We start from the raw sequence: 107,736 nt of genomic DNA, 5'->3' as shown, positions 1-107,736 counted from the left end.
TGATCTGCAGCCCACCTCCTCTGGCTCCTCTGAAATGTCTCCTGTGCAACGATAGAGCTAAACCAATTCTTGCCAAGTCTGTTTCTGGTTCTGGTTCTGATGGTGCGTAGCCAATTGTGCCCACATTGGTAGCAGCAGGAGTGGAATCTGGGTTTGATGCTATGGCCTGACCATGACATGATTTCTGTCAGGATCAGCAGATGAGGTTTCTGGAATCTGACTCCCCTGGTAGTATTTTCAGGGTGAATATGTTTGTCCAAGGATTCCGAGACTTCTTGGAGTTTGAGAATACAGGGTTGAAGAAATTGTTTGACGTCTCTATGACTGTTGGAATTATCTGTGGTATGTATTTCATGTTGGCGTCAGTAGGTTCTTTTCATTCCACGCTCAGTCCTCATCCTTAAGTTCTGACTTTTAAAGTTATTATGGCCCAAATAGCTATTGATAGCTACAAAGGTAAAATTCCTATAGCTAAGATAAAAGGAAAATCAGCTTTCATTAATTTCTCTAAATAATTAAATGATGCTGGGTGCTGTGGCTCACGCCTGTAATCCCAGCACTTTGCGAAGCTGAGGCAGGAGGATTGCTTGAGCTCAGGAGTTCAAGACTAGCCTGGGTAACACAGTGAGATCCCATCTCTACAAAAAAATGTTTTAAAAATTATCCAGGCAGGGGGGTGTGCATCTGTAATCCCAGCCTGTCAGGAGGCTGAGTTGGGAGGATCACTTGAGCCTGGGAGGTTGACGATGCTGTGAACGGTGATCATGCTACTACACTCTGGCCAGGCATCAGAATGAGACCCTGTCTCAAAAATGAATTAGGCCAGGCACGGTGGCTCACTCCTGTAAGCCCAGAACTTTGGGAGGCTGAGGTGGGTTAAGCACTTGAGACCAGGACAAGGGCTTCCCTCTATAAGCTGGCTTTGGACCTGTTAGACTGAACCAAGGGACTAACTCAGATTCTCTAGAGTGGTTTTGGTCTAGATTCTAGAATAGGGGTCAGAAAACTGGCTGTCAGGTTTTTTTTTTTTAATAAAGTTTTATTGGAACACAGTCATGCTCCTTGGGTCAGTATTCTCATGGCTGCTTTCTTGCTACAAGTTCGAGACTAGCCTGGCTGGCATGGCAAAACCCTGTCTCTACTAAAAATACAAAAGAAAAAAAAAATTAGCCAGGTGTGGTGGTGCACACCTATAATCCTGGCTATTCAAGACGCTGAGGCACAAGAATTGCTCGAGCCTGGGAGGTGGAGGCTGCAGTGAGGTGAGATCACACCACTGAATTCCAGACCGGGTGACAGAGCAAGACTCTGTCTCAAAATAATAATAATAATAATAATAGTTAATCAAACGATTTAAAAATAATGTCTCTTCAGAAATGTGTATATGAGGTTAAAAAGGGAGCATTATTGCAAGGATACGTACATAAAAAGAGAGAGATTGCGCTGCTAAATTCAGAAGGAGATCTCCAAATTACTCAGATTTTCGACAGTGATGCTTCTTCTTAAAAGGCCTAATGGGACTTAATTATATGTCTTATCATATGTCATTTATTTCAAATGTTGTCTCTAGGTTTAAATATCCTTGTCAATTGGTGACATTCTTACCCATAAAGATAAAATTAAGGCCCTGGAGATTTGTTAATGTCCCACTCTCTCATACAAATTGATTGCACATTATACCTTAATGAAAGACTCCATTCTCCTCCATTCTAGCTGATTAACCAGAACCATTTAATTTTATTATAAATGGATGGTATTTCCATTTTCCTTCCATATACTAAAGGTTCCTGCTACAAGCTAAAGAACAGGACTATTGATATCACAGGACATAAACACCCATGGACAAGGGCTTCCCTCTATAAGCTGGCTTTGGACCTGTTAGACTGAACCAAGGGACTGACTCAGATTCTCTAGAGTGGTTTTGGTCTAGATTCTAGAATAGGGGTCAGAAAACTGGCTGTCAGGTTTTTTTTTTAATAAAGTTTTATTGGAACACAGTCATGCTCCTTGGGTCAGTATTCTCATGGCTGCTTTCCTGCTACAAGGGCCATGTTGAGTAGTTGCATACAGAGTGAGAGCAACTGATCAGAAAGTACACAATTTTATAGAAGAAAGTTTGGTCTACCTAATGCAAGACCAATAAAACAAAAATGAATTACCTAGGACTAAGTGGATTAAGAATTGGTTTCATTATGATTGATATTTTATTTTAATTAATATCAGAAAAAAAAATCTGCTTACCCTATCTCTCATTCTCAATTTAACATATACCTACACAAACTGGAGTAAGGCACTCTTTTAAAAAAGATTTTAATAATATATTTTATTTGACTCAATATATCCACAATATTAACATTTCAACATGTGGTCAATCTAAAAATTATTAATGAGAGAGCTAACCTTATTTTTTCAACCCATGTCTTCAAATCCAGTGTTGGTTTTTATACTTACAGCACATGGAAGCACTCTTTAAATGTCACTTCGTCCCAATTGAACTTTCAAATTTCAAAAGAAAAAACAATCCCATGGGAAATCTTAAAATAGATTATAAACTAGTATATCATCAGGACAATTTTGAAAGAAGAAAAAAAAACCCTGCATTTCCTGGCAGGCTAGCAATATTAACAAATATGGCAATCTTAAAGAAAATAGCACGGATATAATACTTCACACATAAAAGCAATTTCTTCCCAGCTCTAGGGGCTTTACAAAGCCTCAGGTCAGAAGTTCACTGTGCAGCCTGATCAGATTATAATGACCTGTGTCAACTGGACTTGTCTACAGAACAGTACTCGTAACTCCCGCAGCCTTTGTTACAATCTTGTGTTTACTGTTGGGGTGTCATAGGCCTCAGAAGCAGGCCTTAGACAATAAAAATATACTCTAATCTTTCCCCTTCTCTGGTCATAAAGAAATCCCCTGACCTACCTTGTCGGATTGTAGGTCCTAAGACCCCTGTTTCAAAAGAGAGTCTGCCCAGTTCCCTGGAGGAAGGAATGCTGCATAGAGGCCAATAAGAATCTGAACAGACAGGCCTTGCTGGGTTTCCCTATCGCCTCTATTAGTATTAGACCACACCCTTCTTGTCCAATCAGATTTCTACATGGTTGTCAATCATGACTACCCAGTGAAGTCTCCATAAAGGGCCATGATGACTGGGTACAGAGCACTTCCGAGCCTGTGGAGGTTCCTGGAGAGCAGCACCCCCAGGGAGGGCATGGACGCTCCAAGCCCCTTCCCCATACCTCGCCCTGTGTATCTCAGCATCTGCATACTTTGTAATATCTTTTATAACGCACCGGTAAATGTGTTTCCCTGAGTTCTGTGAACCGCTCTAACAAATTAAACCTAAAGAAGTGAGTGTGGGAACCCCAACTTGAAGCTGGTCGGTCAAAAGTTCCAGAGGCCCAGACTTGTGGTTGATGCCTGAAGGGGCAGCGGTTTTGTAGGACTGAGCCCTCAACCTGTGGGATCTGATGCTCTCTGCAGGCCGAGAGCATCAGAATTGAACTGGAGGACACCCAGCTGGTGTTCACTGCGAGTGCTTGCTTGGTGATGGCGAGAGACCCACACACTTGGTGGCAGAAGTCTCCTGCATTGATGGTTGTCATTGTGTTGAGTGAGAGAACAGAACAAGCACACTTTATGTTTTTTCCTCTTATCAGTGCTTTTACAAGTTCCTTTCCTTTTTATGATCAAATATCCTATGTTATAAATTTGAGGGGGAAAATTGTAACCAAATAAATTAATATAGCTTATTCACTTCTAGATAGAATGAATGTTTATGGTCATGTAGGTTATTTATATAGATCCAATGAGAATCTGTCCTTTTTCTTACCAGAAAATAATTGGATATTGACCATGCCAAAATTCCACTTAATTAGGTATGTGTTAAAGAAAAAAAGTATCCAATGCCACTTGTTGAAGTATGTAAGGATATCTTTATTCAAGACCGTCATGATAGGTACAGGAACCAGGGCAATGGGGTCTTGCGGTTGTAGGGAGAGATTGGACTCAACTATGAATACAGCATGGGCAAGTGAAAATCAGTAGCTAAGGACCAGGAGGTCAGTGGATAGAAATTACTAAGAGGAAACAGGAGTAAGGGGGATTCCGGCTAAACAGACCTAACAGGATTCTTGCTGCAGACAGGCCAGGGTGATCAAACATCCCCTGGGGCATGATGAAGGATGAGGAACCTGGTCAGATGTCAAGGGTGATCAGATGTTGAGGGTAGGGGGTTCTTGCTAAATTGACTTAGCAGGGCTCTTTGCTAAAACCAGATTTTACAAGGAAGCGCACAGATGGGCCTAGGAGAAGATTCAGAAGCCCAACTGAAATTTGGCCAAACAAAGAATTTTTGCTATATGATAAGCCACTATTAAGGAATAAAGACTACATTTTACATGTGGAAATGACACCTATGAAGTCCTCTAGAAAACTCTGGCATGGCTTTAGAACTGATGAAATTCCAGCCTTAGAGGTAGTAAAAAAAAAAAAAAAAAAAAGAATCAATAAAACCTACATTTCCTGGCAGTCTAGGAATATTAACACATATGGGAATCTTAGAGAAAATGGTGCTGATATAATACTTTACACATAAAAGTAATTTCTTCCCAGCCCTAGGGGCTTTACAAAGCCTCCAGACAGAAGCTCACTGTAAAGCATTAATATCATGTGGCTCTGGTTTCACTAGCCATACAAAAAGAAAGTATTTATTTATTCATCAACACCTCCTGTTATGTCAATAGAAATAAATTTTGGTCAAATAAAACAAAATATCAATTTGATGATGCTGCATCAGGAAGTTATTAAGCAACATATACTGTTAAACCCATGCCTCAATGGCAAGGATTTGCCCACAAGGAAAGAAAATCCATAGATGCAAAGCCCAACTCTTCACTCTGCTGGCTTCATTCATGACCAAGTACCACTGCGCGGTGGGGATGGGGATAATTTGCATCTGGAGATAAGCCAAAAATAATATGTTATCCTGACTGGTTTAGGACTCTAAAATAATAAGCCTTGGCTATTTCCCATAAATTTGGATTCCCAGCTGGGTGCGGTGGCACACGCCTATGATCCCAGCACTTTGGAGGGCTGAGGCGGGAGGATGGCTTGAGCCCAGAAGGTTGAGGCTGCAGTGAGCCCAGATTACGCCACTGCACTCCAGCCTGGGTGACAGAGTGAGACCCTGCCTCAAAAAAAAAAAGAGAATTCCCTGACAAAAACAATTTCATCCCTGATTTTTGCTATGCTGTTAAGTGAAGCTGTGTTGTAAAAACGATGCTGATCTCCACCAAACGTGATAACCTTGGGTCATTTTTTTTCCCCTTCAAATACTTGTTGCGTTTCGTGTTTGACGAGCGCATCTTTCTGAAATCTGACTCGCTTCTGCTTTTCACAAGCAACTGTTTTCTTCTCTAAGTGTTTCTGCCTCTGAGTCTTCGACAGCTTCTACTGTGCGCCAACACCACCGCCGAGCTGAGGATTTGGAGATGATTTGAATTCCTGCCTGGCAGAAGTCCATCCTCTGGAGGAAGAGACTGCTTGAAAAAGAGAGAATTCTCCTCAAGTATTTGGTGGGGCGTCAACACCACCTCTGTTTGCCCTGACACGCCATGCAAAATGAAGGAATCCTCAAAACCACTGTGCCCAAGGAGCCAGCCCAGGCTCCCGGGAACTTGTTTTCTGAATGGTGGTAATGTCCACCCTCTGGCTCCTGATCCAGCCTCATCTTGTGCCTCTCTTGAGCTCCCTCCCCCTAATTCCATGCCTCAACCACTCTTGAATTCTTCTGGTTCCTGGAACATAACAGCCTCTTCCTGCCCCAGGTTTTTGCACAGTTTTTTTCTGTGGGGCTACAGTGGGCAGGGGGCAGGCTAACACCTACCTTTCCTTTGTAATACATTACTTGTTTTTCTTTGTTTAATATCCATCTTCTTGGCCAGACTGTATGCTTCATGAGGACAGGGACTGCCTCTCTGTTCCCATTCACCTTTCTGTCTCTACTGTCTACCTCAGTGCAAGGCAACTAGTCTAGTACACTTGCTTAACAAGCATTGATTGAACACTATCAATGTACTGTGGGGCCTAGAAATGTTTGATTAGGGAAATTAAGTCAGGAAGCTTGTTTTGTGGTTTTACGGCACCTCCTGAGTCAGTTCTTCACAGGGTAACAAAAACTATTGAATGAGATGAAATTTTGAGAACATCAGGGTTTAAACTCAAAATATAAGAGTATGAAGTTATGCACCATTTTGAGATCATGTGTTCATTTACTAATTTATTCAATGAGTACTTTACTGAGCATCTACTATGTCTCAAGCACTGGGGATAGATACAAAGGTGGATAAAATGACCCAGCCCTTGCCTTTACTGAGTGTGTAGTCTAGTGAGGGAGGCAAACAATAAAGCATTCACTCCCACACACAACATATAAAATTATAACTGAGTCACGTATTAAGGAGAGAGGTACAAAGTGCTCTGACAGCCCCATAGCAGGTTTTCTGTCACCTGGAGATTGCCTTTTCTGCAGACAAGGTGCCTGCTGAGCTGCAATCTGAAGGATGAGGAAGAATAAAGCAGCCAAAGAAGAGCAGTGTTAGGCTGCAATTCTCCATGGGTGGCCTGCATTTCCTGCACAGCTTATGGGCAGAGGCACCGGCTTCTTTGTTCTAGGCAATATTTTTAGTGATATTTGCACAGCAAACACCCTTGGAAGATAGAAAGAGTGTCCGCCTCCAGACCAAAAGGCAGATTTGTTTACTGTCCGGTAATAAAGATAGTGTCTCCCTTATCTTGGGCTGGCCAAGGTGAGGAAGGCTTACTGCTCAGCATGAAAGATTTGGGTTCCTTAAACTAGTGATTCCTCTGCTGTGATGTAACTCATTGCATCCACAGCATGTACCCGGGCTCCTCCAACACTGCCCTTGTGGGACTTGGGGGCTAAGAGGAACTGACCCAAACATGAAGTTCATGCTGCTTGCTGTGCCATGGATAATAAAGTCCTTTGTCTCTGACCTAGGAGTCTCCTGTCTTCTGCCAACATCCATGAAACTGTAGCTATCTCATTAATTTGCAAGCAGCATAAAATCTCAGATCTTTCACAGTTATTTACAGGCAAGTGGATGTCATATATAAAGGCCCTGTGGTGGGAGTCAGTAGAGCAAATATAAGGATTTTAAAAAAGACATACAAGCATGAGTGGAATATAGGGAGTGTGGGGGTCACGGCCTGAGATAAGGCTGGGAGGTGGTAAGCCTATGGGACGCTTGGCAAATCCTGTCGACACAGGCCCAGGGGGTATCTTGGCCATTCGTTGTGACAAAGCTGCCCTCAGACAGAACATGTGGAATTAATAAACTGAGCTGGAGGGAGCATAGGACAGCAAGGCTTGGGCCAATGTAAGCCTGTGAAATAATTTTTAACAAAGGAAGATAGTGAAAATAGGAGGTGTTTTCTTAACACCCTGTGCTCTGCGGTGAAAAATTTTGCATTTGCATGCCACTTCATAATATCACTATTAGAAATTAGAAGTCCTCCTCTCAGCGCCCCAAATGAACAAGAAGCAGCTATCATTGACTATCATTGCTGTCCGTCATCTTGCGTACAAAAGGAGGCGGTCATCTTAAAAAGGAAGAGTGATGCCCCTTTCGTATTCACCAAGCGTGATTCTGGACAAGCCGCTTTTTGTCCACCCCTCTCACAATGAAGGGAAGGGACTGGCTGAGTTTCAAAGGAAGACAAAAGGGAAAGAGGGAGAGAAGAGGGAGAGAGGAGAGACCTCACCAAGAGAGAGCTGCAAAACCAGCCTGGACAAAATTCGATTATTACCTAACATTAGTGAAAAATGAACATACTTTCTTGAGAAGCCCTCGGATCCATTCTGGCTCTTGGAGATCTGAACTTTTCACTCACTGCCTATTAAGCCTGCAAAGAATGGAGCTGTCCTGGATATTTGGCCAAAAAAAAAAAAAAAAATTATCCACAAACAGGGACATAATCAGGCAGAGAGCCTCGTTAAGAAGTTTTGTTCTTGTCCTAGGAGCGATGAGAGATCACTGAAGGATTTAGAGAAGGGCTGTATCATCAGGCTTGGGTTCCAAAGCCTCACTGAGTGAGCCGGGGAGCTGACTGATCTGAGATGCTCCCTGCAGCTGCCCTGTAGGGCCTGTATTTCCTCCGTAGTGCCTCACTGCAGCACCGAGCTTGCAAAAGATCCTATCTCACTCATCTTTATGGGAATTTCAAAACAGAAACAAAATAGCACCAGGGCTTAAACCATTCTTGGGAATTTCCCCGTCTTTCCCTCTAAATAATCAGCACATAAATTGCAAAAAAAAAAAAAAAAAAAAAAAAAAAAAAAAAAAAAGCAGACATGAGCCCAAAAGGGAGTGCTCAGTTTCAGGCTGTGTGCTTTCCTTCCTCCCAAGGCTCTCTGGCCCTTGCCCAGCCTGAAGACACAGAGAAAGTGTGAGGGGGAGGGTAGGAGGGTAGGTCAGGCAGGGCAATGCTGAGCCTGGGAAGAAAACAACAGCCTTGTTCAGGGCACTGTGGCTTATGTAACTCAATTGTGCCCAGTTTCCACCTGGCCAGGGGCCTGGAGTGAATGCTGAAGATGCAAAGGTAGAGGCTGCCAGAAAAGCCAGGAAATTGCTGGCAAGAGCGCCAGTGGTGGGGTGCAGGAGTGGGAGGAAGGCTGGGAAATGCGGCTGAGTCACATCTTCGGAAGCCCCCCATCATCACCCTGGTGGCTCCTCTGCTGGCAGGTGCCTCATGAAGACCTGACCCAAAGTTTTCAAAACTCTGTGGTTTCTCAACCCTCCTCTGGTAATCCATAGTACTCCCCCGCCTCCACTTGCCAGCCTCGTGATCCCTTCATTGACACATAGCTCAGTTCCCATAAAAGGGCTGGTTTGCTGAGTCGGGGAGTGGAGTGGGACAGGTATATAAAGGAAGTACAGGGCCTGGGGAAGAGGCCCTGTCTAGGTAGCTGGCACCAGGAGCCGTGGGCAAGGGAAGAGGCTACACCCTGACCTGCTCTGCGGCAGCCAGAATGTGTGTGAAGGCGGCTCAAACAGGTACCGGGGCTAGTCAAGGTCAATCCATCAGAGTCGTGTTTTCAGGCCCAGACAGCCCGCAGAGCCCTCTACCTGCTGGGTAGGGGACTAAGGGAGTGGGGAAAGGGGAAGGGGAAGCAGAGCCAGAGGCCAGGGGAGGGAGTGAGGCTGCAACCAGGAGGCGGGGTGGGGTGGGGGCACGACGGTATGAGGGGGGGTTCTCAGTTGCTTGGGGAAGGGAGCAGGGCGGAAGGGCAGGATGCACTTGCAGGGGTCTGACCCTGGATTTCTCTTCAGGCTTTGTGGTCCTGGTGCTGCTCCAGTGCTGTGAGTAATCCCTCCACCCCTACTTTAAGTCCAGAGGTGTGGTGAGGGCACAGGGCAGGTGTGGAAGAGGTCTTAGATCCAGGGGAACACTTGGCCAGTTTCTTCTGTTCTTTCAATGGCTTGGAAATATTCACGTTTGCTAAACCGGAGTGAGGAGTATATGGATGTTTATTTTACTATACTCTTTGGTTATGTGAAAATTCTCAAAATAAGAAACTTTTAAAGGTCCTGGTTCAGTGAAGGCTTTGACTAACAGTCCCTGGGAGCCGCTAGTACAGTTGCCCAATAGCTGCTTGGATGAGTGATGCCCACATTGTTTGCAGCAGGAGAAACGGAATTAGAGGCGAGGAAGGACTTCCTGGTCCATTGTGATATTGTGCCCCAGCTTGGGGGACCTGCTGAGAGAGCACAGGACAGCCATTCTGGGTGGGTTACAAGTTAAAGGCAGTCTCACCAGGAGGCAGAGAAAGGTGGGCCAGAGTCCCTCATGGATGAAGGACCTTACTGCAGGTCACTAAAGGTGCCAGCCTGAAAGCCAGAGCCATCTGTGACACAGGCTGTCTTGGGCCTTCCCCTCCCACAAAGCCACTGCTTCCAAGAAGCCTGTTGTGCTGGCACCAGGTCCCATTTCACCCTTATTCACCAGCTCCTACCCTTCCCCCACACAGTGCCTGTAGCGTATTCATCCCCTGCATTTGATCTTTTCTAAGCATTTTCAGAACAGGCCTTATTTTCACCAGTCAGGGAACTCCCCAGAGGCAGGGGGACCTGAACCAGCTCCTTTCATTTAAGAATTATGACTTTGCTCACAATCTGCATCCCACTCCTCCTCACCCACCCCCACACCCCACTGGTGCTCAGCTTTGGGCTCAGCCTGAGGTCTCTTGCTGAATCCTGACCCGGGCCCCACCCCTGACTTCTCCTTCAGGCTCTGCATACAAACTGGTCTGCTACTACACCAGCTGGTCCCAGTACCGGGAAGGCGATGGGAGCTGCTTCCCAGATGCCATTGACCGCTTCCTCTGTACCCACATCATCTACAGCTTTGCCAATATAAGCAACGATCACATCGACACCTGGGAGTGGAATGATGTGACACTCTACGGCATGCTCAACACACTCAAGAACAGGTTGGGCCAGGGCTGGCCAGGAGAGGAGGGACCAGCTGGGCTGGTCCCAGGACAGGGCAACCCCACCCAGAAGGATGGGCCAGGCCCCACCCTACTCATCTATGACTGGAGAATTAGAGGGGCTTGGCTTAAATGGGCGGAGGGGATGACCGTAGGTGCTGGGCAATATTTGGGGTGATGAGAGAGTGTAGATGGAAGCACAGCTGAGCCTCTGTGGGAAGGGGGAACCCTCTCCCCCCCACCAATGTGCTCTCCAGGGAGCATGGAAAATGTGCATGACTCTACTTTGCCATACTCTGTCTTCTCCACTGGGGAAAACAAAAATGGGCAGCAGACTTCAGAGTAACTCCCATGAAGCCTGTGACCCCTCAGAGATCCACCACTATGAATCTCTATGGGATTCCCAAGAAGTCCTATGGGAGGACATCAGCAACCTAACCCAGCCTCTCACCCAAAGCAGGAAACCTACTATGGCCTCTCAGACATGGGGCCACACCCAGTGTCATGACAACCACATTCCACCCCTGCCCTCCCCACCTCCCTGTGCCCCACAGGAACCCCAATCTGAAGACGCTCCTGTCTGTCGGAGGATGGAACTTTGGCTCTCAAAGGTAGGAGCCTCTCCTAGGGGCAGGATGGCAGAGGATGATGGCATAGGAGTGAGGAGCTTGGGTCTCCCCCACCCACGGTAGGGATGTTCCAGGGGCTCCAGACTGGTTAGGTACAAGGCCTACCTGGTTGTCAGGGGCCTGCTTGATGTGTGGCAAAGAAAGCAGAGCCCAGAGAGGGAGCAGGATTTGCCAAGAGTCACACAGCAAGTTAACAGTGGATCTCCCAATTCCCTGCCGACGCTCTATTTACTACCTCACAGGCCCGAAAATATGGGACTTCTGGGGCTACTGCCATTAGGGCTGGAAAGAGACAGATGGAAACCAATGGTGAAATTGAGGAGTGGGGAGACCCTGGGAGGAGTCTTTGAATTAGGTGGGGTTGGAGCAGGGCTTGAAATGGGGCTGGGTATGGCCATTGTTGGCACCTATGTGCTGGGTGCTCTCGCTGTGTCTAGCACCCTGTCTCCCCATGATCCCATGTCGTCCTCACAACAGCACGGTGAGCTGTTATAATTGTCCCCATTTTACAGATGATGAAACTGAGACTCAGGTTATAACCTTTCACAGTGGCTGGCTAGTAAGTGATAGAGTAGGACTAGGAAACCTGGAATGCTTGGCTCTAAGGCACATGCATGCCTGGAGGTGACCCCTCTCCCAGTCATGCCCTCCCAGAGCTGTGTGGCCTCAGGCTCCCAGCTCTGCAGGTCCTGGAAACCCCACCAAAGGCCCAAGGCACCTAGCATATCAGTACTGAGCAAGCACACCACGGGGCTGATTTGGTCCTAGATTTTCCAAGATGGCCTCCAACACCCAGAGTCGCCAGACTTTCATCAAGTCAGTACCGCCATTTCTGCGCACCCACGGCTTTGATGGGTTGGACCTTGCCTGGCTCTACCCTGGACGGAGAGACAAGCAGCATTTTACCACCCTAATCAAGGTGCTGGTCAGGTCAGGGACAGGGAGGGAGGTGGGCAGGTAGGAGGCAATGGAGTGGGCTAGAAGCTGGCTTCAGCTGCTGTCCTCCTGAGGACAGGTAAAGAGAGACTTAAGCCTCGCTGCAGTGTCCTGGGACCCCGTGCCCTGAAGACCTCACACAGCAAGGAAGGCTTCTTGTGACCATGGTGGGAGGTGGGAGTGGGGTTCTAAGAGGTGGAAGGTTGTGACTGAGCGGAGCACCCACTCGTCACTACCCACTTAGTGCAATGCCCACTGTCCACCCTGCGATCCCATCCTGATGCCACCCATACCCAGCATGCACTGCGTCCAGCGGCTCTCAGCTCTGTCTGGGGCAGCCCAAGCATCTCCAGTTACCAGGGGCAGAAGGAAGTCTAAACAAATTGTTCACAATACCAATAAAAATCACTTTAACTTTGGGATTTCCCGTACCAGCTAGAACAAAGCACAGACCGAAAGGCAAATGTCCCCCAAAGTCATCTGCGGGCCAATAGGGGTCACCCACTGTTCCGATGCTCCCTCCAGGACAGGGAGTAATTGAGTGCTGATGGGTGTGCATGGGTCTGGTGACAAGAGTAGTCAGTTTTTTAGGAAAAGGATGGGTGACCTGAGGATGGGACCACTGATGAGCCACTTTATCACTTCCACCAGGCCCCAGGCAGGTTGGAGATCATAGCAAATGGGATGCACAGAGACCTCGGCCCCCTCGACAAGTCTACCTCTCGTGCCCTCTGGGACCCTCTCTCTCACCTGCCTGTCTCCCATCTAGGAAATGAAGGCCGAATTTGCAAAGGAAGCCCGGCCAGGGAAAAAGCAGCTCCTGCTCAGTGCAGCAGTGTCTGCGGGGAAGGTCACCATTGACAGCGGCTATGACATTGCCCAGATATCCGAGTGAGTCTCCTGCCCCAGGCAGCTTCCCCAGAACCTCTGTCAACACTCCTGTTTCCCCGCCACCCCCAGCCCTAGCACTGCATGTAGACTGAGGACACTGGGCTTCCAGTCCCAGTTCTTCCAAAGCCTTGATGTGTGACCTTGAGCAAGTCGCTTACCTGCCCTGTGCCTCAGTTGCCCCATCTGTCAAATGGTGCATAACAATCCTTGCCTTTCCTTTTTCACTTGGGCTGTTGTTGAGCAGTTGAGAGAGTTGCTATGAAAGTATTTTGGAAAGGGAAATGGAAAAAGCTATTCAAACCCTCTGGCCATTGCAGAGTATTTTCTCCATGCCAGGCTGAGCAGAGTGCTGGGCCCTGGAAAGGCCAACAGCAGCCTCTTTCTAGAGTGCTGGGGAGTCCTCAAGGCTCTCTCACACACACAGGCCTCCCCCTTTCCTGTTGGCCCCACGCCTCATCCTCACCCCGCCCCTCATGCCTGTGAGGAACAAGGAGCAGCCAAGCAGCCTCATCTCTCCAGAGAGCAGGGCCATGGGTCTCGGGAAACCCAGGAGTAAGGAACAAAGACTCTCCAAAATGACTTCAGAGCTTCCTTTAGGATCCCAGGGAGGTGTGAACTCAGTGCTTAATTAAACGGATTCTTTAGAGGGTGGGAAACAGGTGGCTCTCAAACATTTGCCCCACATATCCGAAGAAGCTCGTATTCATGCAATCCGCCCCCAGTGGGCTCACCGGGTTTTGCGGGTGTGCAAAACCTCCTCCCACCCAGTGCCTCTTAGGTTCAGGTCATCCTTTGGCCTTGCTCTTTCCCCGCCAGGCTGTCTGTTGATGCTACTTTGAATCTGCTTTCACTGAGATAAGCATGGCAGGAGTGGTGGGGGTAAGGTGGGATAGAAGCCAGCTCCCAAACGTGTGCTGGGCATAACAGAGGACCCATTCTTGACTGAAGTGCCCTTGTGGGACCCTGAGCCCATGCCCTGGAGTGGCACAGGGTGGTGTGCCAGCAATGGGGTTCAGGCTAGCAGCCTGTCCGGCTGCTGTCTGCTTCCCTTGTTCACATCCTGCTGGAGCCTTAAATGGGAGCCCAAAAGCTTTCCTCTTTTTTTGTTTGTTTTTTTGTTTTTTTGAGATGAAATCTCACTGTGTTGCCCAGGCTGGAGTGCAGTGGTGCAACCTCTGCGGCCCAGGTTCAAGCAATTCTCCTGCCTCAGCCTCCCGAGTAGCTGGGATTACAGGCACCTGCCACCGCATCTGGCTTATTTAGTAGAGACGGGGGTTTCACCATCTTGGCCAGGCTGGTCTTGAACTCCTGGCCTCATGATCCATCCTCCCCAGCCTCCCAAAGTGCTGGGATTCCAGGTGTGAGCCACCGCACCTGGCCTAAATCTTTTCGATTAATAATTTCCTGCCTCACCCTCCATCTCCTTCCTCCTCAGACACCTGGATTTCATTAGCATCATGACATACGATTTTCATGGAGCCTGGCGTGGGACCACAGGCCATCATAGTCCCCTGTTCCGAGGCCAGGAGGATGCGAGTCCTGACAGATTCAGCAACACTGTGAGTTCTCAGAAGGAGGGAGGGCCAGGAAGGGGCCGCAAGACCTGCCATCTGCCAGTGCTCACACACCAACCCCTCTAGTCCTCAGTACAGTCCTGCAAGACAGGGATTATGAGGCCCATTCCACAGATTAGGAAACTGAGGCCCAAAGTCTGGGTATGCTCCATGGCTCTGGGAAGGTAGTCTGCAGGGTAAATGGAGTGTAGGCAGGGGGCAGAATGGGGAGAAGCTGGGAACTGAGGAGGTGGGAGCCATTGTGCCCCCAGAGCCAATCACCTGATTTCTGCATCTGTCAAATAGTAATAGTCCCTTCCTATGCCTCAAAGGACTTTTTTCAAGAATGCAACCGTAAAATTCACTTTAAAGTGACATGATCAGTTCCCGGAGGGACAGGGGAATCCCCAGTGCACCGTATACCTATAATCGCTGTCAAGACAGCAGCAGTATTAATTGTTGAATCTTCCGCACCTGCGCACTAACTGCTCACGTTGTTCCCACCCTACCCCACCCAGGACTATGCTGTGGGGTACATGTTGAGGTTGGGGGCTCCTGCCAGCAAGCTGGTGATGGGCATCCCCACCTTCGGGAAAAGCTTCACTCTGGCCTCTTCTGAGACTGGTGTTGGAGCCCCAATCTCGGGACCAGGAATTCCAGGCCGGTTCACCAAGGAGGCAGGGACCCTTGCCTACTATGAGGTAAAGGAGTTAGGGGAGAAGGTAGGATTCCCCCCACACCACCAGCAGCCCTGGGGAAGGTGATTCCCCACCACGTTCTTGCTTTTTCTCCTTTGGGAATAAAGAAAATGTCCGGTTGCCCCCGCATGCCTGAGGAAGTGGAAGGGAAAGGTTAGGACATTTGTTGCTGAAAGTCTCCAGCAGGTACAGGCACATGGGCCTGCAGCACTAGGCCCCTGGGATATCCCTCTGGCTATGGGGCTGAGGTCTTCCTTCCAGCCCAGGAAAGAGCAGAGGTCAAGAGGCAGGGTTTTGTTTCATCTAGCCTCCGCTGCTCTGTGTGTCCTTGGGCCTGTCCTCAGTGTCAACCAGCAGGCCTCGCATCTCTGTTTAAATGGAAGAAGCTAAGCAGCGCCAAGGCAGCCACCATCTCTGGGACATTTGCATCTGTTTTATATAAACTTGTGTGACGCATGCAGCCTGCAGACCCTGGAGAGAGTGAGGCCGTAGGAGGCAGCAGGAGCTAAAAGAGATTTGGAGAGTGGCATCTCCTGGTGACCTGCAAGGTCTCAGAACAACTCCCCACACGACCTCTCCCCTGTTATCTGCTCAGATCTGTGACTTCCTCCGCGGAGCCACAGTCCATAGAATCCTCGGCCAGCAGGTCCCCTATGCCACCAAAGGCAACCAGTGGGTAGGATACGACGACCAGGAAAGCGTCAAAAGCAAGGTAGGCTTCCCCAAGGCCACGCCTCAGGACAAAGAGAAAGAAGGAGGCCCTGCTCCCAGCAGCCAGATTCCTGTCCCTTGCACTGAGGGCTGGGCTGGGCTCACAGAGCACATGTGCCCTGTACACACTCTGTACCAGGGAACCCAGCCCTGCTCCTCTGGGCCTCCCCTGCCAGGTGCAGTACCTGAAGGACAGGCAGCTGGCAGGCGCCATGGTATGGGCCCTGGACCTGGATGACTTCCAGGGCTCCTTCTGTGGCCAGGATCTGCGCTTCCCTCTTACCAATGCCATCAAGGATGCCCTCGCCGCAACTTAGCCCTCTGTTCTTCTGCACACAGCACGGGGGCCAAGGATGCCCCATCCCCCTCTGGCTCCAGCTGGCCAGGAGCCTGATCACCTGCCCTGCTGAGTCCCAGGTTGAGCCTCAGTCTCCCTCCCTTGGAGCCTATGCAGAGGGCCACAACACACAGATTTGAGCTCAGCCCTGGTGGGCAGGGAGGTAGGGATGGGGCTGCGGGGATAGTGAGGCATCACAATGTAAGACTCAGGATTAGTATACACTTGTTGATTAATGGAAATATTTACAGATCCCCAAGCCTGGCAAGGGAATTTCTTAAACTCCCTGCCCCCCAGTTCTTATCAAAGGACACCATTTTGGCAAGCTCTATCACCAAGTAGCCAAACATCCTACAAGACACAGTGACCATACTAATTATACCCTCTGCAAAGCCCAGTTTGAAATCTTCACTTAGGAACGTAATCGTGTCCCCTATCCTACTTCCCCTTCCTAATTCCACAGCTGCTCAATAAAGTACAAGAGCTTAACAGTGTGTTGGCGCTTTGCTTTGGTCTATCTTTGAGTGCCCACTAGACCCATTGGACTCCCCTCCCCCATCTCTTCTGGATTCCTTCCTCTGAGGCTTGGGACCCCTGAGCTTGCAGAGATGAGGCCACCATGTCCTCTGCCTAGCCGCAGAGAGCCCCAGTGGGAGGCCAGCATCCTCAGATTCACCTGCCTTGGACTTAACCCAAGCATGGCTGATGACCTTCCAAATATTAAGAGGCCGAGTCAGGGTGGATCACAAGGTCAGTAGATCAAGACCATCCTGGCTAGCATGGTGAAACCCTGTCTCTACTAAAAATATTTAAAAATTAGCTGGGCGTGGTGGTGGGTGCCTGTAGTCCCAGCTACTAGGGAGGCTGAAGCGGGAGAATGGCTTGAACCCGGGAGGTGGAGCTTGCAGTGAGCCAAGATCACACCACTGCACTCCAGCCTGGGCGACAGAGGGAGACTCTGTCTCAAAAAAAAAAAAAAAAAAAAAGTCATTGCCATCCAGATTTCTAAATTAAATTCCCTATTGAAAGAAACTTTTTATGTTTCCTGAAGGTTAGCAGGCCCTGGGAAAGAAGTCTTTTCATCCCAACACTCCATCTCTTCTGACCCACGGGAAGGTGGTGGGAGCTCATCACAGGACCAGGTTAGAAAGCCCTGAACCCTGGACCCTCAGGGCCAGCAGGAAATGCAGATGTCATCTCATGCACCCTTCCTGCCTATTGGGACTGGAGTCCCTTCAAAGTGGTTAAGAGATGGCCCTCCAGCCTCCCAGTGAGGGGCAGCTCATCACCTTGGAAGCAGCCCATTCCATTGCTGGACTGAAATCTGTCAGCAGTCCTAGGGCTGGGCTTAGCCCTTTGTTCTGCTCATCCCTCCCCTAACACTCATCCCTCCACCCATCCAGAGATCAAAGTACCTCTGCTCAAGCTGGACTGAGATAGGAGGTCGGGAGGATGTGATGGGGTGGTTCAGAAGAATAGACAGATTTCCAGCCTTTATGAGATGGAGATGCTCTCATCAGGCTTCTGTTGAATTCCCAGAGCCCCAGGAATGCCTTTATCCAAAGAGACTCCAGATATACACTCCAAAACTAAAGAGAATTGATTTGTGGATTCTCTGATGTTTGGATTATCTGTGACTTGGGATAATCACAAGTTGGCCTGATGGTTTGTGACTCTGGTTTGAAGTGGAGGGAAGGAGGAAATATCTGAAATCTGAACCAGCTGGAGCTGGGCAGATGCTACTGATCCCAAGGTCATAGCCCTGCTGAAGGCGAAGAAAGCAAGGACTCGGCAAGGCGTGGGGTGGGGTGTGGGGAGGGGGTACCTGGCATTTCACCTTTGGCTGGTGGGGCCAAGCATTCCCTAATCCCTGCCACTGCCCACCCCACCACACAGGGATCTTTGAAACCCCAGGGCTGCCAGCCCTCATGGGCAGCCAACCGCCCTCCCCTGGGGCCACCCTTCCCCCCGCCTGGGACAGGCTCTCCAGGGCTGACTCAGGGTCCTGTGGGGTTAGTCACATTCGCTTATAGCTGCAGAGTCAGAGGCCAAGGATGGAGATCGGACCAGCTGGGCACCAGCACCCTGGCTGTTGAAGGCCAGTCGGGGTGATGGATGAGGGAGTGACTCCTCAAGGGGCCCTTGTGGTTCTAGGACCCGCTGTCTGCCTGGCAAGACATGGAGTCATCTAGCAGAAGGCAAGGCCATCCAGGGAGAGCCAGATCCAGAGGCTCCCAGGCCCTGCACTGCCACTCCCCAGCCGAGACAGCAGGGTTGAGAGGCAGCCACACCCTGGTGTCCCCAGTCCCCAGGAAAGGGAAGAGCATGCATGCTGCTGAGGCCCCTGAATAAATCACATTTACTTATTTTTACATTGTGAGCACGTCTTACATGCTAAAGAGTGCATAGATGTATTTGTTTGATTTGAAGAATGACTATGTAGTGAGAACCTGTGTAACCACCACCCAGGTCAGGAAAGGAAACCTCATTAGCACCCCTGCAGCCACCATGATCACATACACCCTGTTCCTCCGCCTAGAGGCCATCGCCATCCTAACTTTTGTACTGGCCTCATCTTCCTTTCTGGCCTTACCACCCACGGATGCACCTTGAAGAAGAGAGCCCGGTGTTGACTGCATTTGGCTTTAATGTAGATGAGACAGATGAGACGCACCATTTCTGTGTGCCTTGCTCTTCTGCTCTCACTGGGTCTGTGAGTAGCTGAAGTTGCTCATTTGACCCCATGCTTTGCTTTAGATTTGCATAAACACTCCACAGTTATTTATCCATCACATTGTTGAGGGACAGCTGTTTCCCCCCACATTTGACAAGTACAAATAACATTACCATGAACCTTCTTCTTCATGGCTCCTGGGGCATGTGTGGGTGTTACATGAGTGGCACGGCTGGGTCACGGAGTAGGCACCTCATCCATTTTACTAGGCACTAGTAAAACTCTCACATTTTCCGGAGTGACTGCTCCAACACCAGCAATAAAAGTTCTTAATGCTCTCCCTCCTTCCTGACACATGGTATTTTCTGGCTTTCCAATGATTCCCAGTCTTAACATTTTATTGAATAAATGAATCAACAACTAGAAATCTGGCCATATCTGCCTCCTTTGGCACACTGAGAAAGTCCATGCCCACAGCCTGCTTGGAAGAGTCTAGAAGCTTCAGAGTGCTCTCCTCCACTGGGGCGTCTTCAAGATCTGCCTACGACTGCACCCCACCCCGAAGGGCAAGGGGTTCTCTGTAATAGGTGGAAAACTGAGGCCCACGGCAGGCATCAGGGGAGACAAGCTCCTTACCAGCCGCCCAATAGAGACAGGAGCCAGGGGACTTAGTCCCCCTTTCTTAGTTCCAATGCTGGAGGACCATCCTCTGAGCAGCTCCACCCTCAGCATCTCAATTCCCTCCCTCTCTAGGGCCCTCAGCCTCATACAGCACAGGCAAGAGTCCCTGGGAACTGTGGGAGCCCGGGGAATGTGGGCCCCAGAGGCAAAGCTGGTAGTGCTCACAAGGAAGACTGTTCCAAATTCTCAGGGCCCCAGCACCCAGTCTGAGAAGCTCTGGGCACAAGTGGCTCCATAGAGGCCAGACACACAGAGCCTGAGCTGGGCTCATTCTCCAGATAGAAGTTCTTCCTCCCATTGCCCTGACACCTGGCACATGGCCTGCTTGATGTCCCATCTCACCCATCTGCACCCTCCCCCAGCTGGGCACCAGCACCCTGGCTGCTGAAGGCCAGTCGGGGTGATGGATGACGGAGTGACTCCTCAAGGGGCCCTTGTGGTTCCTCCCCCAGAGCTATTCCTGGCCTGGGCTCCTCTCCACCCTCCAGTCCTTCTGCTTGACCTGACCCCACAGCTGGGAATCGTTTGCTGGGGGTGGGGCAGCCCCTGACTATATAAGCCTGGACCTAGGTGTCCTGGGCACCCTAGAGGCCCAGGCCCCCCAACGGCTGACCCCTGCATACTCCAGCCTGGCCCCCCAGCCAGTCCAGCAATGATGGAAAAAACCACCTCCGAGGACCCTGCCTGCAGTCCAGAGGAGACCGCATCTGAATCTGCCAAGGTGCCCACCGCAGAGCCTCCCGGAGAAGTGGCAGTATCAGAGTCCACCGGGGAAGAGCAGGTGCCCAAGCCGCAGGCCCCTGCCCCTCAGGCCCCTGCAGCCCCCGTAACCACTAAGCCTGCACCCCCAAGTGAAGGTGACTGAAGGTGGGGCAGGGGAAGGAGGGAGGCAGGCATGTCAGGGGTGGAGGGGAGCTCTTGGCCATGAACCTCTTCATCTCCCCAGATGTCCCCAGTGCCCCACTGCTGCTGACTCTGGAGGATGTGAGCAACAGCTCTGTGACTGTGAGCTGGGAGCCCCCAGAGAGGCTGGGGAGGCTGGGCCTCCAGGGCTATGTGCTGGAGCTCTGCAGAGAGGGAGGTGAGTTCTGGGCTAAGTCTTGCATACACCCAGGGGAGGTTGTCATGGAGAGTTGCAGGGACAAGTGCGTAGGCCATGTTGTTGGTCAGTCTGGGAGAGACACAGAAGGGGGTGATGCAAGCGGTGGGCTCCTCAACCCACCTATCCTTTCTTGCTCCACCAGCAGGAGAGTAAGAAAGGGTAGGTGGGTGGGTTGAGGGGCTCCCTTGTCCTCAGTTCCAAGGAGTCTCTGAGTAAGAGAAGGGTAAGGGGACTCTGGGTTCTCCTTTGGCGAGAAGGGAAGGAAGTGCTAAGTCTCAGAGGACCCTGAAGTGTAGGAAGTGGAGAGGGAGGAGCAGGAGAGAGGAATGTTAGCATAAGAGACAGTGAGGAGAAAGCAGGAATGGGGTGGGAGTATGGGGGCTACATCCCTGATGCCACTGTCCCCCTCCATGGCCCAAGTCCAGCCTGGCCTCTGCCTCTGCCTCTGCCCCTACCTTGCTGTGTGACTTTGCAATTGTGTCCAACCCTCTCTGGGCTTCCACAACCTCATCTCTGGCCATGATTTCAGGGCTCTAACATCAGGTGTCTTTTATGCCATTTGACAAGAAGTCAGGGAAGGTAGAGAAGGGAAAAATGAGGCCCAGAGAGGGAGGCCGATTTCCCCAGATCACCAGCAGGCAAAGAAGCCCCATGGAGAGGGGCGCCTGTGGCCACACTGCCAAGACCTCACACTCTCTCCATCCCCTCAGCCTCGGAGTGGGTGCCTGTGAGTGCCCGGCCCATGATGGTGACCCAGCAGACCGTGCGGAACCTGGCTCTGGGAGACAAGCTCCTCCTGCGGGTGTCTGCAGTGAGTTCCGCAGGGGCTGGCCCGCCGGCCATGCTGGACCAGCCCGTCCACATCCGAGAGAATATCGGTAAAGCCCATCCTGGCCTTCAGCTCCCCAGCCCTTCCCAAACACCTCATCTAATGGAGAAACTGAGGCCAGCAGGTAGAGGGAGCCAGGCAGTCATTTCCCCCGTCCCACACTCACATGCACAAGCCACACACTATCACATCTTGCCTGAAGAAAGTTCCAGGTTCCTCAGCAGCAAGGGGCCTCTGGAGGTCTAAGAAGCCATTTCCCTGAGTGGTCCAGCCCCCACGCCTTGAGGAAGGGGCTTCCTGATGCTCAGAAACAAAAGGTCAAGTTCCCTGGGTCTCCTGCTCAATGCTAAGGGTCCATGTGTTCTTTCTCCCATCTAATCTCAATTCCTCCAGTGGCCATAAACACTCATTTTCTGCCCATTTCCTGTGTCCTGGGTTCCAGATTCTCTCAAAGGTCTTGAAACAGAGAGAAGGCCCTACTTGCCCCTCGTTCCACCACGGTCCTAGTGGAAAGAAAAAGAGGGTCTGCGAAAGGTCCATGAGGACTTCTCCATCGCAGAGGGCGTACCTCACTGGGGCCCCGCAGGCCAGCTGCCATCCCCATTGCTAATATTTCTATTTGCAAGGTGCATTAGCCTCAATCCTCCCCTTGCTCCCCTCCCAGAGCTGATCAGGTTTCAGTCTGTTAATGACAGTGAGTCATTTGGTGTGATCTGAGGTCTCTGGGGACAGCACAGTCCCCCAGGGTGAGGAGAGACACAGGCAGGCAGGTGGCCTGAGGCCTTCTCCACCTTCCTTCTTGTTCCTCCACAAGGGGATGGATGGTTCCTGGAAGAGGCTAAACAGAACTCTGTAGCTCTAGACAAGGCCTCCAGAAGGAGAGGGGATCCATAAGAGGGGTGAAGTCTGAATTCAAAAGGAAATGTTCAGCTCTGAGGCCTGAGAGACATGGGAACCATGGGGTTAGGGAGCTTAGATTCATAGACTATCGAGGCCAAGCAGATCCCAAGGAGCCCAGAGCATCCCTTGAGGCCACCCAGCCTTTTATTGGCAGTCCCAGAGTCTGATGCCTACACAGGACCACTCATGCCCCACTGCACTTCAGGGCCTCTTCTCCGGTGGCACCCAAAACCCAAGGACATTCCCAGCCTTTGGCTCTGAGTGAGATGTGGCCCCACCTGGCAGCTGCAGTATGGCTGTGTCGACTCTAGTCTTGGAGGTGCCAGGAAGGCCTCTTGGTTGGGAGGGTGCTGGGCTTCCCCAGGGAACCAGGGAGCTCAGACTCTGAGAGGCCCCTCAGGCCCAGCATTGATGGACCCAGCCAGACTCAGCACCCACTTCTCCATTCAAATTCCTCTGGCAGGAGAGAAGGGGATTTCCTGGAGAGAAGAGGGAGAGGAGGCTGTGAATAAGTGGGGAACAGCCAGGCTTGTCATGGGCAGGGCAGAGTGGGGGCCCTGTCCAGGATCCTTGACTGCTCAGCTGTCCCTCCTCAGCCACCTGGAGCTGCCAAACATTCTTGACCCCCTGCAGCTGTCCCTAGAGCATTCCATGCCTGAGCTCGCAGAGCCAAGTGCCCACTCAGCTAATCCTCAGAGACACCGTGTTCCTTCTCACTGTCTCATCCTCCTCCGCCCTGCGTGCCACCAACCAACTGCTGCCACCTGTTTGCTGCAAAGGAACCTCAGTCATGGGCCCAGCACCCGCAGGGGACAGGGGTGGTGGCCACTGCAGCTTCCTTTAGAATGCCCAGGGGCTTCAGTGGTTGCCCCTGACCAGGTGAGGGTCAGAAGGTCATTCCTTAGCATAACAGGTGGCTGAAATAGGACTTCAGGAAGGACTTCCCAGCTCTGAGACTAACAGATTATGGGAGGGTGACAGAGGAAGAAGGGGGGATACCTGCCCTGGCTTCACTTAGGAAGGGAAAGATCCTAATCCTCTCAATAAGGCCTGGAGACAGAGGAATGGACAAACAGGGTTTCATAAGGACTCCTCTGAAAGTCCTGGGCTTGTGGAGGGTGGGGGGTATTAGAGCAGGAAGACGGCAGTGGCCTCCCCTTCTTAGAAGTGCAGCCGGACAGGTGCAGCACCTGCTCCCCAGCAGGGGGAGACAGAGAGTCAGCTAGGGCCCATCTGGTGCTTGGGAATGCCTGGGCTGCAAGGCAAATCCCATCCTGGCAGAGTCGAGGCGCCAAGGGAGTGCCCAGGATGCTTACCAGTTCACACCGTGGAGGCGCTGACCTCCTGAAACCTCCTGCTCCCTTAAGGGACGTGGGCCCCTAGACCTCAGGAGTGAAAGTTTCACCCTTCCTGCAAGGAGGGACCCCACCGCAGCCAGGCACACGCAGGACCCTCCTCCCAGCCAGCATCCCTCACCAGCTATCCCCTGCCCCACCTCAGAAACCCCAATCAGCCACCTCACTGCACTGCTAAGCCCAGACTCTTGCTTTGATCTAGAGGCCCCCAAGATCCGTGTCCCCCGCCACCTCCGTCAGACCTACATCCGCCAGGTAGGAGAGACGGTCAACCTGCAAATCCCCTTCCAGGTGGGTATTTCCCCCACCAAGGGTAAGAGGCTGGGTGGGAACCAGGGCCCCCATTTAAGGGGAGCCTGGGAAATGGCAGGATCTCCAAGGGTTGGGCTGAGACCCAGTGAGACGGCCTCATCCTCCCACAATCATGTACATGACTCATTGGTGATTCTCAGCCTGGGGATGGGCAGGTGGGCCCCAGAGCGGGCTGGACACCTGGAAGATGTGGCTCAGGGCAGCCCCTGTGGCTCCAGCCTCTGCTGCCCCTCCTGAGAAGGGCCAAAGGGACAGGCTTCCCCGAGAATAGCTCGAGACTCCTAGAGTTAAGGGGGTGTGGGGACGCTGGCACCTCCCTACACTCACCCTGGGGACTCCTCCCTGCCAGGGGAAGCCTAAGCCTCAGGCCACATGGACCCACAACGGCCATGCCCTGGACAGCCAGCGGGTGAGCGTGCGCACCGGGGACCAGGACTCCATCCTCTTCATTCGCTCGGCCCAGCGCTCCGACTCGGGCCGCTACGAGCTCACCGTGCACGTGGAAGGCCTGGAGGCCAAGGCAGCCATTGACATCCTGGTGATTGGTATGGAGCCAGGGGAACAGTGCTGCCTCAAGGGGGACCTGGAGCCCCCGACCTCCTATCCCAGAGCTGACGGCTGATGGGAGCAGGCCAAGGGAGTGTGGCAGGAGCCAAATCTTGGATGTAGGGGCTCTGTGGCCAGCCTGGCCCTCACGCTCACTTCTCCTCGCACTCTGGGCCTACAGAGAAACCTGGACCTCCCAGCAGCATCCGGCTCCTGGACGTCTGGGGCTGCAACGCTGCTCTTCAGTGGACGCCACCCCAGGACACAGGCAACACAGAGCTCCTGGGCTACACGGTGCAGAAGGCAGACAAAAAGACAGGGGTGAGGCTGGCTGAGGCAGAGTGGGGTCAGGGTACGAAGTGGTCAAGGTGGTGGAGAAGGCCCATCCTACTGAGTCTAGGGACCGAGTCTAGGGATCCAGTTCTGGTCTGCCCACTGCTAACCTGACTCCCTAGGAGGCCCTTAACAAGACTTTTCCTCTCTGGACCTCAGATGCCTCCTGAAGACTGTGAGGAGGGCTGGCCCGGGCTGTCTGAAGCCTTTCAAGCTCCGGAGCCACACTTCTCAAATCTTAATGTCCACATGAGTCACCTGGGGAGCTTGCTAAGAGGCAGAGTGTGACTCAGTAGGTCCAGGGTGGGGGCTGAGGGCCTGCATTTCTAAGAAGTTTCCAGGTGATGCTGAAGTTGCACATCTGTGGGCCACACTTTGCACGCGAAGGCTCTAGGATTCTCTGAGGACCCTTCAGAGGTCACCTGAGTGACCCAGGGGGCCCTTCTTCCAATTCAATGTCCCTGAGGTCCAAAGCTGGATGGTTCAGCATCCCAGGGTTGGGGGCATGGAATGAGTTCCTGTGAGGAGAGGGCTCCAGGGTAAGCAGGGAGGGCGAGGACAGGGGTGAGAAATGAGGGTGACGCCCAGGGCCCTGCAGCAATGGTTCACAGTGCTGGAGCGCTACCACCCAACCACCTGCACCATCTCTGACCTCATCATTGGCAACTCGTACTCCTTCCGGGTCTTCTCAGAAAACCTGTGTGGACTCAGCGCCTCAGCCACCATCACCAAGGAGCTCGCCCACATCCAGAAGGCAGGTGGGTTTGGGCCCAGAGCTGGCTGTGCTAACTCTCTCTCTGTCCCTGCCTCTTCCTCGGCATCTCTGCACCCCTCTCTCTGGGCTTCTCCTGGGCGTCTGCCCCTGGAACACGGGCTGTCCCCTCACTCCACAGCTATGCATACACACGCACAGAATGGCTGTAAAGTAGTGGATGTGGCTGGTTGATTTTAACAAACACATCAGAGCAAATCCACACAAATGAAAGATGCCCCTTTGGAGGCTGTGTACTTATTCCAGAGATGTGTGTGCATCCGCCAAGTTTCAGGCAGAAAGTGTCCGAAGGGAATCTAAAGGGTGACCCACAGGTCATGGATAGGTAGTGTGCTAAAAAGGGTGAGTTTGCTAAAAGCAAGCCTCCCAACCCTAATACACACCACATAGATGGACAAGAGAGATAGGAGTATTTACTGTCTCCACACAGGCACCTGACCCTCTTGTGTCAAATGTTAAACCCTGGGCCCTTTTCCCTGTCCCTTGTGTGCCCCGAGGCCCTCTCCGACCCACAGTCTGTGCGGGTTCCAGAAGGCAAACTTTTTTTAACACTAGCCTGAACTGCACAGAATTAGGAAGAAATTTTTGTTTAGAAAAGGAAAGCCAGTCAAGTCTCCAATGACAAACACAAAGGAAATATGGCATCTCTGAGTTACTAGCCTCCACCTTCTGCCAAGATGCTCTCATCTCTGGTTTTTCCACCTTCTCTTCTCTGCTCACCACCCTGACCCACCCAGCTACAGTCTCAGCTCTCTCTGCCTCTTTGAGATTGTCCAAGTTCCCGCAAATAAGCCATGACTTGCTATCCATAGATCGTGGATCACAGTCAGTCCTAACAGGTCTCCTTCACTCCTGTAAGCTCAGATTCACCCGACTTTCTCCCCTGAACCCAGATATTGCTGCCAAACCTAAAGGGTTTATTGAGCGAGACTTCTCAGAAGCCCCTTCATTCACCCAGCCCCTGGCTGACCACACCTCCACCCCTGGCTACAGCACCCAGCTGTTCTGCAGTGTCCGAGCTTCACCCAAGGTGAGGGTCCAGGCCCTGCTGTGCCCTGGGCTGGTGGGGGCAGATGGGGACAGCAGGGCTGAGGAATCCTCCAGGCATCCACACCTAAGCCTGGGGATAGCCTTTGAGTGCCCCGCTCCAGTCCACACCTCCCCAGCTCTCTTCTGACCATGCCTCCCAGCCCAAGATCATCTGGATGAAAAACAAGATGGAGATCCAGGGCAACCCCAAATACCGTGCCCTCTCTGAGCAAGGCGTCTGCACCCTAGAGATCCGGAAACCCAGCCCCTTTGATTCTGGGGTCTACACCTGCAAGGCCATCAACGTGCTGGGGGAGGCATCTGTGGACTGCCGGCTGGAGGTCAAAGGTGAGAGTTTGAGGATGGGAGAACAGGAGTAAGCACCTCTCTGGAGCTGAACTAGAGGCAGCAGAGAGCTTAAAATCAAGGCAGAAGAGAAGGGGTAGTAAGATTGGCGTCAGGCTGTGCTGATTACTTTCCAAGTGGGAGGGTGGACAGGTGTAGAAGAGGGTGTATAACCGTGAACCTTGTCAGTTCCCCGCCACTTCCCCCAAACTCTAACTGCAGCCTCTCTTCCAGCCTCAGCCACGCACTGAAGAGCCACAGGAGGAGGCTGTGATGAGGAGCCAGGTAAATGGCCTGACTCACCCGCTCTGTCACCTCTGCGGGTGGCACGGAAGCAGAGAGGAGGCCGGGAGCAGGGGGTGGGAGTGAAAAGGGAAGGTGGTGGTCAGCTCTGGGTACAAACTTGAGGACACAGGCAACTAGCACGCATGTCCAGAGACTTGCAGTGACGTTGCAGGGCCAGGCAATGCCGGTGTGGTCCAGAAGGGGGTTGATTCCGTGGACCGCCACATGACCAGAGTCTGCTCCCAGCTCTGAGTGACCTTCAGCAAAGGTGTTCTCTCTGGACACATTTCCTCATCCGAAAACTGGGGATAACAACCTTTCCCTGCCTTCCCTCCCCTGGTGGTTCTGCGGCTCTGCATAAGTACAGAAGTATCTAGAACTGCAGTGGGCAGAGTTCAGACCTGGGCTTGGTCCTGAGGGAGGGAGGCCTGGTGAGAAAGAGGGTGCTGCTCCCCCTCCCCTCTCTGCACCTCTCTGGCCTGCAGCCGAGCTCTGCTCACACGAGGGCTCAGGAAGCATGTCCTCCTCCAGGTGCTGCAGGCTTGAAGGGTCAGGTCCGCCAGGCCCACAGTCAAACTCCAGAGATGTCCAAGACCCCCACTTCCATAGCGACGGCTGATGGAACTGCCCCTGGTACCTGCTGGCCTCCCTCCCACAGAGGCTGTTGTCCAGAACTCAGGACTGGGCCTGGTAGGCCCCGGGCCATGCTATCTGGGCTCAAGGGGTGCTGGAAGGCGCAGAGATTGGAGTGCCCTGCGGAGTTGCGCACTGGGTGGGAAGCACTCCAATAAAGATGCGTGGTGTTACAGCGCGGGGCCTCTGTGCCACTGAGCGTCATCATCTAGGGGGAGGTGCTGTGTCACCAGGAGGCGGGGGTGTCTGAATGTTTCACCATGAGGGGTTCTCCAGATATGTCACCATGAGGAAGATGCCAGTGGGAGAGGTCTCAGGATGTCATGGCTGGGGCGGGGGGTGGGGGTTCTGGACATGTGAGTTTTCAGGATCTCACTTCCTGATCAGGGTTTGCTACCCCAAGTGTGTAACTATGGAAACAGACACACCCTCTCTGGAACCTTCCTTCCTTGAACGCCTCCACAGGCCCACTCTTGCAGCTCCTCCCGGCCCCCGCCATTGCTTCCTCTCTGCTAAAGCTGCGCCCAGCAATGTGCTCTCCACAGGGTTCACAGTTTTTTATTAGTCACTTGGGCCTCCCTTGGGGGCCAGGGCACACCCCCTTTCCAACAGAGGGAAGGGCCTGGAAGCAAGGCCTGGAGTTGACACTCATGTTCAGAAGGTCAACTCAGTGACCACCTCCCCTCCCCCGCCTCGTCCCCCCCTACACGGGGGCTCCAGGCTCCCCCGCCTAACCTCCCCTCCACCGGGGCTCCAGGCTCCCTGCCTCACCCCCCCAACACAGGGGCTCCAGGCTTGGCAGGGCATGGGTTGGTCCTTCCCCAGATCCCTAAAGTCCTAGACCCCCAGACACCTGCAATAGAGCTTCCAAAGTCCCTGAACACCCAGCCAAATACTAGGGGTATTGAGGGATTCACATGACAGCAAGGCCTTCTCCCACACACTCCCGGGGGGTGCTCTCCTCTGCCTGCTGCAGCCTGCTAAACCCAACCCAGGGGGACCCACAGTCAACACTGAGTCCTTACAGACCCTTTCCTTCGTCCACCCCGTCCCCAGGCAGGCAGAATGTCTAGGGTTCTCCTCTCCATTAGGCCCAGAAGCAGCAGAGATGGGGTCACCTAGGACAGTTCAGGCCCAGCATCGGGCGGGCCAGTGGAGCTGGTGGCCCAGATGACAGGTAATTACACTCCAGGCTCCTCCCTGGAAAACTCAGGGCAAGAAGGAGGGCTCAGAGCTGCCACCTCATGGCTGTTTGAAGCCAGCACCCACCGCACCAAGCTCACTCCCCAGGGCATGGAGCCAGCACTCCAGCAAATATCAGAAATGATTTCTGAACCTACCCTTTCTGCCTCTCCCACGTACAATCCTGGGCTGACCCAGGGCAAGGAGAGCAGGCACCCTAGCACCTGGTATGGCCTGGGGCCCAGAGTCCTCAGAGTTGGGAATGGAGGCTCCTTGATTCCTGCCCCTTAGCTGCCTCTGGCCACCCTCTCCTACAGAACAGGAGAGACAGCCAGGCCAGTGCGTCCTCGACCTCTCTCCTTCCATCCGTCTCAGAGGAGATGCTCTCCTCTCCTTAAGCTTGGTCCTGGGGCTGCACCACCAACATCTAAGACAAGCAGACTCCCCTGCCTCACTGCAGAAGCCCAAGCACCTTCTCCCAGCCCAGGTGGCTCCTCTGCAGTCTTGGCCTCCCCAGGACCTGCCCAGCCCTGAAGCGCTGGACTGCTCATGGGATGGTCAGGCAGGTGGAGGCTCAGGACACTCTTGCCTCTGGACACCCGGTCCCTCTGTAGGATCCTTGCCCTCCCAAGCCTCCTGCAGGGCCCCGAAGTATAGGGTAGTTAACTCCTAGTGGAGGGACCACACCCTGCGGTTATCTCTTCAGAGCCTCCCCCGTGCCCCTGGCCCACAGCCCAGCTGGGGCAGGCTCAGGGAGATCCCCGGGAAAGTGAGCAAGTGAGGACTGAACTGAGACCCCACTGGATGTGGGCTGGTGGGAGCAGAAGGCGGGGTCTAGTCATCAGGCCTCTCTTCTGGGAGATCCTCGTCAATGGGGGGTGCAGGCTGGCAGCGGAAATGGTCATTCCAAATCTTAAGGAAGGTGACGCGGAACTTCTGGATGCGGAAGGCGTAGACGATAGGGTTCATGGCTGAGTTGCCGTGCGTGAGGAAGATGGCAATGTAGGTGAGGATGCTGGGCTTGTGGCAGGACGGGCAGAAGAGGGTGATGCAGTTGAGGATGTGCAAAGGCAGCCAGCTGAGAGCAAAGAGGAAGAGGATGAGGGCCAGCGACTTGGCGATCTTCAGCTCCTTCCCATAGTACTTCTGCGGGTCGCCAGAAGAGGCCGATACCTTCTTGTTGAGCTGCTTGCGGATTAGGTAGAAGACCTCCAGGTAGATGAGGACCATGAGGAGAAGCGGGGGCAGCACCCACACAAAGAAGTTGAAGTAGACCATGTACTCCATGCTGATGACTTTCTCGAACTCGCACTTGATCACGGGCTCCCCCATGCTGCCGTTGGCTGCCCAGGCCCGCTCCACCGTGCTCAGATTGTTCCAGCCAAACATAGGGGTCAGCCCCACCACCAAGGAGAGGATCCAGCAGCCGGCGATGGCCACCGCCGCCCTCCGGGGGGTCACCACCATCTTGTATCTGGGGGAGAAGAGGGCAGAGTGTCAGGATCTGCCTCCCAGCTGCCTCGAAAGGCCCCTCCGAGGCACACCTGGCCTCCAGGGGCCTCTAAGAGGAGCACCCTCCCCATCCAGGGCCCAGTGAGTGGGGAGGTGCATGTCTTTTGCTTGAGGGCCGAGTCTTCAGGATCTAAGATTTAGTGCTTGCCATGCATTGGCTCACTCTCCTGCAGAGAAAGGAAATCCTGATTAATAACAAAAATAATAATAGAAAATCACGGAGGAGCTCCTTTAGGAATTTCAAGGAAAAGTAAAAATTCCTCCCATGCGCTCAGCACGCCCCCACTGGTTATCTCACCCTTGCTTCATGACAGCCTTCGTCGCGTAGGAAGTCACCGGCAGAATGAGGGCTACCCAATCGAAAGATGAGGAAACTGAGGTTCAAAGTAGTCACAGGATCTGCCCAAGGCCACATGGAAGGTGGCAGCGCCATTCCATGCTTCCTAAAACATGTCTACACTGACCGAAACACCCAGGTGATTAACCAACCATCCCTTCTCTTAGGCCAGCAGACACAACTGTCATTTCAAAAAATCTTTCACACAACCCCCCTTCTCTTGGCCTTGTCCCATACTCCCCTGCCATACCCTGTCTCCCACCTCTACATTAACCTCCTGTTTCCCCTTCCAATCACTGTGCAGCACTTAACTCCTAACGGCTTGATCTCAAGAACCAGCCCTGCACTCCCAAGCTAACTGGAAATGATGCTCAGGAAAGAAAACTGATATTCACTGAGCATCTACTACATGCTGGATACTTTCACTCATTCATTCATGCATTTACGCGCGCATACATGGATGCATTCATTCAGCAAGCATTTGTCAAGTGCTTTCTGTGCTAGGCATTGCTCTCTGTGCTGAGAATAAGATAAAAGATCCCTGCTTCTACATATCTCACATTTTGGGTGAAGAGACAGATAACACCAAAGCAAGAAAATAAACAAGACAACTATAGATCATGATACATCCTTTAAAGGAAATAGGTTGAGTCAAGGGCCTAACTTTTTTCATGTCATGACCCACAAAGAAGATGGAAACATCTGGATGACGAGGCTGCTCATGAGCCACAAGGGTTGGGCGTTTTCACATCTCAGGGGTTCCTGCTTCCCTTTAAACCAATCTAGCCAGCAGCCATCATGGCTTCTGCCTATACACTGGCCTTGGAGACAGTGCCAAGGGCTGGGTCTCGCCAGCTCTGTGCTGAGGAGCCGGCTGAGCAGCAGCAGCTTGCCCAGTTGTTATTTTCCAAAGCAGCTTCTGAAATGGATGGAGTGCCCTCCTGAGCATGTAAACAGCTTCTGAGACCCAGGAGTGTGAAGGGAGAGGCTGCCGACCGTTTCCTTCTGCCCCAGGGATGCAGAATCTGCGGCTTTCTTCTGCATGGTGATGATGCTTAAAGTCTGTCTCACCCCAGACAGCGCTTCTCCTAGATCCTTTACCATCCATCAAAGCCCACCTGCTCTGTGAAGGCTATAGAAGTAGGAAGGGAGACAATTTGCAGAGTGGGAGGAACCAGATGCCCCCTCTCTACCCCATCTAGAAGATAAGGACTAGAAGAGACCTTTGGAATCTCATTTTCTATCCCTTCATTGTCCCAGTGAAGAAATTGAGGACTAGATGACTCCAACACCTTCGGAGCAGTTCCCCTCTCCTACTCTGTGATCATAGGATTCTTGTGCCCCAAACCGCCACCAAGGGGCCTTGAGAGGTGACTGGTTCACTTGTGACTCTGAAGTTTCCTTAGATCCAATCCTCACTCTCTTGCTGTAATTGAAGCCCTTTCCCTCCTCTGTATCCTCAAGCAGAATGGCCAGGCCTGGTGCAGACACTGTGAGTCAGAAGACCCAAACTTGGGCCGCCAGTCTGCAACTTGCTAGATCAATGTCTCCTCTGTAAAAGAGACCTACTTCAGAGGGGGAGGATCAAATGAGATACTACGTGTGCAAGTACTCTGTAAACACGCAACCAGTATTCCTTTGCCTGAGCTCTTCTTACCCCTCCAAGCTCCTAGACAAATGGCCACCTGGAAAACTCCAGTATCTCTGGATGCTTAGCAAACACAGCCTAAGGGCTATTTAAACATCTTCCTCACATCTTGTTCCTGACCATCTCAAAGTGTTCCCCACGTGTCCTCTCAGATATGGTGGAAAAAGTTCCGGGAGTGAGTCTACAGGAAAAGACCAAAGGAACGCTGGTCATTCTGAAGGCTGAGAGATGCTATCTCAGCAGCCACACAGCGGAGAGCAGGGCCAGATCCCCAGGTGAACCTCAGCAGGGAAAGACAGCTGCTGCTGCAGAGAGGACAGGGCCAGGTGTCCTGCCTACCCCTACCACCCATCACATCTGCTATTTATACCACATTTATCATGTACAAATCCCTTTCTCAGTCCTATCTCGGGTAATCCCCATAACCGCTGCTGTGGTGAGCACAGCAGACAAGGGAATGCCCATTTCACAGATTAGAAGCTCCACTGGCCTGGGTCTCCTGACTCCAAGCCCAGCTCACCTTCAGGGTGCCAGGCTGACTGTGGGTTGCTGAGATGCAGATGATTGGCAGGTTGAAAATATCCCTTGCCTATTAGATTTAAAAGGGGAACTTCTAGACCTTGCCCAAGGAAGGCACCACCCAGAGTCAGTGGGGTGGGCCAGGTGACCTCTGGTGCTGCCGTCCAGCCTATGGATTGAGGGATCTAGCCTGGGACTGACATCAGGGCAGTGATGACCTATGGAGAGAGGAGAGGTAGACAGTGACAGTCTAGACACTGACAGGAGAGAGGGAAGAGACAACTTCTAGCTACAGAGGTGGCTCCCTCCCCTCTTCTCTCCTCACCCCTCACCCTTCTGACCGCCTGGAGCCCCCGGGGTTAAAGCTTTCCTGGGGCTCCTCCAGTACCCAGTCCCAGCAGACCCTGCAGCTTAGGGTATCAGCTCTCATCTGTTTTTCTTGCTATTTTCTCCCTTGTGGGAAAGGGCTGGACCCAAGACCTTGGCTGAGGTGGGGCAGGCTCTCACAGGAAGGGCTGCCTCCCAGGGCCAGGGGAGAAGCTCACCTCTCCTTACACGTGGGAAAGGAAGCAGAGGCTGCAAGTCCTGGGGCATGCATGGGGTCGGGGTGTATGGAAGGTGCCTCTGACTTGTGAATGCCCCTCCCAAGTCCACAGCATCCCCGAGGGCTGTGCTGGGAGCTAAGCAGGGAGATGCTGCTCTCAGGAGTGTGCAACTCAGGCGTGCACGAACGGGAGAGCAACGGAACAGAGACAGGAAAACACCAAGTGGGGCCCCATCCACAGGCCAGCAGGGCAGACAGTGCCTTAACGATAGCCCTGAGGGAACCGGGTGCAGTGGCTCATGCCTGTAATCCCAGCACTTTGGGAGCCCGAGGCAGGATCACGTGAGGTCAGGAGTTCAAGACCAGCCTGGGCAACATGGTGAAACCCTGTCTCTACTAAAAAAAAAAAAAAAAAAAATACAAAATTAGCCAGGCATGGTGGCGCATGCTTGTAATCCCAGCTACTCGGGAGACCAAGGTAGGAGAATTACTTAAACCCAGGAGGCAGAGGTTGCAGTGAGCCGAGATCGTGAGATTGCGCCATTGCACTCCAGCCTGGGCAACAAGAGCGAAACTCTGTCTCAAAAAAAAAAAAAATAGCCCTGAGGCAACCAGGGAGAGCCCCACCTCAAGAATCTCCTTCAAAGTGCATAAAATCCCACAAGGAATGAGACATTCCTTTGGGTTAAGAGTTGCCTTCTCTGTGTGCTATTTATTTATTTAGTTTATTGAGACGGGGTCTCCCTGTGTTGCCCAGGTTGATCTCGAGCACCTTGTGCTCAAGCAATTCTCCCCCCTCGACCTCCTGAAGTTCTGGAATTACAGGTATGAGCCACCACGCCCACTTGTGTGTTATTTTTAAAAGCTGAAATGACATGAACTCCATAGTATGAATTAGTTTATTAGTCGGAACTTCTTATTGATGATGATAACATGAAAAGACTGAGTCCCCAGAGCAATGGTCTACAGAGACCCTGAGAGGCAAAGGGATCGCTTGAGGAAAGAAATGGAAGGGAGTTCCTGTTGAGCCTCTCAGTGCTGGCAAGAGCTGGTGGCTGAACAGAAAAGGATTTCATATCATAGCTGCTGCAGGAGTGTCAATATGGTTTAGAGGTGGAAATGAGGGAACGAAGTCTTCAAATCCTGTGTCCAAATAGGGCAGGGCAGAGAGAGCCATTGGTTCTTCCCAGGACACCCTGGCAGGGCTGCCATAGGAGGGGTGGGAGATTCTGGAGGCTAAGTGAGGAAGGAGTTTGAAAATAATAGTTATCTGATCAATAATAACAACAATAAAAATGCTGGTAAGCGTTAACATTTATTTCTATGCGCTGGGCACTATTTATTTATTTATTTATTTATTTATTTAAGAGATAGGCTCTCACTCTGTCTCCTAGGCTGGATTGCAGTGGTGCAATCACAGTTAACTGTGACCTCAAACTCCTGGGCTCAAGAGATCCTTCCACCTCAGCCTCCTCAGTAGTGGGGACAAGTGTGGGCCACCATGCCTAGTTATTTTTAAGTGTTTTTGTAGAGATGGGGGTTTCACTATGTTGACCAGGCTGATCTCAAACTCCAGGGCTCAAGTGATCCTCCTGCTCTGGCCTCCCAAAGTGCTGGGATTATAGGCGTGTGCCACTGCGCCCAGCCCTGGGCGCTGACTTTATAGACATGGTTTTATTGATACTTCAGCACAACCCTATCACTTAGATACTACAGGTTGAGCATCCCTAATGTGAAAATCCAAAAGCCCGAATGCTCCAAAATTCAACACTACTTGAATGCCAACAAGACACTCAAAGAAAATGTTCATTGGAGCATTTCAGATTTCCAGATTAGGGATGCTCAACCAGTGAGTATAATGCAAATATTCCAAAATCTGAAAAAAATCCCAAATTGGAAACACTTCTGGTCCCACACATTTTGGATAAGGGATACTCAACCTGTGCCATTATTCTTATTTCTTAATTGCAGTAACTGAGACTTGGAGAGATTAGAAAACATGTCCAAGGCCACTCTGCCAGGAAAAAGCAGGAAAAGAATTTCTAAGACTCCAGTATGTCCAAGTGCAAAGCCCACATTGGACCCAGCTCTGCCACTCTGGGAGACGGAGGACACGTGAGGATTGGAGGGCGGAAGCTTGGAGCAGAAGAAGGGAGCCATGGCTAGGGCCCGGAAGGCAAGTCTCTCCTGCCCCAGGCAAATCTCCCTGGACTAAGCAGTTGTGAGGATGCCATTGTGCCTTGCCTGGGAGCCTCCCTTCTCCCGCAAAGTCTGACCTCTTTCTGAGTCATCAGAATGACCTGTTCACATGCATGTGCTGCCCAGCTATTTAGTTGGTGTCTTGTTCCTTCTGGGGGAAATCAGGTGGTTGAGACTCACCCTTTCATTTATTGAAGGGGTATTCATTGAGCACCTATCAGGTGCCAGGTTGTAGGTGTTAGGGTTCAGGAATATAAAAGAGAACAGACTCATGAAAGTATCATTCTGCAGACAGAGAAACAGGCAATAGATATGCAAACAAATAAACCAGATCATTTTAGAGAGTGAAAAGACCTACCAAGCGAAATAAGCAGGGTCACCCAGGAGTGAGTCAGTGGGCAGGGCACACTGCTGATATGCAGGGCAGCCTCTCTGAGGATGAGACAATGAGCCGAGAGCCAAAGGACCACCACCGAGTCAGCCAGGGAAAGATCTGGGACAGAGCCTTCTAGGCAGAAGGCACCATCTGGGAGAGGTGCTGAGGCCAGAGTGGCAAGAGAAGGCCAGTGTGAAGGAACCACAGGGGTGAAGGCCAGAGAGGCCGGCTCAGTCAGAGAAGAGGCCTAGGGCTGAGAGGTCTGCAGTAAGTGTTCTGGGGTTTATTCTAAGTACAAGGGAAAGTCATTTTAAGCAAAGGAATAATATAATCGAATTTCTGTTTTTAAAAAACAACTCAGGCTGCTGTGTGGAGAATGCGTTGCAGCAGGGAATGAGGGAAGGCAAGAAAACCAGCAGGAGGCTATTTTAGCCATCCAGGCAGATGAGGGTGGGATGCTGTAGCAGGCGGCATGGGAATTGAGAAGAAGCATATGGCTTTGAGATGTATTTAGGAACAGGGCCAACAGGACCTGCTGCTGAGTTTGGATGTTGCTATGGTTTGAACGTGTCCCCCAAAGCTCATGTGTTGGAAACTTAATCCCGAATGCAATGATGATGAAAGGTGGGACCTTTGAGAGGTCATTAGATCCTGGGAGCTCCGCCCTCTTGAATGGATTAATGCCATTATTGCAGAAGTGGGTTCATTATCACAGGAGTGGAGTCTTTATAAAAGATGAGTTTGGCCACCTTCTTTTCTGTCTTGAGAGTGTGCTCTTTTGTCCTTCCACCCTTGAGCCATAGGATGAGCCAGAAAAAAAGGCCCTTGTCAGATTCAGACCCTCGATCTTGGACTTCTCAGCTTCCAGAAATGTGAGCTGAGTAAACTTCTTTTCTTTATAAATTATCCAGTTTCAGGTATTCTGTTATAGTAGCACAAAATGGACTAAGACAGAAAATTGGTACCAGAAGTGGGGTTGTTGCTATAACAAATACCTGAAAATGTGGAAGCAGCTTTAGAACTGGGTAACAGGTATAGGCTGGAAGAGTTTGGAGGAGTAGGCAAAAAAGAAAATGCCTAGACTGCCATAAATGGAGCATTAAGGGTAATTCTGGTGAAAGCTCAGAAGACAAGAGCTGTAGGGAGCAACTGAATCTTTTAAGGGATGATTTGAATGGTCGTGATTAGAATGCTAGCAGAAAATCTGGACACTAAAGAAATTTGGATGAGGTCTCAGATGGAAACAAGAAACAAGATACTGAAAACTGGAGTAAAGGTCATCTTTGTTATGTAGTTGTAAAGAACTTGGTGAAATTGTGTCTTGTGGAAGGCAGAACTTTAGAGCAACTAACTGGGATACCTAGCAGAAGAAATATCCAAGCAACAAAACATTCAAGGTGCTACATGGTTTCTTTTTGCCATTTATAGCAAAATGAAGGAAGATAGAGATGATTTAAAGATGAAAGTTATCATTAAAAGGGAAGCAGAATGGAAAGATTTGGAAAACTCTCAACCTGGCCATGTAAAGAATTAAAAAGTGTGTTCAGGAGAGAATAGTAAGGATGTGGCCAAAACACCATTTGCTAAAGAGAATAACATGGATAGAAAGAAGCCAGGTTCTATTCATCAAGATGATGGGAGAATGACCACACAGGCATTTCAGAGATTTTCAAGGCAGGTGAGGACCTTTAGAGCAAGGTTTCCAGAGACACCAAGCGGGACCTCGGTGTTTGCTGCCCAGGGCCACCTCAGGACTCTGCTCCACCACAGTGCTCCTTGGCAGCCCCAGTCATGGCTCAAGCAGGCCCAGATGTAGCTTGTGCTGCTGTTCCAGAGAACACAAGTGGTAGGTAGGTCTTGGCAGTGTCAGCATGGTGTGGATTCTGCAGGTGCACAGAGTGTGGGAGCTGTGGGGTCACGCCAGCCTCCAATTAGATTTCAAAGGATATCATGGACAGCCTGGAGGCCCAGGCAGAAACTTGTCACAGGGACAGAGCCACCACAGAGATCCCTCACCAGGGCAATGCCTCCTGGAGTCATGGGAGTGAGGCCACTGCACAGACCCCAGCACTGTAGGACCACCAGCATACAACTCCAGTATGGGAGAGCTGCAGGCATGAGACTCCAGTTCATGAGAGTTGCTTCATGGGCTGAGCCCAGTAGAGCCAATATGTCCAGAAGGTGGTACATGGAGTAAAAGGCTATTCTAGACTCTTTTGGGGGGTGTGTGTGTGTGTGTGTGTGTGTGTGTGTAATTATTATTTTTAATGTCCAGAATGTGTAATACAAGGGCCAGAGCTTCCTCCCAGACTCAATTTTATAAATTCTCGATTGGTTGGTGAGGCCAATAGGGATACTTTTTCTTGTCTAATTTGGTTTCTGGGAAAGCTTCGTTCAAGTCCTCAGTGGTCATCTGATCAAATGGAATTAAGTTCTTTATCTTCTCCATCTGTTTCTCATATTCTACAATCCTGGCCTTTGAGAGAGACACCCACTCAGCACAAGATTTCACATCTTCTTTTTCTTTGGCATCCACCTGGGCAGTATATTTATCCTCCGGCACAGGAATCTTCAGGGCATTAATAACTTCAGGGCATTAGACTCTTAAGATTTAATGTTGTCTGGCTTGTTGGGGTTTGGACTTACTTGGGTCCTGTTACTGCTTTCTTCTTGCCCATTTCTCCCCTTTGGAATGGGGATACCTATCCTATTCCTGTCCCACCATTGCATTTTGGAAGCATGTAATTTGTTTTGATTTCATAGGCTCACAACTAGAAGGAAATGTGCCTTAGGATGAATCCTGTCTTGAGCCTCACCCATATCTGATTTAGATAAGACTCCGGACTTTGGACTTTTGAGTAGATGCTGGATCTAGTTAAGACTTTGGGGGCTACTGGGATGGAATAAATGTATTTTGCATGCAAGAAGGACATGAATTTTGAAGGCCAGGGCAGAATGCCGTGGTTTGAATGCGTCCCTCAAAGCTCATATATTGGAAACCATCCCCATTGCAACAGTGCAGAGAAGTAGGCCCTTTAAGAGGTAATTAGGTCATGAGGCTCCACCCATATGAATGGATTAATGCCAATACTGCAGGAACAGGTTCATTATCACAGAAGTGGGGTCCTTCTGAAGGATGAGTTCAGCTCCTGCCTGTGTGATGCCTTCAGCATGTTATGAGGCAGCAAGAAGGTCCTTATCAGACATGGTCCCCTAATCTTGGACTTCCCAGCCTCTAGAACTGTGAGCCAAATAAATTTCTGTTCATTATGAATTACCTAGACTGTGCTATTCCATTATAGCAGCAGAAAATGAAATAAGACAGATGTCCAGCTGAGAGAAAGAATCAACAAGATGACTCTGATTTTGATCCTGACCTCTGAGCAGAGGGTGCCCTGTCATTCCCCCAGTCTCCCTGACCTTCTCTCCCCGAAGGGCCCATCCCCTTACCTTGAACTCCACTTCACTCTCCCTGAACTCCACTTTACTCTCACCATGCTAGTAGACACTCTTTTGTTTACATACCTGGGGCACTCTCCCACCTCAGGGCCTTTGCAGTTCCTGTTCATCTCCTGAAATGTCTGGGAAGGCGCATTCTCCATTCACTCAGGTCTCCACTCAGATGGCAGGTCCTAAGGGAAAATCCCTGACTCTCCTGAAAAATAGTCTCTATCACTGTATCCTCTTGCCAGATTTAATTTTCCTGATAGAGCTTATCACTTCCTGACCCTCTCCCTCCTCTGTCTCTCTCACACCCTCTCTTCCCCCCCCCCATCTATCTATCTATCTATGCATTTATTATCAGTTTCTCTCCAGTACTCCAGTAGAATATGAGCCCCATTAGGACAGAACCTTTATTTGGCATGTTTACCACTGCATCCCCAGTACCTGTATCAGTGCTCAATAACTATTTGTTGAATGAATGAATAAATACATGTAAAAATGCATTAATGAAACCATACATCCACTTATTCAGAAATGATTGCTTGAGGACCTGCTATGTGAGTACATCTCAGGGAACAAGAGATAAGGATTAAATGATAGGTGCTCAATTAGAGACAGTCAGATTAGAAAGGCATGACCCTAGCCCTGAAGGCAATTATGATGCCCTGGATGAGGAAAATCATTCTCTGGTTCATTCCCTGCTGTGCTGGGAGCTGTAGGGAATCCACTGCTGAATCAGACAACTCCTGGTCCCCTGCCTAGGTCCTGCAACATAAGGCTGCTATGACAAGGGCCTCTTATGAAATGTATGAGAAACTGCCACCAGGCCACCAGCCAGCCACCAACACGTCCACAGTGGCTTGGAGTCCCAGCATTGCCCTGCACACTGTGAGACCAGCAGAGGCTTCCCGGGCCAGAACTTGCCTCCCCAGAGTCTCTTAGCCTGCATCCCAGAAAAGCAAGTCTTCATCTCATGCTAATTCCCAAAAGACATCATGAGAATGCCCAAGCTCCTCGTTGGTCCTTTGTCTCATGAATCGTCCTTTTCAGGGATGAGATCACTTCTAGTTGGAGGCCCAGCGGCACACAGAGGGGTGGCCTCTCCTTGTCTACACCCTCAGAGGGCACTCCTGGATGCCACTGGGGACTGATTGTTAGGCTGACTCAGAGAACATAAACGATAAGCCACTTTAGAATAGGAAGAGCTCAGTCTGGGCGCAGTGGCTCATGCCTGTAATCCCAGCACTTTAGGAGGCCAAGGCGGGCGGTCACTTGAGGTCAGAAGTTTGAGACCACTCTGGCCAACATGGTGAAACCCCATTTCTACTAAAAATACAAAAACTGGCTGGGCATGATGGCAGGTACCTATAGTCCCAGCCACTTAGGAGGCTGAGGCAGGAGAATCGCTTGAGCCTGGGAGGCAGAGGTTGCAGTGAGCCATGCCACTGCACTCCAGCCTGGGTGACAGAGCGAGACTCCATCTCAAAAAAATAATGGAAAAAAAAAAAAAAAGTAGGAAGATGCCATCAGATGGTGAACACACCATGGGACCAATCAGCGAAGATACATCTGACAGAGAAAAAAGAAGGAAGAGGGAGTGGGCATAGAGGCCCTACAGAATTCTCTTTGGTGAATGCAGAACAGCCAAAGCGAGAAAGGTGTAAAGAAGCCAGCCACCACTGCAGGGATGAGACTGGAGTGCGCCAGTTCTGAAGCTGTCTGTCCTTGGCTTTCTCTCCTGACCCTGCCCTGCTTTGTATCACCACGGGGCTGACCCTGGCAGGCTGCATTTCCCGAGCCCTGGGGCTATCCAGGTCCACAGGAAATACTGCAGTGCTGGAGCAATGGGGACGGGTTGGGGGGTGGGGAGCTGTCCACCTCCCTGACCCAGCCGTGCACTAGGCAGTGGTTATGACTCCTCCATGGCTCCACTACACACCAGACAAACCCACCATGGGTGCAGCTTCCACCAGCCAACTGCAGCCCCTGGGCTCCGGGATCACCACCTCCTCACTTTGTCCTTCTGCCTCGGGGTAGCTTCCTGTTGTTACTCATCTCTGGGTTACTTCACTCTCCCTGTTTGCGTCTCGGCTGCTTCATCACCAATTCCTGGTATAAGACCCTCAGCTGTAAACACCTAAAATGATTTCTGTGTTCCCGGTTAGACTCAGATGGTTCAAGAGTAAAGCTGCATCAGGAAGAACTGAGCACAGTCATCTCTAAGAACCCCCTGCCAGAGGTATAGGTATGAGTGAGCCACCCAACTCTTACAAACGCCTTCACTCAGAGGCGAAAGAACCCACATGTGGGTTTGGAAAATGCTAACAGGATGACACAGTGTCCTGTCAACTGCTGAGACCGGAGCAGTGTCCTCAGGCCTGGCCATCCCTGTTTCTCATCACGTGTTCCTCACGGAAGGACATGGGTGCAGGGAGGTGGAGGGCCGGGGGATGCCAGAGGTCCACGTCTTTCTGCGGTCCTGCGGTTTGGATAGTTAGGGACTGAATCCTCCCTCTTCCCTTCCCTCGCCCTTGGCTGGGAGGGAGTGACAGTTCATAGCTCTGGTCCCCTCCTTCCCGCCTCCTCTCTTATCAAGGATCTCAGCCACTTGTAACTGGAAACTTGGATCTCAAGAGCAGGAAAATAAGGCTTTCAGACTATTAAACTACTTCCTGCAGAGAAATTCTTCCTCCCCAAGGAGAACAGGAAACCAGATACAATCAAAAGTGCTGGGCACACTCCAGGGGCCAAATATTTAACAGTAACATTGCCCAGGGGAGTCTGCTTCAGGGGCCCTGGGGAGGGGGCAGGATATCGGGCCTAAGAATCCTGCCTTGAATCCCACTGTGAGGGGCTCTGTGGCGTCATTCACCATCTAGAACATCAGTGCCCATCAATCCCCAAAAGGAGACCCGGGCTGACACCCCAGGCCAGCCTGCAGGGCTACAGGGAGTGGGGAAGACACTCTGTGTCTTGAAAGAAAACAGCAGGATAAATTGACTAAGTCATTAGTGTAATGGGCCTTGGAAATCACTCCTGGTCACTTGCTGAGGACAAATAACTCCTCAGCCTGGTGGGAAAAATAACGAGGTTCCTGTGTGTGACTCAGTAACACCCTCTATTCTGAGCAACCTCCCCCACCATCTGTCCTTCGGATTCAGGGCCCCTTTCTGAGCGCTGGACATGAGCAGAATAAACATAGCTCCCACCATGAAGGAACTCTCAGTCCACAGGAGAGGCCCAGCACCTGAGCAAAGGGATCCCCAGTCTGATGAGAGCGGTGTGTGCTGCAACGCACAGGGCAGAGATCGCCACCAGCACCCCCACTCAAAGGTTTCATGGATGACTGACAGCACAAGCTCCCCGGACACCTGTGTGCCTGCAGAGAGCTCTTCTCTCTCTCTCTCTAGGTGGGCGTTCTCATCCCAACAAACAGAAGTTTGGATTTGCTCTGTGGTTCTGATCCAGAGGGGGCTTCAGAGGGTGGGGTGCAAAGTGGGAGGCTTTCAGATTTGGAGGAGGCATGTTTTCAAAGTATATTTGCCTCTGATCTTCATCCCTTTCTCCCAGTCCAGGGCATATCCTATGGAATGTTTTTCCACAGCCAGGAGGCCAAGGTATCGCACTTTGAGACAATGCCCTGGGCGATTTCACAATGCAGCCACCTCCTCACCTCCCAAATTCAGGTATAGCCCCCACATCCCCGTAAGGGGTTGGTCCTCGAGGAGGAGGGTGTCTCACCTGGACAGTACACGCAGGAAAACTGGACCCAGACCTCGGCATTCTCAGCTCTTTCTGCACTGAGATTTGCTTCTCTCCACCTCTCCAAGGAAGACCGGGATGGCAAAAGGACTAAGGCCAACTGGCCCCACCTGCTATGGGTGACTATTTCTGACTCATCCCATGGGACAGGAAAAAACCATCCCATCTGCATTCAGACTCAATGACCTGTGAGTAGCTGCTGCAGGGAGACCTCACTGGGATGGCCAGGGTGCTAACAGGGGCAAAATTCCTTTTCCAGCGAAGTGGAAAGGCCTGCCGTGGTGGGAAGGGAGCTGATGGCTTTATGCGGCTTCCCATAGGCCTCTCTGGTCTTTGCAGACTGTGGCCACTTAGGAGAGCAGCAGAGAATTCTCCAGCCCAGCTGGCACATGGGGAGAGCCCAGGCAGGAGGGAGCCAGGAAGCAACAGAATTCTGCAGGCTCAGGAGAGCAGAGGGGGCCCATGCTGGACCCTCAAAGGAGGGCAGTCCTCCTTTGGAATACCTCACTGTGGTGGGAATTGGGAGACCCTTGTTCTGGTCCAGGCTGTGCCAGAGGTGAGCTGGCCTTGGGGGAGACCCTTTTCCCTTTTGGGGCCTCTGTGTCCGTGTCGGGATGATGAGGGATTGAATGAGATCTTTTTCTGGGCTCTAGCAGGTCACGGTTCCCTTCTTCTGGAATGCGTCAAATCATCTTCTATGGAGAGCTGAGTTCAGCACTAGCAAAGGGAGGGAGGGGCACCCAACTCCTCATGGGGAAGAGGAGACCAGGGGCAGTGGTGAGGGGCACCCACACCTCCCCGGAAGGGAGCCCCTCCTGAAAGGATTGCATGCTCTAGCTCTGTGCCCCATGGAGAGGAAGATGGGGGGCAAGATGGAATGTAAAGAGAAATAAATATGTATTGAGTGGAATGAATGAATGAATGAATGAATGAATGAATGAATGAATGAAGCGTGCTGTGGGGTAAGATCCGAGTTCAAACTGTGACTCCACCGTTAACAGCTTGTGGCCTTGAGCAAGTAACAATTCTTTGAGCCTTTGTTTTGTCTGGTCACGATGGGAGGAGAAGGCTGGCTTGGCAGGCCCCCTGTGAGGATGAGGCTGGCGCAGTAACTTATCTGGGCACTCAATGAACAGTAGCACCAGGTGACCATTGCTATCTCCAACAGGAGCACACCCCTGATTCTACGGGAATACACAATCGGCCCTTGAAGAGATACAAAACAGGTTGCAAGGACATAGATAAACAAAAAATTACTTCTGTTTCACTTTGGAAGGCAAGTCACATAGTTTCCATATCTATTTCACAGCCAGCTCTCCTACTTAACTCAACCTCGTACAGAACAGGTTAGATCCCTGATCTAACTGACGAAAGTGTCTGAGTCTGGGGTGGGGGTTTGGGAACCTGCTCAGCCCAGCACTAAACCCTACACAGGATCCTGGAGAAGCCACACTCCCTGGAGAACCCCAGTAAAGCTCCACTGGGGAAGTGGCCAGGGAGGAATACTGGAGATATGGGAGGTGGAATCAGGGGGAACCCATGCCCTTCCTCCCACCTCCCTTCAGAGCATCTCTTGGCCTGCCTAGAACCACGGGGTACAGGGCATCTGCCTGAAGGCCTATTTCCACCAAGGGACTATAAATCCAACCCCCACTGGAGAGATCCCGTGCAGACTCGAGATCAGCCCAAAGGCACCAGCTGGGGTTGGGACCTAGAAAACAGGTTGGATGCTTGCTGACAGCCTGGAGTGACAAGAGGAGGTGCCTCTTGAGCCAGAGAGATTGGGATGCTGTGCTCTGAGGAGGCGGCTGTTCTCACTGAGCTTGGGTTGTCAGGGCCCCCTAAAGATCACAGCACCTAGTCCCCCACTCTGGAAAAGATTTGACAGACAGCAGGTAGAGGAGAACAGAGAGGACAGGAAGAGCTCACCACCTTGGAAATCTTTCCAAAGAAAGAGTCTACCCCCACACTCAGCTCCGCATTCCATAGCTTGTGCTTCCACATTAGAAAGTCCTTCCCAGAGTCTAACTTCAGTTCTTCCTGCTGCATCAGAACTCAAGGAGACACCACTCTTGGGACCTGGAGGAAGTACAGTCATATTCTCACCGCTCCTGGCCTTTCTCCCCACCTTGCAACCAGGCAAAGGAGTGCAGAGCCCAAATAACAGCAGGAAGGACCCCGGGACCCAGCAGTTTTCCATTGTCCCTCCTTGGTATCTCCTGACGCTCTCTTTGCCCTGTGTCCCTCCACATAAGCACTCACCAAGCCCACAGTGTACAGAGTCCCTGCAGAAGCCACAGGCAAGGCCCAATCCAGGAACCAGTCCTCCCCAGCCAGCAGTCACCCAGGCCAGGGCAGAGCCCAAGAAAGAGTTTAGCAGCAGCTACAGCCCTCCCGCCCCACTGCATGTGCTCAGGGGCTTCTGCCCCAGCTCCAGGGATGGCTTTGTGGAGGAGGGGCCCAGACACACAGATGCAGTGGGAGGTGGGGGGCACCCAGGCTCACCCAGTGGGTACAGGTGAGCCAGAGACCCCCCTCCCCAGAATAACACGCAGCAGGAAGTGGGAATGTGAGGTCTCCTAGATCATCTAGGGGCTGGCTCCCTTCTCTTCCCCATGTGAGACAATCAGAAAAATTCTTTTATTTTTCTCCCAGAGCACATAACTGCAAGTACCTGAAGGGCGGAGACCAAATCTGGTTCAAAATCATCTTCCTAGCACCTACCACAGTATCTGGCACACAGTAAGGACTCAATAATATTTGGGGAAGGAAATGCAATCATATAAAATGCTCAATTAAAACCAGAGAGGCAGAAAAAGAAAAGGAAAAAAGAAAACAAACATAATGACTAGAAAACAGTTACAAACATGGCAGATCATTAAGCCGAGTATTGCAATCGTCACCTTAAACGTTAAGAAAGTAGGAGGAATTGGTAAGAGGAAGCCATCCTGAGTCTTCTTGCTCATCTCAACAACAACATCCCTACTGGCAGGCAGCAGAGCTCCGCTCCCCACGGTCTCAGCTGAGGGGACTCCTATAGAATGCTCAGGGTCTCCACTCGAAGGTCCCGCCTCAACCACCCAGCCCCAATATCTCCAGCCAGTTAATTAGGTGGTCCTCGCAGGCGTCTAGCACACTTCTTCCCACTGCAAAACCAGCCCTTCTCCTCACTTCCCAGCCTGGGTGGAGGTGGGGAACAGCCTGTCCTCCTCCTCCTCTGGGAGCTGCTCTGTGCCCCCGGCATTTGCACGGGTAAAACGGAACAGCATGTTAGCTGCTGGCAATGTCCCAGGCCAGGAGCCTGCCAGGCAGCTTCTCTGAGGGTTGATCAATAAACTCAATTTCCGTCATTTCTTCCACTTCTGCGAAGTCCTATAAATCACTCCGATCTGCCACGACCCTGGAAGGGGGAAACGCATGGTGTGTGTGGAGGAGGAGGAAGCTTATTAAATCAAATCCTTTTGTTTCCATCCACCATTCATGGAAACTTCAAGGTGCTGTGCTCAGAGCTGGAAAAAGAAAATGCAGGCCGGGCGCCGCGGCTCATGCCTGTAATCCCAGCACTTTGGGAGGCCGAGGAGGGTGGATCACCTGAGGTCAAGAGTTCACAACCAGCCTGGGCAACATGGTGAAACCTGTCTCTACTAAAAATACAAATATTAGCCAGGCTTGGTGGTATACACCTGTAGTCCCAGCTACTCAGGAGGCTGAGGCAGGAGAATCGCTTGAACCCGTGCGGCGGAGGTTACAGTGAGCCAAAATCGTGCCATTGCACTCCAGACGGGGCAACGGAGCAAAAACTCCATCTAAAAAAAAAAAAATGCAGAGAGCCAGTAGTAATGGGCCTTGGGGAACTCCACTAGGCAAGAATCGGGCAGGACATGCACTGCGACCAGGGGAGGGGTGGACATGAGCAGTGGCACAGAGGGCACGTCGGGGAACAGGCATAGAGTGGCTTCCCTCACCCAGTTGATAGAAACACTGACAGTCTGGGACACTTGGAAGGTTCAACCCCAGGGCCTCCAACTTCCAATTCCACAAAGGCCTGACCCCTACACTGCTCTCTCTCCTCCCAACCTCCTCAGCTGGTGCCCACCGTCTCCCACAGAGCACACTGGCTGGCTAGGGGGGCCAAGGCTCAGGGTGACAAAACACTGTGACAGACTCTTGACAGCGTTAGAGGACCTGGATTGGAATCAGACTCAGACCTGCTGTTAGCAAATCACGTCACCTCTCAGAACCTTAGGCTCCTCATCTGTAAGATGGAGTCTTTGTCTGCTGCATCGGTGATGTCAGAGCTACCATTTAGCATTGAGCTTTCGCATACAGCCCTCCTCTACTCTTCATCCTAGGAGGAAGGGACCCATCTCCACAGGTGGAGACTGGGCAACTTGCCCAAGGTCATACAGCTACTGCCAGAATCGTCATTGCAACCTAGGCCAGCTGCCTCTAAAGCATGTATTTTTGTTGTTTGTTTTTTGCGACAAGGTCTCATTGTCACCCAGGCTCGAGTGCAGTGGTGCGGGATCTCGGCTCACTGCAACCTCTGCCACTCCAGTTCAAGTGATTCTCCTGCCTTAGCCTCCCGAGTAGCTGGAACTACAGGCGTGCACCACCACGCCTAGCTAATTTTCGTATTTTTAGTAGAGATGGGGTTTCACCATGTTGGCCAGGCTGGTCTCAGACTCCTGACCTCAAATGATCCGCCTCCCTTGGCCTCCCAAAGTGCTGGGATTATAGGCATGAGCTACCAAGTCCTTTGTTTGCTTATTTCATGGAATTTTATTTCTTTTTACTGAAAAATACTAATTGTATATATTTATGGGGTACAACATAATACTTCAAAACATACGTTGTGGAGTGAGCAAATCCAGCTTTCAAAATTACTATAAGAGTAGATTTTAAAATCAGTGTTTTGTATTTCATGCACTGCCATTCCCGTGAGGCTGTGAAGAAATTGAGGACAGGGACTGCGGTTTTATATTCCGCAGTATCCTTCATTGTCTGAGCTTCTCAAACTATAATGTGCATGTGAATTGCCTGGGGTCCTTTAAAAATGCAGATGATGAGTCAGACAATCTGGGCTGGGGACTGAGACTCTGCATTTCTCACAAGCTCCCAGGAGATGCCAAGGCTGCTGGTCCCTGACCATGCTTTGAGTAGCAAGGCCCAGTGGCACTCAGCCCAATATCGGGCACAAAAGGAGCTCTCTCCACCCTTGTTTGGGGAAGAGGGTGATTGAGGAAGCCCAGAAAAAGAAAGGCATTGTTTTGGATCATGAAGGAAATAGGAACACAAATCCCTGCAGGATCCATCACAGATTCACCAGTGAGACCAGTTTCTCTTAATGGATAGCCACCTCCCCCGATATGAGGAAAGGAAAGGCCAGGAACCAGGATGGGAGAAGAGAGGGGAAAGAGGCTCCCTGCCTCAGCAAAATGATAGCAGTCCATCACAACACCCCTGGCAAAGCACTTCCAAACCAACGATCCTATCCAATGCACACTCCAGCTTATGAGCTAAGAAGAACAGGTTCTGCGGTTGCCACTTTACAGGTTGGAAATTTGAGGCCCAGAAAGGTTCAGTGCATGCCTACAGCTACAACTTGGATGGTTAGTGTTTAAGCTGAGACTGAACCCAGTCTCCTCTGCCTCTGAGCCCAGTGCTCTTTGTGTGAAGCACTCTACCTATGGAATGGTGGCAGAGAGGGTCTCCCTGGGCCCTTCATCGTGCCTCACTCCCAGGGCCTACTGGGCTGCTTCTCCAGCCCATCTCCACCGTGCTCACTTCTGTGGACCACATGAGATTACTTCTGCTGCCATGATGCTAGCAACACCTCCTGAGGTAGCTCCCCTGCACCTGTGATTGAGGCAGCAGACTCAGGCTGAGAGAAAGCCAGCAGGACCAACAGAAACCCAGGCAGCAGGCCAGACAGGGCCTGGCTCGTGCCTATAGCACTTTCCATCTCAGAAATCTCAGCCCTCTTAGCTTGGCCAGTGCTGATTTCTCTGTTATCTGCAAGATCTTGTATTCTCTCTCTCTCTCTCTCTCTCTCTCTCTCTTTTTTTCAGACAGGATCTCGCTCTGTCAACCAGCCTGGAGTGCAGGGGTGCTCATGGCTCACTGTAGCCTCAACCTCCCAGACTCAGGCGATCCTCCTGCCTCACTCTCCCAAGTAGCTGGGACCACAGGATCACGCCACCACACCTGCCTAATTTTTTAAATTATTTTTAGAGACAGGGACTCCCTATGTTGCCCAGGTGGTCTCAAACTCCTGGGCTCAAGTGATCCTCCCACCTTGGCCTCCCAAAGTATTGGGATTACAGGCATGAGCCACCATGCCTGGCCAAGATCTTATATTCTGTCTTGTCCTCAGCCTAGAAACTCCCTTGAAGACACTGGCGAAGGGAAGTGATGTTGATACCAGCCTTGCAAGACTAAATAAAATTAAATCTGCTACCAAAGAAGTTACCCGGTGCCACCCCTGACACTGAGGAGATGCCCAACATGTAGGCACCCCTCCCCCACCAGGCTGCAAGTCTTCCTTCCTTGCGAACTTCTAGTGCCAGGCAGCCCCTTGGGCTCCCAGAGGAACTGGAAGGAGGAAGGGAGGTGCCCATCTGACATTTCAGAGGCAGGTGCCCCAGGCACCATACCCAGAGCAGTGAGCAGTGGCGGAGCACACTCTGACCTGAGTGCAGGGCTTTAGACGCCTCCCAGCCCTGCCACAATCACTTCCCCAAGGCCGGGCCTGCCAACTTCAGGCCTTGGCAGGCTTGTACAGGAACTCCTCAAGCCACACTGTCTACCCCAACCACAACAGAGACAGACAGACACATCCGCCACTATCCATCCATCCTCCTCCCTCCCACCAAACAGCAGGAAAAGAAGAATGAGCCCCTGAAACTGGAGAGAGATGGTGGTTACACACTGGTTCCCTCCACAGTCCTGTGAGGCACATAATATTAGTTCCACTTCACAGACGTAGAAGCCAAGGCTCAGAGAGGACAGCCACGGGCACACAGCAAGCAGGTGGCAGAGCTGGGACTGGGAGACTGGTTCGGCCAGCCAGACTCCAAAGCCCAAGCTGTGTTGTGTCCCTCCAGGCTGCACTCAGCATTCTGTGACTCTCAGCGCCCCTTCCCTTCTGTCAGCCCCTGCACACACCCACCACTCACCGGATCCTTACAGGCGGCCAGACCTGCCTCAGCAACCCTGAGAAGTCAGGCTGGGTTGCTATTCCCATTTACTAATGAGGGTGCAGGTCAGAGGGGAAGGTGGCCTCCAAGTGGGCACCATGGCGCCCAGGCCCAGAGTTCAGGCATCCTGTTTTCCCAGCCCCAAGTCTCCCCTGTGCTGGGCAGATTGCGGGATCACTTCACTCTACCTGGACTCAACACACTTTCCTCGTCTCCCGGTCAGTGTCTTCTTAACCTGTCTAGGCCTTGGTGTTGTGGAGAATGACAAAAGAAAGGGATTTGACATCAAGGCCACCTCTTATACACATTGGTTTATAAGTCTGGTGGGCGGTGGGGGCCTCCCCTGTCCTTGGTTCTCCTCCTTTGAACATTTTTTCTTCAAGTCTTGACTGTGGACTGAATTCAAACTCCCAGGCACATGAGGTAGGGAGCCATGCCTTGGGGATGGCGGGGAGGGAGCCCACAGTGGTTGAATTGTACGCTGGCACTGGGCTTGAATCCCTTGAGGATGAGGTGGCTCTGGGGCCTCTGCACAGGAGGTGGGTGTGAGTCGGTGTCTCTCCCACAGCTGAAGTCTGCATAGACAGGGAGGGGACATTCTCTAGGCCCTACTCTTCCTGTCAGGGCAACCCCTCCACAGGCACACTCAGAGCCAACTCACCCCTGAACAATGAAGCCATTCTCCCTCCCGTTCCAAGAGCACTGCCTCACAGACAGCTCCGCAGTGGGGATTGGAATGGTGCCCATCCTATAAACTGAGACCCACAGAGGTAAGTGATTTGCTCAAGGTCACCCAGCAGCAAGCACTGGAGTCAAGGCTCAAGTACAGATCTTTTCATTCATGCATTCAATTATTCATTCAACAACTCTGGTTTTACTTAGCTGTGTGGCTGTTACCTGGTAGTTTAATTTCTCTGAGTCTCGGCTCTCTCATGTGGAAAATGGGGATATATTATTTAATTTATTAGTATAAAATACTATTAGGGACTCTTCATAAAATTGTGCAAGGATTTCAGCAAGATAATCTATATAAAGTATTTAGCACAGGGCCTAGCAATCCTAGGCACACAAGCGTCACTACTATTACCATTCATTCAGTGATTCATTAATACTGAAACAGCAGAAACCATCCACCACTGTGGGTAGAGAGATGAAGAGGCCTGGACCCCACCTTCAAATCGCTCACAGGCCAGTGCAACTTGATAAGGGTTATGTTAAAGGGGAACACAGGGAGCCGTGGGAACATGCAGGCCAAAACAAGGAAGGCTTCCTGGGGGAGGTGTCATCTGAGCTGAGTGTTAAAGACTAAGTAGAAATTAGACAAGAGAAGGGAACAGCTGTGTGTGTGTGTGTAAGAGGTGGTCTTGATGTCAAATCCCTTTCTTTTATCATTCTCCATAACTCTTAAACAGGTTAAGAAGAGACTGACTGGGAGACAAGGAAAGTGAGTGTTGAGTACAGGTGGAAGGAGGTGTGGGGCTGCGCCTCCAGGCCGGGGAGGTGGCCTTGCACTGTGTGCCTGGACGTGGGCCAGGCCTGCTCAGGCCTCCTGCCACCGCGGCAGTTGGAAACGTGCCTGTCTCCGCACTGACTGTGGTCTACGTCCTTGAGAACAGACTTATGCCGTCAGAAAACACTTGTTGTCTTGAACATGTAATCTACATCAAGAAGGATTAATGGGTGGGGCACAAACAGGAAACCATTAGACTCTTGTCTGGCCCGTGGAGAATGAGGGACTAGGGGCAGGGGCTGCATGGAAGTGAGCAAGCAGAATTGAATGAAAGGTCTGGAAGCCAAGAATATCATTTTTTGACTTATAAATAAAGATTAAAAAGCTATAACCCCCTACACACACACACACACACACAGACACACAGGTGTACATATGTGAATACACACCCCACTAAGAACCTGAAGCCACTGTGGCCTCCTGTCATGATTAAAGGTGGTGGTGGAGGGGGGCTTCATGCCTTCACACCTGACTGTGTCACCCAAATTTCATGTGTTGAAAACTTAAATCCCTAAATTCTTATGCTGATGGCATTTGGAGGTGGGGTCTTTGGGAGGTAATTAGGATTAGATAAGGTCATCAAGGTGGGGGTCCCCCCAGTGGAACTGGTGGCTTTATAAGAAGAGGACAAGAGGACTGAGCTGACACACTCTTGCCCTCTCACCATGTGATGCCCTCCACTGTGACACAGCAAGGAGGCCCTCGCCAGATCCCAGCCCCATGCTCTTGGACTTCCCAGCCTCCAGAACCATGAGCCAAATAAATTTATTTCTTTGTAAATCACTCCGTCTGCAGTATTCTGTTACAGCAACAGAAAACGGACTGAGACAACACCCCTTATTCTAAGCTGTTATTAGCCCCTGGGACCTGACACAGCCACTCTGAATGTTGTTTGCATCACTGTTATCAAGGCCACTCTATCAGCTCTCCCATTTATGGCCCCAGGAGACCATAATGGTGGGTTGAGGGGTTGTTTTTACAGAGAACAGGGCATTGTGGCAGGTGTGTGTGCTGGGCACAGCCTGCTGAGTCCCCAAACACACTGAACGGTTTCCTCCCTAGAGTCAATTTACAGAGCTGCCAGGCCCCAGGGGAGCCCTCACTTCAGCTCCCTCAGAGCCAGCTCCCCACCAGGAGCTGCACAGGACAAGGCCTCCAAGAGAAGGGGGGATCAGGAGGAACTACTCACACCCTGGAAGCAGTCATGTCAACACTCTTCCCCGCATACAAACAGGCAGCATGGGGACAGCAGGGAGCCAAGGTGAGAGTCAGGAGACCAGGATACTCACACCCTAACTTGCTGTACAAGCTCCGGTGACCCCATTCACCCCTCTGTGCACCCCACCCTCTGAACTCTTAGGGATGTTTTAATTAAATAACCTTTCCTTCTCCATTACCTACCTTTGTCTTCTGTAGGTGAATATAAAATATCCAAATGACTTCTTCCCAACCTGGCTACTCAGTCTTCCCCACTAAGGTGTCCTTCCTCTATTGGAGCATCCCTCATTTCTTCACTCCACAGACATTGATTAAGCCACCTACTAAGTGCCAGTCAGACACACGTTAGGTGCTGGTTACGATGGGCAGGAGAGTTGGATGGTACCATGCCCTGCCCTCATAGTGCATGCAAATCATTTTGACACTGACCTGAACCCACAGGGATCATAGTGGTCACATAACATCAAGTGGTAAATAAAAAACAAACTTTGGATTATTTAACAACAGTAACAGCCCCACTTATGGAGTGCCTACTATGTGCCAGCCCTTGAATGTACACTATCTCCTAGCCTCACAGCAACCCTAGGAAGGAGGCATTATGAATCCTGCTTTACAGAAGAGGAAATGGAAGCAGCTCAGAAAGGTTAAGCAACTTATCCAAGACAACACAGCTCTAAGCACCTGAACTATGATTTTTACTCCAGTCTGACTGCGTGGGGAGACTGCTCTTACCCTTCAGTTCACTAGAGTGACTCTGTAAAGCAGCAGGAGGAAGACGCCTCTTGGAAAGGGGGGTCATTAAAAACATCCAGGTTAGGCTGGGCGTGGTGGCTCATGCCTGTAATCCTAGCACATTGGGAGACCGAGGCAGACAGATCGCTTGAGGCCAGGAGTTTGAGACCAGTCTGGACAACATGGTGAAACCCCGTCTCTAACAAAAATAGAAAAGAATTAGCTGGGCGTGCTGGCATCAGCCTATAGTCCCAGCTACTCAAGAGGCTGAGGCAGAAGAATCGCTTGAACCCACGAGGCAGAGGTTGCAGTGAGTCGAGATCGTGCGACTGCACTCCAGCCTGGGCAACAAAGCAAGACTCTATCTCCAAAAAAAAAAAAAAAATCCAGGTTAGAGGAGCTTTTTCCAAACAGACCATCCCATCTCCTGCCCCTAGAGAATCACTGGTGCGTTACCATTCCAGCAGGGTGGGTATGCATCAGAGCCCTCAGTTCTGTTGGCATAGAGAAAAGGAGCTGAGAACTGGCTCTTGCCATGCTGGAGTCTCAGCCCCTGCTCTCCCAGTGGTGGGGAAGTGAGAATTGGAAACTGGTAGCCTCTGAGAGCAGGGTGCATGGTGAGAGTTGGGAGGTCTGGCTCTCACCGCCCACACCAACCCTGCCAACTGCAGTGCAAAGTGTTCTCTGCTACATGAGGCAAAAGGAGATGATTTCTGCATACAGGAGCTGACGGGGCTGCCACGAGCAGGCCAGGATGACTGGGACACAGCGTGCCCCCATGCCAACCCTGGGGCTCCCCATCCCTCCTGCTCTGCTATCAGGGCCAGGCTAGAGCTGGCACTTGTCGATGCCTGCTTATTGATTGACGAGGTTCTCTGCTGCATTAGCTGAAATGGGGCCACTCAGTGCTCTACAGCAGCTATGAGAGGACCCTGATTGTTGTGAGTCAGAGCAGGAACCACTGTGCAGGAGTTAACACAATCCACAATGCAGACCACTGGCTGGGTTCCAGCAATGATGAGAAACGAGACCCTGGAGGCACGCAGAGGCCAGGATTCTCCTAAGCATTACTGGGGAGGGGCAGAGGCCTGGGGTAGGGATAGGAGGCCTTAATGTCCCAGAAGCCACTGTGCCACATTCTAAAGGAGCCTAGCCAGAGGGCCCCCCAACTCTGCTGTCTCCTTCTGGAAGCTTCAGGGAGCCTGAAGCCTCATGTTCCTTCTGCTGTGGTCCCAGTCTGAGAAAGCAATGGCTTCCTGAGAAGTAAGGTGGGAAGAGAGCAGCTGGAGTGGCTAAAGGCATCTGGGAATGTCTGGATTGGTGGGTGTTTAAGAGACCCTTCCATGAGGCTGTGTGAGGCAAGAGAGAGCCCCTCCGCCTGACCACATCAGGGGAGGAGAGCTGGAGAGTGGTGAGAGAGAAGACACCAGCGGCCCTGCCATCACAGTGCTTCCATTCGGATACCTAATAGGATCTGAATCATCCTCCAATTTCTTCTTCCTCCCCACCCTTCCCCATCCCCAGAAACAGCACCACCATCCACCAGTGCCTTAAGCCATAAGCGTGCATCGTCACATTGGATTCCTTCCCCCACATCGCACCTCAACCCATTTCCAGTTGGTTCCAACTCTAACATGCCTGAAATGTTTCCAGTTCTGTGCATCTCCACGGCCTCCTCCACTCCCTGCCTGCCTCAAGCCCCACCTGCTGCCCCCCAGTCCTAACTGGGCTCCCTACATCCTCTCTAACCCCACTCCAACCCATCCTCCACAGAGCAGGCAGAGTGACTCTCTTGTGTTAGTGTGATGAATTACACTGATTGATTTTTTTTCAGATGTTAAACCACCCTTGCCTAGATGGAATAAACCTTTTCGGGTGGTGATATATTATCCTTTTTATATCACCGGATTTGATTTGCTAATATTTTCTCAAGGACTTTTGACCTTTTTAAAATGTAATTTGAATTATGTCATTCCCTGCTTAAACCACTCAGAAGCTTCATAGCGCACTTAGAAAAAAATCCAAACTCTTGAGCAGGAACCACAAGGCCTCCAAGGCCTTACTGAAGCCCTTGTGGGTCTCTCTGGACATCGATGTGGGGTTTTGGAGAAACCAACAAGGGCCTGCCCCAGAGAACACCAGCATGGCTCCCTCTAAGTTCACAAATGGCAGTCGAAGCCACCTGCTTGCTGGTGTGTCCCTGGGCTCTCGCTCCCTGCTAGTCTCTAAGTGCCATGAGGGCAGAGACCCGGGTCCCCTTCTTGCCCATGGTAAGGTCCTTAATGTCGTCATGAATCTGGCATTCTGAGTTAATGAAGGAATGAACTCTCTGCCTCCTCCACGCCTGGGCCCACGCAGCCGAACGTGGCTGGTGAGAAACACACAACCACGCAGCTGAGTTGCACTTCAAATTCATCATTGTGAACTTAAGGGGGGCCCTTCATGCTGCCCTCAATTATACTAGACTTCCTGAGCCTAGTCACTCTCCCACTTCTTAGAGAATTATTTCACACTTGCTGCTCTCTCCAACACCTCCTACTGCATCCTCACTCTTAGCTGGTGACCTTGCTTCCCAATTCACTACGAAAATGGAAAGAATCGGGAGAGAGCTTCACCTACCAGCATCTGCACCCACGGATGCCGCATGTTGCCACAGAAGAGCCTCCAGGATCCCGTCTAAAGCCAGTCTCTCCATGTATGCCCCACTAGCCTAAACCAGGATATCACTTTAGAAATTCTCTCCTTTGTTTCATCACTAATGTTTTACCCTCTGCTGGATCATTTCTGTCAGCACACAAACTCACTAGCCTCCCTTTTATCTTAAAAAACAACACAGGGTGCCAGGCACAGTGGCTCACGCCTGTAATCCCAGTTGTTTGGGAGGCCAAGGTGGGCGGATCACTTGAGGTCAGGAGTTTGAGACGAGCCTGGCCAACTTGGTGAAACCCTGTCTTTACTAAAAATATAAATATTAGCCAGGCGTGGCGGCATGCACCTATGATCCCAGCTACTTGGGAGGCTGAGGCAGGAGACTCACTTGAACCCGGGAGGCGGAGGCTGCAGTGAGCTGAGATCATGCCACTATAGTCCAGCCTGGGTAACAGAGTGACACTCTGTCTCAATAAATAAATAAATAAATAAATAAATAAAATCCCAGCGTAAGATAGCTCGCTTCCACTTCCCCTGACAGCTACTGCCCCATTCCTTTGCTCTCTTTGCAACAAAATTCCTCAAGAGTACTCGATACCAGTCCTCTTTTCTCTTGAGCCTTCTCCACTCAGGCTTTGCCCCCATCATTCCTTTGACATTGCCCTTGTCAAGGTCACCAATGGCCTTGCAAAATCCAGTGGTAATTCTCAGTCCTTATCTCACTTCACCCATTCGTCAACCCTCCTTAGTGGAATGTCTACACTGGGCTTCCAGAGTACCACACTGGCTCTGAGTTTTCTTCCTGTGTCTGGAGTTCTCCTTCAGTCTCCTTTGCTGGTGCCTCCTCTTTTCCCACCTTCTCAATGCTTGGTTATTGGTCTTCCTCTCTTCTGTATCTGCACTGTCTCTCTTGGGGATCTCATCCAGCCTCATGGATTTAAACCCATCTACATACCATGGCTCTCACACTTACAACCACCTGCCCAGGCCTCTCATTCTTGTATATCCAACCACCTGCTCAACATTCCACTCAGATATCTGTTAGACACGCCAAAGTCAGCATGTCTAAATCTGAACTCATTTTCTTACTTCCACCACCTGCAGCCTTTCCCACCTTAGATGATGCCAACTCCATCCTCCCAGTTGCTTAGAAGTAGAAGTCTGGTCATATTAACTCTTCTTTCTCACATCCAATCTATAGGAAAATTCCCACATCCAAGTCATAAGCAAATTCTTTGGCTCTTTTTTCCAAAATACATCATGAATTTAAACAAATCATGGTACATTCATACAATGTATGAATTCTAACAGCAATGAGGGGGAAAATCCTACTCAGTAACAGGGATGAATCTTGGCAAGAATTTTGAGCTTCAGAAGCCAGACATAAAAGGGTATAAACTGCTTGACTCCACTTATAAAAGCTCAAGAACAACCAAAATCAATCTATAAGAATAAAGGTCAAAATAGAGGTTGCCTTTTGGAGGGTAGTGACTGGGAGGGAGCCTTGTACAATGCTGGAAGTGTCCTAAATATTGATCGGGGTAGTGGTATATAGGTATATACATATGCAAAATTTTATAGAGCTGAACACTTGAGATTTATCCACTTTACTGGATAAAATTTTTACTTCGATACAAAGTGGATTAAAAGTTAAAATTTTTAAATGCACATCCAGAATTAACCACTTCTCACCACCTCCTCTGCTATCGTTCAGCTTCGAGCCACCTCCGTCTTCCCTCACCTGAATCACTGCAATAGCGCCTAACTACTCCCCTGTTTGCACCCTTGTCCCTAAAGCACATTCTCAACATGGCAACAAGAGTGATCCTTTAAAGCTTAAGTCAGATCATGTCACATCTCTGCTCTCAATCCTGCAATGGCTCCCCACTCCCCTCAGAGTAAAAGCCACTGTCCTTCCAGTGGCCTCCGTGCTGTACCTGGGCCAGTGGCCCATAATCTCTGACCACTCTCCCCCTTTATCTCTCCATCTCAGCCCCACAGGCCCCTTTGCTAGTCCCTAAACCCTCCAGGTACATTCCTGTGCTAGGGCCTCTGTTCTAGTTCTTTCCCCTGCATGGCACGCCCTCCCTACACATGCATGGCATGTTCCCTCGCCTCCAGGCTTTTGGTCAAATGGTCCTTTTCAGTGAAGCCTCTTGGACCACCCTATTTAAAGTTGCAACCCTTTCTCCCAGCCCCATTTTGGGCTGGGGCATTTCCAATCCCATTTACCCTGCCCCCTTTTTCTTTTTTCAATAGCACATTCTACCTTCTAACACTCTACATGATTTAGCTATTGCATTTATTATTTAGCATCTGATTTCCAATTCATTAGAATTCATTCTCCATGAGGATCTCTGTTTTATTGATGAAAGTATCTCAACAGACCCTGGCTCATATGAGGCACTCAATAAGTATTTGTTGAATACATGAACAAATGAATGAGTTAATGAATGAGTAGGTCTATCTGTACCAGGGCCCTGTGTAGGGACAAGTCAGCTGCCCTCCTCTCTCAAAGGGGAAGCAAGAGGCAAGAAGGTAATTTCAAAGAGCCTTTCCTACACAACCCGGGCTGCATGGAGTGAGTGTGGAGTGGGATCCAGCTGCCCAGCCCAGCTCTGCAAGGCATCAGTGGCCAGTCTCCTGCCATCCCCACTCCCACCACAGGTTGGGTGAGAGCTTCTCCTTGGCCACCTTGTTCCATGGGAATCCATCATCTCAGCAGAGACTCTGAGCTGTCAGACAGAGGTAGAGACCAGATCAGCCTGCCCATCTTTGTATCCCTAGGCCTGGCAAAGTGCCTGAAATATAGCAGGTACTCGTAGCACCCTTATAAAATAGATAAATGGATGTTGCCAGCCCCTCAGCCCCACACCTCTCTGCAGTTCTGCTGGGAAATAAACTTCCAGGATAAGGAGCAAGGCAGGAGAAGGTACCCCCATGTCCTCTCCCTTGGGGTCAGGGAAGCCCCTTGCCAGCTGCCCCCATCTCCCTGCCCACTTTCAAGCCAGTATTTCTAAGAGGATGTGTATGCCAAGACCCACCCACCTGCCTCTCCTTCTTCTCCTTATCCCCACGGCCACCTGCCAGGCTTTTCTTTGGATGGTAGCAGGTGATAGTTCCCTCTGGGCTTGAATTAAGAAGGCTGAGGTTAAAGGAGTGATTCACGCCGCCCAAGGAGCCGCGTCTCTCCACTTCCTCCCTCTCTGCTCCATATGTCTGTCCCCACTTGCCTAATGAGGCCAACCAAGATGTGCCTCACCCCAAGACCTCTCCCAGGGACACTGATTCCTTACCACCAGGATGCCGAGGATTTCAGGAAAGAGACCAGGCGATAAGGACTAGACTTGGGACCCACACAGTCCTGCCCAACCCAGCCCAGAAGGGGAAGTGGGCTAAAGAATGCCAAATGCCCCCTGGGGATTTGCAGTGTGGGTAAAATTGGTGAGGGAGAAAGCAGAGTTGGAGTAAAGGGAGTTGGGAAATATTTAACCTCACAAGGCATTCCTTCCAGATAGCACCTATGCTATTTACTGGGTGACACAGCCCAGGTTCTGACTTGGCTCTGACCCTATGAACAATGTGAATCATTAAAGTGTTTTTTTGTTTGATTTTATAATTTCAATTTTTTTTTTTTTTTTTTTTTTTTTTTTTTTTTTTTTTGAGCAGAGCCTTGCTCTGTTGCCCAGGATGGAGTGCAGTGACATGATCTCAGGTCACTGCAACCTCTGCCTCTTGGATTCAAGCATTTCTCCTGCCTCAGCCTCTCAAGTAGCTGGGATTACAGGCGTGCACCACCACGAAAATACAAAATAATTTTTGTATTTTCAGTCGAGACAGGTTTCACCATGTTGGCCAAGATGGTCTTGAAATCCTGACCTCAAATGATCTGCCTGCCTCAGACTCCCAAAGTGCTGGGATTACAGGCGTGAGCCACCACACCCAGCCTCAACTTGTATTTTAATAGATTAAGGGGTACATGTTCAGGTTTATTACACAGTACAGCGTTTTTCATAACAATAAATAATCAGAAACAATTGAATTAGCCAGTGATATAAGAATGCATAAATAAAATATGATATTCAAATATTCATTTATTCAAAAAAGGTTTCCGGCATGCCTGCTCTGTGCCAGGCATGGGGAAATGGGGGTATGTAAGCAGATGTCGTCCTGGCCTTTGGGAACTTACCAAGCCCAGAAAGAGTGACATTAAATAGAAAGCAACCCAGGTGATGAGTGATGGACTTGGAAGGAGAAGGAGATTCAACCCAAGTGCCTAACAGAGGAAACTAACCTGGTCCAGGTGGGGTGGGGCTCAGGGAAGGCCCCCCTAAGGAGAACCCATTTTAGCTGAGACCCAAAGGATGAGTAATAATATAATCCAATATTATACCGCCATAAAAATCCTTACAAAATCATTTTAGTTGACACAGGGAAATGCTTGTAATGTTAAGTGAATAAAATAGGATATAAAACTATGTATATATAGATGTTCTCAATATGTAAAAATAATATATCTATATATACGCGTGTGTGGAAAAATTTTCGGGAACACCAAAATGTTAACGGTAGTTCTCTGTAGGTGGTAGAATTACTGGTGATTTTACCGTCTTTATTCTTTCTTCCATTTTTCACAATCAACATGGATTACTTTCATGCTCAGAAATAAACAGCAAACGTCAGGGTGCGGTCCCTACAGCTCCGCCTCTGGGTAAAAGGCATCCTGGCCATTCTCCGGCTTCCACGCAGGGCTGACACCTCGGCAGGTTGCTCCTCAAGCACTCAGAAACTTCCGGGAAACCACGCGACGCCAGCTGGGGGAAGCTTTCACACTTGAAAGGAGTCCAGATGCCTCTTCAATTAAAGGCCATGTTCTCCCTTGGCCCAGCAAGCTGCTTGGCCTAACCCACCTGAAGGCTATCCCTAATTCAGAGAAATTATTTTTCAATCACAAAGCAACTTCTCTCCGTCTCATTCCCCTCTAAGCCTGCCACTGATCTGCTGACTTCACCCACTGAGGCTGCATATTTCCTTTTCTGTTCCTTGAGGGGCGGGTGACTGCAAAGTGCTCTTCTGCTCAAGCTTTTTACATCAGAGGCGGGGGAGCAAGTATTCAGATGAGAGGAGGAAAGAACTCCCAGCCAAGTAATCTTGCGTAAGCTCCTCCTCTCTCCAACCTCGGTTTCCTCCTCAGTCCACAAGTGTGAGAGTTTGGGCTTCAGGGCTTCCTCCAACTCCTCTTCCCTCTCAGACACTTCAGGCCTATGACTAATCCATCCTCAGACACAGGATCTGAAGACAGCCTACCTCTCTGAAAGCGGATGGCAAGACCTGAGAACAAGTGTTCTGGGACCCACAAGCCACAGACAGTCACCTGCGGGGGCATGACGGCACACAAGGCATTTCAGGGTTGTCAAGAAAAGCCCAGGCTAGCCAGGGTGGGGAGGGCTAAATTGATGCCTAAAAGTGAACATGCCCTAATTTACCAGATTTCTTTCCCTGCTCCGGCTCAGCACGCCGGACTCCTCCACCACTCCTTGCTGTGCTTCCCTGGGTCAGCAGCCCAGTGGGGCAGGCTTCCAGCTGTGGACAGAGGCAGGACTGCCAAGGGTTCAACTGCCCACTGGAGTGAAGGTGGAGGGAGGGGAAGATGCTGGGTGGGGGCTGAGCAGAGTGCAGAGGTCATTGGCAAAGATCAGACGAGAAAAATCACCCTACTGACAGCTTCCTAGAAACTCCTCCAAAAATCCTACAGCTTATTGGGCTGACACAAGATACACATGGGCTTACTGGTTGAAGGCATCTGTTAGGCCTAGAGTCAAATCCTGCTTCTGCCCCTGACAAGCTGTTTGGCAAATTACTGAAACTCCCTAAGCCTCAGCCCTCAATTTAGCTAAAGAATTGTCTATAGAGAGGCCAGGTGTGGTGGCTCATGCCTGTAATCCCAGCACTTTGGGAGGCCAAGGCGAGTGGGTCACCTGAGGTAAAAAATTTGAGACCAGCCTGGCCAACATGGTGAAACCCCATCTCTACTAAAAATACAAAAAATGACCTGGGCATGGTGGCAAGCACCTGTAATTCTAGCTACTCAGGAGGCTGAGGCAGGAGAATCACTTGAACCTCGGAGGTGGAGGTTGCAGTGAGCTGAGATCGTGCCACTGCACTCCAGCCTGGGTGACAGCGAGGCTGTCTTTAAAAAAAAAAAAAAAAAAAGAATTGTCTATAGAATGAGGGTAACAATAAGCTCTACTAGTGAGACTATGAACATTGAATGAGATGAAGTATATTAAAAACATAGCATTGTTCCTAGCATACACTCCCTAGGAGCTAAAACACACAACACAACAAAACCCTCCCAGGATCCCAACACAGCACTGGCAGGAGTCAGGATAAGGAAGAACCACAGAATTAGAGCTGAAAGGAACTTCAGAGACCTAAAATCCAACCCCTTCATTTATTTCTGTTTATTTATTTATTTATTTATTTATATTGAGATAGAGTCTTCCTCTGTTGCCCAGGCTGGAGCATAGTGGCGTGATCTCAGCTCACTGCAATATACACCTCCCAAGTCCAACCGACTCTCCTGCCTCAGCCTCCCAAGTAGCTGGGATTACAGGCATGTGCCACCATGCCCAGCTATTTGGTTTTGGTATTTTTTAGTAGTGATGGAGTTTTACCATGTTGTCCAGGCTGATCTCGAACTCCTGGTCTCAAGGGATCCACCCAGCTCAGCCTCCCAAAGTGCTGGGATTACAAGCATGAGCCACCATGCCCCGCCTCCAACCCCTTCATTTAACAGATGGTGAAGGGGAAAGGCTCAGAGAGGCTGAATAACTTATCAAAGGTTGCATAGCTAATTAGTAACAGAGCAAGGTTCAAACTCAGGTCTGCCTGACTCGCAAAAACCCACCACCCCTCACTCCACTCCAACCCAGCTGTCCATGGACAGCCCCCTTGCTGGGGTCTCCTTCCCACAGAGAGGTTTGGTCAGGGAGCTCCCCGTTAGCACCCTTCCCTATAACTAGCCCCCGGGAGTAGGCACCAAATTGCCAGAGTGCCACCAAGAAAACTCTGGGTGAGGAGGTAGGGGACAAATGATAGAGATTCCCTAGAACTAGGAGCTGAGGGGAATAGCGTTTCAATTACCAAGCATGTGGAGGTGCTATGCAAATTGCATGCAAACCATATGCAAATGACCACAGGTTAATGTTGAATCAACAATTTGAGCTTTAAAAAAAAAAAAGTTTGTAACTGGATCATATTATATGGTGTGAATCTCTTTTCTCTCTTGGTTTTCTGCCAAGTAGAAAGAAAAAATTCGTGGTTCACTGACCAAACCATGCCCCACTTGGTGAGAGCCAGTGGACACCTGTATCTGGGTGCCCCAGACACACCTCGCCAATGCTCAGTCAGTATGACTCTTTGTGCCCAGGGCCACATCTACCTTTGACTGGCATGGCAGGCCAGCAAGCCTGGTGCCCAGGGACTTCTGGCCAAGGGGGGTTTCAAAGACCCAGCAGCCTGCTGACTCCAGCCACGTAGAGAGGAACAGAGCATGTTGTTCCTCCTGAAGGGGACCTGGGCAGTGGCACGCAGGAGCCCAGAATGGCCCAAAACCTCAGCCAGGATCCCTGCTTGAGAAGCGAGGCCCCAGCAGCCTTTCCCTAACTCAGGAGAAAGGCTCCTCTCCAGTGTGCCAGGACACTCCTGGGCATTGCTGCTGTGTGGCTGTCAAGGAGCCACGCTGAGCTGGTGGGGGCATCTGTGATCATGGCCCTGAATCAGAAGTGGGCACAGGTCTAGCCCACAGCAAGAAAGTGAGAGGTTAGCCTTCTGGAAGATCTGCTTGAGGCTCAACTGTGTGTGCTCCGGAAACCTGGCCAATTCAATCAATGTTTACGGAGGGTCTGTGATGTGCCAGACACTGAGCTGGGCATTCTGAAGAATTTGCAGAAACAAATAAGATGTGGTTGCTGCCCTGAGGCACCAACACTCCACCAGAGGAGTAGAAACATGTATAGATATAACTTAACAGTACTTAGACACCTCCTTGGAGATGTGTTGTGTATGTTTGTGTGTGTGTTTCTTCGTGTACATGTGTTGACACCGAATGACACCTAAGAGCGTGAGTGGCGGGAGTAGGGCTTGCCTCTCCAGCCACACTTGAGCCGTATGTTAATAGTGACAATAAAACTACAAATAAGACCTCCCTATGGCTTGCATATATTAGGCATAATATTAATACAAGTGCTTTGCATATATGAGTTCATTAAATTATTCCAATAACCCTAGGGAGTAGGCACTATTATTAATGTTCCCTTTTATACATAAGGACATTAAAGCTTAAAGCAGTTAAATAAGCGACTTTTGCACAGCTAGAAATTCCCAGCAAGGATTTGAACTCAGGCCCACGGCAGCCTCTGTGTAGGCCCCTGCCTCCACCCTCAGAAGACAGCTCCCCAGGACGCCAGCCCCAAAGCCACAGCAGCTGCCTCCTGAAGGAATAAGCCTGCTGTCCCCACCAGCACAGCCATCCCCGCCCCACGGGGCAAGTAGGGCACATTCTGTCACTGCAAGACAGGACCTTTGGCACACCTCAGCACTCAGCAGACAGAATTTCTCCAGCAGCCTTCCTACAGCTGAACATCTGCATGAGTTTCCAAATGTGGCAACACTTTGTTATAATGGCCAGGCTCAGAGGCCCTGCTCTTCTAATGCACTGAGACCAGCTTTCTATGTGCAGCCCAGCAGCAACCTGTGACTAATGGCAGCATGTGGGCCCCTCAGTGGATGAGCCTATGGGGCTTCTGGCTGCGTTCCCTTCTTCACCCCACCTTCCCTGGAAAACCTGGAGGGCGGAGGGAGGTAGACAGGGCAGAGAGACTGGCATCAAGCTGCTGGGCATGGGGGAATCAGGAAGGAAGGCAGATAATTAGATCACACTTCTCTCCGAGTGAGCTTCAAGGAGACCCTCTGAGTCTTAGTTTCCCCTTTAAAAGCTCCTGTTCCACCTCCCTTACAGCAGCATGATGATAACAGGAAAAAATAATGCATGTAAGAAAGGCTTTGAAAAGTTACATGTGCACAAATGTAACACAAAGGGAGAAACATGGGTCCCTAGGCCTACCCGGGCAAGGGGCCAAGTGAGGTCAGAGGCCCTACATCCCAGAGAAGTTATGCCGGGGGTGGCAGGTGCTGGAGATGGTCAGAGCTCCCTAGGAGAAAAGGAATCTATTGGGGGCAAGAATTCAAAGAAGGGGCAAGCACGCCTCACAAGACCGTCCCAGCAGGGCCAGTCCCTGGCAGTATGCCCAGGCACTCGCTGGCACTTGGTGGCCCAAGGCACTGCCTGGTGATGAGATTGTGGCCTGGCAGCTCCAGGCAGGGAGCCCCAACATGGACTGGACACTCACACTGAGGACAGCACCATCAGGCCACCCATCCCAGTGCTGCCTGGAAGCAGCACAAGCACTTCTACTGTGACCAGCAAAGACATGGTTTTGCAACACAACAGCAATAAGAAGAGTAGGCACCAGCATTTTTCCTTCCTCCTGTCTATAACAGAGATCCCATAAGTGGGAGTGAGGCAAAGGTAATCAGACCATTGGGTTCAGCTGGAAAGCCCTGGAAGGAACAGCTGGCTAGCACAGAGATACCTGGTGAACAAGAGAGCCAAAGCGTGCCTTCAGGAAGCCTGCTGGGGTCTGGCTGGAGAAGCAGCGCTCCTGCCCCTGTTGTGCCACCCTCATTATGTTGCCACCGCACCCTAAATCTCTTCTCTGCCTCTTTCTCTTCCTCTTCCCGGGACTGGCAGAGCTCAGCTCATTCCTACCCAGCACTCACTGTGACCCCACCTTAGTGGCTCCTCCAAATCTTTCACCTCCACCCCAGGCCTGACAGGCAGCCTCAGGTTCCCTGGCTGCAAGAGCTTCAGCTCTGAGGTCATGGGCACTGGTAAGTTCACAGTCCAGTCCTCCAGCCACCCATCCCCCTCCTGCTTCTCTGGCACTGCAGAGCGGAGCACAGGAAGGCAGAGTGAGGACTGGAGCACAATGGCCCAAAGAACATCTGGCTTACTTGGGGTCTTATGCTCTACCTTTTATCCTTTCTAGATAGCCCTCCAGCCAGCCATCATGCGGTGCTGTGAGTACCTTCAGCGACTGTGGACTCACCGGAGAGGGATCTTGACCCGGAGGTAGCGGTCTACGGCAATTGCCAGCAGGGCTAGGATGGAGCTCTGGGTGAGGATGAGGACCGGACAGGCAACCATGAGGCAGGTGTGGAAGTAGGTCTGTGGCCCAATGTTGATGAGGATGGCGAGGGGGATGACCAGGGCACCCACAGCCACATCAGCCACTGCCAGCGACACGATGAAGCAGAAGGTGGCATCCCGCAGCGCCTGGTTCACCTTCACCGCCCAGATCACCAGCACGTTCCCAGGCACAGAGACCAGGGCGATGAGCACCTCGATGCCGATGTAGGCGGCCTGGAAGGCTGAGATGGAGGGCGGCATGGCGGGCACAGGCTGGGCACATCAGCAGACGGGCACCAAGGGGCACGAGGCAAGCACCTGTGTGGTCAGGGAGGCCTGGGATGGGGAAGCCTGTCTGGGAGGGGCAGGGAGCTCAGGCTGCCCTGGAACTCCAGGTACCCCATGGAAATATGTCCCACTTGGCACATGCAGCTCCTACCCAGGCTGGAGGGGCACCTGGCTCCTTCACTGCCTAATTTTTGTCCCTTCCCTTTATCATTCCCAGAGGTTCCATTCAGCAACTTAAAATAGCAGCGCTCACTCCTCCACTGGCTTTTTTATCAGGTGTGAGGCAGCTTCCAGCTCGCGAGCGCGCGCGCGCGCGCGCAAACACACACACACACACACACACACACATACACACACACACACACACACACACATACACACACACAGAGGGGTCTCCTATGACTGGCTCTGCCCACCCTCGTGCACAGAACAGGATACAGGGAGCTCACCATCCTGCCTGCTGGCCGGCAGGGGTCCCAGAGGCAGTGCCCAAAGTTCCAGGCAACAGAGCTCCGGGCCGCGCGCGGTAGGGCTGGGCTGGGCTGTGGACACCGCGCGGCAGCTCATAGTCCTCCGGCTCCCGCCGCAGAGCTCCCAGCCCGGCCTTTCAAGCAATCACATGGTGCGGCAGAGACTCAGCCCCGGACACTTTTAAAGAGGTAGCGCCCCTGTTTCGCACCTGGGACTGGGGTGGCAGACGTGGGTCTGGGGACGGAGCCCAGGACAAGGCTGGGGCGTTTCTCCCTATACCCCAGCGTTCCCGCACCTGCCCTGCGCCACCCACTTGAGACCCGTCTGGTGCCTGGATCTTAGCAGTCCCCGGGTCCCGCTCTGTCGGGGACCCTTGCCCATGGCCTGCCCCAAGGGGGCATTCCGGTCTCTTCTTTCAACCCTCTCCTGCACCCCCATTGGGGAGCCCCAGGGGCTAAACGAGACTCAGACTTACCCAAGGTCACCAAAGCTGGCAGAGTTCCCGGCTACCTGAGCTGTTCTGTTCAAGTGCCCCCACACCTTGACGCCTTCGCTCCAGGGATTCCTGGGGAAGCCAAGGCCGGCCTGTAAAGTCCAGAGGGATGGTAGCTGGCTGGGACTCGACTCGGGCACCGGCGGCTCTGTCGCCCCCGGCGCGGGAGCCGAGTGACAATCGGGCTCCGCACACCGGGAGGGGGCGGGGGCGGCGGCGGCACCCGCGGGCCCCTCCCTCCTCATCCTCCGTCTCCTCCCCCACCCCCTCCTCTTAACAAAGGAAGTGATACTGGGTGAGAAAAGCTGGAAAAAATGTGAGCTTTTCGAAGGGCCTGGTGTGCGCGCCCAGCCTCAGGACTGGACAGAGGCGCAGCCTTCCTGTGTCCACTCTCTCCCTTCTCAATGCAGGACTCCTGGGAGCCCTGGTCTGGCCTCCAGCGACCCCTCACCCCTCACGGCACAGAATCCCTTCGGCAGGACTTCAGAATGCCCCCTCTGGGATCTCCCAAAGCAGTCAGTTTGTAGTCCTGGCACCCTCCCCCAATTCTAAAACCCCGCTCTCTCTATGAAACCAGTCCCTGCATCTTCTCATCCCACACTGTTTTGCAGGCTCTACCCTGAGTCATTATATTCCTTTCTCATCCATCTTTCAGAACTGCCTTTTAGTCTATTAGCAATTTCCATTTTGCAGATGAGGATGCTGAGGCTCAGGGAAGGGACCTGGCTTCCCAGGATCGCCTGTCGGTGTCACCGGCTCTGCGCTCCTTTTCCTTCCTCCTTCTCCCTCTTCGTAGCACAGTGCTAAGCCATAAGGCATCCAGTTCAATCCCCTCATGTTATAGATAAAGAAGCAGGCTCAGGGAAGGAAGGGAATTCCGGAGGTCACAGGGAAAATCTTAACAGGAGCAAAATAAGAATCCCAGGCTCCTGACTCTCTCCACTGTGTCCAGACCCCTCCCCTGGCCACCTTCTGCCAGTTTCAGTTTAGGCAGTCCACTGGTATTAACTAATGAGCAGACCCTGGAAATGAATGGATGCCTCACAGAGATCCCAACCTGAGAAATCCTTGTTTGTGGGTATTGGGCCAGGGTCCTAGGAGGGCAAAGAGAGTCAGGCTGGGGACCCCAATGTTAGCTAGCCACAACCCAACCGGGCCTCTAGGGGCACTGCTCCGTCACTGGATCTCAGAATGCAAGGAAAAGGGTTCTGCCCAGACGAGGGTGGGCACGTTGCTTCCGTTGGGGGCTGCACTGAATCACAGTGAGGAATGATGTGGGACCCAGAACCTGGGTAGCTGGGAGGCAGGGAGGAAGGGCAGTTGAGTCTTCTGAGGAGGAGGGGGAAGCCCTCTGTGGGGAAAGATAACTTCCATTTCTGCCTTTAGGGGGAGCAAGGAATCAGTGCCTCAGACGACAAAATTACATTCCTTCCCTAGCAGCTAGCTGGAGAAATTAGGAAGTGTAAACTCTCCTTCCTCCCCATCCCCCTGCACTTCCCCTGCTGACTTTGTCAAAACGCCCAAGGGCACCTGACATCCTGCCTACTCCCCCTGCCACCCAGACATGCAGGCCTTTGCGACCATCCCCTGCCCCTCCACCCTTTCCTTGGCTTAAGCCATTTTTGGCTCAAGGCTTTCTCTCTCAGTTTACACTCAGTTTGCCAATGGTCACACATCTAGATGTCAGAAGAGACTGCGAAGACCCAGATGGGCCCGGCTTGGGGACGGGGATGGGGGAGTGGGGTCACCCTCTCTAACTATTGGCAGCATCTTCAGCTCTGGAAGGCACCTGAGCACCCACCACCACCTCCCACACACATACACTCCCACCTCCTATTCGTCTTACCACACAGGTTGCTGACACGTAGTGGATGCATTTGCATAATACCTGTAGGTAATTTGTTTGTTTCACAGTTCTGGGCAAAATAAGCCAAAATCTTCTTCCCTTCTCTTCTCCATCCTTCCACTCCTGCCTGTTCTCAGGCCTCAGGGATTAGACCAGCCTATCTGAAAACAGAATGGCCAAGGCAGGGTCTAGTCCAGAGAGCGGCCCTGGGGGAAGCACAAGGTCTCCTCAGTCCTCTGGCTTGACACAGAGGTGGGAGAGCCGGTGCTCAGATCTCCTGGGCGGCAGCGTCACTTGGTGTGGTGAAAAGAGCACTTGACCGAGAGTCAGAAGAGCTGGAAGCTGGCTTCTAGGCTCTACTCTGCCACTCACTGGCTGTGTGACCTCAAGCAGGCCACGTTTCCTCTCCTGGCCTCAGTTTACCCATCCTACATCAACAGCTGGTAAGTCCATTCCAAGGTGGGAGAGATGGGCTGAGATGGAGACCATAGAACTGGGTCCTTCCCCCTGGAAACCTTCTAACTACCAGCTCCCCCGTGAGGGGCAGATAACAGGGGTGAGAGAAGGGGAAGTTTGTGATGGAGGCAAGTAGAGAAAGAGGCAAGGTCACAGGTCTATAGCGAGGAAAGGACAATGAGGGAGGCTGTAGGCAGAACAGGTGGAACCAAGGTGTCCGGAATGTATCCTGAGCCAAAACTCTGGCTTTCACAGTGTGTCCAGGACCCTTAGACAAGATGACCGTCCCTACACCAGGGTCCCATCACACACCGCAGCCATGCGACGCTCCCAGCTTCACCTGCCTTCAACAGCTGGGCCTCGGTTTCCCCATCTGTAACAGCAGTGTAGGAATACCCCTCTGTGTAGGATGGTTATGAGAACATAATGAGCTGGCTTTTGGAAAGTGTCTAGCACTGATATTTTATCAAAAAGGCAAGCAGGCAGCACCAGGCCAGTGAAGCACAGGGGTGGAAAGGGAAAAAGAGTGCAAAATTACGAAATCTGCACTGTGCAACCAGGGATGCTAATGTTGGTACCAAATCCCACAGGTACCAAGATTAGGTGCCCTCCAAGATGCCCAATGCAAAGCTACTATTTCCCATGTGGCTCAGGGGGTGAGATAATGCCACAGTAAACGTAAAGATCCCCTAGGGTCCTTTTACCTCTTGATCCTACTTCTTTTCTTCCTGAGCCCCTGTCCTGGGTCTCTCCACTGGCTCCTTGTACCTGCAGCATCCCCACTGAGGGCAGAGGCGGGTGGGGAAGAGGCAGGGCTGAAGGGGAAGCACTCCTGGGTGAGGGGAACCTTGCTGAGCAGCCCTGCTCTTTTCTCCCTGGAACTCTCCAAATTGGACTAGATTTCCCAGGTCGGAAAGGGCTGCCCAAGGAGGCTGAAGTATCCCAGCACACCCCTCAGCAGCCCAGGAAGGAAGGCAAGGAGTAGTGGCTGTCAAGGCTTGGCTCAGCCCTGTGGGGAGAGCTTGGGGATTGGAGGAGGTTTCATAATTTTTCTCTGTCCTTTCCAGCAGGCAGAAGGATATTTTGGTCCCTGTCTTGTTTTATTCAGCATTGCTCTGGCCAGTGTGTGCACAAGGAGAAGAACTGTTGGATAAGAGCAGGCAGTTGGGACAAAAAGATTTCTGGGTGTCAGGAAAGCCCTCAGCTCTTCCCCTGAGGGGCGCATAACCATGCCTGTCTGCCCCGGCAGCGACTTCCTGGAAGTTCCCTTCCTCTGCTTTTCCACCACCCTCCTTCTGCTCTCATTTGTACTCTGGAGCTCTCTGCCTCCTTCTCCCTCCCTCCTTCCAGCTCACTTCTCCCCAGTCAGGGCTTCTCTGGGCCAGATACTGGGCCTACGGGAAGAACACAGGCAGCGTGTTTCCCTGTGTGTGTGTGAGGCGGCAGGGAGGCACGGGGCAGGTCAAGGCCATCTAGTTCCTGTTCCTCCAGACAGCATGGAACTGTTCCTACCTCCTAAAGCAAGGTTGTCGTTCACATTTCTTTCCTAATCTCATCATCATTCATTCATTTATTCTGTTGGGTAAACATTTCCTGAGCCCCTTTTGTGTATCAGACAGTGAGCTGAGCATTGAGGGGTAGAGGCATAAGACAGCCACAGTCTCTCCTGCAGGCTCCAGAAAGAGTTCACACTCAGGTAGGGAAGGCATGAAGGGCCTCAACACACAGTCCCTCCAGTGAGGATCAGGACGTGTTTCCTGGGTCTTGATACACTGAGGACCCCTTAGGGCTCCACAGAGGAGCTTCAGGACCTCTGAGGCTAGGAAGCAGGGTCAGGTCTCGGGGGCTCAGGGAGTCACCCTGTTTTAAATGAAGCAGCTCTGATTATTTCATATATGGGTTCCTGGTATAAGACTTTCTTTGAACATAAGATTTTATTAGCTTTGTGGCTCTTAAAAACAAAAAGTGAAAATCTGAGCTTCAATCCAACCCCTCCAGATAAGGAAACTGAGACCCAGAGAAGGAATGAACTTAGCCATACCCATCCAGCAGTGAGGGGCAGGGCTTGGTGCCCAGGAAGGTCCCGGAGGTGAGCCTCATTTTGAGCCCTGGTCCCACCTTCCCTCAGGGAATCCCTCGAGAATCCCTCAAGCATCAGCCCTTTAACCTTAGAACCTGATGAAGTGAGGATTCTGGGCTTTCACACCCTCCCCACCTTAGAGCAGAGGGAGGCAGTGTTAGGTGGACACACCTGTATATAATTATAAAGCCCCTCACAGGTGCACAGAAGTTTAGTGTTTATAAGAGAATTCCCTTCAAGCTTATTCTTGTTGGTATAATAAAAATACAGAAATTCTCACAGACGGTATCCCATTGAATGCTCACTATACACCAGGGAGATAGCAAAGCAGGTGTTATTAGTCCCTGGTCACAGATGAGAGAGGTTCAAGGGAAGCCATGTGGCAGAGCTGACACTAGAACCTGGACCATCTGAGGCCTGCGCCACGTATGATGTGTGGTTTTTTGTTTGTTTTGTTTTGTTTTGTTTTTTGTTTGTTTTTGAGACAGGGTCTCACTCTGTCACCCAAGGTGGAGTGCAGTGGCGCGATGTCAGCTCACTGCAACCTCTACCTTCTGGGTTCAAGTGATTCTCCTGCCTCAGCCTCCCAAGTTGCTGGGATTACAGGCACCCGCCACCATGCCTGGCTAATTTTTGCATTTTTAGGAGAAAAGGGTTTTCACCATGTTGGTCAGGCTGGTCTCAAACTCCTAACCTCGTGATTGCCCGCCTCGGCCTCCCAAAGTGCTGGGATTACAGGTGTGAGCTAGCACGCCCGGCTGTGTGATGCATTTTACCCATAAAGGTGTATGTGACGGTCGGGAGGTAATTGGAACTGCTGGGCCAATTGGTCTGAAAGGGCTTCCTCAAGGAGGAGAATCTCGGGTAGCCCCATCCACCATTTATTTCTTTGGCATTTGTGGAGGACCTACTATTAAGATGCCCCCCAAGGGCTGCAAGCATGAGGGCTGGAGGCCCGGCTGGGTCAATTCCTGCTCAGAATCAGCTGGAGCTCCCAGCGGTGTGTTCCAGGGGTCCCAGACAAGGGAGGAGCATACTGGCTGGCAGGGGCTGGGAAGGATTCTCGAGAAAGCAACACGTAGCCTGGGCCTTGGAGGAGGCGCCGGATGCTCTGTGCTTGCAGAGACGGGCTGATGGCCTGGAGGAGGACTTTGTGGGCAGAGAGTGAATGAGCAGCCTGAGCAAGGAGTGTGAGAAACTACCCGGTGTGTTTTGGGCAAAACCAAGGGCTTGGCAGGGGCACTGGATCCAGGCTGGGCAGCAGGGTGACAACTAGGGGCCACATTGCTGAGGTCCCCAGGGCAGACTGAGAGGACTGTAGTAAGCGATGCACTGACTTAAAAGCCTCACCCACAGAAGGCCTCAGCCCCAGTCCTAGATCTGCCCTGTAGCACTGGGTGAAGCCCGACCACTCCCCACACACCCCTGAGCCTCAGTTCTCTTATCCATAAAAGAAGAAGAAGAACATTACCTCTTTGACTTTATGTGAAAGTGCTTTTTAGGTTGTAAATCACTAGACAAATATACTCTACTCTGTTGATAACGGAAAGCTTTTGAGGATTTTTGAGGATTTTCTGACGGACCTGAAAGATGCTATAGGAAGATCATCCAAGACACCGTGCAGAGGGGAGGAGGAGAGGGTGAGAGCAGGCAGACCTGCAGGCAGCAGTCATGGTCAAAGATGATGAAAAGCTAAACCTAAGAGGAAGCAGTGGGAACAGAGACGAAGATGGACAGGAAAGATGTCTCGTGGGAGGACTTCCAGGCATAGTGGCTAGGGGACCGAGGAGGCAAAGATGACTCTATTTCAAGCTGAGTTCCCAGGGAAATGCTGATGAGGATGAGGAAGATATGATGGACAGGCTGGTTGGGGGGACAGAGGATGGGATATGAAGCCCACTCCTGGACAGGTTGGGCTGGCTGTGCCCATAGGAGGGGTCCAGCAGCCTTCTGGAAATGGCCAAAGGGTGATTGGAGCTGGAGCTGGGTCACTGCAATGGAGGTGACAGTCAAGGCCCTGGGAGAGATGAGGCCACCTAGGAGAGGATGCAGAGAAGATGCTGGGGAGAAGCTGGGCTGTGCCCACAATAATCAAGAGGGAGGGCAGCCAGAGGGGAGGAGCAGGCTACCAGACGTTTCAGGAAGCAGGGGTGCTGAGTGGTTCAGGGCTGAGAGCTGAAGGGCAGCTGTGATAGGTCTGAGGGGGATGTGGTTGGATTTCATGGAAAGAAGGGTGTGGAGACCTCAAAGAAGCTTCAGGGGATGGGGGAGTAGGAGCGCTTCTCATAGGCTGATGCTGCAGCAGGTAGGAAAAGTGGAGGCCGTGGGTGCAGACGAGTCTAGTTTGAAAGAGTTTGGCAGGGAGGATAACAAAAGATGGATGGTGAGCTGCAGGAGAGAGGGGTCAAAAAGAGGTTGGTTTTACATGGGGAGCTCTGAGCATGCTCACAACCTGAGGGAGGGAAGCCGTGGCAAGGAAGAGATGAATCAGAGGGAAACGAGGCTGAGCACAGACCCCAAGGAGCTAAGCAGTTAATGACAGCTGGCTGGGCACAGAGCTCTGGATGTCCCCAGAACTGGAAGTATCTAGTTCTCTACCAGTTCCAAGCCCTCCCCCACTGCCACTGGGTCCTAAGGGGAGGCTCCCAGGTCTTCAACCCCAACCTGGCCCTTCCCTGAAGCCCCTCCACTCCCCGACCTGACACAAGGCCAGCAGTTGGCCAGCCACACTGCAGTTCCATTAAAGACTCAGCCTTCTCCCAGCACCAGCTCCTCTTCATCTGACAGCCTGTGGCCCAGCCCCAACCCCTAACCCTAGCCCATGGGGTACCAGTCATGGATTTCTTGGCTTCTCTGCCCCTATCTGCAGCCAAAGAGGTGCCTCTGGGCAATCTACCTGCCACCCCGCCACTGTCTGGGAGATCCACCATGTGACAGACTCATAAGCACTCATGCTGCCTTGTGCAGCCCACCCCATCCCAGCCAGCACATGCACCCCACCTTCCTGGACTCCTCCAACAGCACTTCCAAGCCTTCAAAGGCAAGGAATCCTCTGTTTCCCCACCCCTCACTAGGCAGAAGGGGAAATTGAGGCAGGGGAGATGATGTGATGTCTGTTGGAGGTGAGGCAGCCTGGTATCTGACTCCCTAATCGCTCCCTTATTCCTCCCCACCCATCAAGAAGTGTCCTTGTCCCTCAAGAAAGACAAATACCCCCACTACCTTCTGTATGTTCCAGTCGGGAGAAGAAGGCTGTCAAGACTAGAGAAAGAAGGAAGGATGGGCAGAAATAAAGTTACCAGACTAAATTCAGGATACCCAATTAAAAAATTTTAACAGCTTTATTGAGATACAATTTACATATTATAAAGTTCACCCATTTAAGGTGTACAATTCAATGGTTTGAGTTACTTATGGAATTGTACAACCATCACCATCATTTAATTTTTGAACATTTTCATTACCTTTCCTCCAAAAAAGCTTTGCACCCATCAGTAGTCACTTCCCAACCCTTCCCCCCACCACCCATCCATAGGCAACCACTAATTTACTTTCTGCTTCCATGGATTTGCCTATTCAGGACATTTCATATAAATTGAATCACACAATACATAGGATACATAGGATCCTTTGTGATTGGCTTTTTTGACTTACCATAATGTTTTCAAGGTTCATCTGAACTGTGGCATGTATCCATACTTCATTCCTTTTTTAAGGCTGAATAATATTCCATCCTGTGGACAAGCCACATTTTGTTTATCCATTCTTCAGCTGATGGACATTTAGCTTGTTTCCACTTTTAGGCTATAGTGAATAATGCTGCTATGAACACTCGTGTATAAGCTTTTATTTATTTATTTATTTATTCATTTATTTATTTATTTTAAGACGAAGTTTCACTCTTGTTGCCTAGGCTAGAGTGCAATGGTGCAATCTCGGCTCACTACAACCTCCGCCTCCCAGGTTCAAGCGATTCTCCCGCCTTGGCCTCCTGAGAAGCTGGGATTACAGGTGTGAGCCACCACACCTGGCTAATTTTTTGTATTTTTAGTAGACACGGGGTTTCACGATGTTGGCCAGTCTGGCCTCAAACTCCTGACCTCAGGTGATCCACCCGCCTCGGCCTTTGGAAGGCTGGGATTACAGGCGTGAGCTACCACACCTGGCCCACATACAGGTTTTCATATGAGGATACGTTTTCATTTCTCTAGGGTAGATACGGACAGAATGAAAGGTAGAGCACCTGCCTGGCCCTTTCTCACATTTATCCCCTGTATCTACCCCACCTGGGTGGGAAGCTATTATGATCCCCTTTGACAGATTAAAACACTGAGGCTCAGCCGGGCGCGGTGGCTCACGCCTGTAATCCCAGCACTTTGGGAGGCTGAGGCGGGCGGATCACAAGGTCAGGAGATCGAGACCATGGTGAAACCCCGTCTCTACTGAAAATACAAAAAAAAAAATTAGCTGGGCGCGGTGGCGGGCACCTGTAGTCCCAGCTACTCAGGAGGCTGAGGCAGGAGAATGGTGTGAACCCGGGAGGTGGAGCTTGCAGTGAGCCGAGATCGTGCCACTGCACTCCAGCCTCGGGGACAGAGCGAGACTCCGTCTCAAAAACAAACAAACAAACAAACAAACAAAAAACACTGAGGCTCAAGGAGAGACCTGAAACCACTGAGTGCTGGCGCTGAACCCTGAGCTGAGGCCTCCTGATTTCCACTCCAAGGTTCTTTCCAGTTCATCACAATAGCCCACTCAGAGAGTCTGCAGTCCACTGAGGGAATGAAACAGAAGGAACTGAAAAGCAACATCTTCCATGTGAACCATCACCTCATCCTTCTGAAGTCCCAATTAGGTGCTTCATGGGCCATGACCTGGGGTGTGAGGGCTGAGATTGAAGCCAGAGGCTTCATGGAAGGAACAAGTTTTTGCTCCGCTCAGTAAAAAGCTAACTAAGATGATGGCCCCTGTCCTCACCCAGTACCCCTGGGTCCCCTGAGAGCCTGCAGGCGAGCCCACCATGCACACATTCTCATAGTTATTTCTCTGAGTGAAGCCCTTCCCAGCAGCAATGGAAGCCAGGTGTGGAAACACTAGGCATTCACTCATTACACTCAGGAATCAGAACTGGTCACACAGGCTTGGCCACTGATTCTGGCTTCAGCCCATTCCCTCAGCTCCAGTCTTATCCTGGCCCCAGCATCCCTGATGTTAAGCAGAACCCAAAGTGCTAGTCTAGAATCATTCCCTTGAGATCTGCCTCACCCCCTCTGCCCTGAACCCTGTCACCAGCCAGCACTGGGCATGGAAAGGAATTTGCGCTAAGTGCATGTTCCTCAGGTCAGGGTAAAGAGGTAGTGGATGGCCTGGGCTCCCTGGTCTTCTGTGGGCTCATCCCAAAGTCCCACATTCCACACCAGAAAAACACACAGCAGCTTGCTAGAGGTGTCTGTCTACTCTGTAGTTAAAAGCCACTCACTCCCTCTGGCTCGTCAAGTGGGGTGGGAGACACAGAGAAGCCCTTCACTTACTGAGCTTTTCTATTTCATTCACTATCCCTGGCCGGAGTTGGACAGACTTGATCCAGGGCTTAAAATAGCTCCCGGTGCATAGAGCTCCAGAAACATTGATCGAACGTTCAGTGTTCAGAGTAATACACTTTGAGAGTACAAGAAGGAAGTCTCACAACGCTTTATGCTTTAGAAGTCATTTGACTCTCATGGCATTGCCGGTGAAATAAGTATAATCATTTTCCTATTTCGCAGAGGAGGAAACTGAGGCTGGGGGCGGGAGGCGGGGAGGGTGGATCTGCTGAGCAGCGGGATCTAGAGCCAGAAGCATCCGCCCAGCTCAGGGCTGTTGTCCGGGGCTCGGGGTCCCCCTGCTGGCCAAATGGAAGCCTGGGCGTGGGCGAGGAGCTGGGCAGGGCCAGACCCCAGTCCCGCAGCCTGAGTTCCCTGCCCCGCCGCGCTGGGTGCTGGGTTCCCGCGGCAGGGAGAAGGAGGAGGAGCCATAGCTGGGCTCAGGATTAGAGCGCCTGGCGGAGCACTGCGCAAGGCTTCAGGTGAGATGCTTCACCCGGCATCATGGGCCAGAACAGACAAAACAGGCAGCGCCTCAGCTCCCCACCTGCCGGAGCCTCTCCTGAGCTGATCTGCAGAAAGGCCAAACGGGACGGCGCCTATGAAGGCCCAACAGACCCTCCTCCTTGGAGGGAAGAGACAGATTCGGTCTCCTAACAACCAGTCCAAAGTGCTTTGTTCCCACAGCATTGTCTCCTCCCGTTTCTGGGCAAATCTCCTAAGCCAGTCCCAAGAGAACAGAACCCTCCTCTTTGGATCTTGTCGCCCAGTCTGCAGTGCAATGGCGCGGTCTTGGCTCACTGCAACCTCCGCCTCCTGGGTTCAAGCGATTCTCCTGCCTCAGCCTCCCAAGTAGCTGGTATTACAGGTGCCTGCCACCATGCCCGGTTCATTTTCTATTTTTGGTAGAGACTGGGTTTCACCACGTTGGCCGGGCTGGTCTTGAACTCCTGACCTAAGGTGATCCGCCCACCTCGGCCTCCCAAAGTGCTGGGGTTACAGGCTGAGCCACCGCGCCCGGCCTTCCAGCGCCTTTACTTTCACCCCACTTCATCTAGCTGCTCTCAATTCCCACAGTGAAGAAGGCTAACTTAGACTGATCCACCACGTCCAGAAGTCACCCCTTGTTGGGGGATGGCTGGCCCTCGACTGGGCATAGAACCCTCTGTTATTTCAACACTCCTCAGAGGTTTTAAGTTTGGTCTCTAGTGCCATATTTGGCACGAAATCTCACTTATGTCTCTTCTTAGTGTGTGACTTTGTGCACATTACTGAACCAAGAAACTTCCGTTTTCTCATCTGTAAAATGGAAATTATAATGCTTTCCTAATGGGCTGTTGGGAGGATTCAGTGACATATTATACAATCAACAGCACTGTGCCTTGCTTAATAGTGAGTGTTTGGTAAATGTTAATAATGACCATTACTTATCCTACCTTAACACTTAACTAAAGAGAGAATGGGGTGAAGGGTACATGGGCAGGTAGTTCTGGAGAGAAACGTGCAGAGTGCCTCATCACATGCTTGGGTCTTCTCCAACCTGGCCACCTCCTTGCGTTCCCACCCCCTGTCTGCAAGGGGGTGGGTGGCAGCTGCGTCCCTCCCCTGCCCATGCCCTGACAGTGCCAAAGGGTTGGCACAGCTGCTGCAATGGCCCAAATGCCTCAGGTTAGGCCTAGGTAGGGGACAGCTGGGGGTAAAGGAGAAGTGTGAGGAGGCAGAGCAGGGGCACCCTTCTCTACCAGTATGTCCACTCACCCTGCAGCTTCCTAAGCCTTTCAGGTCGGCCAGACACCTCTGACCTCACTCCTGCCCAGCCTGAGGGGGCTTCCCCCTCTTTCCCTCTCTTGTTCTCTGCCCTCTAGTACCTCCTCCCCCATGGCTGGACCCACCCAGTCTCCCAGCCCCCTTGCCCCACTCCCTCCCCCGCCCACATGCTGCCCAGCTGTCGCTGCCCCTGAGCTGGCACTCCGCCCACCTGCACCACTCATGAATCGCCAGCATTCACACTCTGACCCCAGAACCTCCACCTGTTCCCCTCGGTCTGAGCAGCAGGGCTGTGTGGCCCCATCTGTTGTCCTCCATCCAGGACTCAGTGCAAGAGACTACACTTCAACCCCCCAACTTCCACCTGCCAGGAGGGGGTGGGAAGGACTGGCTGGTATGATGTCTGATTTGGGGGGCTCCTTATGTCCTAGAAGAGCAGGCCTTGTTCTCCCCTGCCCCAGGCCCACCAGCACTGTCCCAAAAGACCAACATTACAACTGAAAAAGCAAAAAGCCCACTCTTCCCAAAGTACATTTGCATATTTAATAGCATTCTCCTATTACATTTCACTTGTTGATGGCCAGCCCCTAAATCGGAAGCTGGTCAGAGCAAGATGGTAAGCAGAAAGACACAACGGTGGCAACATTTTCAATTAATGTTTCATTATATAAGCAATATGTGAATGCACTTTCCTTGATAAAAAAGTGAAACCACTGTAGTTCAGGCTCAAATTCCATTTGACCAGTTACCCAAATCAAGACCCTTTCATCTAAACGCAGAGGTGACCATTGTTACCAGTTTGATGTGCATATTTCCAGGAATTTTTCTATGTATTTGCATAATATAAGTGTGTGTGTATATGTACATTTACACAGAAGTGTGTTTACATTACATATAAATAAGAGTATGTATATACCCCTATACACACATTTATATATGCAAATATATAAAAAAATATGTAGTACTATCATGGGTTTGGGTTTTGTTATTTTTTTACATGAATTGTAAACTACAAATATTCTGCAACTAAATTCACTAAAAACGTCTTATCAAGTCAGTACATATAGCTCTGCAACCTCTAAATGATACATAATTCTAGCATGGACACATCATAGTTTGTTTAGCCATTTCCCTATTGATAGGCATTTGTGTCTCAATTTCTCCCACTACAAATAACATGTCCCTGTCACAGATTTTAGCCTTCTCCAATTTAGTCTTACCTGGTCCCACCTGGTCCTGTGTTTCTACCTCTTGTGAACAAAAAGATTTATCATGTAACTCTTTTTAAGGGCACAAATGTAATAAATGTGTCCTTGGGAACGTTTTATTACAAATTTTTAGTAATTTTTTTCAAAACCCTAGGTCCCACTATCATGATTTCTGTATCCACTCAGAAGCAAATTATTGCTCTAGGAGAGAGAGCTGCAGTCAAGGAGGTAAAAGGAGATACAAGAAAAAAAGTGAAGAGAGAAAAGGTGAAAAAAAAAGGGAACAGAAGAAGCAAGAAAGAGAAAGAAGTAAAAGTACAGGCTTATTTATTACAGCACTCTCTGCAACAGGGCAAAGCTGGAACTGTACAACAGAAAGGAAACAGTTAAGTAAAACTCGGCATATCCATTCAGTGGAATATTACTCAGTCATTAAAATAATAATTGTGAAGATTATGTAGGAGCATGGATGCTTCTGATATTAAGTTACAAAGTAGACTACAAAATTAAAACTACATTATGATGACAACTATGCAAAATGATGTGGGCATACAGAGATGGGAAAGGAATATAGACAAATGAAACCAATCTGATTTGTTGGAGTAGCAGAATTGCGGGGGCACTATTATTTACTGAATTCCATTAATATTGCTGTAATATTGCTTGTGCATATATGATTAATGCTAAAATGAAACAGCAACGGAAAGAAGGCAGGAAAGGAAAGTGAATAAAAGAGAAAGAGGGAAAAGGGAGGGAGGGAAGAAGAGCACGAAGGAAGGAAAGAGAGGAGAGGGTTGAAGAAGGGAAATGAGAAGAGGGAAGCTGGCATCAAGCCCACGTATGAGGGCTGGGCTGTCTTCAGCAGATCTGTCAGTCACAGTGTCGATGCAGGCTTTTCTTCCAGACCCTTTGGATCAACAACAGCTTTCACTGTTCGTAGAACACGGGATCTCCCCCCTTCTTCCCTCTAGTATTCTTTGAAGCCTGCCAAGGAGCTAGGGATACCAAGCTCAGGACTGTGCTCTTCAGTGGCTGAGAGTCTAGTCAGGTGGGGAGAGATGGAGGCATAGATATGTGACCAGACTATGACAGCCAGCCCACAAACACTCAAATAGAGATCTAATCCTCTAAAGGTTGAGGCTGTAGGGTTCCAGAAGGCTTCACAGACCAAAGAACATTTGAGCTGGGGCTCAAAGGATGGACAGGAGATTTTCAGGCGGAGAAAAGGCAGTAGCATCCTAGGTAAAAGGCACACATGCAAAGGAACTGAGGCCTAAATACACACCCATACCACGTACACTACCATTCATATGGCTAGACACAGGACTCAGGAGAGACAGAGACAAGAGATGATGCCTTGACTTTATCCCCAGGGCAATGAGAAGCACTGAGGGGTTTAATCAGAGCAAAGGCACACCCTGATTTGTCCTTTAGAGACAATGAGAAAAGTGAGTAGGAATAGGGCAAAGCGGAGAGAGGGAACATCAATTAGGAAGTTACTGTAAGAGTTCTGTTGAGAAGAGTAGGACCCTATGTTGGGCAGTCAATGGAGTGAGGGGAGAAGGATAATCCAATAAATTCTTAGGTAGAAATGACAGAACTTCATTCATTCATTCAGCCAGTGTCTTTTGAGGGCCTGCTATGGAATTGGGTATTCAGAGATCAAAGAGAGTCTGTGTCCTAACAGGGAAGACAGATGGTTACAGATCAATGTGAAAAGAGCTATGACTGAGATAAGCCAGTAGGGCTGCGGCCATGAGACCAGGAATTGATGGGCTGTGGGAATGGAGGAAGGTCTCGTATGACTTCTAAGTTTCTGCCTCCCATGGTGAGTGGAGAGTGGAGAGTGGAGCCATCCACTGAGACAGGAGGCACAGAGTAAGGCCATGTCTAGCACATGTCTAGAGGCAGATGATAATTTTTATTTGGGTCTCTCACTCTTCCTTTGCTCCTGACCCATTCAAAAAAGGCAAATGTAGCTTAAAGAGCTTGTTGCCTTCCTGACAGAATGAATTACATGAAAAGCACCTAGAATAGTGCCTGGCACATAGTAAATGCTCAATAAATATTAACAAAGAAAACAAGAAAATTCAGAAATGTAAAGCAAGGTTCATACTTTTGAAGGTGCCTCTCTCCCTTCCTCCATGAGACCAGGGAGGAACATGCAACTCCTGGCCCTGAAAGGCAGGTCACAGGAGACTTGACAAAACGAGAACTCAACCAAAACTAAGAAGAGCTTGTTAAAAAGAGAGTGTGGCTATAAACATGCAAAAACTCAGCTCACTGCTGGCAGATGGGACACCTGCAATGAGGGGAGAGATGAGGGAAGAGGTATCTCAGCAGTTTCTTCCCATGCAGAGTTTGCACCGTGTTATTCGTTTGAAGAGTATAGACTGTGCACGTTGCAAATCACATTCATTGCATTATGTCATAAAGGAAGCCACCAAAATTGTGAAGTTTTTGTTGTTGTTGCTCTCATGCTTCAACTATTGTATTTACTGAAATTTTGGAAGATGAAGCAGAGTGTGGAGATATTGTTTATGTTGATGCTGTTGGGTGGTGAAGTCATGGAAACTTGTTAGAAATATTTACTGAACTGCTTCCCCAAATGAAGGACCATGGAGAATTAAAAGGCTTTGAAGGACTCAACTCATCTGACCTGAGGTCTTACTGATGTGACAAGACTTGTAAACACTCTAATCTTGTTTGAAACAATGTTGATGCCTGGGTTGAACTTAAGCTGCCCACATGGACGAGGTGACTGACCACTGGAACCTGCTTTCATTTCTTACTGCTTGACTATTCTAAGCACAATAAAATCACTAATCATAAAGAAATGCAGGCCAGGCACGGTGGCTCACGCTTGTAATTGCAATGCTTTGGGAAGCCAAGGCAGGAGGATCACTTGAGGCCAGGAGTTCAAGACCAGCCTGAGCAACATAGGCCTTGTTTTTACAAAAAAATTTAATAATTAGCTGGGCATGGTGGTATGTGCTTGTAGTTCCAGCTACTCGGGAGCCTGAGGCAGAAGGATTGCTTGAACCCAGGAATTCGAGGCTGCAATAAGCTACGATTGTGCCACTGCACCCCAGCCTAGGTGACAGAGTGAAACCTTGTCAAGAAAGAAAGAAAGAAAGAAAGAAAGAAAGAAAGAAAGAAAGAAAGAAAGAAAGAAAGAAAGAAAGAAAGAGAGAGAGAGAGAGAGAGAAAGAAAGAAAGAGAGAGAGAGAAAGAGAGAGAGAGAGAGAAAGAAAAAAGAAAAAGCAATGCAATGAATGCAATGCTATTTGATGGACATAAAGTCATATTTTAGGATATATTCTCAGGTTTTGATAAGTCTGAATCTTACTCTAAGCTTCTGTATGCTTACCTTTTTGAAGTTAACCTCTATGTTCCAGGCACATTCCAGATGTTCACACGGACTCATGCATTCAAGCCTTACAAACAAACCTGCAGGATAGTGTCTAGTATTATTCCCATTTCACAAATGAGAAAACTGAGGCACAGAGAAGAGGCAACCACACTTTTAAGTGGAGAACCTAGACTCTAAGTCTGGCAATCTGGCTTGAGTGCTTTTAACCACTTTGTGTATAAACTTGACAATGTATTTATAATAAATAACCCCCTATCAGTGAGTGGGGCCTCATTTCCAGGGAACTTATTAAGCTGAAAGTGAATTATGCTCGCCAAGAAGACTCAGTTTTCCTAGAACTTTATAAAGCACTGGATAAATCCCAGAGCCCGAAATGTTGTATTGGTCAGTGGTCTAACACTGGGAATGTTTGAGTCCATTTTCTCTTTTTTCATGAAGTGACTGGGATCAGCACTGAGAGCCATCACAGTGATGAAAATCTGGGACGTGTATTGAGATGTGCCCTGACTAAGCACACTCCATGGTGCCATTTGTTAAGTACCTATCCTTGTGGACTTCACTGATGTTCTCAAAATTGACCCACATCTAGCATGGGCCAGTAAGAGTGCATGTTTACATAAATTATGTTAATTCAACTGCTTTTGTACTGTTGTTAACAAACCATAAATCTGTTCAGCTAGCTTCACTAATATAGAAAACTATATTCTTTTCAAACATTATAGACTTCAGTTCTGAAGTATAGTGAGTAGTTTACCAATTAGTTCTCTCAGTAAAGACAACAACAAATATTCAGACAAAAGATTTAAAACCTCTTTGTAAATACATTAATAAATTGGAAAAGAATGAAAGGTAAATTCAGAAGCCTAAAATCATGAGAAGCAGGCACCCAGAGAGATAAGCCTTGTACTGATGTCAGCATTTACACTGAGCTTCAATTTCCACAAACCAAGGGCTTGTCAACAGTGGGAAGTCCAATAGGGGACCACACCCCCAGCATCATCCCATAAACCTGAAACCCAAAGGCTACAATTCAGTCTAACGGTGAATTCAGAATAAATCAGTGCCCTACCTGCCTGCCTTAAACCTGACACTGAATGGAAGGGAGAAAAACATCTCCCTTGAAAATTAACAACTACCAGCTAGCCCTTATTATGTAGCTTTGCTGTACAAATTCACACTATCTTCGTGGTTCTAGAAACCTAAAGCCAATAATTTACTTTCTTGTGATCCAGGGCTGACAGTTCCCTCAGATGCCTGGCTGATGCAAATGAAAGACTCTCCTGGAGGAAAGGAAAATATCTTCAAGCCAGGCATCAGAGAATTCCCAGATATACAGTTTTTTTCTTTCTTATTTCAATTTTCAAGGTACATGTGCAGGTTCGCTACAAGGGTATATTGTGTGATGCTGAAGTTTGGGTTTCTATTGATCCCATCACCCAGACAGTGAACACAGTACCCAATAGAAAGGATAGAAAAGTTTTCAGCCCTTTCCCCTCTTCCTCCCGCTCTCCTTTTGGAGTCCCTAGTATCTATTGTTCCCGTCTTTATATAAATGTGTGCCCAAGATTTAGCTTCCACTTATAAATGAGAACATGCAGTATTTGGTTTTCTGTTCCTGAGTTAACCTGCTTAGGATAATGGCCTCCAGCTGTATCCGTGTTGCTGCAAAGGACATGATTTCATTCTTTTTTATGACTGTATAGTATTCCATGGTGTGTATGTACCATATTTTATTTATCCAGTCTACTGTTAATGGGCACCTAGGTTGATTCCAGGTTTATGCTATCGTGAATAGTGCTGTGATGAACATTCAAGTGCATGCGTCTTTTTGGTACAACTATTTATTTTCCTTTGGGTATATTCTTAGTAATGGGGTTCCTGAGTTGAACGGTAGTTTTATTTTTAGCTCTTTGAGAAATCTCCAAACTGCTTTCCACAGTGGCTGAACTAATTTACCTTCCCATCAACAGTGTATAAGCTTTCCCTTTTCTCCACAACCTCACCAACATCTGTTTGGTTTTTTGTTTTGTTTTGTTTTTTGACATTTTAATAATAATTACTCTGGTGTGAGGTAGTATCTCATTGTGGTTTTGACTTGCATTTATCTAATGATCAGTGATGTTGAGTTTGTTGATATACATGCTTGTTGGCTGCATGTACGTCTTCTTTTGAAAAGTGTTCATGTTTTGCCCACTTTTTAATGGGGTTATTTGTTTTTTTCTTATTGATTTGTTTAAGCTCCCTATAGATTCTAGATATTAGTGTTTTGTCAGATACATAGTTTGTGAATGTTTTCTCCCATTCTGTAGATTGTCTGTTTTCTCTGTTGATAGTTTATTTTGCAGTGCACAAACTTTTTAAAGTTTAAGTATGTCCCATCTGTCAATTTTTTGTTTAGTTGCAATTGCTTTTGAGGACTTAATCATATTCCTTGCCATGCATGATGTGCAGAAGGGTAGTTCCTAGGCTTTCTTCTAGGATATTTATAGTTTGAGGTCTTACATTTAAGTATCTAACCCATCTTGAGTTTTGTATATGGTGATACACAGGGATCCAGTTTCATTCTTCTGCATATCGTTAGCCAGTTTTCCAAGCACCATTTATTGAATAGGGAGTCCTTTCTCCATTGCTTCTTTTTGTTGACTTTTCAAAGATCAATTGGTTGTAGGTTGTGCAGATTTACTTCTGGGTTCTGTATTCTGTTCCGTTGGTGTATGTGTCTATTTTTGTACCCGTACCATGCTGTTTTGGTTACTTGTAGCCTTGTAATATAGTTTGAAGTTAGGTAATGTGATGCCTTTGGCTTTTATTTTTGCTTAGGATTTTTTTGGCTATTCAGGCTCCTTTTTGGTTCCGTATGAATTTTAGAATAGTTTGTTCTAATCCTGTGAAAAAAATAATTTGTAATTGGACAGGAATAGCATTGAATCTGTAGATTGCTTTGGGTGGTATGGACATTTAAATGATATTGACTCTTTCAGTCTATGGACATGGGATGTTTTCCCATTTGTTTGTGTCACCTATGATTTCTTTCAGCAGTGTTTTGTAGTTCTCCTTGTAGAAATCTTTCACTTCCTTGTTATATCCCTAGGTGCACGTGCATGGCTACTGTTGCATTCTTGATTTGGCTCTCAGCTTGAACATTATTGGTGTACAGAAATGTTACTGATTTTGTATGTTGATTTTATATCCTAAAAGTTTCCTGAAGTTGGTTATCAGGTCTCAGAACCTTCTGGCCGAGTCTTTAGGGTTTTCTAGGTATAGAATCATATCATCAGTAAAGAGACAGAGTTTGACTTCCCCTCTTCCTGTTTGGATGCCTTTTATTTCTTTCTCTTGCCTTATCCCTCAGGCTAGGATTTCCAGTACTATGTTGAATAGGAGTGGTGAAAGGGGGCATCCTTGTCATGTTCCAGTTCTGAAAGGGAGTGCTTCCAGGCTTTGCCCATTCAGTATAATGTTGGCTGTGGGTTTGGTGTAAATGACTCTTATTATTTTGAGGTATGTTACTTCGATGACTACTTTGTTGAAGGCTTTTTATCATGAAGGGATGCTGGATTTTATCAAAAGCTTTTTCTGCATCTATTGAGGTGACCATATGGTTTTTGTTTTTAATTTTATGTGGTGAATCGCATTTATTGATTTGCATATGTTGAGCCAACCTTGTATCCCAGGAATAAAGCCTACTTGGTTGTAGCAAATTAACTTTTGATGTACTGCTGAATTCAGTTTGCTAGCATTTTGTTGATTTTTTCATCTATATTCATCAGGAATATTGGTCTGTAGTTCTCTTTTTCGTTGTGCCTTGCCAGACTTTGGTATCAGTATGATATTGGTTTCATGGAATGAATTAGGGAGGAATTCCTCCTTCTCGATTTTTTGGAATAGTTTCAGTAGGATTGGTACCAGCTCTTCTGTATATGTCTGGTAGAACGTAGCTGTGAATCCATCTGGTCCAGGGCTTTTTTTGGTTAGTAGGTTTTTATTACTGATTCAACATTGGAACTTGTTATTGGTCTGTTTAGGGTTTCAATTTCTTCCTGATTCAGTCTGGATTGAACCTCCCCGGGGAGGTTGTGTGTTTCCAGGAATTTATCTAATTCTTCTAGATTTTCTAGTTTGTGCATAGAGGTGTTCATAAAAGTCTGTGAGGGTCTTTTTATTTCTCATAAACATAGCTCTGAGAAATACAAGTTTGCAGTTAGAAAAAAAAATCACTAAACACAAGAAAATGAGACACCGTGAGGGACAGCTCATGGGGGGAAAAACAGAGAGCACTATGTTTCACAAGACAGGATAATTTTGCCCTTCAGGGGACATTTTTGGTTGTCACGACTGGGGGAGAAGGGAAGAGTGGTGCTACCGGCAACTAGTGGGTGGAGGCCAGGGATGCTGCTAAACATCCTACAATGCACAGGACAGCCCCTACAACAAAAATTCATCAAAAAAATTAAAAAGGTTAAACTCAAAGAAAGTGGAATAAACCAATTAAAAGAGAATTAAGAAGAAATGAAACAATAGGAACAAACTGCCAAAAGCTAGTTTTTTGAAAAGTCCAATACAATCTATAAAACTCTGGCAAGAGTGATCAAGTAAAAAGCAGAAGCAGCAATTCCAAAATACTAAGAATTGAAAGGGGGGACAAAATTATATCGGCTGCAAGGACTTTTTAAAGATAGTGAGATAATATTAAGAAAAAATTTGTGCCAAAAAATTAGATGAAATGGAAAAATTCCTAGAAAAAATATAGCCTACCAAAACTAAGTCAAGAACAAAACCTGAATAGTCTTATAAATAGTAAAGAAATTACATTAGTAGCTCTAGTAAAACTTCAAGAAACAAGTAAGTCCAATCTTACAAAAACTCCAGAAGACTTAAAGAAAAAAACCCAACTCATTTTATGAACCTAGCAGAACCTTGATGTCAAAACCAGATTTTAAAAAGTATGAGAATAGAGTTTTACAGGACATTCTACTCATGAATATAAATGCAAAGTCTAAACAAAATGTTAGCAAACCAGATGCTGCAACATATAAAAATGTACCACATCTTGACCAAGATGGGCTTATTCCAGGAATGAAAGTTGCTTTATCATTTTTAAAAAATATATAAATTAATGTAATTCACCACATTAATAGATGAAAGGAAAGGAATCATCTCACTTACTGCTGAAAAAAGTATTTGATTAAAAATCTATTTGTGACAAAAACTCAGCAAAGTAGGGACAGAAAGATATTGATAAAAGATTGCTTTTAAGGACTCACAGCGAATATACTTAATGGCAAATCCTTGACTATCTTCCTTAAAATATCAGGAACAAGAAGAGATTGTACATTACCACCATATCAACCTGGAAGTTTCAAGCTAGACACAGAAGGAGGAATGCAAAAAAAAGGGAGGGAGGGTGGGAGGAAAGTTGTAAAAATTGATAAAGAGGAACCAAAATTGTTATTTTTCATGGATAAGTTTATTTATGTGGCAAACCCTAAATAATCCACGGATAAATGAGTAGAATAAATAGAAGCACTTGGCAAGGTTACTGACACAAAAATCAATATACAAAAATCAATTTTACTAAATCAATTTCATGTTCATAAACCAGCAAAAACAGATAGAAAATGTAACTTTAAAAACTATGGTCATTCAAAATAACATCAAACTGTAAAGTAACTAGCAATAGATCTAACAAAAGATTTGCAAGATTTTATGGAGAAATGCGTAGAACTATTGAGAAGCATTAAATAATTACTTCATGTAGCAAACACTTGTGCAGGACCCACAACATGTCCAGTGGTTCTAATGCTTTACAATTACTAACCTATTAAATCCTCATAACCACACCTATGAGAAAGGCACTATTACTATAATCATTCCATTTACAGATAAGCAAATGAGAAACTATCCCAAGGTTACAAATCTACTGAGTGACAGAACTAGAATTTGACCCCAGGAAGCTTAGCTACAGAATCCATGCTCTTAATCTTGTATTATGTTGCCTCTCATAATGAGTTAAATAAATGGAAAAAGACATCCTATTTATAGATTGAAATACATAAAATTATAAAGATGTCAATTATCTTCAAATTATAAAGATGTCAACTCCCCCCTATATTAATCTGTAGTTTCAACGCAATTTCAATCAAAATCCCAGGATGTGTTCAGGTGCAGCATCTTTCCAGCTTTTAAGGTTCACTTGTAGCACAGAAGGCAAATCAGATCACTGCTGTGCCCCATGTTGAAGTCAAGAACTGGACCACCCCTTTATTAAGCCCCTAATATATTCTGGTCACTGCACTAGAAACTGGCATCCAGTGAGGAACAAGACAGACAACATCCCTCAAATAACTGAAATCATACAGAGCATGTCCTTTGACCACAGAGTAACTAAGCAAAATACCACTAACAAAAGATAACTTGAATATCACCAAATGTTTGGAAATTAAACAACATACTTCTAAATCACCCACAGAGGACAGAAGAATTCACAATGTAAATTAGAAAATACTGTGAACTAAATGGTTATAAAGACCCAAGATATCAAAACATGGGAGACACAACTAAAACAGTTCTTAGAAGGAAATTTATATTCATATATTAGAAATAAAGCCTTAATACATACAATAAAAATAAAGCATGAAAATCAATAATCAAAGCATCCATTTCAAGAACCTATTAAAAAAGGGCAAGTTAAACCCAAAGAAAATGCAAGAGAGAGTATAATAAAGATAAGAGCATGAATCAATGAAACAGTTGGAAAAAAAACACCACAGAATAAAAAATCAACAAAGCCAGAAGTTGATTATCTGTAAAGACTAATAAAAAACTCTTCAAAGACAAAACAGAGAAAACATATATTCCAACATCAGGAGTTAAGAGGACCATCACTACAAATCAGATCCTACAAACGTTAAAAATGTAACAGAACGTTATGAACAACTGCCAATACATTTGAAACTTTTCACAAAATGGAAAAATTCTTGAAATATACAAGTTATGAAAATTAGCACTAAGATAAACAGAACTTATTATGTGTCCTATTTCTAATGAAGAAATTAAATCTGTAATTTTAAAATTTCCCAGCTCTAGGACTACATGGATTCCCAGATGAACTCTTCTAAGCATTTAATGAAGAACTGGGCATACATTTTACACAAACTCTTCAAGATAATAGAAAAAGAAAAACATCCCACAATTTGTTTTATGAGGATAGTATTTATAAATGTGGTACTAAAACCTGACAAAACTTTGTAAGACAGGAAAATTATACATCTGTCTCCCTCGTGAACATCGTTGAAAGTCTAAACATAATATTAGCTAATCAAATGCAATGGTATAAAAATTATATATAAAAATGACTTGACATTCAAAAGCCAATCAACATAATTCACCACATTTACAGAACAAAGAAAGGAAAAGAATGAATGATCTCAATAGAGGCAGAAAATGCATTCAATGCTCATTTATAGTAAAATTCTTTGAAAACTAGGAGTAGAAAGGAATCCCAAGGTAATTTATAGATTCAATGCTATCCCCATTAAGCTACCAATGACTTTCTTCACAGAATTGGAAAAAACTACTTTAAAGTTCATATGGAACCAAAAAAGAGCCCACATTGTCAAGACAATCCTAAGTCAAAAGAACAAAGCTGGAGGCATCATGCTACCTGACTTCAAACTATACTACAAGGCTACAGTAACCAAAACAGCATGGTACTGGTACCAAAACAGAGATATAGACCAATGGAACAGAACAGAGCCCTCAGAAATAATACCACAGATCTACAACCATCTGATCTTTGACAAACCTGACAAAAACAAGAAATGGGGAAAGGATTCCCTATTTAATAAATGGTGCTGGGCAAACTGGCTAGCCATAAGTAGAAAGCTGAAACTGGATCCCTTCCTTACTCCTTATACAAAAATTAATTCAAGATGGATCAGAGACTTAAATGTTAGACCTAAAACCATAAAAACCCTAGAAGAAAACCTAGGCATACCATTCAGGACATAGGCATGGGCAAGGACTTCATGTCTAAAACACCAAAAGCAATGGCAACAGAAGCCAAAATTGACAAATGGGATCTAATTAAACTAAAGAGCTTCGGCACAGCAAAAGAAATTACTGTCAGAGTGAACAGGCAACCTACAGAATGGAAGAAAATTTTTGCAATCTACTCATCTGACAAAGGGCTAATATCCAGAACCTACAAAGAACTCAAACAAATTTACAAGAAAAAAACAGCCCCATCAAAAAGTGGGCAAAGGAAATGAACAGACACTTCTCAAAATAAGACATTTATACAGCCAACAGACACATGAAAAAATGCTCATCATCACTAGCCATCAGAGAAATGCAAATCAAAACCTCAATGAGATACCATCTCACACCAGTTAGAATGGCGATCATTAAAAAGTCAGGAAACAACATGTGCTGGAGAGGATGTGGAGAAATAGGAATACTTTTACACTGTTGGTGGGACTGTAAACTAGTTCAACCATTGTGGAAGACAGTGTGGCAATTCCTCAAGGATCTAGAACTAGAAATACCATTCGACCCAGCCATCCCATCACTGGGTATATACCCAAAGGATTATAAATCATGCTGCTATAAAGACACACGCACATGTATGTTTATTGCGGCACTATTCACAATAGCAAAGACTTGGAACCAACCCAAATGTCCATCAATGACAGAATGGATTAAGAAAATGTGGCACATGTATACCATGGAATACCATGCAGTCATAAAAAAGGATGAGTTCATGTCCTTTGTACGGACATGGATGCAGCTAGAAACCATCATTCTCAGCAAACTATTGCAAGAACAGAAAACCAGACACCGCATGTTCTCACTCATAGGTGGGAATTGAACAATTTGATCACTTGGACACAGGAAAGGGAACATCACACACTAAGGCCTGTTGTTGGGTGGGGGAGGAGAAGGGATAGCACTAGGAGATATACCTAATGTAAATGACGGGTTAATGGGTGCAGCACACCAACATGGCACATGTATACATAGGTAACATTGTGCACATGTACCCTAGAACATAAAGTATAATTTAAAAAATTATCAAAGAAAAAGAATAAATTCTAGCCTTATCCCTTGTAGCTATTAAAGACTGAATACCAAAAAAATAAATTTTTTAGAATTGGTCTAGGAAAAAAAAGAAAGGAACTCCATTAATCTGATTTTGTTAAAGTATTTTTAAAATAACACCAAATATTATGCTTAGTAGTAAAATATATAAAGAGTCCCCCTTTGAAATCAGGAACAAGATAAGGATGTCTGCTATTATGATTTCAATTCAACATTACACTGGAGATATAGCCAGTACAATAAGGCAATACGAAATTAAAATGAATAAGAAATGTAAGACCAAAAATCTATCATTATTAGAGAATAACATGACTGTGAATATAAAAAGTCCAAAAGAACTTATATATGTAAACTATTAAAACTTAGAAGTGCATTTCCCAAGGTCATTGGATATATAGCTAGTATTAAAAAGTAATTGTATCCCTATATGCTAGCAATACACAATTTTAAAATAAAAAAACTTACAGAGCCTTTATATATCAGCATCCAAAATCATATACCTAGGAATAAATCTAGTGAAAAATATTAAAATTCTTTACAATGAAGACTACATGCCATTACTGAGAGATATTATAGAAAAATCTAAACACATGGAGAGATATACCAAATTCATGGGTTAAAAGACTCAATATGGTGAAGATGTTAGTCCTTCCCCAAATTCTAGGAGTTTTTTTGTTTGTTGTTTGCTTGGTTGGTTTTCTGGGAGAAATTGGCAAGCTGGTTCTAAATGAAGAAAACAGTCTTGAAGAACAAAACAACTGGTACAAGGGTAAATGGGAGACAATATAGTCCAGAAATGCATATATATAGTTACTTGATTTACAACGAAGATATCATTGCATTGCAGTGGGAAACAATCATCTTTTCAATAAATCACGTGATGTCAGTTGAACATCCATATGATGGGAAAAATAAATGTTTATTCCTCCACCTCAAACCACCTACAAAATTCAGTTCCAGGCATACGAAGACCTACATGTGAAACATAAAACAATAAAACTCCTGGGAGGAAACAGAAAAACAGTATCTGCGTGACCTTACAATGAGCAAAGGTTTAACAGGAATGAAAAGCATTAACCCTAAAGTAAGAGACTGACAAACTAGACTTCATTTAAATAAAAATTTTCTGTTCACCAAAAGATATGCTTAAGAGAGTGAAAAAGCAAACCAGAGGGGAAGAAGACATTTGTAATTACACACACACACACACACACACACAGAGCACATTACAAAAAGACTGCCATTGAGAATATCTGAAGAAGTTCTGCAATCAATGAGAAAATGACAAATGATCCAATAGAAAAATGGGCAAACTATTTGAATAGGAATATCACAAATGAAGAAATCTGAATGACCAGTAAACATTTGAAAAAATGTTCAACTTCATTAGTCATCAGGAATATTTAACTTTTAACACAAGAGATACAATTTTATTACCTCCAGATAAACAATTTAAAAAATTAAGTCTGACACCACTATTCTTGGAAGTGTAAGTTGGTGCAACCACTTTAGAAAAGAATTTTTACACTATTTAGCAATATTTAAGATGCATATACTCTGTGACTCAGCAATTTCACTTCTGTATTATATATATATCCTAAAGCAACTTTTCCATATAGGAAATCAAGAGACATGAAGTAGAATACTCACTGCAGCGTAGTATTTAGTACTCCCAAACTGGGGGAAAATACTTTCCATTGGTAATAAACTTGAGGAGTAGTTGTGGTTTATTTATACAATGGAATTCTGCACTACAATGAAAAGAAAATGAATTGCAACACACACAACACAGATGAAAGAAGTTAGTCACAAAAGAAGATGTAAACTTTGACTCCATTAACAAAATATTTAAAAACATATAAAATCAAACAACATATCATTTAAGGATACAAATAAACAATAATAAATCTACAAAGAAAAGCAAGGAAATTAGAAGCATGAAATTAGCGATGACATAGCTCAGCTCAAGGAAGGAATGGGTAAGATTATTCAAAGAAAATGCTGCCAGGTTCTCTTTCTTAAACCAGATTGGCAGGGATATGAATGTTGTTGGATTATTTTGTACATTACGATTTGTAAATATCTCCTATTTAGTAAAATTTGGTACAACAATTATAACTTTATGGATGTCGGATCATCTGGCTCAAGATGGAAAAACACATGGCTGCCTCTGTACTAGAATTCATTAACCCAGCAGGCCGTCAGTCATCGGCATTGTCTGCAGGAAGCCCCTGATGACACATGTTCTTTCTAAGAAGAGGGAATGTCCTGGCCATTCCATTTATAGTGTTATTAGTCAATTTGGGCTGCCATAACAAAATATCCCAGGCTGTGTGGCTTTAGCAACAGAAATTTTATTTTCTCACAGTTCTGGAGGCCAGAACTGAGATCAGTGTGCCAGCATAGTCCAGCTGTGATGAGGGCTTTCTTCCTGAATTGCAGATGGCTGCCTTCTCCCTGTGCACTCATCTGGCATTTTCTTGATGTATGCATGACCCGTGGGTGCAGACAGGCAGTGAGGGAAAGACAGTGAGTGTGCACGCAAGCTCATTAGGTCACTGATCCCAACATGAGGGCCCCACACTCATGACCTCATGTAATCCTAATTACCTCTCAAAGGCCTTATTTCCAAAGACCATCACACTGGGGGTTAGGACTTCAGTACATGAATTTTGGGAACACAAGCATTTAGTCCCTAACATATAGCCACCCAGATTAGCTAATTATCACTTTGGCAGGTTGAGAGGGGCCCAGGTGCATAGGACTTATCAAGAGTATGTTTTCTTAGAGGGTGAGAATGAGAGTGAGGAAAGAGCCCAAGGATTCTCCCCTCAACCCCCAACGAGGTTGAGGATTTGCTTGGCTTTGAAACTTCGAAGCCCCTCTGCTGTGAGTGGTGCCTGCCTCTAGTCCCCTCGTGTTTTCTGTGCATATTTCATCCGCCTGACAGCTGCTGGCCCTGTCCAGCCAATGGCTCAGGAGGGAGCACACCACTTCTGTGCAATTTATTGAAATGGGCACTTCTTTCTAAGAGAACTGTTCCCCAGAGAGTTCCTCGACATCTGCAGTGATGGAGAGTCCATGCACAGGCTTGGGTATGGGGGAGGAAGCACAAAAGGGAAGAAGCTTTAAATTCTAAAGCAGAGAAAACAAAACTCCTGCCAGAAGCAGGGGAAGATGGGGAAGGAGGCAGGGATCTAGGAAGCTTCTGCTTTGGTCTCAGTATTGGGGTTTCATAGCACAGATGGCCAGGGTTATTTATAACTTGCAACAGGCAGAGTTGAGATCCGTGAAATGCAAGAGGCTTGGCTGACAATGGTTGGGGCCAGGGTAGGGATTGAGACCTCCACAAGGCCTCCTAGAATGCAGGACTTTGTTTTAGGGATGGGGGTACCACCATGGAAAGGTTATGGAGCCCAAGCCCCCTCCTACAGGCTAGATGAGAAGTCTTCCAGAGAGCCACTGCTTTTAGGAATAATCATAGTCCCATTAATAATAATAAATAATAGTTAACATTGTATTAGCTAACCAGGTGCCAGGCAATAAGCTAAGTGCGTTATTATCCCCATTTCCAAAATGAGAAAACTGAGGCTTGGTGAGGGTAAGGAACCAATTTAAGGCCTCATATCCATAAGTAGTGAAGTGCTCTGCCTGCTCCGTATGGGAAGGAGGAGAGGCCAAGGGTCTAATATCACATCTATGTCAGAGCCCTTTGCCACCCAACAGAGGCAAGATCACTAGGGGTAGAAAACTGGGCAAGGAGCTTTGATTGGGTGGCAGTGACAGGAATCTAGAAAGATCTGGGGCTTAGCAGACCCAGGAGAAGTCCAGAAGGGAGGCTCTGGACAACGTGTGTGTGTGTGTGTGTGTGTGTGTGTGTGTGTGTGTGTGTGTGTACCTAAGTGATCACCTAGGTAAAGGTGGTATGATTATATGTAGAAGATATTAAATGAATATTTCCTGGCTCTTGAAGACAAGGCAGGCAGGCTGCTAAAGTCCAATGTGGCTTACTCCATTCTGCCATCTGTCACCTTAGGCAAGGACTTCCTCCTCCCTCCTTCTCAGTTTCTCCTCTTTAAAATGATGCAGTTGGTCTAAGATTCTTCTCAGTTGATAATTTGTGCATCTGTGATTTCACTGTGGTTAGCACATGTGGGGGAGGGGGATGGTTGGATGTCAAAGGTCAAAGGTTGGCTATCAACCACCAAGGCTGACAGCCGAGCCCTGGCAAGGACAGCCAGCAAAATCAAAGCAAAAGGAAAACCAGTCAGGAGGCACTGTCTGCTCCCCAAGCTCGAGCCCAGAAGCAGCATGTGCAGGGAGTGAGGCACCACAAGCACAACTGATCCTGCCAACACCCACTCCCAGGGCTCCAGGCACTGGTGCCAGGCACCCCCACCAATGGGTGGATGGAATGCTCAGAAATTCACAACTCCAGGAGCGAGGCTGTCTGTCTCAGGATAAACAAAGCCCCAGGCAACTTGATGCAGCTCACCTACTCCTCCGGCTGCAACAATCTTTTTGAAGGTCAAGTCATCCAGCCCCCGGATGCAGTCTACAGTTCTATGTCCCTCTGAATTACATCCTTGTTTTTTCCCAAGGTCCAAATGGCCAGTAATTCACCCCTGGTCACAGAGCATGCAACTATTCAGAGGATTCAGATCTCTGAATTCTCATTCTGTGCCATAGAACAGACTTGCTTCGATGACATGACCTTTATTGCTTAGTTTCACTACTCAATGAGCGTGTAGTGAATATCCACAATGTGCACTTGCTGAGCATCTACAGTAAACACACTCTAAAGAGGAGTTGTCACTAAGGTTGTCCAAGGTCAGCCTTAATGGCTGTAGATCTTAATGGAGAAGACTGTCCACTGACTTTGGAGTAAGCCGGGCTGGGTTCCAATCCTGCCTTTATCTTCCATTAGCACCACAGCAAATTTCTTAACCATGTGATATGATTTGGCTCTGTGTCCCCACCCAAATCTCATGTCAAATTGCAAACCCCATGTGTTGAAAGCAGAGCCTGATGGAAAATGATTGGATCATGGGGGCAGTTTCTCAGGGGTTAGCACCATCCCCCTAGTGCTCTCTCGTGATAGAGTTCTCGTGAGAATTGGTTGGGTTTTTTGTTTTTTGTCTGTTTGTTATTTGAGATGGAGTCTTGCTCTGTTGTCCAGGCTGGAGTGCAGTGGCACAATCTCAGCTCACTACAACCTCTGCCTCCCAGGTTCAAGCAATTCTCCTTCTTCAGCCTCCCGAGTAGCTGGGATTACAGGCATGAGCCAGCGCGCCCGGCCGAGATCTGGTTGTTTAAAAGTGTATGGAACTCCCCGCCACGGCCTGCTACTATGCGAAGAAGGTGCTTCCTTCCCCTTCACTTTCCGCCATAATTGTAAGTTTCCTCAGGCCTCCCAGTCATGCTTCCTGTACAGTCTGCAGAACTGTGAGTCAATTAAACCTCTTTTCTTCCTAAATTACCCAGTCTCAGGTAGTTCCTTAGAGCAGTGTGAAAACAGACTAACACACCACCACTCCCGGTCTGAAAACTGGTAATAATACCTAGCTCATAGATTCAATGTAGGGACAAAATAGTTAATGTGCCTAATCCATTTATCACAGTGCCAGTAAACAGGAAGGTCCTAAATGATGATGCAACTGTTGATGATGGCATAGTGATGATGGTCACATTGTCCTCCTGAGGCAATCCTACTCTGGGCCCAGGTACTTCCTTGACCATCCAACCCCTACCAGGTGACATTACATGAGAATGCAGCTGGCTCTAGGTTCAAGAATAAAACAAAAACAAACAAACAGAAAACACAAAACCATTGCTCCTTGCCCTTGGATCAAGAAGTATGAGAGCTCACAAGCCAACAAACAGCTGCTTTCAGAAATCTAGTAACAGCCAAGAAAAATGAGGCCCGTGTTGTGGCTGCAGCCCTACTGAAAGAGCACGGTAGGAGGACACCGAATCAGGGAAGGACAGGTTCCTGAGCTCCTATCCCAGGCCGGCCCCTGACCCACCTCCCAATGCCTCTACTTCCCCACCTATAAGCGCAGGAAAGCAAACCACAGGTGAGGTGAGCCACAGCTAGAAATCTGAAGTCAGGGCTTTGTCTCCACTGTGGGGCAGCCAAAACGGGCTAAGGATGTGGAACAAGTGAATCACTGAATGTCTGCATGAACTCCTTCAGTGGTGTGAGGACACAAGGGTTGGCACTCTAGAAATGGAAACAGCCTGCTGATAAAAACCCCTGTGCCTGGGAAGCAAGTCCACCCAACCCTGCCCCTACCACTAGGAAGCCATCTGCTGTCAGAAACAGAAAAGCAAATGGGTTCTGACTTAGGCTGGCCCAAGCCCCCACAGAAAGGGGAATGCAGACAGGCAGTGTGGCTCAAGGAAAACACTCCAGGCACCAGGGTCTGGAGGGTGGAACGCAGTGTTCCCACGGACCGCTATGCAGGGAACGCGGCAGATGGAACTGCACTAACTCCAGGGAAACATTTGGTTCCTTGTCTCACACCAACTCACTGGAGAGGATGGTAAGGAAGTCCTGAGAATAGACAAACAAACGAGAAGGTCAGGGAAAGGCAAGGAAGCCAAGCCAGGAAGCTGAGCAGAAATTTCCTCAGATTCTTCCAGAGGCCCAGAGCAGGTGGTGACAAAATGCCAACACTGGAAGGAACTTTCTAGAACACTAAATCCAATTCCCTTATTTTACAGATCAGGAAATAGGTCCCTAGGGAAGTCAGCACTGTGCAGTGGAAAAAGAGTGTAGAGTCAGGGAGATGTGAACTCCATAGCTGTGTGATTTGGTGCAAGTTTCTTAACCTCTCTGATCCTCAGGTTTGTCTTTTGTAAAATGGGGACCCTGTCATCTCCACAGTCACGCCGTGAGAAGGGAGTGAGGTACTCAGCACAGAGCAGAGGCTCAATAAATGCCAGCTTCCAATGCTCAAAGTCACATAGAGGTTAATGGCAGAGCTAGAACTAGAATCTAACGTCCCAACTTTCCACACTCCTTACTCCAGTTACAGAAAAGAATCAAAGAAAAGACATGCCTGTGATGTGCCACTGGGGGTGGGGTAGGGAGAGGGCAATGCGATGTTAGAAGGGATTTTCTCATGACCGAAGCATGGGAATGCATTACCAAGGGTTCCATTTTGGGAGCTTATTTAAGTGTGTGCCTGAGATGGACTAAAGGCTGGGAATGAACTAAATGTCATCTTGATGACCTGTTCAGCCCACAGATGGTAGAATTCAATTTACCAGAGGCAGGGCTGGCTATGCCACTCCCTAAACTCCCCCAAAGAAAGGAAATGAATATGCATTCTTTCACTCAACTAACATTTATTGAGCACACAATATGACTGGAGAACAAGGTTTTCTTATTATCATTTTTGCCTATGAGGAAACGAAGGTCCCAAGATATTAAACGAAGGTTCCATGCAGCTAGCAAGTGGCAGAGCCAGAATTCAATGCTATCTTAGTCTGCTCTTTGCCCAATGCCATATTGCATCTCCTGTCTTCTGATAGATTGAAAGGGGTAAAACTGTGCTAAGGCTGAACTTCCTCAGAATAGTGTGCACGGTGTGCATAGACAGAAGTGTCTTAGAAGAACTCCCCAGCTGCCTGGGGGTAGAAGTAGCTCCTGGAAGCTGCCTTGGGATCTTGTTTCTGGAGCTGCTCTGGGAAGGAATCTGCCTAGGATCTCCCGGCTCCCTCACCAAGGCCAGATCTATCCACTGGAAAGAGCTTCCCGGGCCCCTCCCAGAATATCTTCACTGCCCAGAGCTCCACTGCGCTTCCCATATTCACAGTCCTCTTATGAGAACTGAGAAGCAGGCAAACAAAAAAATTCAGAGCCTGAGAGGCAGACGCAGTCCCTGTCTAATGGTGGAGACACAATCCCTGACCTCAGGGAGCCCCCATTCTTTAGAAGAGATGCAGCCCTACTCCGCCAGAGAGCTCCCAGGATAATAGAGTGATTGAAGAAACATTACTTCTGCTCTCAGGAAGCTCCCAGTCTGATGGAGGAGACAAGGACAAAAGGATGTAAATTAATAACAGAGCTAGGCATGGTGGCGCATGCCTATAATCCCATCACTTTGGGAGGCTGAGGTGGGAGGACTGCTTGAGCCCAGGAGTTCGAGACCAGCCTGGGCAACATAGGGTGGCTCCACCTCTACAAAAAACAAAAAAATTAGCTGGGCATGATGGCACGCACCTGTAGTCCCAGTTACTCCAGAGGCTGAGGAAGGAGGATCACATGAACCCAGGAGGTTTAGGCTGTAGTGAGACATGACTGCACCACTGCACTCCAGCCTAAGCAACAGAATGAGGCCCTGTTTCATAAAAATAATAGAACTAATGCTTATTGAGTGCGAGGCACTTTATACATATGAAATCATTCAATCTGTACAACAATCCTGTGAGACACATCCCATTCTTATCCTTATTAAACAGATGAAGAAATGGAGGTTGCTATGGTCTGAATGTGTCCCCCAAAGTTCATGTATTGGAAACTTAATCTGCAATGCAACAATATTGAGAGATGGGCCCTAATAACAGATGATTGGGTTTTGAGAGCTCTGCCTTCATGAATAGATTAATGTCATTATCTTGGGAGTGGGTTAATTATCATGAGAATGGGTTGTTATAAAAACAAGTTTGGCCTTCCTCTTGCTCTTGCCCTCTCTTGCCCTTCCACCTTTCACCAGCACAAAGGCCCTTGCAAGATACTGGTGCTATGCTTCTGGACTTTCCAGCCTCCAGAATGATGAGCCAAATAAATTTCTGTCTGTTGTAAACTACCCGGTCTGTGGTATTCTGTTATAGCAGCATAAAGACGAAGACAGAGGCACCAAGACGTAAAATGACTTACATAAGATTACAAAGCTATCAAGTGATAATTCCAGGATTTAAAATCCAGGCAGTCTGGTTCAAAGATCTCTTAAGTAAAAGAGAAAGATAAAGTGAGCCACTGAGCAGTTCTGGAGACTCTGGGGATCCCCTGGCTACTGGTGGACTCCAGGTGGGCCAGCGACAGTTGGTTTGGTCTGAGAAGGCTGCCTAAGGATAACAGAAGAATAGTGTTGCAGGTCTTGCAACATCTGGACGTGGATCCACATCTTTCTGGATAAGGGTCCAGAAAGCCCTGGATTACAAAGCAGGCCTGCTGAGATCAGGATGGGGGAGCCAGAAGTAAAAGCAGTGAGGATGAGACCCTTAAAGGAAGAAGGCCTTATGAGGTGTTTGGATCAAGCACCCAGGGAAAGCCAGTGACCCTGCCGAGGAAAGAACTCACTGGGGACATAGGAAGCTCACAACAGAATAACAAGAGTGAGGAAGAACATAAGAGAACACCCAATGGTAGAGTTTCCATGGGGAAGGCTCTTGAGCACCAAGCCTAGGGGTGAGATTGTGGACAGGGAGTTGGCGAGAAGGCAGGCAGCATCAGCAATACATCCTTCACCCCTCATACCCAATAGGGTACTCAGCACAGCTCTCTGTGGGTGCCCATCTTGATTGCTGTAACTAGTTGCCTGTGGAATAACACACTGATCATGAACTAGGCTTTGACATGAGACAGACCTGGGTTTTTGCTCCTAGGTTTACAACCTACCAGCTGCCTCTCTGAGCTCTGGGGGCTCATCTGCAAAACAGTGATCACTGTAATTACCTTATGGCATTATTGTGAGGATTAAATGTGGCATGGTTCATGTAGCACTTAACTCAGGGCTTTATTTTTACCTAGTTTAGTAAGTAATAACCCATGGGCTATATAGAATTTTAATTTCCAAATATTTGGGGATTTTCCAGAAATTTCCATTATTGATTTCTAATTTAATTCCATTGTGATTACAGCACATACTCTTTATTATCAGTATTTTAAATTTTATTGAGAATTATTTTATAGCCCAGTGTATGATCTTGGCAAATGTTTTATGTGTCCTTGAAAAAAATGAGTATTCAGTTATTGTTGAGTGGAATAGCCTATGAACATCAACTGGTTAAATTGATAGATTAAGTTTTCTATTTCCATAACAACTTCATCTACTTGTTCTATGAATTACTAAGAGAGGAGCACTGACATCTCTAACTAAAATTTTGGATTTGTCTATCTCTCCTTTCAGTTTTGCTTTTGGACTTTGAAGGTCTGTTGTGAGGTACGTATAAATGAAGGATTAATATGTCTTACTGATAAACTGATCCCTTTTATCATTATGGAATGTGTCTCTTTAATCCTGACAATATTCCTTCTTCTGGAATATACTTTTTCTGATATTAATATAGGCACTCCAGGTTTCTTATGATTAGCTTTTGCATGGCATACACTTTTCCATCCTTGTACTCTTAGCTGTATCTTTATGTGTCAAATTAGTTTCTTGCAGACAGCCAATAGTTGGATCTTGCTTTTAAATCCACTATATGTTTAATGCAGTTATAGATATGGTTAGGTTTAAATCTACCATCTTGCTAACAGTTTTCAAATTGTCTCATCTTCTCTTTATTCCTTTTCTTGCTCTTTTCCTGTATTCTTCTAGATCAACTGAGTATTTTTAAAACGTTCCAATTTATCTCTGATTAGTTATAACTGTTTTGTTTTTTAGTAATTGCTCTAGTGTTAATAATACGCATCTTTAATTTATCACAGTCTACCTTCAAATAATATTATACCACTTCCCATATAATGTGAGAAACTTACAACAGTATACTTCTAGTCCTTGCCTCCCATTCTTCATCCTATTGTTGTCATACATTTTATCTCTATTTATGCTGCAAACCCCACAACACATTATTATTTTTGCTTTAAGTAGGCAACTGTCTTTGAAAGACATTTTAAAACGAGGGGGAACAGTCTTTTTATATTCACCATATGTTTACCACTTCTGATGCTCTTCATTCTTTTATGTACTTTACATTCCCATCTTGTATCATTTTCCTTCCGTGTAAAAAACTTCCTCTGACATTTCTTACAGTGAAGAATGGCTGGTGATGAATTCTCCCAGCATACTGTTGTCTGAAAAAGTTATTTTGCCTTCATTCTTGAAATATATTTTCAATGGATATACAATTCCTGGTTGACAGCCTCTTCTTTTGGCACTTTAAAGATGTTGCTCCATTGTCTTCTGGCCTTCATTCTATCTGATGGGAAATCATCAGTTTTCCTATCTGTTCCTCTATACATAATGTGTCTCTTTTTCTTTGGCTGCTTTAAAATTTTTTCTGTTTATCACTGGCTTTCAGCAATTTGATGATGTGCCTTGGTGTGGTTTTCTTTGTGTTTATTCTTTTGGGACTTATTGAATTATTTAGATCTGTGAGTTTACAGTTTTTATTAGATTTGGAACCTAGAAAATTATTTCTTCTAGGCTTTTCTGCCCTTTTCTGGAACTTCAATAACACATATGTTAGCCCACTTGATATGATATTATTCCACAAGTATGAAGCTCTTTCTGTTTTGGTATTTTTCTCTGTATTTCATTTTGGGTAGTTTCTATTGCTTTGTACTCAGATTCAACAAACTTTTCCTGCAATGTCTAATCTGCTATTGATCTAATATTGACTGAGTGTTTGTGTCCTCCAAAATTCATATGTTGAAGCCCTAACCCCCAATGTAATAGTATTTAGAGATGGGGCCTTTGGGGGATAACTGGATGATGAGGGAGGGATCCTGGTCTCATGGGATTAGTGTCCTTATAAGAGATACCATAGACCCTGAGATATCTCTCTCTCTATCTCTCTCTCTCTCTCTCTCCATTCAGAGACCAAAGAAAGGCCAGGTAAGCATGAGGACATGAAGGTAGTCATCTGCAAACCAGGAAAAGAGCCCTCACCAAAATCTGACCATGCTGGCACCCTAATCTCAGACTTCCAGCCTCCAGAGCTATGAGAAAATAAAAGTCTGTTGTTTAAACTACCCAGTCTTAGGTATTTTGTTACGGCAGCCTGAGCAGACTAATACATAATACTAGCCAGTAAAAGTTTGATTCCTTTTTATATCTTCTAATTCTCTCTTACATTCATGTTTTTCTTTAAATCCTTGAGCATACTGAACAAATTTATAATCTCTATTTTAATATCTGCTAAGTCTTTTTTTTTTTTTTTTTTTTTTTTTTTTTTTTTTTTTTGATAAGGTCTCACACTATCTGGTCTGGAGTGCAGTGGCATGATCACAGCTCACCATAGCCTCGACCTCCCAGGCTCAGCCTCAGCCTCCCAAGTAGCTGGGACTACAGGCATGCACCACCATGCCTGGATAATTTTTTGGTATTTTTTTAATAGTGACCAGGTTTTACCATGTTGCCCAGGCTGGTCTCAAACTTCTGTACTCAAGTGATCTGCCCACCTTGGCCTCCCCAAGTGCTGGGATTACAGGTGTGAGCCACTGTGCCCAGACTCCTAGCTGCTAATTCTATCATGTTCCTATCATTTCTGGGTCTATATCAATTAATTAATTTTTTTCCTGATTATGAGTCACATTTTCCCCTGCTTCTTTGTTGTCTGCTAATTTTTTATTGGATGACTCACTGTGAATTTTACATAACTGAGTGTTAGATTTTGTTATAGTCCTTTAAAAAGTATTGGACTTTGTTTTGGAAGACAGTTAAATGAATTTGATGGTTTTGAGGCTTGTTTGAAACTTTTTGAAGGCAGATCTAGAGTAGTTTTTATTTTATTACTAAGGTGTGACCCTTTTGTGATCTCAGTTAAATGCCCCATGTCTTCAATGAGCCCTCTCACTTTGACTGGTGGAATTGAAAAAAATCCTGGCCCTATGTGAATCTAGGAATTGTTTGGGGCTTTTTTGTTTTGTGTTGTTTTGTTTTGTTTGAGATTGGGTCTCACTCTGCCACCCAGGCTGGGGGTGCAGTGGTGTGATCACAGCTCACTGCAGTCTCAGACCTCTTGGGCTCAAGCAGTCCTCCTACCTCAGCCTCCAGAGTAGCTAGGACTACAGGCACACTCCATCATGCTCACCTAATTTTTAAAAATTATTTTTTGTAGAGACAGAATCTCATCATGTTGCCCAGGCTGGTCTCTAACTCCTGGACTCAAGTGATCCTCCCCACCGTGGCCTCCCAAAGTGTTGAGATTACAAACATGAACCACCATGCCTGGCCTAGGAATTGCTGAGATGAAGAAGACAGCAGGGTTGTTGGACTTGTTGAACAATTAGATGCGGAAGGATAAGAAATGAAGAGCAATTACTGGGTGGGTGGTGGCATCAGTCACCATATAAGAGGGATATTGGAATGGAGGACAGAGTGAGTGAATTCTATATCAGATAGATTTAAGTTTAGGAGTCTGCATGACATGGAAGTGGAGAAGTCTACTAGCACCTTGGATATGTGATCCAGCTCAGGGAAGAGGCAGAGGCTAGAATATAGACTTGGGAGTAATTAATACATAACATAAATACATAATTTGGTACATAAAGTTAAGAGATGTTAACATTTACCAAGCATTTATACACATGGTAGTTAAAACTAGGTGAAAGAATGAGACTACAAAGGGAGACTGTAAAAAAGTAGACTAAAAATTAAAAATCCTTCTTAAAGGGTGGCAGGGGTGAAGTGCGTGAAAAGAACAAAGAGGAGAGGAGAGAGGAAGCAAAGAGAGGAGGAGAAATGGTGAGAAAAGTTAGAGAAGAGCCAGGAGATGAAGGGGTCCTGGAAGCTAAGTGAGCAGAGAGTTTTAAGAGAAGCATGGTCAACATTGTCAAAGACACAGACCAATCAAGTAAAATTAAAACTGAGAAATATCCACGGGATGGTGCCCGGTGAGGGTCTCTTTGATTTTGGGAGGACCCATTTTAGTAACTTGGGAAGGTAGAAGCCAATAAGCAGACAAGCGAATGGGAAGTGAGGAAGTGGAAAGAGTAAGTGTAGACTCCTCTTTCTAGAAATTTGG

The 107,736-nt window shown here is 48.5% G+C and overlaps 3 protein-coding genes and 4 long non-coding RNA genes across 23 annotated transcripts; 5 read left to right on the top strand and 2 right to left on the bottom strand.

Annotated features, from left to right (window-relative positions):
* Nucleotides 1–8,927: 8,927 nt before the first annotated feature.
* Nucleotides 8,928–16,768, top strand: CHI3L1 (chitinase 3 like 1). Of its 4 annotated transcripts, NM_001265920.1 has the most exon segments (10): nt 8,928–9,083; nt 9,360–9,389; nt 10,318–10,519; nt 11,074–11,130; nt 11,917–12,067; nt 12,854–12,975; nt 14,411–14,534; nt 15,047–15,229; nt 15,822–15,938; nt 16,114–16,768. In NM_001265920.1, coding segments are annotated over 10 exon segments (1,152 nt in total). In that variant the 5' UTR covers nt 8,928–9,058; the 3' UTR covers nt 16,255–16,768.
* A 1,854-nt stretch (nt 16,769–18,622) lies between these two features.
* Nucleotides 18,623–28,245, top strand: MYBPH (myosin binding protein H). 9 transcript variants are annotated; one of them, XM_078003580.1, is made up of 11 exons: nt 18,623–20,486; nt 20,576–20,710; nt 21,442–21,609; nt 24,018–24,070; nt 24,477–24,672; nt 24,855–24,994; nt 25,605–25,764; nt 26,672–26,808; nt 27,057–27,155; nt 27,387–27,437; nt 27,969–28,245. In XM_078003580.1, the coding sequence occupies exons 1-11, from the start codon at nt 20,282–20,284 to the stop codon at nt 27,981–27,983; spliced, it is 1,359 nt and encodes a 452-aa protein (XP_077859706.1). In that variant the 5' UTR covers nt 18,623–20,281; the 3' UTR covers nt 27,984–28,245. The 9 variants fall into 9 exon arrangements, with proteins under 9 accessions (XP_077859706.1, XP_028707935.2, XP_077859700.1 ...); XM_028852102.2 differs by having other exon boundaries at nt 26,969–27,155; XM_078003574.1 differs by having other exon boundaries at nt 24,018–24,106; nt 26,672–26,796; nt 26,945–27,155.
* A 367-nt stretch (nt 28,246–28,612) lies between these two features.
* On the bottom strand, nt 28,613–68,809 carry ADORA1 (adenosine A1 receptor). 6 transcript variants are annotated; one of them, XM_028840053.2, is made up of 4 exons: nt 68,388–68,809; nt 67,891–68,045; nt 67,074–67,395; nt 28,613–30,726 (listed from the first exon to the last, which is right to left on the bottom strand). In XM_028840053.2, the coding sequence occupies exons 1-4, from the start codon at nt 68,648–68,650 to the stop codon at nt 30,087–30,089; spliced, it is 1,380 nt and encodes a 459-aa protein (XP_028695886.2). In that variant the 5' UTR covers nt 68,651–68,809; the 3' UTR covers nt 28,613–30,086.
* LOC144341193 (uncharacterized) lies at nt 42,978–46,513 on the top strand. The gene is made up of 2 exons (XR_013417978.1): nt 42,978–43,241; nt 43,402–46,513. It is a non-coding gene; the product is annotated as an uncharacterized LOC144341193 (long non-coding RNA).
* Nucleotides 48,374–54,914, bottom strand: LOC144341195 (uncharacterized). Its single transcript, XR_013417980.1, has 2 exons — nt 54,445–54,914; nt 48,374–49,867 (listed from the first exon to the last, which is right to left on the bottom strand). It is a non-coding gene; the product is annotated as an uncharacterized LOC144341195 (long non-coding RNA).
* On the top strand, nt 60,526–65,873 carry LOC144341192 (uncharacterized). The gene is made up of 2 exons (XR_013417977.1): nt 60,526–62,839; nt 65,281–65,873. It is a non-coding gene; the product is annotated as an uncharacterized LOC144341192 (long non-coding RNA).
* Nucleotides 68,007–105,740, top strand: LOC144341191 (uncharacterized). Its single transcript, XR_013417976.1, has 4 exons — nt 68,007–68,100; nt 99,046–99,210; nt 103,956–103,988; nt 105,588–105,740. It is a non-coding gene; the product is annotated as an uncharacterized LOC144341191 (long non-coding RNA).
* The last annotated feature ends 1,996 nt before the right edge of the window (nt 105,741–107,736 follow it).

This window comes from Macaca mulatta, chromosome 1 (assembly GCF_049350105.2).
Source record: "Macaca mulatta isolate MMU2019108-1 chromosome 1, T2T-MMU8v2.0, whole genome shotgun sequence".
NCBI classification, from domain to species: Eukaryota; Metazoa; Chordata; class Mammalia; order Primates; family Cercopithecidae; genus Macaca; species Macaca mulatta.
Note: the sequence above shows the minus strand (reverse complement) of the source record. Positions and strands in the feature narration are given on the sequence as shown.

What these genes read in the sequence shown, in the direction of transcription:
- ADORA1 (XM_028840053.2), bottom strand. Translation starts at nt 68,650, where the DNA reads ATGAGGAGGGAGGGGCCCGCGGGTGCCGCCGCCGCCCCCGCCCCCTCC. An exon ending in GCCAGCTTTGGTGACCTTGG is followed by an intron (nt 68,046 to 68,387) that starts GTAAGTCTGAGT and finishes ATTGCTTGAAAG; the next exon opens with GCCGGGCTGGGAGCTCTGCG. An exon ending in GCCGGCCAGCAGGCAGGATG is followed by an intron (nt 67,396 to 67,890) that starts GTGAGCTCCCTG and finishes CCTCCATCTCAG; the next exon opens with CCTTCCAGGCCGCCTACATC.
- MYBPH (XM_078003560.1), top strand. Translation starts at nt 20,282, where the DNA reads ATGATGGAAAAAACCACCTCCGAGGACCCTGCCTGCAGTCCAGAGGAG. An exon ending in GGAGCTCTGCAGAGAGGGAG is followed by an intron (nt 20,711 to 21,441) that starts GTGAGTTCTGGG and finishes CCATCCCCTCAG; the next exon opens with CCTCGGAGTGGGTGCCTGTG. An exon ending in CATTGACATCCTGGTGATTG is followed by an intron (nt 24,673 to 24,854) that starts GTATGGAGCCAG and finishes CTGGGCCTACAG; the next exon opens with AGAAACCTGGACCTCCCAGC.
- CHI3L1 (XM_077963917.1), top strand. Translation starts at nt 9,059, where the DNA reads ATGTGTGTGAAGGCGGCTCAAACAGGTACCGGGGCTAGTCAAG. An exon ending in AGGTACCGGGGCTAGTCAAG is followed by an intron (nt 9,102 to 10,317) that starts GTCAATCCATCA and finishes CTTCTCCTTCAG; the next exon opens with GCTCTGCATACAAACTGGTC. An exon ending in GGACCCTTGCCTACTATGAG is followed by an intron (nt 15,230 to 15,821) that starts GTAAAGGAGTTA and finishes TTATCTGCTCAG; the next exon opens with ATCTGTGACTTCCTCCGCGG.